General features: G+C 63.5%; 4 protein-coding genes across 5 annotated transcripts in view; 1 reads left to right on the top strand and 3 right to left on the bottom strand.

Annotated features, from left to right (window-relative positions):
- The window catches only part of KAZALD1 (Kazal type serine peptidase inhibitor domain 1), a 14710-nt gene extending 9719 nt beyond the window's left edge, over positions 1 to 4991 (bottom strand). The window contains exons 1-2 of the mRNA XM_075935599.1: positions 4803 to 4991; positions 292 to 893 (exon numbers count right to left, since the gene is read on the bottom strand). Coding sequence (XP_075791714.1) covers positions 292 to 793 — 502 coding nt within the window. The 5' untranslated portion in view covers positions 794 to 893; positions 4803 to 4991. The remainder of the gene's footprint in view (positions 1 to 291; positions 894 to 4802) is intronic.
- A 43620-nt stretch (positions 4992 to 48611) lies between these two features.
- SFXN3 (sideroflexin 3) lies at positions 48612 to 64078 on the bottom strand. The gene is made up of 11 exons (XM_075935596.1): positions 63928 to 64078; positions 61480 to 61646; positions 60478 to 60648; positions 59669 to 59767; positions 59137 to 59212; positions 58410 to 58495; positions 57988 to 58115; positions 57795 to 57844; positions 55585 to 55634; positions 54189 to 54236; positions 48612 to 52790 (listed from the first exon to the last, which is right to left on the bottom strand). The coding sequence occupies exons 2-11, from the start codon at positions 61641 to 61643 to the stop codon at positions 52694 to 52696; spliced, it is 969 nt and encodes a 322-aa protein (XP_075791711.1). The 5' UTR covers positions 61644 to 61646; positions 63928 to 64078; the 3' UTR covers positions 48612 to 52693.
- Positions 62822 to 98951, top strand: PDZD7 (PDZ domain containing 7). Of its 2 annotated transcripts, none has more exons than XM_075935591.1 (16): positions 62822 to 63218; positions 80447 to 80988; positions 82221 to 82361; positions 84345 to 84519; positions 86136 to 86312; positions 87386 to 87533; positions 87913 to 87973; positions 88699 to 89157; positions 90012 to 90200; positions 91422 to 91555; positions 92606 to 92697; positions 93101 to 93192; positions 93657 to 93728; positions 94596 to 95057; positions 96787 to 96887; positions 98069 to 98951. In XM_075935591.1, the coding sequence occupies exons 2-16, from the start codon at positions 80796 to 80798 to the stop codon at positions 98303 to 98305; spliced, it is 2733 nt and encodes a 910-aa protein (XP_075791706.1). In that variant the 5' UTR covers positions 62822 to 63218; positions 80447 to 80795; the 3' UTR covers positions 98306 to 98951. The 2 variants fall into 2 exon arrangements, with proteins under 2 accessions (XP_075791706.1, XP_075791705.1); XM_075935590.1 differs by lacking the exon at positions 62822 to 63218 and adding an exon at positions 76788 to 78016.
- Positions 98952 to 99728: 777 nt separating this feature from the next.
- LZTS2 (leucine zipper tumor suppressor 2) lies at positions 99729 to 137737 on the bottom strand. The gene is given in 7 exon segments (XM_075935594.1): positions 99729 to 100171; positions 100173 to 100477; positions 101692 to 101961; positions 102816 to 103379; positions 105438 to 105860; positions 118720 to 118842; positions 137616 to 137737. Coding segments are annotated over 7 exon segments (2061 nt in total). The 5' UTR covers positions 137694 to 137737; the 3' UTR covers positions 99729 to 99873.
- Between the last annotated feature and the right edge of the window lie 290 nt (positions 137738 to 138027).

Below are 138027 nucleotides of genomic sequence, written 5' to 3'. Positions count from 1 at the left end.
GTTATGGGGACAGGCTTTCAGGGTGAGCAGGAGGGTGTCACATCATCTCCCCATGCCTCGGTTTCCCATTTGTGCCTCAGTTTCCCATTGTTATGGGGACAGGCTTTCAGGGTGAGCAGGAGGGTGTCACATCATCTCCCTGTGCCTCGGTTTCCCATTTGTGCCTCAGTTTCCCATTCTTATGGGGACTGATCTGGGGGCTGAAACGTTCCCCTGGGTCTGTGGCCATCATGCAGGGGGAGGCAGAAAGAAGGGTGCTGGAGGGGAAGAGAGTTCGACCCCAGACATTACCTGATTCACAGGGTCCCTCGTGGGCCACGGTGAGGTTTGCCTCAGGGTGGGCATGGAACACCTCCAGGAACTTGCAGATCTGGGCGTAGGTTCTCCCGTCGGAGCCGCACAGGGCCTGGCTGGAGCGGCAGGCACACTGAGGCTCGGGCACCTCGCCCTGCCGGAGGTCGCCCGCCTCCAGCTGGCATTCCAGGTGGTCGCCGCACTGCCCGTAGAAGTGGTTGGTGTTGTCCAGGTCGCAGATCTGCCCCTCCAGGTTGGCACACTCCCAGCAGCAGTCGCACGGGTCCCGCACCATCCCGGCCAGGCACCCCCGGGGGGTGGGGCACTCCTCCGGGCGGCAGGCCACGCAGCTCTCCCCTTCCTCCAGCAGCCTCTGCCAGCCCCGCTGCAGGTAGTCCGGCCCGCTGGGCAGAGCCCCGCCGGGCCATGGCAGGGCCCAGTGCAAACCCAGCCAGAGGAACAGGACCTGGGAGGGGGTCGGGCGGACAGCTCTGGACATTCTCACCGGCTTGCTGAGTCCGTGAGCCCGGGTGCCACCATCACTTAGACACTGCACCCGGGCGGCCTGTCCCTCTGCCAAGCCAAGATGCCACGGATGTCTGCGAGGAAAGAGAAGCGAGTTAGGCGGTGGCTAGAGGACCCAGAGCCTGGTGCCTCTCTCTGACCCCTCCGAGAGGTGGGGCTGATCCACATGCCGCGATATCCCACGGGCAGGCAGGAGGGGGAGGACACACGCAAGTGGGGGTGCGGGCTGAGACGGGACGGGAAATGCGATCTGCTCCCAGAGCTGGCACCGGGAGAACGTGCCCAGGCGTGCTCGGGAAGCCACCAACTAGGGATGGAAAAGTTGAACCAAGAAGCTGATGCTTGTTGGTTAAAATGGTCAAACTCCCTAGGGAGTGGGGTGCTGCCAGCAGTGGGGGCTATAAGCTGGCGTGGCCGGGAGCCCATGGGGCTGGGAGCTGGTGGACACCAGGATCCCGGGCAGCTGGTGGAAACCAGGATCCCGGGCAGCTGGGAGCTGGGGAAACCAGGATCCCGGGCGGCTGGGAGCTGGAGAAACCAGGATCCCGGGCAGCTGGGAGCTGGGGAAACCAGGATCCCGGGCAGCTGAGAGCTGGAGAAACCAGGATCCCGGGCAGCTGGGAGCTCATGGAAACCAGGATCCCGGGCAGCTGGGAGCTGGTGGAAACCAGAATCCCGGGCAGCTGAGATCTTGTGGTAACCAGGAGCCCGGGAGGCTGGGAGCTGGGGAAACCAGGATCCCGGGCAGCTGGGCGCTTGTGGAAACCAGAAGCCTGGGGGGCTGGGAGCTGGTGGGGCTTGGAGCCTGCAGGGCCGGTGAACTCGGCAGGGCTGGCAGCCCTGGGGCCATGTTCCCATGGAGCTACATGAACCGTGGAATATTTTTAGAAGTTTTTTACATCTGCGCCCTCAAAAGCCTGTTTCCTTTGGGGATGGGCGTCCATCTGATCGGCGTGGCCTGGCCGGCCCGCAGCAGCAGCGCACGGCACCCCTCGGGTTTCCAGCCTCGATTTTCTCGTGAGGAAGGCAGATGGGACCACGATGGGCGCTGGGTCGGACGTCCACCGCAGCCCAGGCCAGTTTCAGCCAGTGGCTCCTATGTCCAGCCGAGAGCCGGAAAGCCTCTGGGCCCGGCGATCCTCCTCCATCCCCGTTCCGACAGCCAACCCCGCTGCCGGCTAGAACTGGGCATCGCCTGCCCGCTCTGAGTCATTCTTCCTTCAGCGGGCGGCCATCGCTCACGTCCTGCTTTCATCTGCCATCTTCCTTCTGCCCCCGCCCACCCCCCGGGCAGGCTACTGCATCCAGCCGTGACTCGGTTGCCCCCAATTGTGCCTTCAGTAGACTACACAGAAGGAGCCTGGCGGCTCTGGGAGGGAGTGTGTTCTAGTGGTTAGTGCAAATGATTGGCAGCTTGGGCCAGCGCTGCTCTGATTGCCTGGAGCCCAGGCCACCCCTGGGTGCTTCACCTCCCTCCAGTAGGGGCCTGCTGCTCGAAGCCTGCATTGCGATCAGTAGGGAAGGCACTACACTGCTCGGATCAATGGACCCACCTCCTTAGGGGGACACAGTTGTCAGTATGGGGGGGGCGGGACCTCAGAGAGGCCACTCCTTCTCCCACGGGATCATAGAGACACGGGGGCGCCCAAACACCCCGGTGATGGGTGCCTGCCGTGTCTCCTGCGTTGTGTTTCGTGGAGGTGGGGGTGGGGCGTGCCACACGCAGAGGGGAGTTCCCGGAGCCACACGCCGGCTTCCACTGACTTTGTGGGAGTTTTTTGGGTGCTCGGCGCTGCTCAAAAAGCAGGTGCTTAGCTGGGGTTCGCTACCAGGGGCTGACCCAGCCCCCGGAGCAGGCCTGGCCATAGGGGAGTCCGCTCCACCTCGCCCTTTCTGTGTTACAGCTGTCACCGAGTGTCGGGGGGTCCCCGACCCTGCACCCCCATTTGTAGCCAGATGTGACGCTCAGCCAACAGGTAGAACAGCCGGGTTATTGGTCCACAGGGATAGGGTGTAGCACAGGATGGATGTTAACCCAGGGAGCAAGAGCAGGCAGTCTTATGCCTCTTGGGGAGAAGGGGTCCCAGGCCCTGCTCCCCCCTTTCCTGTCTAAAGCCCCTTTTCTTCTCCTACCCCAGCCGTGATGGACTCCCGTCTCGGGTCCGTCTCAGCCCTACTGCCCAGCCTCGAGTCCGCCCCCTTCCTGGGCAGGAGTTACCCCCCCGTCCATGTCTGGTCCTCAGGTGTCTGGGCCCGACACACATCTGCAGTGAGTCATGCTCCAGACAGGGCTGCAGCTCCTGGGACAGCGGGGACCACACACAACCCACAAAGCAACACAACCCCCCTCCATCCCAACAGCCTCCTTAACCCGGCTCCGCCCCCCAGGCAGGAGAGCCCCACAGGGGAGAGGCACCCCGCAGAGCCACGCTGAGCTCCCCTCCCCCACCAGCAGCTGCTCCTGCCAGAATCGCGCGCCCCTTCCCCTGTCGCCAGCCCTACTCCCCCCCCCCCCCAGGAGAGGAGCCGGCTGGGGCGGAGCTGCCTGTCTCTGGGCCAAAGCCGCTGCTAGATGCAAAGCCGGAACGCTGCTCCCTGCAGAGCCAGGCTTTGAATTGTCTCGGGGGTCCCCTGTGCTCTGACTCCACTGCTCCCCAGTTTTCTGCGGTGCTCCCCCTCCCCCAACAATTGGCCAGACAACCAAGCTGAAAGGCCCCCTCCCCTCGGGGGTACAGTGCAGAGGCTGACTGTGCGGAAACGGGGGCCCTCCGGATGCTTAACCGCAGAGCCCCCCAAATGCCTGTCCTAGGGGTCCCCAGAACGCTGCAGCCATATGCATGCAGTGCCGTCCCCATGCTGGGGGGTGCCCTCAGTCCGCTAGCTCAGCGGAGAATCCAGCGTGGTCCTTGTGACGACCCTATAGGCTGTGCTAGTCGCTCCGGTCCAGGGCTTCGGAGGGAGAGGACGCAGCGCGCACCTCTCTCTCGACGCCAGAGCGTCCGCTCCCACCTCCTGCCCCTCTGCCCCCGTCAGTAACCATCTCCCCTTCCTCCAGCACCTCCTCCCTGCCGGCCTCACAGCCCATCCCAAGTCTTGGTGGATGGACCCACCTCGCCGCCCCACCTGAGACGGGGAAGCGCTGCCATTCCCGCCAGACGGAGAGGAGTGTAGAACCCAGGAGTCCTGCTCCTTGATCCAACCACTAGCCCACACTCCCTTCCCAGCGCTGGGAGTGTAGGACCCAGGAGTCCTGCTCCTTGATCCAACCACTAGCCCACACTCCCTTTCCAGCGCTGGGGGTGTAGAACCCAGGAGTCCTGCTCCTTGATCCAACCACTAGCCCACACTCCCTTCCCAGAGTTGGGAGTGTAAAATCCAGGAGTCCTGGCTCCAACCACTAGCCCACACTCCCTTCCCAGCGCTGGGAGTGTAGGACCCAGGAGTCCTGGCTCCCTGCTCCAACCACTAGCCCACACTCCCCTCCAGGAGCCAGGCACAGAGCTCTAGACCCAGCCCCGCTCCTTCTGCCCACCAGCCACCCTGGCACCCCCCAGAGCCAGTCTCGCTTCCCACGGGCGGGCCGGCCTGGAGTTGGGGAGGGGCCCTGTTATATCAATCCCCCCCTCCATGGCCATAACCACCCTGCGGGGTCTCCAACCCCTTCCCCCATCGGTGCCCCCAGCCCCAGACACGCCCCCTTCCAGCCAGCTCCCCTGCTCAGAGCGCGGGAGGGGGGCGTGACGAAGGGGCGCCCTGCGGGGGTCATGGGGAGGCAGGGGACGGAGGCTGAGCCGCGTTCGCCCCGCGCTGCGCCCCGTGCGCTCCGGAGCCGAGGAGCGCAGAGGCCTGGCGGGTCCGGGCCGCGGCTGGGTCTCGGGTCGGACGGCAGCCTTCGGGGGCGGCTCGGCCCCCTCGGGGGGGCTTTGGTGCCTCCGCGCCCCGGCCTCCCCCGGCCCGTGGGGCGCAGCGGCCCGAGCGCTTACCGGAGCTGCCGGGCGCGGTGCCCCTCTGGAGCGGCGGGGATGCGCGGGGGCCCCGCCGGCTGGAGGCTCTTCCAGCTCGCCCCGCTGATGTCAGAGTGAAACGTGACTCCGGCCGGAGCCCGAGCGCTCAGCAGCCCGCCTGGAGCCCCGCCAGCCGGCCCGGCAGCTCGCCTGCTTTGCGCACGGCTGTAACCGGACACCCGCTCGCCCAGAGCCCCGGCTGGGGATACCTACCCAGCCCCCCGGCTGGGGAGGAGGAGGGCGCTCCGTCCGGGCTGACGGGGGCCTGGGGGAAGCCGGAGAGGTTCAAAGGGCCGAGGAGGGAGGTGGGGCCCTGGCCTGACCCCCGGCCCAGGGCAAACCACAGACCTCTCCCAGCCTGCCCCAGACAAGCTTGGGTATGGGTCCCAGCAGAGCTCGCTGGTGTGGGTGCAGCCAGAAAGGGCGGATGTGGGGGGGCGGGTTGGGCTCAAACCTGAGTCAGACTCCAGGCGCGGTGGTCAGTGGAGACAGCCCCCTGTGCCTCAGTTTCCCTGTGGCACAATGGGGGTAACAGGCTGCCCCGCCGCCCCAAGGGGATACATCTTGTGAAGATTCCAGGCACTCAGGCACCACAGTAACAGGGCCAGGAAACTATCCCACTGGCCACCTTGCAGACGGGATTTTAAACCGGTTTGGTGAGACCCAGGTGTGGACGCTCTCCTGCCAGTTCCACATCAGCTTCCTTCCCTTGAGCTCGGTCAGGATCGGCCCCCAGTGACGTGGAAACACACCACGCTTAAATCAAGCCAGAGCGGCCAGCCCCGGCGTCTGCTTGAACGAACCGGATTAAAAACCAGTGCAGGAGACAACAGCACAACTCTCTGGACATGTCCCTAGGCCGGGGCAGTGACCGGTGCTGGGCCTCAGTGTCAGAGGTAGAGACAATTCTCCATGTCTGGGGCTGCTCGGATCCAGGTTCATGTCCCTGGCAAACACCAAGGAGGGACAGGACTTGCTTTGGGTGGCGCCTGGCAGCTCAGGGGGGCGACACTGGGAAAGGGGCTGCAGAGGCTAGCAAGGGGGGGAGTGACCAGCCCTGAAGATCTGTGGAACTGTCTGCTGCAGGATCCCCATGGTGGGGACAGTTCGAAGCGTCCCAGAGGGCGGGACTAGGTAGTGTCCTGAGGGAGGAGACTGAAGAGCCCTGTGCTCTTGTCCCAGCTGTGATGCTGATCTGCAGGGTGACCTTGGGCAAGTGCTGTCATGGCTCTGTACGTGCCTCGGTCTCCCCATCTGTCCAATGGGGCTGCCCATCCCGCCCTCCTTTGGCAAGTGCGTGGGGATGGAGGGGGACACAGCGCTGAGTTGCGATGTGAATTGTCCCTCTCTGATTCTTTGGCTGCTCACTCCTCCCTCGCACAGGCCAGCTGCCAGCCTCTGGGAGCAAGGGGAGAGCGCTCCAGGCAAGTTCAGCCACAGGGCAGGGCGTTTCGGGGACCCACCCGGCTTCTTTTCTTGCTTTGGTCTGAGTCCCCAAACCCCGCTCCACAGTCCCCAGTTCCCGGGTTTGCTCCGTCAGGCTGAGAACTCAGACGTGGTTTCTTATGGGGTTGAAAATACGAGAGGGGTCGGTTGGTTCTTTGTTGGGTTTTTTTTTACTTCCAAGCCCAGCTTTTCTGACCAAAATTTCCACTAGACCCACCAGCCACAAAGGTGTTTTCCCACCTGCTTTGCATTAGGGCCTCTTCCCTTCCAAGCGCCACTTACTCCAGTGGGCTCTGGGGCCTGCAAGCTGTTCTCTTCCCCCGGCCCCTCAGCCTGGCCCCATAGGGCTCAGCGCAAGCCCCCCAGCTCTTTTTGCTTCAGAGCAGCTTTGCCCTGGAGCTGCGATGGCACAGGATTGCCCCCGATCTGGCATCCCGGAGAGCTACAATGGCATTTGAGGGGCTCGAAGACAGCTCCTACATATAAATGTAACAGAGCGGCAGTATGGCCTAGTGGGCACAGCAGGGGACTAGCTGTCCTGAAGTCTACTCCTGGCTCTTGTCACCGTGTGAGCCTGGACAAGACACACTTGCCTTCCGGGCCTCCACTTCCCCATCTGTAAAATGGGGCCGTCAGGGCTGTGTCGGCAGATGGGGGTGCTGCTACAGCATCCTAGAAGCAGCGTGGGCCCAGATGGCCTGTGGGGGGTGAGCCGGGCCCACAGCTGCGGCATAAAGTCTGGTAGCAGATGCAAGAGACGGGGGGACAGGAAAGTCAGAAAGTCCCCCCCCCCCCCCCTTTGGGCTTTGTGGAAGGAAGTGACGGCCGAGCCCCAGACGCTAACTCCGCGGCTGATCTTCTGGGCCTCACCGCTAAACGCGTCGGCAGATAAGATCCCCAGAAGCCCCAGCACCCAGACATCCTGCCCAGGCAGACGGCTCCGAGAAACCACCCCCCTTCAGCTGTCTTTCATCCGGATGCACCAGGCAGCCCCCTTTCCGGCAGGGGGGCTAAAAGCTCCACCCCAGCTGAGCCTGGCCAGGCAGACAGGAACCCTTCCCCCGGTGGGGATCAGGCTCTAACCACCTGCCAGGGCCAGAGGCTCTTGAAGGCTCCAGGAGGAGGAAGATGGTCCCCGAAGGGCTCCGTGTTCCTGCCCCAGAGAGACGCAGGAGGTTGCTCTGTAGGGCCTCCGGGGGAGCCAGGCGTGAGACCCTCTCCTCTTGCGCCAGCAGCGCCTGCCTTAGAACAGCTGGACAGGAGCAAAGGGGGGGGTGCACTCAGAAATAGCCCCCCCCCATCTGGGAGCCGCGCCCTGAAACCCAGACGACAGAGTTCTAATTACAGGCCTTGGAGGCGACTTGTTTATTTGCTTCTCCAGACCGGGCCTGGCCGGAAGCCCCCCCAGCAGGCAGGAGTGGGGGCTGGAAGCCGATGCCTCCCCCCGACGGGCACCCCGGGGAGATGTTCACTCCTGTCGCTCGCAGCACCAGCCCCCTCCAGGTCCTTCCTTCCGGGGGCTGTTCTCTCCGCAGAGGCGCTGATTGTCGGGCATTTCCCTCTTCCCGCAGGGCGTTGCCCGGGCCAGCGGCTGGTAATTATGGGGCTTGGCGTGGCTGCACCCCAGAGACTAGCAAGACCACAGGTGCCAGAGTGGCATCCCGCACGAGAGCCAAAAACTCAGGCAGGCGGCTTTCCCATTTCCTGCTGGGGGAGCTAAGCAGGGAGGGGTCTGTTCGGGGCGTGGAGGGGAGACCAGCCCCTCTCCCCCCATGTAGCCTCCCCAAGGGGCTGCAAGAAGCAAGTGGAGGAATCAGGATGCCTCTCCCAGCCTAGTTATCTGGCCAGGTGGGGGGCTGGGGCGGCTGGAGGAGATGTCATTTGGAGGCGGGGTTAGACAGCTGGGGGCTTGAGTCCTTGGGGATGGATCTCATGCCCTTCAGGAGCAGAAGTGGGGCGTCTGGGGTGCTGAGCTGGTTCTTCAAGACTCCGGCAGCCAAACCCTTGTTACCAGGGCTGTTAGGTTTGAGACAGGCCTGCCACAGACCCCTTCGGGGGGCAGCAGGCACAGCTCACGGGCCTGAGTTTTGTTCTGGGGGTTCCCGTGAAACCCAGGACTGTTTTCACAACGCCCCTGCAGACTGAGCGCAGCATTTCCAGGAGGTCGCTACATGGCCACCTGGGGTCTAACAGCCCTGATAGCTGCATCCCCCTGTCCTAAAATCCCCGGTGCATGTTCCTCGGGATGCTGGAGACCGGCTCAATTCACACAGGGCCGTGGGAGAGTTGGGATCTAGAGCTGAACTTTGGGGCGCAGGCCCCTCGCACTGCTGGCTACAGTATTCTTTGTCCAGTCCCACGTCACTGTGCCGTGTTGCTGGGTGCCGTGACAGAGCTGCCAGTTCCCACCCCAGAGTCAGCATGCTCCTCTTCCCCTCTACAGGGTCAAACTACATCTCCCATGATGCACCAGGGATTCCCACCATGGGGAGGGCAAGTGGGGCATCATGGGAACCTCATATAGAGTTCTGCACCCTGACGTGAGCCCAACCGGACCTCTGAAGTCGGGTTGGGTTTGGCTGGCTCTCCTCCTGTGGGGTAGGCTTAGTGGCCTCTGTGTGCCCCGTTTCCATGAAGCTCGGGTGACGATAATTAATAATAATAATAGTGAATCAATAACCATGCGTCTCTTTTTTGGTGTGATGTAGTTATTGCTGATTGCTAATTCTTGTCCTGAACTCTCACGCTATGTCCACACTACATTGCTCTTCCAGAAAAAGCGACACAAATTGCGAACTGCAATTTGCGTAGCTTTTTCCACTTCTTTTTGGAAGAGACTTTTTCGACATTTGGCCTGTCTACACTGGGCCAAAGGTTGGAAAAAAACTCTTTTTTGGAACATCCCTTCTTCGTCATAAAATGAGGTGTACAGGGATGCCGAAAAAGCACAACTGCTCTTCTGAAAAACAATTTGGAAGAGCAGATGCGTTCTCTGGATGTGGCAGAGTTTTCCTGGGTTACCTTTGGTATCCCGGAAAAACTCTGTAGTATAGATGTAGCCCCAGAGAGGTCGCCGTGTTAATCTGCATCTGCAAAAACAACAATCAGTCCAGTGGCACCTTAGACACCAACGGGATGTATTTGGGCACCGGCTTTCATGAGTTAAACCCACTTTGTCTTGTGCTTTAGAGCATCCTTTTTATTGTCCGTTCGTCCATCTCTGCGGAGGCTCAGCGAACGAGTCGCAATGTTGCGTGAGCATGAGCCTTTTTGGCTGTGCCCGTGAATTGGTCCCCGCAGACCACGAAATTTTCCGACTGTGACGGGGCAGGGGCGCCCCGCACTGAGATGACCCGCCTGACCGTGTATGCGGCGGTTCTCGAGGGTCAGGCCGGGAGCCTCGAGCAGGGCGCGCCGCGAACAGCCACCCGCGCGGCCCTTGCACGCCCCGCCAACCACTGTGTCAGCTGTTCAGCGGCGGCAGCCTTCCGGCTAGAAATGCCGGAGGATCCCAGGGAGGCGGCCAGGCGGATGATGCCATCGCGCTACTCCGGCCGCCGACGGGAGACGTCACCACGCCACGCCGGGTGGGGCCGCGGCGGCGGAGCAGATCCGGGGGATTTAAACGCCGCCGGCAGGGAAGGAGGGGGAAGCAGGCCGCGAATGGCCTCCCTCCCCGGGGCCGTTAGGTGGAGGGGCCCGAAGCCGAAGGGGTAAGCCTTGCTCAGCAGGGTGAACCGGAGTGGGGAGAGGAAGCAGCCCAGGGCGGGCGAAGGGAGCCTGCGGGCTGACGAGTTGCGGCTACGGCCCCGTCAGCCAGACCGGACGAAGGTTCCGTCTGAGTCCTTAGGGCCCATGAGAGGGGGCGGGCCCGGACCCCCCTCTCCCCACCAGGAGGAAACCGCGCAGCCGACGTTTCGGGGAGACCCGGCAAGTTAATGACCTGATTAGTTGGGACGCACATAGGTGACCGGGAGGAGGGGTTTGAACTAACGACCCCGTGGGTGTTGGGAAGGGGGAGTACCCCGTAACACAGAGGGAGGGTGTGACGTAGTGGGGGTAATTGCTGGGCTGTGGTGACCCCTGCTGTCTGGAGCAAGACCCAGCAGGGAAAACCTGGCTAGGCAGAGATAAGGCCAAACTGGTTGAACCAGTGGCCAGACACCCCCCATGGAGAGGAACAAAGGAAGGTGGAATGCTGCCCTGGCTGCGGGGGCAGGGCTGGAGGGGAATTTAGTTAGACTGTGGAAGAGCATGGAGGAGAGCCTAGGGGAAGGGGCTGGAGTTTAGGGGCCCAGTCTCCCCCATCTCAAGGGGGCCTGAGGCATCCTAGCCCAGTTCCTGTAACCAGATTACATCTGTGCTGCGCTGAGCTGGAGGAGCAATAAACCACCCTCAATTCCACTGGCTGGTGCAGTCTGTTTGTGCCATTTCGGGGTGCAGGAGACGGGGAACCCCCAACGCGCCGTCACACTGGTGTCAGGAGCGGGATCCACGGCACCCCGTGGATGAAGCTTCCAGCGGCGAGCGACAAGGCGCAGTAGAAGCAAGAGCCCTGGAGCCAGGCGTGCTGGAGACAGAGCGAAGCGGTTCCTGGGAATCGTGGGGCGCTGCAGCACTAGACTGGTGAGTCTGCACCGAGGGGCCCAGCGGGCAGATGGCCTACGCCCGACTCTTGAAGGCAGAGCTGGTGGGGCTGTGCAGAGAGAGGGGCTTGCCTGTGCAGAAAGCAACCAAGGCCCAGCTGATTGCTCAGCTAGAAGAGAATGACCAGCCACAGGGCCAGGATCTTGTCCCCAGGGGAAGCAGCCAGACCCCCCCTGAGAGTGTGTCAGGCTCAGAGAGGGGGAGGAGCGCTGGAACCCACAGGAGAGATGAGACAGCTTCCCCCAGGAGGCCTGCAAGCTGCAGCCCATCTAGGGCAGGGGCCAGCCAAGCAGAGCTGCGGCGGCTGGAGATCCAGCTGCGGATCAAGGAATTGGAAGTAGAGGACCGAGAGAGGGATCGCCAAGATCGAGAGAGGCAGCGGCAGCATGAGCTGGCCATGGCAGAGCGGAGAACCGGCGGGGCACCGGCTGCGCCAAGTGCGGATGGGCCCCAGGGTCCCAGGACTGCCAGATGCTTGGAGAGGCTCATGGTGGCCCAATTGAAGGACATGGGTGACATAGACGGGTTCCTCAGTGCCTTTGAGAGGGCCTGTGGACTGCAACGGGTTCCCCCAGCTGACTGGCTGCAGGAGCTCATCCCCGCACTGAGCCAGGAGGCGGCCGGAGTGCTCAGTCAGCTGGAGGACCTACAGCCCGGGGATTACAACCGAGTCAAGGAGGCCCTGCTGCACAAGTTCGGGCTGACCCCCGAGATGTACAGGAAGAAGTTCCGGGGGGTACAGAAAGGGCCACGGGAGACCTATGTGGACCTGGCCTCCCGCCTGGCGCAATACTGCCGCAAGTGGGTGTCTGGAGTCGGAGCCCAGACCGCAGAGGAGCTGCTCAAGCTGGTCATGATGGAGCAGTTCTATGAAGCGTGCCCACCCAAACTGAGGCTGTGGCTCAAGGACCGGAGACCAGAGAACCCCCAGGAGGCCGGGAGGCTGGCGGATGAGTTCACGGAGAGCCGGTCCGGGTGTGAACGGGAGTCCCGGAGAGAAAGGGAACCGCGCAGAGACCGGATCTCGGCTGAGCGACGGAGGGAGTCAACTACGGGGCGAGACCAAGGAACAGGTCGTCTGCGCCCCAGAGAACCAGCCAGGGCCTGGACAGAGACAGCCCAAAGCCTAACTTGCCAGCGCTGTGGGCAAAAAGGCCACAAGAGGGCTCAGTGCACCAGGTCCCAGGACCGGGGACTGTCCAGGGTTAACTGGCTGGGGCGGGAGGAAGGGCAGGCTGCCCCAGAGGCAGGGGCTGGCAGGCAAACCTCAGCTCAGAGAGAGGGGAAGGATGCTCAGTGCACCTCCCCTGGGAGGTCTGATTCTCAGGAGGCGGATTTCTCCGTGTACCGGGTGGGGGCAGGACGGCCCCTGCGGAGCGAGTGCCTCATACCCCTGGAGGTGGATGGTAGGAAGGTGACGGGCTTCTGGGACACGGGGGCGGAGGTGACTCTGGCCCGATCCGACATAGTGGCCCAGGAGCGGATACTACCCCACGCGCAGCTGACCCTGAAGGGCATAGACGGGTCCCCGTTTAAGGTGCCTGTAGCCAGGGTGCATCTGAAATGGGGGGCCAAGGAGGGCCTCAAGGAAGTGGGGGTGCACCCGCACTTGCCCACCGAGGTGCTGATGGGGAATGACCTAGAGGAGTGGCCCCATGGATCCCAGCGGGCTCTAGTCCCTACCCGGAGCCAGAGCCAGCGGGGGGCCGACAACGTGGGTCCAGGGAAGGACTCCTGGCAGCGTCCTCAGGGTCCCATCCCAGTGGACACGGGGTCCAGCCAGGCTGGGACTCCGGACCTAGGCAGAGGTGGGGGACAGATCCCGATCCCTGCCTCAGCAGCTGAATTCCAGGCTGAGGTGCAGGCAGACCCCTCCTTGCAGAGGCTGAGGGACCAGGCTGGCCTCCATGCAGCTCAGCCCCGGGGGAGAGGTGGCCAGGAGAGATTCCTGCGGGAGCGTGGGCTCCTGTTCCGTGAGTGGCTCCCCCCCAGGAAGGCGAGGGCATGGGGTGTCCAGCGGCAGCTGGTCGTCCCCCGAAAGTATCGCCTCAAGCTGCTGTATTTGGCCCACGATGTCCCCGTTGGGGGCCACCGGGGGATCCGGAGCACCCGGCTGAAGCTGCTCCAGCACTTCTATTGGCCGGGAATCTTTACAGCCGTGCAGCGGTACTGCCGGTCCTGTGACTCCTGCCAGAGGGGCGGGAAGGCCCAAGACAGGAGGAAAGCGGCTTGGGGGTCTCTACCCCAGATAGACCCTCTGGGCTGGCTGAGAGAGTTATGGGAGGGGAAGACCTCCCTGGATGGAGCTTCGGGGGTGGAAGCCGCCCTGGCTGTCCAGAGAAGGCTCACTGGGCTCATGGCCCCGGCCCGAGAGACCCTGGCCAGAGATCAAGGCCAGCGGAAGGGTGGGTGTGACCCCCGAGGACAGGCCTGCGCCAGTCGCCCTGGAGCGGGGCGGCGAGTGGACAGAGGGAAGCCAGCTCATGTGGGGCCTTGCCACGGCCGGCCTGAGTCAAGGGGAGCACCCAGGTCCCCGGGGCGGGTTCCCACGCAGAGGACCCGAACTTCCCTAGGTCACGAGCGGAGTGACCCTGCTCAGTTCGCTCTCGGAGGGGGGAGAACTGTGACGTAGTGGGGGTAATTGCTGGGCTGTGGTGACCCCTGCTGTCTGGAGCAAGACCCAGCAGGGAAAACCTGGCTAGGCAGAGGTAAGGCCAAACTGGTTGAACCAGTGGCCAGACACCCCCCATGGAGAGGAACAAAGGAAGGTGGAATGCTGCCCTGGCTGCGGGGGCAGGGCTGGAGGGGAATTTAGTTAGACTGTGGAAGAGCATGGAGGAGAGCCTAGGGGAAGGGGCTGGAGTTTAGGGGCCCAGTCTCCCCCATCTCAAGGGGGCCTGAGGCATCCTAGCCCAGTTCCTGTAACCAGATTACATCTGTGCTGCGCTGTGCTGGAGGAGCAATAAACCACCCTCAATTCCACTGGCTGGTGCAGTCTGTTTGTGCCATTTCGGGGTGCAGGAGACGGGGAACCCCCAACGCGCCGTCACAGAGGGGTACCCCACTACACCGACACTTTCAGCTGCGGCGTGTTCCCTTTGAGGATCGCTCTTCGCCACCCTCGGGGTGGAATATGTACAGCTGGCCACTCATTGGTTAGTTACGGGGCTCACAGGCCACTGTTTCTGACCCCTGGTTGGACGATGTCACAGCTCACGCATCCGGCCATCGTGACAGGACAGTAGATTAGCTGGACCAGTTGAGTGACAGTCCCATGCATTGCTGGGGTTGGCAGTCAGAGATTTGAGGGCTTGTATTTCCCTGGGCTAATTTCTCCTAGAACCTCAGCAAATTCTTCTGGATCCCTTCTAGGATCACTTCCTAAAGACGGGCCCCTGTAACGCTCCCTCCAGATGACCCCAGATTTGCATGGGCTAACCCTGGTCCTCATGCCCTGGGCACATCTAGCGCCAACCCTCCTTTCTCATCGGGAACGCCCACCTCAGAGCATCTCCTGGTCACTTCTCCAGCCTGACCCTGGCCTAAGCAAACCACTGAGCCGGAACCAGCTTCAATTTCGCCTGTGTCACTGCGGGGAATGGATCCTGGAGCTTTCTTTTCACGCCATATTTGAAAGCTGCCCAAGGGAAACCTCAGCCCAGAGATCAAACCCCATTCTTCCTGCCGACTTCCAGTGTGAGCGAATGCCATGGGCTCCGCGGATGCCCGGCGTGCTGCCCAGATCTTCAAGAGCTTGGTCCTGCCGGGAGGGCAGGGGACGGGACTCGATGGCCTCTCAAGGTCCCTTCCGGTTCTAGGATTCTAGGATTAAGAGCCTGCGTCCTAAATTGTGCCAACCTTCGGGGAGAGGCTACAGCCCCCTCCCTCTTGTCCGGGGGGCCTCTCAGGGTCCAAATTAAAGATCCCCGGCACATGTTGGGAATGTGGGACATGCCTGCTGTGGTGTAGTGCGGGGCCTTGCTGCTTGCTGGGCTTGGGCAGCGGCTGACCTCCACTGTTTGTAGCATGGCCCAACAGTGACAGCAGATGGGTCACTAGGCCAGGGTCTCCCGACCTGTCCGACCGGTCACCTCCCAGGGAGAGAGACAAGGGGAGGAAGGCGGGGTCCAAACCTGGCTGGGGGGCAGGGCTGGAACAGAGTTTAGTTTCTCTCTGGGAAGCAGGGGAGAAGGGGCTACGGAGGGGGGCTGGGATTGGGCCCAGCGACCCCTATCTCAAGGGGGGGGCCTGTGGCCTCCTGGCCCCAGTTCCTGTAACCAGATGACATCTGTGCTGTGCTGTATCTGGGAGAAGCAATAAACTCCCTCTGTTCTACTGGCTGGCGGAGTCTGTGTGCGCCACTACGGGGGTGCAGGAGACGGGGGACCCCAATGCGCCGTCACACCTGCCAATGCTCCTCCGCTCGGTAAAGCAGCGGCGGACGTGCAAGGCAGCGGATCGGCTCCCACGGCCCCAGCGGCGCCAGAATCTAACTTGGCCGTCAGAGACCGAATCCGGGGCCACGGACGTGACCGTGAAGCTGCTACTAGTGTCTAAGGCTGCGTCCGTCGCGTGCCTGGCGGGCCGGGGCCGTCCCTTTCCCTGCGGCTCTGCCGGGAACGCCCGCGTTCCCTAATGACAGGGTGTGCCGCCAGCCTGCGTCTTTGAGGCTGCGGCTGGACTCCAGCGTTTAGCCTGGAAATAGCAGGGCCCGTTTCAAAGCAGCAGGCGGTGGGGACCGTGTGGCCCTGCCCAGCAGGCGCCCTGTCCACAGATCACGCAGCACACTGCCCCCATCCAGTGAGTGCGGGGGGGTGTCCAACCCTGCTGCCCACGCCGGATCCCCGGGCTGCATCGCTGGGAGAAAGGAGTGGAACGGGGGCAGGGTGCGGGTGGTGCAAGGCGTGTCCTGGGGTCCCGCACTCCCCCAGGGATGGCCCTGCTGAGGGCAGCCTGCAAGCAGGGGGGCCGCCAAGGGATGGGGCTGGCTGCTGGAGGTGGCACCACCCCCGACCCAGCCTGCAGCTGCCTAGAGCAGTGGTCACCAATGAGTAGAGCGGGATCGACTGGTCGATCTTGGAGCCTTTGACAAGTGACCCTGACGGGTTGGCCAAGAGGCGATCAAGGGCGGCACTTCAGCTGCCCCACCCCAGGGTGCTGCGCGGCTCCTGCCCTCTGCCCTGGAGCTGCAAGCAGGAGGGAGAGGGGGGCGCTGATGTCAGGGTGCGCCCCTCCCGCCCTGTACCCTGTCTCTACAGAACGGAGGGCGGGGGCAGGGCTTGGGATACAGGACGTTTGCTGGCTGCTTTGCAGTGTGGTGCAGGGCCAGGGCAGGGGGGAGCCTGACTTAGCCCCATGGCCCCACCACCCAGGAGCCAGCTGAGATAATCAGTGTCCAGCTGGAGCCAGCGCCGATCCCCTGCCCCGTCATGAAAACCCCCCCTGCACCCCAACCCCTGCCCTAGCCCTGAGCCCCCTGGACCCAAACTCCCTTACGGAGCCTCACCCTGAACCCCCCCCTGCACCCCAACCCCTGCCCCAGCCCTGAGCCCCCTGGACCCAAACTCCCTTACGGAGCCTCACCCTGAACCCCCCCTGCACCCCAACCCCTGCCCTAGCCCTGAGCCCCCTGGACCCGAACTCCTTTACGGAGCCTCACCCTGAACCCCCCCCTGCACCCCAACCCCTGCCCTAGCCCTGAGCCCCCTGGACCCGAACTCCTTTACAGAGCCTCACCCTGAACCCCCCCTGTACCCCAACCCCTGCCCCAGCACTGAGCCCCCTGGACCCGAACTCCTTTACGGAGCCTCACCCTGAACCCCCCCTGCACCCCAACCCCTGCCCTAGCCCTGAGCCCCCTGGACCCGAACTCCTTTACGGAGCCTCACCCTGAACCCCCCCCTGCACCCCAACCCCTGCCCCAGCACTGAGCCCCCTGGACCCGAACTCCCTTACGGAGCCTCACCCTGAACCCCCCCCCTGCACCCCAACCCCTGCCCCAGCACTGAGCCCCCTGGACCCGAACTCCCTTACGGAGCCTCACCCTGAACCCCCCCCGCACCCCAACCCCTGCTCTAGCCCTGAGCCCCCTGGACCCGAACTCCTTTACGGAGCCTCACCCTGAACCCTCCCTGCACCCCAACCCCTGCCCCAGCCCTGAGCCCCCTGGACCCGAACTCCCTTACGGAGCCTCACCCTGAACCCCCCCTGCACCCCAACCCCTGCCCCAGCCCTGAGCCCCCTGGACCCGAACTCCCTTACGGAGCCTCACCCTGAACCCCCCCCTGCACCCCAACCCCTGCCCCAGACACAGCTCCGAGCCCCCTCACACTCCAAATCCCCAAGACCACAGTCTGTGTCCCAACCTTCTGCCCCAGCCTGGTGAAAGGGAGGGAAGATGGGGGGAAGGGAGGATGGAGTAAGCAGGGGCGGGGCCTCAGAGAAGGGGCGGGAAGGAGGCGGGGCCAGGGCATTTGGGTTTGAGGTAGATCCTGGATGGCACTTCAATTCAAAAAGTGATCTCGTGCTTAAAAAGGGTGGAGACCCCTGGCCTAGAGCATCCCGGATTTGGGGGACTGTGTGGAGCAGCCAGCCAAGAGCAGGCCCCTGTGCTAGGTGCTGTACATGGTGAGAGAGCCTCTTCCCCAAAGAGCCTGCAAAATAGACAGGAGGGAGAGAGGGGAAACTGAGGCACAGAGCGGCACAGCAATATGCCCAAGGCCACCCAGTAGGCCAGCGCTGGGACTGGAAGCCAGGTCTCCTGAATCCCTCTCAGGGGCTCTAGCCACTGAACCACACTACCCTTCCTTCTGCACCCCAATCCTTCCTCTAAACCTCCATTGCTAGTGGCCCTGGTCACAACCCATCTGCCACCCCTGCAGCCTTCCCTCTGCTATGGCAAGGGCCCTAATCCGGGGACTGCGGGGAGGCCTGGATTTGATCCCCAGCCCCGCCACCGACTCCCTGGGTGACCTTGGGCTGGTCCCTTAATCGCGTTGTGCCTCAGTTTCCCACCTGTAAAACCGGGAGAGCAGCCGTGCTGGGAGCTGGCAAGGCAAAGACATTGACTAGGAGGAGGCGCTGTCGTTCCAGGGGCTGTGGGTTCAGGTGTGCAAGGGGCGGGCGGGTCGAGCCAGCAGGGAAGCAGCCGATGGAGGAAGTTGGCCCCACAGCCACCCATGCCGCAGCTACGCCTCCCACCTCCACCCCCGGGCGCCTGCCATGCACACCAGGAGCGGGCAGGGCTCTTCGCGGCGAACCGGTTGGCCACAGCTGCGCGCTTGCGGCGCTCCGGCCCAGGGGAGCCAGGCAGATGTTGTGTCTAGCAGCAGCTGCAGGGGCGGGAGCGCACTGGAGAGCCCGCGGCGCGCACTGGAGAGTCCGCGGCGCGCACTGGAGAGTCCGCGGGGCGGGAGCACACTGGAGAGTCCGCGGAGCGCACTGGAGAGTCCGCGGGGCGGGATCGCACTGGAGAGCCAGCGGAGCGCACTGGAGAGTCCGCGGGGCGGGAGCACACTGGAGAGCCCGCGGCGCGCACTGGAAAGCCCGCGGCGCGCACTGGAGAGTCCGCGGGGCGGGAGCACACTGGAGAGTCCGCGGAGCGCACTGGAGAGTCCGCGGGGCGGGATCGCACTGGAGAGCCAGCGGAGCGCACTGGAGAGTCCGCGGAGCGCACTGGAGAGTCCATGGGGCGGGGGCGCACTGGAGAGCCCACGGCGCGCACTGGAGAGCCCACGGAGCGCACTGGAGAGTCCGCGGCGCGCACCGCGGGGTGAGCACTAGTCATGCGTCGATGGGGCGGCCAGGAATGGCTGGGCGGGTTCCTGCCTCCGTCCGGGGATCCCTCCTCCCCGTCCTGCACGGCGGCTTCTTTGCGGGCCCAAAACCAAGTCCCGTCCAGCCACTGGGGCGCACGCAGCCGCTCCCCGCGAAGGGAGACACGGCCTCGCCCGCCTCCCAGCTCGGCCTGGTGCGCCCGCCCCCTTGGGGGTGCCCGAGGCGGAGTCAAGCCCGGCTCGCCCGCTCCTGGCCGTGGCCCGCTTTTCGTGCCCGCCCCACCTCGCTCGTCGGCCTGCCCAGAGGAAGCTGGGGCCGCGGGAATGCGGCCACGCCAGCCCCGGGCAGCCCCGCAATGCAGCGAAAGGGACCTGCTGCAGGACACGCCACGCAACCAGGAGCGATGGGCTCACGTGGCAGCCGGGGAGGTCTAGGGGGTATTACATAGGAGCAGCCAGACCCGGTCAGACCAAGGCGACGTGGCCCCCGATTGCAGAGGCCTTGCGGCGACGGGGAACCGGAGCCCCACACTTCTTAGTCCAGCCCCCTCCCTCCCTCCCTCCCAGCACATTTGGAAGAGCCACGAATCGCCCGATTCACACTCCAGCCCCCCCTCCCTCCCTCCCAGAGCCTGAGCGCAGGGAATCAGCTGTTCACGGCATTCCGGATCTGGGAGGGAGGGGGAGGAGCAGAGAGGGAGGACGGATCAGGCAATTGACATGCCCCAAAAGTGCTGGGAGGGAGGGGAAGGGGCAGATAAGCGTGGGGCTCCGGTGCCCCAGTTCATCAGCGGGGGAGGGGAGGCAGGGCCACCTGTGGAACCCCAGTAGGCCGTGGGCTGCTGTGGCCCACCGAGGTGAAGGAGCCGCCCCATGCGGCCTACCCAATATCCGCGGCTGCCCGGCCCTGGAGCCGGGTCTCCGGCGCTCTGGGCGGTATTTGAGTGGGGGCTCTGGTAGACGGGCTCCCAGCACCCACCTGAGACGGTCTCCGGGCCAGCCCAGGAGACGGGCCTGTGGCTCTGTATCTAGGCGGATTCCCGCCACCGCCCGCTAGATGTGACCACTCAGCCCCATGGCCCTTCCCTTGCAGAGCCTGCTGCAGCCGGCGCTGGGAAGAGGGGTTGATTACAGGCTGCAGGAGGCATCCCCAGGGCCGTCCCCACACCGCGCCGCCAATGCAGCCGGAGTTCCTGGAAAGCCGTCGGGCTCCCGGCCAAGCCCGGCCCCCTTCGAGGTCCCCGAGCCCCAGGTGTGGGGCGAGGTCAGGCCAAGGGCTGAAATCAGAGCTGAAGCCAGCGACAGCTGTGAAGGGTTCTAGGCTGAGGGGGAGGGGATCACTCAGCGAGCTGACGGGGGGCTGCTCCCTGAGCCGGCTGCCCTGTTCCCTCCCCTAGCGACTCAGGGGTCCCTCTGCCGGGGTAAATTCCCCTCTTCCCCCATTGATCCATCACCTCCTACTCCTTCCCCCGGCCCCCTTCCAGATCCCCCTCCGTTGACCATCAGCTGCGACCCCCCCACCAGATCTAAATGGGGATGGGTGGGGCAAGGAAGCCTTCCAAGTCCTCCGGTCTGGCAGCGCCGTCTTCCTGAGGCCTGGCTCCCGCAAAGCCAGGGAGGGACAGCTGCAGGAGCTGCAGGCCTCAAACACTCACACACATCTGGCTTCCACAGGGGAGGCGGGGAGCAGCGGCCGCTCTCCCAACACATGCGGGAAGCGTCTCCGCAAATCCTGCTTGGCCGTGATCTACCGAGTCATTCTCCCCCACCCTGGGCACGTCCCCAGCAACCCTCCCCCCTGCTCTGAGGGGGCTTCAGACCCCAGCAGGGATGGGCGGCGGGTGTATTTTCGAGATGGGGAAACCGAGGCAGAGTTCTGGGCAGTGCGCTAGGTCACAGCGTGCTCTGAGAGGCTGCGAGTGACACCGCGACGCTGCCTGTGTCTGCAGAGGGCCCGATCCTGCCGCTCTGAGAGGAGACACGGCCCCAGGCATTTTGGTGGGGAATTCACCCCACGAACCACTGCTGGGTGGGCAACTACCCCCCCCCCCCCGACACATAGTGGCGGCTGGGTTCGTGCTTCTCACACCCCAGTCCCCGACGCTGGAGGGGCAAGTGTAACCCGCCCCCCTAGTGCGGATCCCTGTCCCATGGAGTGTGACTTACAGCCAGAGATAAGAACGAGGGAGCTCTACAGCCCGGCTGGCAGCCAGCTGGCTTTGTAGGTCAAGCGGGAGCGGCTCTTACCTGAGGTCCCAGGTTCAAATCTGCCTGGTGGTGGTTACACCAGGACCCTGGTTCCCAGCCCTGCTGGACCTGAAGGGAAAGGGCCCCTCGCTGCTGCTGCTGCAAGAAGGCCCCAATGCAGCGTCTGCCCCTCACAGGGAGGGGACCCCCTGGCATTGCCACTCGGGGTGGGGGGCACACAGGGAATGCTCCGTCTCTAGGCTACGGGACACACAAGCAGCCAGGCAGAGGGCAGCACAGATCCTGGCTGCTCCCTGACCAGCTGGGGCGAGTCTCCCCTCCCCCAGGGTTGGACTCATTGCCAGCCCCCCAGGGCTGCAGGCTGTTTGAGTCCGGGTGGCCGGGAATCCGCGAGCTGGGGGGGGAGGCCCGTATGGAATGGGGGGAGGGGCTCTGGTTCCCGCCAGCCAGCCCCTGAAGGAAGGAAGGTCGCTTCCAGATCATGCCAAGGGACAGGAGCGGGTGAGTGCGTTGGAGAGCGTCCCTCTGGGCACCTGCCATCAGCGCCCCGGAGCCGAGAGCCGGGGGCCCATGGGTATCAACCTCCCAGGAGATGCTGCAAGGCCCAATGGGTCCAAAATAAGAGGCCGGGCTCTGATGCCCGGGGGAACCTGTTTGGGTTTCTCATTGGCTTCCCCTAGGGCAGGGGTCTCCAACCTTTCCAAGCAGCAGGATCCATCGCAAACCCAAACACCCTGGCCCCGCCTCCTTCCCACCCCTTCTCCAAGGCCCCGCCCCTGCTCACTCCATCTTCCCTTCCTCCCTTTCATCAGGCTGGGGGCACAGGGCTCGAGTGTGGGGGAGGGGGATGCAGGCTCTGGTCTCAGGCTAAGGATTTGGCGTGAGGGAGGGGTTCTGAACCGAGCCTGGGGCAGGGAGTTGAGGTGCAGGAGAGGGTTCAGGGGCAGGCTCTGGGTGGGTGCAGGGGGACTCAGGGCTGGGGCAGCAGTTTGGGGGGCAGGAGGCTGCTGGGTGGTGGGGCAGGGGGCTAAGGCAGGCTCACCACTACCCTGGCCCTGCACCAGTCCCAAAAGCAACCAGCAAACTCCCTCCATCCCTGTCATTCCCCCTCCCCCTGCGCTCTGTGGAGATGGGGTACAGGGTGGAGGGAGGTGCCCCCTGACATCAGCACCCCCTCCTCTTCTTCCCATGCCCTGCACAGCAAGCAAGAGGCTCCCAAGGATGGAGGGCAGGAGCAGCAAAGCAGTGCTGAGGGGCAGATGAAGGGCCAGCACTTGACAGCCTCCCGGCCAAACCTGCCAGGATCACCTGTCGGAGGCTCCAAGATCGACCAGTAGATCCTGATCGACTGGTTGGTGACCACTGACGTAGGGGGTGTGAAAACAGACAGTGCACCCCCTGCTGGAGAGGGCAGGCCAAGGCCTGGGCTAGGACAGTGGCCTCATTCTGCTGCCGGTTTGGAAGGCAAAGCCCCAGCGCTGGGGGCAGACAGTGGGCCTGGCCTCCGACCACAAACCCGCTCCCCCTCCATAGGGCAAAGGCCCAGCTGCAGCAGCCAAAGGGACAGGGAAGGAACAGGGACCTTTCTCCACTGCAGCAGGCTTGGGGCATCTTGCAAGAGTCCGGGGAGTGGAGCAGGCCGGGATTTCTCCCTCCGAACGATTTTCCACGGGGGAATTTTGCCAGCACATTTCAAGCGCTGGGAGGGGAGGTGGAAGGACGGGTCCCCAGCTCGCAGGCAGAACCAGGAATCAGGGAGAGCCGCCCAGAGGACCTGCTCAGCCTCCAGCCAGCACCTACCTGCACACATCTGGTCAATTTCAGTGAAATTAACCAGACACGCCTGTTTCCGTTCTCCCTAAGGGGAAAGTTTCTTAGGACGCTTTTCTGTGGAAAAACTTGGTGGTTTTGGGGGGGTTGGCCCAAATCAGGACAATTTTCCAAAATGTGACCTTTTCCCCAGGAAAGGATTTCTCTCTTCTAGGCTGCTCCACTCAGGAGAATCCAGCAGCGCTGCTCCCAAAGTCCTGAGCCACCTCAGTTTCCCCAGCTGTAAAATGGAGCTAATGAAGCTGGCCTCCTTTCTAAAGGGCTTGGAGATCTACAGGGGAACCAGGTCCATCGAAGAACTGGCTCTTACTCGGTTTAGGATACGGCTGTCCTTCGCAAAGGGTGTTGAGATCCCTGCTGAGGAAGGATTGGGAAGAGCTAGCCAGGTTTTTTTCCCCCCCACAGTCAATCTCTTTGGATAATGTTTCTGTGCTCCTGTCCCAGCCCCTGGGCGACCCAGAAAAATGCAGTCTCTGGGCCACACGGCCAAGCCCAAATATTTAAAAAAAATCACACGACTGACTTAAAAATCACGAGATTTTTTTTCAACAATCGCTGAGTTCTTTTTTCCTTCCCTTCTTGTTTCCAAACTTTGACGGTGCCTCCGCGCCACATGTCGGGCTTTTCTCCCCCACCGTGAGAGCTGGAAACCAGCTGGAATGGCAGCTGAAGTTTTGATCCATCCCCTGATTCCAGCAGCTGGGGCTTGAGAAAAAGAGGAACTATCCTGAGACGCATGAGAAAATCACAGAGACGGCAGCCTGGGATTGGTCAGCTGAGTCACATGCTCTTGTTTCTGCTCTCGGACTGGGGGGCCCGGACCCTCGTGAATTCCTGGGGCCCGAAACAAAGTTCAGCCCCGCACCAGCCGGGCTGCAACGTAGGGTTGCTTCGGGGAAGGAGGCTGCGCTCTGCTTTATTCCAGGGCCTGGGTTTGCACCCCCAGCCCTGGCAGGCGACAGACTCCGCTCCCTGATCACGTCCCTGTCCGAATGGAAAAGCTCGGGGCTTGCTACTAACACCCCCAGGCATCTCAGACCGTGCGTCTCTGGCCCCCGCCCTGCTGTCGGGATGAAATCAGCGCGGCGTCTCAGAACCTGGTCCCAGTGCAGCCCTCATCCAGCTGAGGACCCTCTGCCAGGCCTCTGATCTCATCCCCGAGCCATCTGCCAACCGCCCCACGCCCCAGCTGGGACGTCACCTCCACTGGCCTCTCGTCCTGGCTCCCCTGGTCCGCGGCCCGGCGCCGGTGACCAGTCCAGTCCCACGCAGCCACCAGTTCCCGTGGGCCGCAGGCTCTCGGCGGGACTGGGAGCCCGGCTTGGCTCTCGTGGCTGCTGCTACCGAGGCCTTTCTCTGCCCCACCCCCGATCCCGGCAAGCCCAAGCCAAGCAGGTTCCAGAGACAGCTCCCGGCTGGCACCCCTGTCTCTGCTCTGCTGCTCCCCCCTCGGCACCGGGGCTCGGGGGAGGCTGCTCCTTGCTTCACAGGCCGGCCCCATGAGCTGATGCCCCTCTGCCGATCCGCTGGCGACGGGCACCCCCGCTGCAGCCCTGCTGCCTTTGTCCCCCAGCTGGTGGTTTGAGGAGCCGCTCGCCCAACCAACAGGGACCCTCCCCCCCCATCTCTCTGCCTCCCCAGGGCCCCGATTTCCCACGGCTGGGCACAGTCCCTTTAGTCTCATTAGCACCGAGGCGCAGCCTGCGTCCCGTGGTTCAGACCTGCCCCGGCTGCCTCCCGGCCCGGTGGGGGATGCGCTGCGGCTGGGGGGGCTGGATTGGGGTCAGGCTCGCTCCCCCGATGATGCACCAGCCCCCCCCACCCCCACCCACACCCACACCCACACCCACACCCAGCTCGCTCAGCCGGCGTCATTCCCCTGAACCAGGGCACATCCAGAGCCAGACTGCCAGGCCCTGCTCACGCCTGGGGCGTAGCCACAGCTGGGCCTGGTGGGGCCTGCTCACCCGCCCCAGACCTGACTCTGCTTCTCCCCGGTGTGGGGGCTCGCCCCTCTTCCCCCCATGCTCCAGCCAGGCCTGGGGAGCGGGGCTGGGGGTGGTAAGCGGGCGCCTGTGCCCTGCACCCCACTGGGTGGGGAGATCAGTGCAAGCCCCAGAGCCCAGACCCTACTCGGACTATGGGGGAGCGGAGCAGGGGGGCAGGCCCCGATCCCCCTCCTAGCAGGAGCGCCCCACGGACAGAGTGGGGGGCAAGCCCTGAGTGCTGGGGGAAGAGTGCGGGGACGCTCATATTTATGGGCCCCCCCTTTTGGCGGGGCCCCGGCCAGGGTGTCGACCCCTCTCTCCCCCAGGCCTGCAGAGGTGTCCCCATTGCTGCTCCCCCCCCGTCTTTGCCCGCCCCCCCCAAAGTCAGAGCCACCCACTTGTCCCATCCTGCACCCCCTAAGCCAGCCGGGTCTGACCCAGGAGGCACCGGCCCGGGGCCAAGGGCTGGGCTAGGACGGCCCTGGAGCGACTGGCCAGGCTGCCACCTAGTGGGGACTCGTTGTCCAGCGGGCGTGGGCTGGTGCGGGTCCGGCCAGTCCCCTGGCGTGTGTCTGTCCGTGTGTCCGGGGCACAGGTGGCCCCGGCCAGCTGCACAGGGACAGTCCCCGAGTGGGGTCTCCGGGCGGGAGGCCAGGGAATAACAGGGGCTCTGTGCGGCCAGCAGCCCCGGGCGGGGCACCTGGGCAGGTGGGAGGGTGGGGGCAGGAGACTTCCCCTACAGCCCCCAGAGCCTGGGGCCCGTTCGCAAGGCGCCTCCCCGCTCTGCCGGCAAGGTCCCAGCCACGCCTGTGGAGCCCCCGCCAGCACCCGGAGACGGGTCCTCTGCTCGGCCAGTGGAGCCGGGCAACCGGGAGCTGGCTCTTTGCTGTGTACACGCACGCACACGCACACACACACGCCCACATGCCCACACGCCCACACATACACACATGCACACACACGCCCACACATACACACATGCACACACACATGCCCACACACGCACACATGCACACACGCACACACATGCACACATATGCACGCACACAGACACAGACACGTACACACACAGACACACATATGTACGCCCACAGACACGCAAATGCACAGCCACACACACACGGAGACGCGCACACACAGCCATGCACGCACACAGCCAGACACGCACATGCACAGCCACACACACACGGAGACGCACACACACAGCCATGCACGCACACAGCCAGACACGCACATGCACAGCCACACACACACGGAGACGCACACACACAGCCATGCACGCACACAGCCAGACACGCACATGCACAGCCACACACACACGGAGACGCACACACACAGCCATGCACGCACACAGCCAGACACGCACATGCACAGCCACACACACACGGAGACGCACACACACAGCCATGCACGCACACAGCCAGACACGCACATGCACAGCCACACACACACGGAGACGCACACACACAGCCATGCACGCACACAGCCAGACACACAAGTGCTTTTGCGGAGAAGCGTCCGTGCCAATCTAGACGCTCTTTTCCGCAAATTCTTTTAACGGAAAAACTTTTCTGTTAAAAGCATTTGCGGAAAATCCTGCCAGTCTAGACGTAGCCAGAGGGTTTATTGCTCCAGGATGCAGCACCGACGTGATGTGGTTACAGGGGTCAGGGCCAGGATGCCTCAGGCCCCTCGGGTTAGGGGATCCATCACCCCCTCAACCCTTAGTCTGTTCTCTTCATGTTTCCCAGCCAGAAACTGCCCAGCCCCCAGACCCTGCCCCCAGCCACGTGTCCGTCTCCGCCTCCCTCCCTTTGTCTCTCCCTCTGGGAAGAGTTTTGCCAACTGCCCAGCTGGACCGAGGTGTCTGGGCCAATCCACGTGGGTGAGTCTGTGGGAATCGCACCTCACAGCGCAGGGGGACCCGGGTCGCAGAGCCCCCCCACGATGTCACAGAGTCTAAACAGGGGCTCCCCAGAATGGGGAAACCAGGCCTCCAGCAAGACCCCCCCGTCTCCTGACGCCCAGGCCTTGAGGGACCCGCCCGCCCTCCCCCGGCTGTCAGGGCTGGGCGCGTGAGGGCGTCGAGCGGGGCGGAAGGGCCGTGCGCTCAGGCAGGCCTCGCTGCCGCTGTCAGTCCATCACGCTTGTAAAAGAGTCGAGACCTGGCCGGGGTGCACGTCTGGGGGGTCCTGCCCCGGGTCCGGCTGTGTCCCTACAGACCTACTTCTCCAGTGAGGAGCAGGGGCGCCCTTCGTGCTGGGAAGTTGGCGGCGGAGCCCTGAGATCCGAGCCCAGCACCACCCAAAATTCACCTTAAATATTGGAAAAGGCTACAGGCCCTCCGGGGACCCCTCCAGGATGGGCAGGCGAGCCGGGGCACAGGAGAAGAACTGCCCCCTTCTATCACAGACGGGGGCTCCCCCCCCGCCCATGCTGGATGCTCCCCGGGCATGAGCCCGTCGGCCTCGTGGCCTCCCAGCATGGCACCTCCTTGGCCTGGCCAGAGGGAAGGAACCAGGGATGCTCAGGTTCCTGGGAAAGGGGAGGTTTGGGCCTTGGCTCTCCCCATCCCGGATCAGGCTGTGGCGGCAGATTAATGAGCCTCGTTTAGGATAACGCATTAAGCCTCGGATCTGCCTGACGGATGGGCCTGTCTGTGCAGAGCACTGGGGGGGGTGCCAGCGCTGAGGGATGGCACCATGCCAGCGGGGGCCAGGGAGCCAAGCAAAGGCGGAGCCAGTCCTTACCTCCAGCCCTGCCTCCTTGAACAGGAAAACTGCCCCCCGCCCCCCTCCCCCCGTCCCGCCATGATCCTAGGCGGGGAGAGGTGTGATACGAGCGAAGGACGAGACTGTGCCATCTCCCGCCATGCCCCCCCTCGCCACCGCACGGGGGGCTGCCCATTATCCGGCGTCGTTAAAGAGCAATTAGATGGAAATTAAGCTGAGAACAAGTATTGATTAGCTCATTAAGGCTGGGGGAGCCGGCTCTGTCGATAGGCATTACCCGCCGCTCAGCCCATTAGCTGCAAGGTTAAAGTCTGCGGTGGTGGCACCTCATTAAAAATCCCAGCGCTGAATCGATCCCTCCCCCCGTGCCCGGGGAAACACAACACGGGGGCTCTTCTGCGGTGCTCGAAGGTGTCAGAGCGTGGCTGCCCCCCCGGGGCCCTGGAGCTGAGCAGAGATTTGGGAGGGGAGGGAAATAAGGCCCCAGGAATTCAGAATCTCTACTCAGGATGTGTCTGTCATTCTCCCCATTTTACAGATGGCAAAACTGAGGCCAAGGCATTCCCTCAAGGAGAGATGCCCCAGGGTGTTGTACCCCCCCACACACACACACTAACCACTGAGCCACTGTCCCACCTTCCGATGTAGCTGTCAGGAGGCAGCGACCCAGCTGGCAGTGGGGAAAGGCTGGGCCCAGTTTGGTTCTGATTCTGGGTGTGTTCTTGCCCCTCTGGGCTGGGATTTTTGCCCTGGGGACGTGCACAACAAGCAGGGCGCTTGGACTCCAAAGCCGCAGCCCCATGGTTCCTGGAGAGCAGAGGGCTCAGGGGTGCCCATCTACCGTCTTATCAGGCCTTTCCACCAGGAACACCCCTGGCCCTCTAGCTTAGCTGGACACCGCCCAGGAGAACTGGCCACAGAGGGGTTGGGGTGGCCCAAGTGGCTGTGGGACAGGGGTGTCTGAGTCCTTCCCTGCTCTGAGATTTTGTTGGAACAGGATCAGGGCCGGCAGTACAGAGTCTGTTGGACTTTGAGCCACGGCACCGGCCTCTCCAGAGCTCCGAGATGGACCGGCACCACCACATTTTGTCCGAATGGGCCCACCAGCCCGGAGGTCCTGGCCGTGCGTTTCCAGCTTGGAACTACAAGGCACAAACCGTAGCCCCCGGCGGCTAGAGAGTCACGCGGCTCCAATGCAACCAACCGTCCCCAGCTCAGCCTCTGGGGAGGGTCTGCCGCTGCGGCTGCCCTCCGTGGGCGGTCCTCGCACCACCCCGGGTGTAACGCCGCCCGGTTAGCGTCACACCCAGCCCAGCTCTGGGAAGGATCATCCGCTCGTGGGACGCCCCCGAGTCCCGCCCAGCAAAGTCCCCTCAAGAGCTGCGCTCCCAGGAGGCCCAGACAATGGAGGCAGCAAACTCCAACCAGCCTGGATGGGTGATTCTTTCCTGAGTCGCTACCTGCCCCCTGGACTGCACCCAGCAGGCCTTTAAATGTACTTAAGAGAGCAAAGCAGAGTGATCGGGTCCGCCCGGCTGTCACCAGACTGCACCGGTTTGATCCCTGACGTGCATGCTGGTTATTCATGTGCGGAATAATTTTTTATGTGCGGAATAATTTTTTATGTGCACCAAGGCGCGGACACCCTCCCTCACAGCAGGGCCCTGCTTGCTCCGCTGCCCCACTTCAGACAGGTTTGTGTGCAGACAAGAGCTTTGTCCACTAAACCCGGACCGAGTCCAGGTCGGAGCAAAAGCCCGGCTCCTGTCTACTCACAAATCTGTCTGGCTCGGGTCAGTGGAGCATGCAGGGCCCTGTTTGTGGGGGGTGTCAGCGTCAGTGACCCCTGTAAGACGGGTGCTTGTGTGACCACTCAGGAGAAATCCCAGTGCCACCCAGCTGATCAGCAGCTAGGTTTGTCTTTCCAAGGGTGGTGCACATTCACACATGCCTTGGTGCACATCAAAAAATTTATACCGCACACAGGGATGGAAAACATCCACACATGGGTGGAAAAGATTCAAGGGATCATTGGTCAGTGTCCGAGCCCTGCTGCAACCCAGCTCCAAGCCCTGCCTGTTTGTAGTGTGAGCAGCAGCCCGGTGTTAGCTCAGTCGTGGGACCTGGGCCAGCGGCTGAAAGGCAGTGTGGCTGCTCTAGCGGGAGATGGGCCCCCTGAGCCGGGCTTCCCAAGCAGCGTAGCCATCCCTGAGGGGTTGTTCCTACTGAGGCCACGAGGAGACAGTCTCCCAGCCCCATGGCCTGTCTGGGATGGAGGGAGTGGGGCCTGGGCTTACATTTGCTCTCAGAAGTGGCTGGGGAGACACAACCTAGGGGAGGAAGGATGGCCTAGTGGTTAGAGCAGGGGTCACTCACCAGTAGGTTGGATTTACTGGTAGATCTTGGAGCCTCTGACAGGGGATCCTGGCAGGTTTGGCCGGGAGGCTGTCAAGAGCCGGCCTTTCATCTGCCCCTCAGCGCTGCCTTGCTCCTCCTGCCCCCCATCCTTGGAGCTGGCTCCCACCCCCTGGGAACCTCCTGCTTGCTGTACAGAGCATGGGAAGAATAAGAGGGGGTGCTGATCTGTGGGTGCCTTTCCCCCCCCCCCCGTATCCCATCGCCACAGAGCAGGGGGGGACAAGGATGGAGGGGGGTCGCTGGCTGCTTTAGGGAGGGGTGCAGGGCCAGGGCAGGGGGGAGCCTGCCTTAGCCCCCTGCCCCACCACCCAGCAGCCACCTGTGGTAAGCGGTGCCCAGCTGGAGCCCGCATTCCGAACCCCCGCCCCAGTCCTGAACCCTCCTGCCCCCCAAGTCCCTGTCCTAGTCTTGAGTCCCCCCTGCACCCAGACTCCCGCCCAGAGCCTGCCCCCTGAATCCCCTCCTGCCCCCCAAGTCCCTGTCCTAGTCTTGAGTCCCCCCTGCACCCAGACTCCCACCCAGAGCCTGCCCCCCGAATCCCCTCCTGCCCCCCAAGTCCCTATCCTAGTCTTGAGTCCCCCCTGCACCCAGACTCCTGCCCAGAGCCTGCCCCCCGAATCCCCTCCTGCCCCCCAAGTCCCTGTCCTAGTCTTGAGTCCCCCCCACCACCCAGACTCCCGCCCAGAGCCTGCCCCCTGAATTCCCTCCTGCCCCCCAAGTCCCTGTCCTAGTCTTGAGTCCCCCCCACACCCAGATTCCTGCCCAGAGCCTGCCCCCTGAATCCCCTCCTGCCCCCCAAGTCCCTGTCCTAGTCTTGAGTCCCCCCCACCACCCAGACTCCCGCCCAGAGCCTGCCCCCTGAATTCCCTCCTGCCCCCCAAGTCCCTCCCGCACCCCAAATCCTTTAGCCCCAGATCAGAGCCTGCATCCCCCTCTCCCGCACCCCAGCCCTGTGCCCCCAGCCTGATAAAAGTGAATGAGGATGGGGGGGAGGGAGGATGGAGTCAGCAGGGGGCGGGGCCTTGGAGGAGGGGCAGGAAGGAGGCGGGGCCAGAGTATTTGGGTAGGAGGTGGATCCTAGATTGCACATCAATTCAAAAAGTGATCTCGTGCTTAAAAAGGTTGGGGCCCCCTGGGGTAGAACACAAGCCTGCACCATAGGGAGACAGCCGTTCCATTCCCACCCACCCCCAGCCCCCCAACTTCCTGGGTGCCCGTGAGCAAGTGGAGGAGCCGCTTTGTACCACGTAGTTACTAGACTTGACCTCAGGTCCTGGACTCTGATCTCAGCCCACAGAGCCTGCGGGAAATCCGGGGCGCTAGATAAACACCGGGGGACCCAGCAGTAGAAGCCGGTCCAGCCCGGTTAGGGGAATGCGAGGGCGTGACAAGAAGGTCACAGCCGGAGGCGTTACCGTGTATCGGGCCCGGTGAGGGATTCGGCAGGGTGTGGGCCACGCGAGCCAGAGATCAGACCCCTGCTGGCCTTCAGCTCCATGAGCGAAAGCCACGGCGAGATGCGTTTGAATTTGACGCCTTGTGCATCAGGACACAAGCAAACAAGGGGCTGTAAAAGGCAAAGAGCATTTGGCCGACGGCAGTAGTAGGCTGTTACCCTCTGCGTGAATTGACCACCCGCTGGGCTACGTTCCAAGCCTGTTAGGAACCGGTGCGCACGGCACTGTGCGTTTGCACAGCCGCGACCTCTGTGTCGTGTAACTCTGGACCCGCGGGGGGAGCCGACAAGCTCCTTCTTGTCTTTCCCTGCTTCTTCCATCACGTGGGAGCCGCGGTCGGGGTCGGCGGCGGCAGGAGCAGGCCTTGGCAAACCTGAAGGCCTAGCCAGGCTTGGCTGGGAACCTCCTGTTCCAGCCTGGCTTCCGCAGCCCTCATTTACCCTGCCCCGGAGCAGCACACCTATTAATCTTGGCTGACGTTTCCAAAGTGCTAATTGAGAGGCAAGGTAGAAGCCGCTCCAGCCCTAAAGGTAAAAGCACTCTCCACTTAATGGCCCGCTTAATCATAACCAAGCGCCGGGTCCCTGGGAGCAGCAGCGAGGGATTGCATAGATTACTGCAGGTGAGCCGGAGCCGGGCACTAATGAAGCTAGGAAGAGAAACACGCAGGCCGGGGCCTGTCCGTCCGCAGCGCGGGAACGGCCGGCGTGACCGCTCGGGAGGCAGGAGAGGGAATTCGGGGACATTCCTAGAGGATCATGGGAGTTTGACGTCTCGCCGCGCCATTCCCCTGGGGAGGCTGTTCCGGCAGCTGTGCTAGGACATCCGGGCGAAGTACCCAGCATGCACTGCAGCCAAAGCAGCTGAGCCCGGAATTCCTGGGGCGCGGAAGCGGCGGGGTCCCGAGCAGGGTGCTTCCCGGCTGGCGGGGCGGCGCAGGGCGCTCACGCTTCGGCTTTGCCACAGGCCGGTTCCTGGCACAGATGACGCTGGGGTGGGTCTGAGACCTGCCCCCCCCCCAAGGCTGCGCCGCTGCCCGGCAGCCGACCGACGAAATCCACTGGCCCAGGCGGAGGTGACCTAGGTCGGTCAGGCCGGGAATCCAGCGTCTGCCACTTGGATCCTTTGGGCGGGTTCCGCTTCTGTGCTCTCCGCAGTGAGCACCGCGCGGCGCGCTCGGGGCAAAGGCGAGCGGTATCCGGAGCAATAACAAAATCATACGCTGAGCCCAGAGCTCACTAACAGCCCTACGATAACAAACCCAGCGCTCCCGGGCACCCTACAATAACAAACCCAGCGCTCCCGGGCACCCTACAATAACAAACCCAGCGCTCCCGGGCAACCCTACAATAACAAACCCAGCGCTCCCGGGCACCCTACAATAACAAACCCAGCGCTCCCGGGCACCCTACAATAACAAACCCAGCGCTCCCGGGCACCCTACAATAACAAACCCAGTGCTCCTGGGCAACCCTACAATAACAAACCCAGCACTCGTGGGCAACCCCACAATATCGCACTAGGGTGTCCAACCCAGCCTCCTGGGCAACCCTACAATAACAAACTCAGCACTCATGGGCAACCCTACAATAACAAACCCAGCACTCGTGGGCAACCCCACAATAACATGCTAGGGTGTCCAACCGAGCCTCGTAAGCAACCCTACAATAACAAACCCAGCACTCGTGGGCAACCCCACAATATCGCACTAGGGTGTCCAACCCAGCCTCCTGGGCAACCCTACAATAACAAACCCAGCACTCCCAGTTCAACCCCACAATAACACGCTAGGGTGTCCAACCCAGCCTCCTGAGCAACCCTACAATAACAAACCCAGCACTCCCAGTTCAACCCTACAATAACAAACCCAGCACTCCCAGTTCAACCCTACAATAACAAACCCAGCACTCCCAGGCAATCCTACAATAACAGACCCAGCACTCATGAGCAACTCTACAATAACACACTAGAGTGTCCAACCCAGCCTCCTGATCAACCCTACAATAACAAACCCAGCTCCCTACACTAACACACTGGGTGTGCAGCCCGGACTCCGGACCAGCCCTACAGCAAGGCGCTGTGCTGGGCCGCCCAGCAGAGCAGCGGGTTGCCGGTTGCCGGTGAAGATTTCCATTCAGCAAGGGCCGTTGAACAGCCCCCTGCGAGTGGGAGGGAATTTGTTTGCGGGTTAAAGGAGGCTCCTCAGATCCGGGCCCCGCTGGCGGCTGCGATGTCTCCTGGGCAGCGGGCAGATTTCACCGAGGCGGCACCGCTGCCATTCTGTGCCCGCCTCCGCCCTGCCACCGCCGGGGCTGTCTGCGCAGGGGGCTGCGGGGTGCAGGGGGGCCGTGGGCCACCAGGCCACGCTGAGAAAACCGCTGTCGTCCGGCGGCCTGAGTCCCGAGAAATGAGCTGGTCCCAGGGCATCCAAAGCGGCAGCATGTCAGGCTCCGGTCAGCGTCGTCCCTGCAGCTTCCCAGCCGCCCGCCCGCTCAGCCGGACAGCCAGCCGCAGAGAGACTGGGCACCCCTGCACCCGGGCCTGGGGAAGTGAGTCAGAGCCCCCAGCGTAAGGCACCAGGGCTGTCTGGCTAGACCCTCGGACCCCCTGTATCCATCTGTCTGTCTGTCTATCCCCATATACCCCCTCTATCTATCTATCCCCCCACTCCCCTTCTATCTATCTATCCCCCCATATACCCCTTCTATCTATCTATCTATCCTCATATACCCCCTCTATCTATCCTCCCATATACCCCTTCTATCTATCTATCCCCCCACTCCCCATCTATCTATCCCCCCCATATACCCCTTCTATCTATCTATCCCCATATACCCCCTCTATCTATCCCCCCATATACCCCTTCTATCTATCTATCTATCCTCATATACCCCCTCTATCTATCCCCCCATATACCCCTTCTATCTATCTATCCCCCCACTCCCCATCTATCTATCTATCCCCCCCATATACCCCTTCTATCTTCTATCTATCCCCATATACCCCCTCTATCTATCCCCCCATATACCCCTTCTATCTATCTATCTATCTATCTATCTATCTATCCCCATATACCCCCTCTATCTATCCCCCCCATATACCCCTTCTATCTATCTATCTATCTATCCCCCCCACATCCCCTCTATCTATCTATCCCCCCACACCCCCTCTATCTATCTATCTATCTATCTATCTATCTATCTATCTATCTGTCTCCACATTCCCCCTGTATCTATCTATCTATCCCCATAGATCCCATCTGTCTGTCTGTCTGTCTGTCTGTCTGTCCGTCCCCACACACTGTCTCTCTCTCACTGAGGGTTCCTAGCAGCACCTCACCCCCGTCTATCTTCCAACAGTGCCAGCTCCCGCCCCTCCCTGCGAGTTGGAGGAGAATTTGCCTGTGCCAGTCCGTGGGTGCTGCCTCCCCTTCATGCCGCACCCGTGACCCCGCCGCCCCACAGACTGGGGGGCTGCGGTGCATGCGGGTGATCATTGTTTTGCCTTGCGCTGCGGTAGCAATATATTGTCTTCTCCACTCGTCCTGGTCAATTACAGCATAATAAAACACATAATAAAAACGTAATTCATTTTTCCTGAGTGTTCCCTCTCCCCGCAGCTTGGCAAGCTATTAAAAATTTGTCTTCATTTTTCTGGCAAGAGCCTTGTACCTTTTCATCTTTAATTTATGAGAGCAGAACAGCAATTGACGCGTCTTATTGTGCAGCGGGCGCCTGCATTATTTATCAGCCACCGATGGATGGCACAGCAGCAAGAGGCGCCAAGTGCCATGCTGGAGGTGGCAGGGGACTAGCGGGGGGGCGGGGAGAGGCGAAGGGTACCTGCCCCGCTCTCTGCTCCAGCCCTGATCTTGTCCCCACGGAAGTCAGAGGACGTTTTGCCACTGACGGCAAGGAGAAGAGGAGCAGGCTAAGCCAAAGCCAGCTGACTTAGTAGAAAGATGAGCTGCGTACGCATGGGAACGGGCCTTCATGAGGAAGCATGGCAGGATGGTTAGGGAGCTAGACTGGGAGTCAAGATCCATGGAGGGGGGGAAAGGTTAGGCCTTGCTCTGCCACTGACTCACTTTTTAGCCTTGGGCAAATCCCATTATCTCTGTTCCCCGGCCTGTGACGTCCAGGGTGACATTTAGCGCCTGGATCTCCCAGGCAGTACATGGTGAAAGACACCAGTCCCAGGGCTACTTGACTTACTCCTTGTCAATGTCACACTGGCTTTGTGCCTGACGGTTCGGGGCGGCCGTCCCAGCTGCTTTAGGGGCTCCATGGGTGCCAGGGAAGCCTGGGGTGTTACCAGGGGGCTTGGTGACAGCAGCAGGGGTCAGTGCCACCCCTACGCTCACAAATGGTGGTGGAACCGCGGGACGCGGAGCAGCCATGCGGGGCTCGAGGAACCCAGCAGGCTGCAGCTGGGTCGCTCTGTTTCCCGCAGCCATGGGGAGTTGGCAGTACCCGATCTCTGCTGCAGGTAAGCTCCTGAGTCGTGTTGAATATCAGAGCAGCCAGACTGGGTCAGACCAATGGTCCATCCAGCCCAGTGGCCAATGCCAGGTGCCACAGAGGGAGGGATCACAACAGGTAATCCTCACGTGATCCCTCCCCTGTCACCCACCTCCAGCCAAACAGAAGCTAGGGACACCCTCCCTACCCATCCTGGCTAATAGCCATTGATGCACCTGGCCTCCATCAATCGATCTAGCTCTTTTTTTAACCCTGTTAAAGTCCTGGTCTTCACCACATCCTCTGGCGAGGAGTTCCACAGGTTGACTATGCGCGCTGTGAAGAGAAGTATCGGAGGGATAGCCATGTTAGTCTGAATCTGCATAAACAATGAGAAATCTTGTGGCACCTTAAAGACTCTCAGATTTATGGGAGCATAAGCTTTTGTGGGCAAAGACCCACTTTGTCAGACGCATGCATCTGACCAAGTGGGACTTTGTCTACGAAAGCTTATACGCCAATAAATCTGTCATTCCATAAGGTGCCACAGGACTTCTCACTGTGAGTGAAGAAAAACGTCCTTTGGTTTGCTTTAAACCTACTACCTATTAATTTCATGGGGTGACTCCTAGTTCTTATATTGTGGGAATAAGTAAATCACTTTTCCTTATTCACTTTTTCCACACCCGTCATGGTTGTATAGACCTCTAGCATAGCCCCCCTGCGTCTCCTCTTCTCTAAGCTGAAACGTCCCAGTCTTTGTCATCTCTCTTCATAGGGGACCCGTTCCAAACCCCGCATCATTTTTGTTACCCTTTTCTGAACCTTTTCCAAGGCCAAGAGAGCTTTTTGGAGATGAAGCGACCACATCTGTTGCTTGGGGGGAAGGGTTGCAACGGGGTGGGGAGAGGCGAGGTGAAGCAGGGACAGAGTTTGGGGGAAGGGTGGAGTGGAAGCAGGGTGGGGGTGGAGCAGGGTTCGGGGAAGGGTTGGAATTGGAGGCAGGGCCTGGGATGAAGGGGGGGTTGTTCCAGGCCCCACCCCCCATGGGACAGTCCTGGACGTGACACTCCATATCTTTATGGAAATACACTGATGACCTGGCATCGGTGGCCAGGTTATGACTTGCTGACTATGATTATCCCATGTGTGTGGCTCTGTTTCATTTCTGTACCTGACGTTAGGAATATTGGCTAATGCGCCTCTATTCGAGCCATGCAACTTTGGGTGACGCCCACTGCAGATACTCCTGGTCCAGCACTGGGAAAGCCAGACAGGGCCGATGGCCCGTCAATGAGGACAGTGTTCTGGGAAAAGTCCTGCCTGCGGATGCTCCACCCTGCTTCTGACTCCGGGCTGCTGTGATATTACTGCTGAACCGTTCCACTGGGAGGGGGGATAAAACTCAGGATTCCTGCCTTACAGGAGCCCTATAAAAGGAGGGGAGAGAAATAATCAAGGTTGAGGGGGAGTGACTACCGGTCCCAGGCTAAACGGGACCTGCCCTGCGAAGGACTCCAATAAAAAGGACTCCTGCAGAAAGGGATCTAGGGGTCATAGTGGACCACAAGTTGAATATGAGTCAACAGTGTGATGCTGTTGCAAAAAAAGCAAATATGATTCTAGGTTGTATCAACAGGTGTGTTGTAAGCAAAACTCGTGAAGTCATTCTGCCGCTCTACTCTGCACTAGTTAGGCCTCAGCTGGAGTACTGTGTCCAGTTCTGGGCACCACATTTCAAGAAAGATGTGGAGAAATTGGAAAGGGTACAGAGAAGAGCGACAAGAATGATTAAAGGTCTAGAGAACATGACCTATGAAGCCAGGCTTCATGAACTGGACTTGTTTAGTTTGGAAAAAAGAAGATTAAGGGGGGACATGATAGCGGTTTTCAAATATCTAAAAGGGTGTCACAAGGAGGAAGGAGAAAATTTGTTCCTCTTGGTTTCTGAGGACAGGACAAGGAGTAATGGGCTTAACGTGCAGCAGGGGAGGTTTAGATTGGACATTAGGAAAAAATTCCTAACTGTCAGGGTGGTCAAATATTGGAATAAATTGCCAAGGGAGGTGGTGGAATCTCCCTCTCTGGAGATATTTAAGAACAGGTTAGATAGACATCTGTCAGGGATGGTGTAGACGGAGCTTGGTCCTGCCTTGAGGGCGGGGGGCTGGACTCAATGACCTCTCGAGGTCCCTTCCAGTCCTATTATTCTATGATTCTATGATTCTATGACTCGACCTCAAACAATATCCAGGGTGCGGAATGATTATGAGTAGCCAATGTCTTTAGTGAACCTAGCTTAGTTTGCAAGGATTGGAGTTGTTTCTTAATCAGCTGCGTTGCTCTGTTTTCTACCTCTTAAAATCCCCCTTCTGGAGTGAATAATCCTATTTCCTGCTGATCATATGGCCCAGGCTATACGGGGGGGACGTGCCGCCCTTCCTCCACATTGAGGGAGGAGGCGAATGTCATACAACTTTGGGTTTGACACGGGGGGCTGTGGCAAGTCCAGGCCTGCCAACGGGGGTGGGAGGCGGGGGCAACGGTCCCAGGTCCCAGCAATTGAAAAGGGCTCGTGGACTCTTTGCATCGCTGACAAAGCCCCGGCATGCCCGGGTGGTAGGGAAGGCCTGGCTGGAGGCGATGAGCCACCCCACCCTGTCCAGGAATTCTGTCGGACCTCCCGGGCAAGGCCTCTCAACAGAGCCTTCCTGAGCTCATCTCCGTGTCTATGTTGCTCTGCAGCTGGGCGCGGCGCTGCCTGTGGGCTCCGCTAGAAGAGGCAGGGGAGCCTGGCCCAGCAAGGCCAGGGAAAGCAGACCCAGGCTGGCAGAAAAGGCAGGCTCAGGGGTATTTCAGCTCATCAGGTGACATCTCAGGAGGTCCCCAACCCATCACAGCCGTTCTTTGGTTACCAGTCTCCCCGGCCCAGGGCTTGGAGAAGGGTTGGAATGGGCTCAGGGCATGGGGAGGAGGAAGGGGAGTCGCCATGACTCACAGGGGCAGAGAAGTTGTGAACTCCTGAAAACAGGCCTTCTCTGCCTCAGTTTCCCTCTGCACCATAAGGCTCACCCCAGCCGGGTGCCTGTGAGGACTAAGGAGTGACGGCTCCTCCTGAACCTCACCCTGCAGAGGCAAGTCCAGAGCTCACAATACAGAGCCGGCAGTGGTCTGTCAGTGCAGAGGGGCAGCCCCATGGGACTACAGTTCCCAGCATCCATTGCTCCAGGGCCCCAGCTGAGAGATGAAGGATAACGAATTTGCAGCCCGAGTCAGGGCGGATACATTGGGGGAGCCCTCTGTGCCTTGGTGGAATCTATCCAGGGTTTGGGGCCCTCTCACTGCAGAGTGGAGGGGGAACTGAACAGTCAGGTCTGGCTGCCTGTTCCTATTTGGGGGTGTCAGGGCTGATCCCCACTCTGGCACACCAAGTGCAGAAGGTGGGGGCCCTCACAGACCTTAAATACCTTTGCTTCTAAAACTCCCAGAGTCACAGATCCCTGGCTCTGAGAAAAAACAAAAGCTGCCCCCATCAAGTGATTGACACTAAAAAACCAGGGGGACACTTGAATTCCTCCTCCGGGGGTACCCCAAGTTCTTCTGCCCCAAAGAGCTTGGAAAAAAAAGGCAAGAGACAAACAAGCTGCCATCTCTGGTAGCTGACCGCCCCGACAGGCAGGCAAATACACACAGACCCGTGTAACCAGGGCTGCATTCTGACTTTCGTGGGACCTAGGCACTTTGGCCTTCGTGAGCCCCTTCCTCCATAATAATATCAATATTACAAATTATTTTTGATATCACTTTAAATACGTCAACATTTTTTTTTCTGCTTTAGGCAACTGTCATAGATTTTCGTGGGCCCTAAAAGTTTCATTTTTTTTCTGATGTGAGAAAAAAATTACAACATTTTCTTCGACCCTAAAAGTTCATTTTTTTTCTTCTGCTTTTAAAAGAAATTAAAACATTTTCGTGGGGCCCTAAAAGTCTCGTGGGCCCTAGGCCCTGTGCCTACCGTGCCTAATGGATACGTCGGCCCTGCCTGTGACTTTGCAGGACACAAGGATCAAACCATCGCCTGCAAAAAGTGATTTTCATTGACAAAACTTGCCAGCTGTCTACACTGTCCGCTTGCATTTCCACAAGAACACTGACTTCCTACTGTCTGACTTCCTACTGACTTCCTACTGCTATACTCTTTTTGTGGAAAAGGGCCAGTGTAGACAACTCAGATTTGTTTTCCGCAAAAAAGCCCTGATTGCGAAAATGGCGATCGGGGCTTTTTTGCGGAAAACCGCGTCTAGATTGGCACGGACGCTCTTCCACAAAAAGTGCTTTTGTGGAAAAGCGTCCGTGCCGATCGAGACGCTCTTTTCCGCAAATGCTTTTAACGGAAAACTTTTCCGTTAAAAGCATTTGCGGAAAATCATGCCGGTGTAGACGTAGCCAAAGAGCCTTTGGGCAGTCACTTAAAGGGTGAAAGAGGGAGGGAAGGCATGGAGTCACACAGAATCATCCCAAAATAAAGCAAAATACCAGCTCGCGACTAGCTCCCCATTTTTTCCCCTTTATTTGCTCACGATCCCTTCCTGGTTCAGTCCACTCCCACGCCCCGAATCCCTTGGAGGCCTGGTAGTCCCGCCTGGGTTTGAATCATTCTGTGTCTCTCAGCGCCTGGCCTAACTCCCACACAAAGCGAGCGGGCAAGGGATCTTACACTATTCACATCGCAGCACCGTATCCCCATTGGCGCTTCTGGCCCCCTGCCAACACCCTGGCTAGCTCCCTGGGTTTAACCCCGTAGTCACCGGGCGCTGGCCAGCACAGGGGGACACCCCACCACCACTGTGGCTGTTAGCGCTGGGGGGTTGGCTGCAGTCTGTCCCCCCCCCCCATCCCACCCCCGGTGTTTCCCCCTACGGCCAGATCCAAAGCCCATGGAGGACAACAGGAATTTTCCCACTGACCGGTCCGGGTGTTGGGTCGGATGTTGGTACCACCCCTGCCCCAGGTGCCTGCTGGGTCAGCCCACAATCTCCAGCAGGCTCGTCCGGGCATCCTCCTGACGCTGGCAGGGATCAGAGCAGCAACCCACGGGTCCCCTGTGGTCGGGTCCCAGCTAGAACCCATGGGCACGAGTCCCTTGTGCTCTGCCAGGTTTCGAAAGCTCGTCCCAGCTCTTCCAGCCAGGAAAGACCCTAAGACCATCCAGCCAGATTCCTGTAAGGCACCCGCCAGAGACTCCCTCACTGCAAAAGACCCGGCAGGCCACCCAGCCCAGCTCCCCCAGGCTAAGGCCTTTGGCTTGGTCGCCCAACTTTGGTCCAGCCCAGTTTGAAAGGTCGCCAGCCTTAGCGTCATTCTCCCTGGAAGCCGTTCCACAAGCTAGATCGTTCTCAAAGGAAGCGCTTCTCGGCACTCGGCTTTGTCGGTCCCCTTCTGTCACGATTTCTGGAGCCCAAGGCCTTACACGCGAGGTGTTTATTCCAGAGAACGCACCGCCAGTGTTGCCAGCAGCTGTGCTATTTGGTGTGTCTCTTAAAACCTCAGCCCCCTGGAGACTTGTGAGTCAACAAGAATCTCAGCTTTCTTTAGAAAGTACGTTTTCAGCCCGCCTCGTCACAGAGAAAAGTTTGGAAATGTGCCTGAGTGCAACCCAACAGTTCAGGAACCAAAGGGCACAGGAAGAAGCCAGTGCTGGTTTCTTTTTCATCTCTTGATGCTGAAGACCTGCTCATCATTTTTGGACCCAGCTCATAACTTCTGAAAAATTGCCAACACAACAAACAGGCTTCCACGTGGCTCAAGTTCTACCTTTGTGTCTTTCGTTTACCAGTTGGGCACTCCATGGAAGCCAGGGAGCCATCTAGTGGCAACTCGCATGCTGCAAATCAACCTGTCCCCCCACCTTCCTTAAATGTCATCCCAGCCCTTAGCTAACACCCTTCCTTGGCTTTTACAGCCTTTCAAACATCCAGCTATGGATGGTTCTCATCTCCCCACCCCCCTTCCTTCTCCCTTAGCCCTGCTAGATGCATTCAGGTCTTTGCTCATAAATCAATCCCTCCGGCTCCTTAATCATTGTTATTGCTCTTTGAATTCCTCCCAGCTTTCTCGTAGGGAGGCGCTCAGGAAAGGCCATGCCCAATTATGCTAATACCAGCTGATGGTAACAATAATCATGAGACTGGTTATTATACCACACAAATAATGACCCTTTATTCCTTGTTCACACTGGATCAGGCGAGAGACTTGAGTCTTTGCCCAGATCTGCCAGCGCTTGGAGACTCCGGGCTGACGGGGACTAATTTGGCTACAACTACTCAAGAGCGAGATCTTGGAGTCACTGTGGACAGTTCTCTGAACACAGCCACCCGGTGTGCAGCGGCAGGTAAAACAGCAAACAGAATGTTAGGGGTCATTAAAAAAGGGATAGAGAATAAGACAGCGAATATCTTATGGCCTCTATATAAAACCATGGTGCGCCCACATCTGGAATACTGCGCACAGATGTGGTCGCCTCACCTCAAAAAAGATACATTGGCACTGGAAAAGGTTCAGCAAAGGGCAACAAAAATGATGAGGGGTTTGGAACGGGTCCCATATGAAGAGAGATTGAAAAGATTGGGACTTTTCTGCCTAGAAATGAGGAGATGCAGAGGGGATATGATCGAGGTCTAAAAATCATGACTGGTGTGGAATAAGTGAATAAGGAAAAGTTATTTACCTATTCCCACAAGAACTAGGGGTCACCCAATGAAATTAATAGGCAGCAGGTTTAAAACAAATCAAAGGAAGTTTTTCTTCATGCAGCGCACAGTCAACCTGTGGAACTCCTTGCCAGAGGAGGGTGTGAAGACCAGGACTTGAACAGAGTTCAAAAAAGAGCTGGATAGATTCATGGAGGTTAGGTCCATCAATGGCGATTAGCCAGGATGGGTAGGAATGGTGTCCCTAACCTCTGTTTGTCTGGAAATGGGTGACAGGAGAGGGATCACGTGAGGATTCCCTGTTGTGTTCCCTTCCTCTGGGGCACCTGGCATTGGCCACTGTGGGCAGACAGGACTAGTAGATGGACTTTTGTTCTGACCCCTTCTGGCCGTTCTTAGGTTCTTCTGTAGCAGTTCCAAAGCTCAGGTGTGTTTGGATCTGGGTTTCTGGTTCACGCCCATCAGAAAACTCAGGTTCTGAAGCCAAAGTGCAGGGTGGTTTGGACCCCTTAGTTTACTGAGCAAAGGGATCGAGTTCCAGACATGCCCCTGTTACCGTCTCTCCAATCCTGCCCCGCAAGCCTGGCGTGGCGCCCCCCCTAATGAGGGCATCTCTAGGCCTGCACCTTTCGGAGAAGGTGGGCAGCACACGGGTGAAAAAGGCATGCAGACAAATGAGGCTTTTATATGACTTGTGCCCAGAGCACATGAGAGCCCTGGAAATGCACCGAATGCAATCAGGAGACGGTCATTAATAGTGACTGCTTTGCAGCGCGCTAGGATAATAGTTGAAGCGGGTAATGAAATTTTCACTGCTGGGCTGGAGACGCTAACAAGGCACAAGATGGCGGGTAGGGGGAGCCCTGAAAGTGGGGACTAACGCCATCTGTCACCCTCCTCCCCGTGACTCTGGCGGCTCTTCCTGCCAGGCGGGCACGGCCCCGAAGAGGTGGCACGGCCCACGGTGACCTCACGTGTCAATCTCGCACGAGGGCTGCTCATTACTTTTTCATTAGGGCCCTGTCCTGACATGCATTAGCCCCGAGATGAATGAGGCGGCAGTGGGGGGGAGTGATTTATTGAACCGATCCGTCATTCTCGTGGCATTGCCGCCTGTGCCCACCCCCTGGCCCCAGCCTGGCTCGGGCGGGAAGGGCCTCTCCTCCACCTGTCGCCCGCTGAGCGTGGGCGCGTCCCGCGGAGGGGGGAGCTGGGCACCAGAGGGACGAATCCCCTTTGGGAACCCTGGGTTGGGCTCCGTTGGGTCTGCAGCTGGACCTTGCGTACCACGGCCCTGCCCGTGGCAAAGGGCTCTAGGACAGCTGTTCCACGGGGCTGGGATGCCCCCAAACTTCCCTGCTCAGAGCCGCCCCCTTCACGCCCGCCACCAGCACTACAGGCAGGCCCCAGCGCCTGCTCGCGGGGGTCAGAGCCCTAAACCAGGGCCAAGAGGCTGCCTTCCCCCAGGGCACACCCTGGCCATGCCCTGCTGTGACGTAGTGTTGGTACCTTGCTGGTTGCTGTGCTGGGGCTGTGGGTGACCCCCGCTGGTTGCTGTCTGTAGCACGGCCCAGCAGGACAGGGGATGGGTCACTAGGCAAGGGGCTCCCAACCTGTCCGACTGGTTACCTCCCAGGGAGAGAAACAAAGGAAGGTGGGATGCCGCCCCTGGCTGGGGGCAGGGCTGGAAGGGAGTTTTTTTAGTTCTGTCTGGGATCAGGAGGAAGCAGCCTAGGGAAAGGGGCTGGGATTTAGGGGCCCAGTCTCTCCCATCTCAAGGGGGGCCGAGGCATCCTAGGCCTGCCCTGGAACCAGATTACATCTGTGCTGTGCTGTATCCTGGAGAAGCAATAAACCCCCTCTGTTCTACCGGCTGGTGGAGTCTGTCCGTGCCATTACGGGGGTGCAGGAGTCGTGGGAACCCCAACGTGCTGCCACACCTGCGTCTCTGGAGCCTCCATGCTGCTGTGTCCATGGGTGGTTCCCCTGCCATGTCCCAGCACTGTCAGCAGGGACGGGCCAACAGGGGCAGGAAGAACCAAGGTGACGGGGAGGGCCCCAGGTGATGTGGTGATGGGGGGGCCCAGGCGCTGCGGTAATGGGGGCCCCAGGCGCTGTGGTGATGGGGGCCCCAGGCGCTGTGGTGATGGGGGCCTAGGCGCTGCTGTAATGGGGGAGGCCAGACACTGCAGAGATGGGGTGGCCCAAACACTGCGGTGATGGGGGACCCAGGCGCTGTAGTGATAGGGGGGCCCAGCCTTGCTGTAGTGGGGGGCCCAAACACTGCGGTGATGGGGGGCCCAGCCTTGCTGTAGTGGGGGGCCCAAACACTGCGGTGATGGGGGGCCCAGCCTTGCTGTATTGGGGGGGTCCAGACGCTGCGGTGATGGGGAGCCCAAACACTGCGGTGATGGGGGGCCCAGCCTTGCTGTATTGGGGGGGTCCAGACGCTGCGGTGATGGGGAGCCCAAACACTGCGGTGATGGGGGGCCCAGCCTTGCTGTATTGGGGGGCCCAAACACTGCGGTGATGGGGGGACCAGCCTTGCTGTATTGGGGGGACCCAGGCGCTGCGGTGATGGGGACCCAGGCGCTGCGGTGATGGGGGGCCCAGGTGCTGCGGTGATGGGGGAGGCCAGACACTGCTGTGATGGGGAGCCCAGGCGCTGCCGTAATGGGGGGCCCAAACACTGCGGTGATAGGGGGCCCAGCCTTGCTGTATTGGGGGGGCCCAGGCACTGCGGTGACGGGGACCCAGGCACTGCGGTGATGGGGGGCCCAGCCTTGCTGTATTGGGGGGCCCAGTCACTGCAGTGATGGGGGGCCCAGCCTTGCTGTATTGGGGGGCCCAAACACTGCAGTGATGGGGGGCCCAGCCTTGCTGTACTGGGGGGACCCAGGCGCTGCGGTGATGGGGACCCAGGCGCTGCGGTGATGGGGGGCCCAGGTGCTGCGGTGATGGGGGAGGCCAGACACTGCTGTGATGGGGAGCCCAGGCGCTGCCGTAATGGGGGGCCCAAACACTGCGGTGATGGGGGGCCCAGCCTTGCTGTATTGGGGGGGCCCAGGCACTGCGGTGACGGGGACCCAGGTGCTGCGGTGATGGTGACCCAGGCACTGCGGTGATGGGGGGCCCAGCCTTGCTGTATTGGGGGGCCCAGGCACTGCGGTGATGGGGGGCCCAGCCTTGCTGTATTGGGGGGGCCCAGGCACTGCAGTGATGGGGGGCCCAGCCTTGCTGTACTGGGGGGCCCAAACACTGCAGTGATGGGGGGCCCAGCCTTGCTGTACTGGGGGGACCCAGGCGCTGCGGTGACGGGGGTGCAGCCCACCTCCGACCTGGGCGCAGAGCCCTGGTGTCAGGCTGGCACAAGAACCCAGGCCCCCCCCCCCCCCAAGCGATTGCAGCGACGTGCTTGACAGGCCGGGCCCCCAGGCTGCGGGGTGCCCCATTGGCCCTGCCATGCAGCCTGGCACCCCCCAGAACCAGCCCCGGGAGGTCTCCCTCTGCACTACCCCCCCCCCCCCCGGTCTGCACGTGGGGCCGGCAGCCCCGCATCCTCGCGCTGACATGTGGGTCAGTCGTCCCCCCCCCCCGCAGGAGCCAGCCGGGCACCCGAGTTCTCCAGGTGCGGGGCGCCCTCTGCTGGGGATCCCCGCGCCCTGCAGGCGGGAGGGGAAGCGGAGGGGCGGGGCTAAGTGGGAAGCTCGCTGGGAAGGCGCAGGGCGAACAGCTGGATTGTCCCAGGAAAAGCATCTGCCCGGAGCCCATCAGAGGGGAGAGCAGCCCCCAGCCCCCAGCCCCTCGCGGAGCCTCGGCAGCTCGGGCCTCTCCCCGTGGCCTTTGGCTGGCGGTTCCCATCCCCTTCCCCAAGTTTCCTTCCAGTTTCCAGACCAAACATCTCCCCCGCTCCCCAAGAGACACCCCAGGGGGCCAGCAGGCTGCAGGCGTTGGGCGCCCAGGGATTTCCCCCCCCCCCCAGGAAAGTGCAATGAGAAAGGTGCCCCCGCCCCCGGCATCCTCACTGCCCCAGGACAGAGTGTGAGCCTGCGGAACTCCCTGCAGCAGGATCCGCCTGGAGAAACACAGCGAAGGGTGTTTCAAAGGATGAGCCCCTTGGTGCGAGCAGGAGAAAGCACCGGCAGATTGAACCCCCAAACCCTGCCCAGGACACCAGTCCTCCCGCTTTGGGACAACCTGGAAGACGCTTCCCGGTGCCCTTGGGCAAAGAACGACTCATGAATTCATCCTCCCAACTCCAGAGTACCAATGGGGAAACTGAGGCACGGGGCACCAATGGGGAATCTGTTAGCCAGCCCTGCCTCTGGGCCTTTTAAGGTCCGTTTCCCACCCAGGGCAGGGCCCCGCTGCGGCTGGGACACTTGGCTTCGGCCTTGGTGCTGCCCAGCATAAAACCCGGGAGTTTGGGCCCAAGCGTGGTTCTGACAATGCTCCAGGCTGGCAAATTCATGAAGATGCCCAGTGCCCGGCTGCCAGCCCCCAAACGGCCAGAGACTGGAGCACAGCTCCCCGGCGTAGCCCTGCCGCCCCCACTGCGGGGGACATGAGCAGGGCCCCAAGACAGGGGAGCAGACCTGCTGAGCACGGTACGAGCCCCCCGGGCCTGAGCAGGAGAGTCCGGGGGGGGGCAGACCTGGGAGCACTGTGCCCTCGGCTGGCAGCCTGGGAAGAGGCCAAGGGAAGGAGAGATGGGGCAGTCTGATTGCAGGGCGCCAGGGCTCAGAGCTGCAAGGGGAGAGGGAAGTTCCCCCCAAGCTACCATGCTGGAGAGGTGCCACGGTAGGGGGAGGAGGTGAAAGCCAGGGGGTGGCCCAGGGAAGGGGGTGGAATGGGTAAGTCGGGGGGGGGGGGGAAACAGCGGTAGGGGCTGGATTTGATTTACCCAGAGGGGTAAGTCCCCTCCAAACAACTGTGACGGGAGGCAGAGCGCCACTGGAGGGAAACTGAGGCAGCAGATGGGTCTGAAGCCAGGCTTGGTCTGTCCCTGCTCCAGTGAAAGCGGGAGCCATGGCTCCAGAATCAGGGGCACAGACCAGACCTGGAGCCCAACTAAGCCGCTGACCGGAGCCGGAGCCAGGCCCTGGGGTGCAGCAGCTCCAGCGCCAGCCTAGACGGGGAGACGGGCTGCGAGGCAGCTTAGCCCTGTGGAAAGGGATTAGCCTGCGAAGCATGCAGGTGTGACGGGGCCGGGGAAGGAGAGAAACAGCCGCAGCAGCTGGGGTTTCTAGGGTGCCTTGCAGGCCCCAGGCACTTCCTGGCTTGTGTGTCTGCAGCCACTTCTAGGGTGGAACCCGTCCTGGATCCAAACACCTGTGAGCACCGGATACAGCTCTGCATGCCACGTTCCACAGCTCAGAGCCACTGGAACGAATCCACGTGCACAAGAGACCTCCCTCCCCCTGAAGCTAGCTCACTCGCACAGGCACAGAGAAATCCACATGCTCCAGGCACCCCCCCAAGCTAGCTCACTAATACACGACGCAGAGAAATCCCCATGCACCAGGCCTCCCTCTCCCAAGCTAGCTCACGTACACACGCGCAGAGAAATCCACATGCGCCAGAACCCCTTCCAAATAGGGTGGACAGGTGTCCAGTTTTTTACCGGACGGCCCAGTATTTGAGCTTTCTGTTCGGGAAACAAATGGAGAAAATAGAACTGTCCAGTATTTTCTAACTAAGATGTGATGTCGATTGTGATGTGATGTCAAGTGTGTCCGGTATTTTTGCTGAAACCCTCTGGCAACCCTACCTCCAAAGCTAGCTCACTAACACATGCACACAGAGATGTCCACATGCACCAGACACCCGACGCTAGCTCGCTCACACGCATGCACAGAGGGACGTGGCATTACACCCCTTCACAAACCCAGCATACTCCCACCGGAGCTGAAGGAGCGCTCCCTTAGCTGGCAGCAGTAGTAGGTCACTTGTCCCCTGTACAGGCCAGCCACTAGGAAGGATATCACACCCTTACCTCGCACTGCGCCCCTTTAGGGCAGTGGAGAAGAGTCAGCTAAGAGCTGGAGCGTTTGGAGCGGATTCGAGATCGGACAAGGCCACCAGGTTCCTGCCCCCAAAAAGCAGCAAAGCCACATGCAAGGGCCAGAAAAGACTGCCTTTATTTTGGAACGCTTGCCCCCTTTAAAGCCACAGAGGTCGCCACAGGCTCAGCCTCCCTCCACCAGGAGGGTGAGATCCAGGATGTCAGCGCCCCATGCCAGGCCTTCCACCTGCGACTCACCCCGGGGAAGGGCGGACAGACACCGAGGGCCCTGGGCCGTATTGCACAAGGGCTGGAGACGCTTTCTGTTCTCGAGCAGGGGTGCTGGGTTGGCAGGGGGCCGGGCGCCCCGGGAGAGCACCGCAGCATCCTAGTGGCAGGGCAAAGACACCCCTCTTGCAGCAACCTCCCCCCAAGTCTCCCCCTGCAAGGGGTTCCGGCCCATTGGGGTTCTGCGTGCTGTTTTATTGCCCACGTGCAGGGCAGCCAGATCCTGCTGGCTTCCAGCCGCATCGGGTTTTCCCCGCCGGTGTTACGGAAGGGCGGGCAGGCGGCACGCAGCGTTGACGGGGAGAGCCGGGCGCCCCCTCCGCGGCCAGTCCCAGCGCTGCTCCGGTTGGTTCAGTGACGCCGCCCTTCAAAACTGGCATCTCCCCATCTGGCCCCCGTCCTCAGAGACGCGCCCCCAGCCCTTTCTGGACTGAGCTCGCTTCCCGGGACCAACATCCAAGCTACAAAGCACACAATGGGAGGGGATTGGCCAAATTCGCTCCCCCTGGATGTCCAGCCATCCCGTAGCACCGATTCCCACCTCCTGCCAGCACCCCAGCCCCCTTGGGTCGGCAGAAGGCAATGCCACACTTCTTGTAGGACCTACATATAAACGCTGCATTGCATAACACTCCTGCGTGGCATGTCCACAGCTTTTTTTTTTTTTTGATAGTTTGGGTTTTAAACATCCTGCCCCTCCCAAGATTTGAGTTCTGTGCAGACCCCTGCTGGAATCGAAGCGAATGCAGAGGAGAAGCGAGTCCCAGCTACTTTGACAGACGAGAGGACGGTGATTTGCCTGGTTTCCTTCTCCCGGCAAAAATGTGGAGTGTCTCGTGTTTTCTCTCCTTTACCCCCCGCCCCCCCAGTGCTCAGATTCAGGGCAGCGGCCCCCTCAAACCACTCCACCAAATGGCCTCCGGCCTCCCTCGAAACCCAGGCTTCAGGGTTTTTGGAACCCCTGAAAACGGGAGGTGGAAACGAGAATTGAAGTCAGCCCGGCCCTACCTAAGTCCTACTGCATCTAGCGCCCCGGGCAAGGGCCACTGCTGTGCCAAACACTTCAGAGAACAATATAACACGCCCACAAAGGGCTGTTAAGGACGGGGCAAATTCCTGCCTGACCCCACCTGCTCATCCCCCTGAAGCATGAGGATAGCTGGTCTGGAGCGCTGCCATCCCAGAGACTGCAATCCGGGCACATTACAGACAAGCTCCGGGCCCGATCCTGTCAGTGCCGTGCAAGGGGAGGCCTTGCCCAGATGGGAAGAGTGGGAGAAGCAACAAGCCATCTTCTGCAGGGAAGGGGCGAGACGTGAACACAGCGGATTGCCCCTCGGTCTCTCTTGTAGGACAGGGGCTAATCCCCCCTCCACCATGCAGGCCAAGGCTCCTCCTGCCCTTCTTACTCATGACACCGCCTCCTGCTCATTCTGATTTTTAAAGAGCCAATTCCCTTTCCCCTCCACATACTGCCTCTGTGCCCCTCACTCAGCTTGGGGAGGCAAACCAGGCAGGTTAATTTCACCCCCTCAGGCTAGTCAGTTTCAAGTCCAGGTGTTTGGTGCAGCAGCCAATCCCCAGCACAGCAGGGGAAGAGTAAAACCCAGCCAGGACTGAAGTGTTTTCACTGAAATTCGTCCGTGTCCCAGACACATTTCTGTCTGGTGTAGCGGCTGTAAAACATCCCTCGTTTTTACACACGCCCCCGCCCTACCCGAGCGTACAGCAGCATGGCGGCCTTGTTAAAAGGGCAGCACAGCGAGCTAAGGAACAGGGTGAGCTTACAGCACTGAGACAAGAAAAAGGGAGTCGAGCAGCCCCAGGATGCAGCCTGAGCCTGGAACAAAGACAACATTAAAGGGGGGGAAAACCACAGGCTGGTTTTCGGAGATTAGAGGGCGTAATTTGCTCTGGAGATGAAAGGAGCGGAAAATGGGATTAAAGTGCTGACCTACAGTCGCCTCGGGCCTCGCAGGCTTAGCTGGGACATTCCGCAGCTCCTTCCATTAGAGCAGTGTTTCTCAACCTTTATAAAAAAAGTACCCCTTAAAAAATTGTAAGTAACTCCAGTACTTACAGTTTTCAGACACTTTTTTCTACCATTGCAACACATTTGCTTAAACAACTTAATCGTAGCCAGGCGGGCGATGAAATTGGTGGGTGAAAAAAGTACAAAAAAAATAATAAAAAAAAAGCGATGAAGCTTAAAACCAAAATTCAGTTTTCTGCAAATTTGTGCATGGGCGTACCCTCCTCCCCCCCCCCCCCCGACTTCTCTCAAGTGCCCTAAGGGGACTCGTACAACTGGTTGAGAAACACTGCATTCGAGGACAGGCTGTGAGCTTACTCAATTCAATGATTTTAGGAAGGTTAAAAGATTTCTGCATTCAGAATCCCACGCCTGCCACGGAGGCTCACAGGACAACTCCTGCGGAAATCAGGATCAGACCCCAAACCAGAAATATTCTAAGCTGCGATTACTGGACTAGTCTCTGGATTCCTGGTAGTGTTGAATTCCATCAGGTAACGGAAGGGGAGCGGGTTTTCTCCTCTTTTTGCGCCTGATTTGTCCCTGATCTCTCTTGTGCTGGGCGACTGTCTTTTGCATCCTAACACTGCCATGTTGCGTTTTTCCTACAGTCGCAACACAACCGGGAGGCCTTGACTCTCCGTCACGCCACCCCCCCACCCGTGCGTTTCAAAGGGGCAATGCAGTGGGCGGAAGGGAAGGTCTGTGCAGACAGGCAGGCAGCAGCTAGCAATGATCTCTCACGTGCACAGGGGCTGAGCCCCCCAAATTCAAACTTGCATGAAACCTGGGTCCAAACGCCCGGTTCCAATGGCAGGGCTGGGCCCAGGTGCGCAGCAGAGATACGGATTTGGGCTCCAAGCTTCCTCCGCCTTCAGGAATTGCCGCTAGCTCTCCACCTGTGGCAGAGACCCCCCAAAACTCCACCTCTACACCCCCACCCAAGTGAAAGACTTTGCCCTAAGCTGCCTCGTCAGTTCTTCCCCGGGATCTCGTTCCGAGCCACTCGGACACGAGCGTCTACAAACAGAGCAGGTGGGTTGCGCTCTACGAACCCACTGACAGGCTGGGCCGCTGTCTGGCACCCTGCAGAGAAGCAAACGTGGGCAGGCTGTGAGGAACGAGAGCAGGCCGACCCTAAAAGGACGAGGGATGCCCGGAGCAGCTAGAGAAAGGGTACAGCCAAGCCACGCCGCACACAGCGACCCCAGCCTGCTGCAAAGGCATCTGCTCCCCGCCTTGGACGGTTCTACTCCAACCAGCCACGCCGCTCGAGGCCAGTCATACTGGCTCCCTCTCCGGAAAATGCCCTCCCTTGGGAAGATCAGGGGAGCTCCCGTCCTCACGGCGAGGGCAGGAAAGCTTCCCCCCGGCCAGGGAGCTCTCCGCAGCCTCGTGGCGAAAGTTACCCTGGCCTGAGCCTCACGTCCATTCCGAAATCCCACCAGAGCAGGCCACAGCGTGGCCCTGGGCACTGGCTCGCCTTGTGCCCCTGCCCACGCTGCGTCTCCCCCGAAGCACCTCGAGAACGGGCGTGCAAGGGGAGCCGCCTGGGGCCGTGGGCAGCAGGCGGGCTGGGCAGAGGGCAGGCGGCGGAGGGCCCTGCGGGGAGGAGACGGGAATGCTCGTGGTGTGGCCAGGAAAGACAAAGCTACGGCAGCCCCCCCGCTACCTATTGCGAGGGGTCAGCGGAGTCCGAGGCGGGACACGCAGGGCCTACGGCGACACGGCAGCCAAGAACAAAGCAGCAGCGCACGGGCGTTCGGCTAGCGCGACACTTCACGCTCTCCCCGGGAGCTCCGGACACCTGGGTCCCGCCGTGTTCCCCGATCTCTCCCTGGAGCGGCGCACGAGGGAGACCGGGGGCAGCCTGGCTTAAAGCCCTTTGTTGAAGTAGACCATCTCCGCGTGGGGAGCCTTCTCCCGGAGCAGCGCTTGGACTTCCGGCTCCAGGCGAGTGACGCGCATCGAGCTGCGGAAGGGAGAGACCGTTTCAGAGCAGAGGCGGGGAGAGCCGGAACAGCCCCCTTTCCCCGACTCCAGCCTCAATTTGTCTGCTCACGGATCTCCGCAGACAGGTTCGGATGGGGCAGCGTTCGGCTCCGGCACGTGCTCTAGGACCTGGCACGTCCCAGCCTACGGGGCGGCTCGGCAGCTCTTTGCAGCACGCGATTGGCTGCCCCGCCGCCCACGGCAGCACTTCCGTTCTGAGAGGTTCCGGAGACGTCAGCAAGGCCAGTCCCCGGCTCCGAGACAGGGCCAAGGAAATCGAGAGCAGCCCCGGCAGCTCTGTCCCGCCTGGTCCTCAGGACCTCCAGCGACAGGGATGCCCCAACCCACCCTGGAAGCCTGTTCCCGAGCTCCACCCGCTGAGAGCTGGAAAGGTTTTTCCTAATCTCTGAGATCTTGGCTGCGGATTCAGCGGATTGCTTCCTGGCTACCCTCCAGGGACAGCAGGAGTAACCCATCCCGTAACTGATCACAGCCTCCGGCCTCCCTGCCTAGCGTCTCCAAGGAGCAGAGAGGTCTCACACCAGCCCCCCTGGGGTACACAAAGGTCCGCCAGGGGTACATCGACGACTCTACCTACCTGCCGGTTTTACAACAGGCTGCATACAAAACAGGGATGTAAAATCCCGTGTAATTGGTTAACCGGTTAACTGATTAAAGGGGGGGTGGGCTGGTAGCACCCCTGTCCACAGCAGGTCCCATGGGGCTGGAGGAGTCCCTTTGTCCCCAGCAGGCAGGGGGCTGTTGCACCCCCCCCCCCCCCAGCTAACAGAACCAGTAAACATCACCTGTTAGCACCGGCGCCACCCCCCAGCTGTTATCCTGGTCCGGTCTGACATCCCTAATCCAAAGCACTAGCCAACACAGTGCCAAGTAAAATTGCCTATGGAAATGCCTTGGGGATACTGCGCTAGACACGGAGATGTAAGCACAAGATTTGCATCCCGGGTGATTTATTTTAGAATGAATTCTGTGGTTGGCGGGAGGAAGTCAGGCCCCCGCGCCAGGCCTAGAGGAGGATCAGCCCCCCCTGCAAGGTCCAGCGGGGGAGCGGGGGGAGTCAGCCCCACATGCAAGGTCCAGCGGGGGGGGGTCAGCCCCCGCACGTCGCAGCCTGGAGCCGGACGTCAGCCCCCTGTGCCAGGTGTATCGTCCTGCGACGCTTCTGAGCGTCACATCTGATTTGGGGAGCCCGGCCCTTTGAAATGAGGAACGTGGGAGACCCCCAAATCAGAGCCTGAGCAGGGGCCGGATGTCCGGAAAGGTCCAGAGTCACTGTCTTACCCCATCACCGTGCATCTCACACACACACACCCCGACGGCCTGCCCTGCCCCGCTCACAAACCCCGGCCAGCCTTACCTTTTCTGCGGGAAGAGCGCGCAGCACAGCGGAGTCGCGAACACCAAGCTGCGAAAGGGAAGACACCATGAACAGAGAGGATTTCTAGCGCCTCCGCCCCGGATCATCCCCGGAGCCATGGCGGGAACAAAAGCAGCAGCCCACGGAACAGGGGTGGGCCGTAAGCAGGTCCCATGGGGCTGGTGTTAGCCCTCGCCGGTCGCCAGATGCTTTATTTGCCTGTGCGCCAGGGTTCTCTCTCATTTGTTCCACCCGTGTGCGGAATGAATTTTGTTCTGTGCACCAGGCATGTGCAGATGTGCACCACCAGGAGACACACTCATGCTGATCAGCTGGGCGGCATTTGAATTTCTTGTGAGTGGCCGCCCTAGCGCTCAGCTTACAGGGAACATTGCTGAGCACCTGCAGGCATGACCGCCCGCAAATCTCGTCGGCTGCAAATCGCTGTTCCTGGCCCCTAGGAGCTGCCCACGGCGAGCAGCCGGCTCTGTGGACGCACAGGGAAATAAAGCGACAGGCGGCCCACCAGGAGCTAACCCTGGCAAGCCACGCCCGGCCCGCAGGCCGCATATCGCCCACCCCGGCACAGAGCGAGAGGCTGGCATCAGCACCAGAAACCACACCTGCCTCTGGGTGGAACAGGCCCACGGCAGGGAGGAAGGAGAGACAGGTGATCAGGGCTGCGGGCTGGGACTCAGGAGACCCAGGTCCATCGGCGGATCTGGTGCCTCCACCCCCAAGGGGGGATCTTGTGGGAAAACTCCCCCATGAAAACGAGGTGCAGCAATGAGGGCTGGGGCAGCCCCTAAATGAGACAGGGAGAGACACCGCCATTCCCCCTCCTCTGCCCCCAATGAACCTCCCGGCCAGGTTCCCTTCTCCCTGGATTACTCCAATGGGGCGACCCGGCTGCTGAACCGAAGTATCCAACCCCCCGACCCTACCACATTGTACTGGAAACCTTCCCAGACGCACACACGCCTGTGAGTTTTATCCCTTCCCGCTGCTGTGGGAAATACAACCAGAAGCCACCGGTTCAGGGTCTCTTGCCGCCCCTGCTTCTGGCCTGACCCAGAAGCCTCGTGCCTGACAAAAATCCTGCAGCAGGGAGTTCCGCAGGGCATGCGTACACACGGCAAAGCAGTGGCCTGGCCCACGGACTTGGTCTGACTTTTCTGGCCAGGAATTTAACTGCAACATGAACGATGGGGTAAGAGTGGGGAACGACGGGCTCTCCCCTGTGCCTTCCCTTCAACGGCTCTCGGCTGTCCTGCTTGGAGCCCAACCAGATTGAAGCAAAAGACGCGTCGGACTCCAAGACCGGGCTAGCAAATCCAGGGGCTTCTCCCCATCAGCTGGGCTGGGCGAGCTTCCCCGCTTGGCAGCCGTCACTTACCAGAACCCCACCAGTCCGACCTGCAAGGGGGCGTTCAGCCAGGGGTACCGCTGCAGGGAGAGAGAGGGGGACCTGGGTTAGCAAGAGGGTTCTAGTAATGGGGGGGGCTACAGATCACAGGGTCCCTGACATGTCACGGCCAAGGGGACTGTTTGGAGGGGTAGGCACCATGCACTGTGATCCAGTGATCCATGCAGAGCTGCCGGCTCCTCCCTCGTTCCCAGCTCCCCAGCAGCTCGGAAAGAGGGGAAAGTCCTTCTCTAGGGTCCCTTCTCCCCTGTGGCACCGGCAGGGTTGGTGCGTCCCATCAAGGGGAGTGGGGGGGGGGGGACAGGAGACGAGCACTGTCAGACCGCAGTCCGGGCTTAGGGACAACCCCCCATCTCCAGGCACTCCCAGGGCTCCAGAGCAGGGGTCCCTGTAAGCTGAGCGCTTGGGCAGCTGCCCAGGAGAGATTTTGGGGCCGCCCAGCTGATTGGCAGAGCGCCCACCGCGTGTGGATCTATGGGTGGTGCACATCTGCACATGCCTTGGTGCACACCACAAAATGTATTCCGCACAGGGATGGAAAACCTTCCAGGGAACATTGCTCCAGAGGCACGGTCCCCGCAGCCCAGGGGTCGGCGCCCGATGGCTCGCGAGCCAAATCTGCCTTTTTCGGCAGCCACCACACCACCCTGGCCCCAGCTCCAGCCCCGGGGAGAGACCTGATGGCTCCTGCCTCCTCAGGGTGCCACGGGACGCCGCTTCCCACTGCCTCGTGCCCCGCGCCGCAGGGCTGGCAGGGGCGTGCATGGGCTCCAGGGGGGGTGGTCTCGTATTTCACAGCAACTGCTATTAATGATTCTTATTCTGGTGCATTCGAATGTTGTAGTTGCCCAACAGAAACAAGGGGAGACAGACCTAGATCCACGCACGGACTTACACGCCCGGGTCAGCCTAGAATCATGCAATCCTAGAGCTGGAAGAGACCTCAGGGGTTATCAAGTCCAGCCCCCTGCTCTAGGCAGGACCAATCCCAACTAAATCAACCCGGCCAGGGCTTGGTCAAGCCGAGACTTAAACACCTCTAGGGATGGAGACTCCACCCCTCCCGAGGGAACCCAGCCCAGTGCTTCACCACCCGCCTAGGGAAAAAGTTTTTCCTAATATCCAACCTAGATCTTCCCCACTGTAACTTGAGCCCATCGCTCCTTGTTCTGCCCCCACTGAGAACAGCCTCTCCCCAGCCTCTTTGGAACCCCCCTGCAGGGAGTTGTAGGCTGCTCTCAAATCCCCCCTCACTCTTCTCTTCTGCAGACTAAACAAACCCAAATCCCTCAGCCCCTCCTCACAGGCCATGTGCTCCAGCCCCTAATCATTTTGGTTGCCCTCCGCTGGACCCTCTCCAATGCGTCCACATCCCTTCTGTAATGGGGGGCCCAGAACTGGACACAACACTCCAGATGTGGCCTCACCAGAGCCGAATAAAGGGGAATAATGACATCTCTGGATCTGCTGGCAATGCTCCTCCTAATGCAGCCCAATATGCCATTTGCCTTCTGGCTACAAGGGCGCCCTGTTGACTCATATCCGGCTTCTCATCCACTGTAACCCCCAGGGCCTTTTCTGCAGAACTGCTGCTTAGCCAGTCGGTCCCCAGCCTGTACCAATACTTGGGATTCTTCTGTCCCAAGTGCAGGACTCTGCCCTTGTCCTTGTTGAACCTGGACGGGCCCCGGGCGCCATTATTAACCCTCACGTCAATTACCAAGACTAGACGCTGCGTGTTTTCAGCCATGCAAACGGGCATTCTCGTGCGGTTCTTTGTGGGCCACTTTGGTGCCGTTCGGCTCTTTGGTCTGAAAAGGCTGCGGCCCCGGATCCACCTGGCGCTTACGGGTCTGTCTACAGGGTGCCCAGATTCCGGTCTGAACCCAGCAGCTCCCTGCCAGCCCAGGCTACACACAGAGCCGCCGTGTAGAGAATCTCTGCACCTCCACCGTCAGCCAGAGCGACGGGAACCCTCCTGCCCCGAGCCCAGCAACGGGCTGGATTCCCAACCCCCCAGGATGACCTCGGGGTGCCCCCAGGATTCCCAGGGCTCCCGCTGCCCCTTGGCCGAGGGGGCACCCCAGGCCGCATAGACGGGACGACAGCCAGCCCCCGGGAGAGGCTGCTGGGGCAGGCCTGGGCTGGGAACGTCACGACGGCCCGTGCCACGGACTTACCTTCAGGAATGCTCTTTTCTCCAGGGCGTTCATGATCACGGGGGGGATGGCTGGGAAGGGGAAGGAGAAGGACGTTAGCGGGCGGCAGGAAGAGCGGGCGGGCTGGAGATCGACCCGCGTCGGTGACATCGGGGCCCAAAGAGCCCCGGATCCAGCCCGGACGCAGCGCAGCTCCGCCCGGGAAGGGACTCACCCATGGCGGGGGCGGCCATGCCGATGCGGGACACCACCACCTGAGCGATGGCTTGGCGGGCCGCTGCCCTCGACTCCCCCAGCCGGTTCCCGTCCTCGTCCATCACAGGGATCCCAAACTTCAGCTCCCTGCAGAAGACACAGACCGGGGTCCGTTACCACTGCCTGGGCCCGACTGGGTCTGCGTTTGATGGGAGGCGTTTCTGTCTGGAAACTGACCCTTATTCCAGCGCTAGCAACTAAAACAACCCTCATGCTTCAGGGCACGTACTGACCAGCCACAGGGGTCAGGAAGCAATCCCTCCTGTCCCGGAGCTGCATTGCTGAACAAGAGCAGGACGGAGGATGGTCTTGCCTTCCCCCTCCAGCACCAGACTGTTGGTGCCGCCAGAAGCAAGGGGCCCGAGGGGGAAGGTCTCTTACCTCTGCCGCATTAGAGGAATGTTGATGCAGTTGGCCGCTGCCACGGCAGCAAAAGGCACGTAGCGGCCGATAATCGACGGCAAATGCTGCAGAGGGGGAGAAGAGAGAATCGCACACCGGGAAATGAAACAGGGGAGAAGGGAGAATAGGCCAGTGGTTAGAGCACAGGGCTTGCTTCCATTGCGGGCTCTGCCCGAGCCAGTCACTTGCACCTCTCCAGGCCTCCTTTCCCCCTCAGGAAAGCAGGAATAACAACCGGGCCTGTGTCTGCCTGGTGCGTTTACATTCCCCACGGCCCTGATCTCAGCTGCGGTCCCTGCTGGCTCCGTTCTCCAGTGGATTCCAGCTGGCCACAGCTTGTCTTAGGGCTGCCGGCTCTGCGCTGGCTAATCCCGCAGGGCACAGCTCCAGGGGGGCCCTCGGGCCCACCCCCAGCGGGAGAGCAGAATCAAGGCCAGTACTGTCTGCTGGTGGTGCTGGTAGCTGGGGCAGAGAGCCGGTGGGGGGCACTGGACGCCCGATGGAGGGACACGGGTGGCAGTAAAATGTTTGGGGCTCCCCTAAAAGAGACACACACACACACCCCGCCCGGGCTCCTGGGTGGACGGGCATGAATGCAGAGCTGCAAGGAGTGGCCGGAGACCAGCGCCTTGTCCTGCAGCATGACGCCTGGGCAGCTCCTCTCTCCGGGCCCCGGGCCAGGCGTGCCCCGACCTTGGGTCCCTACCTTAGTGAGAGACTTGAGTCCCAGCGCCGTCACGACCGCCCCCGTGGTGGCGCTGACGTAGGCCGTCCCCAGCTGGCTACAAAGGAAGCGGGCAAGTCCAGAGAGTCAGCAACCGGCTGGGCAGCCCGCTCCAAGGGGAGCCCTTCCCTCCCGGTGCCCCCAAGGTTCCCTCCAATTTTTCCATTCGTGTGCAGAATAATTTTTTCCATGCACCAATACATGTGGGGATGTGCACCACCCACAGAAACACGGGATGCTCTGCTAAGCAGCTGGGCATCACCTGAATCGCTCCTGGGTGGCTGCCCAAGCACTTAGTTAACAGGGAAGAAGAGCAGGGCACCAGCCTGGCACCCCTGCAGGGAGCCCGCTGCGCCGGCTCCATCAGCCTGCGGCAAGTGGCCGCACCTGTTCCGGAAGCAGCCGCATTCACGGCACTCGGCACATGGCCATGCCGTGGGGACGGCCCCAGCCCTGCCTGGTGACGCAGCGCCCCAAGGCTGCCCGGCTTTCCCAGCCTCTGCGGCCCCCTTACCCGACGGTGATGGGGGCGTCTCCGCTCCGGTTGGTGTAGTTCACGATGGCGTTGAAGGACTGGTTCACCCACTGCCAGAGCAGCACCGCGGGGGTCGTCCTGCGCAGGGGGAGAGCACGTCACAGGCTGGGCAGGGAGCAGCCCGAGGGGATGGGCGGGAATGGGCCCTGAGGGGGCGCTGGAGAGGTTTGGGGGAGTCCCCGCCCCAGGGCCAGCAGGGGGCACTGGAGAGGTTTGGAGGGTCCCCATCCCAGGGCCAGCAGGGGGCACTGGAGAGGTTTGGAGGGTCCCCATCCCAGGGCCAGCAGGGGGCACTGGAGAGGTTTGGAGGGTCCCCGTCCCAGGGCCAGCAGGGGGCGCTGGAGAGGTTTGGAGGGTCCCCGTCCCAGGGCCAGCAGGGGGCACTGGAGAGGTTTGGAGGGTCCCTGTCCCAGGGCCAGCAGGGGGCGCTGGAGAGGTTTGGAGGGTCCCCTCCCTGGGGCCAGCAGGGGGCGCTGGAGAGGTTTGGAGGGTCCCCGTCCCAGGGCCAGCAGGGGGCACTGGAGAGGTTTGGAGGGTCCCTGTCCCAGGGCCAGCAGGGGGCGCTGGAGAGGTTTGGAGGGTCCCCTCCCTGGGGCCAGCAGGGGGCGCTGGAGAGGTTTGGAGGGTCCCCTCCCTGGGGCCAGCAGGGGGCGCTGGAGAGGTTTGGAGGGGCCCCTCCCTGGGGCCAGCAGGGGGCGCTGGAGAGGTTTGGAGGGGCCCCTCCCTGGGGCCAGCAGGGGGCGCTGGAAGGTCCGGGCAGGGGTCCCTGCCCCCCGGGGCCCACGTGCCTGTAGAAGGTGAGCATGCAGCCGGTGATGGTCATGTTCATGGGCACCTGGGCCGACATGCGCCCGATCAGGATCATCTTCTCCCCGGTGTCGGGGTGGAAGGCCGAGTCGTAGACGTACTTCGCCCGCCAGAGCTGGTCCTCCGTCAGGCCCGGCGCCGCCCTCCCCGACCTGCGGCGGTGCCAGGGGGAGGGAGCCGTGACTAGCTACCCCCGTTCGCACTGCCCTGCCCGCTGCCAGGACCCTCGCGCCCAAGCCGGGCACCGCCTGCCCCTTCCAGGGCAAACGCCCCACGCCAGCTGCCTCCGGCTCCTTCCCGGGGAGAGCTGGCGGCTTCAGCGAGCGCCCCGGCCAAGCCGGAGGTCTCCCTGGAGCGAACGCCCTCCCCAGCCTCTCTGGCGGGCACCGAGGCCTGGGCTGCCCCATCTCCAGCTGGGATGATGCCCCCACGAGTTACGTCTCCCCTGGGAGGAGGCCAGTGCCACTTGGCTTCCTCCTCCCCACGATGCCAGCGCCCCGGACGTCACGGCTACCGCCGGCTCCCCACCCTCCGCCGTGCCACGCCGCCCTCTGGGCTTAAACCCCAACCCGCCCATGCCCTGCCACGGCCCCGGGCACTGCCCGCCTCCCCCACATCACTGCCGTGGCCCCAGGCATTGCCCGCCCCCCCCCACATCACTGCCACGGCCCCGGGCACTGCCCGCCCCCCCCACATCACTGCCGTGGCCCTGGGCACTGCCCGCCCCCCCCCACATCACTGCCGTGGCCCTGGGCATTGCCCGCCCCCCCACCCTTCCCACGTCACCGCCCGGCCCTGCACTTCCATGCCAGGACGAGGACAGCTCATTCAAGCCAAGGGCACGGATCACCTGCCATCCCCTCCCACGCCCAGGGCACCACCCCAACCCTGCCCCCGGGAGTCCCCGTGGCACACAGCCGGATGGCAGAGAGCGTCCCTCCCCCAGCACCAGCGGGGGACTCGGCGCAGGCGTCCCAGCCCACCTGTAATCCTCAACCACCCGGCGGGCGTCCTCCAGCGCGGCCCCGGACAGCAGCAGGTTCCGGGGGTCGGTCACCGTGAAGAAGTGCTTGGCCCGGCCCAGGAAGGTGCCCTGATCCCACCGGGGCTCCCGGATGTTGATGTGCAAGGGCAGCCCCTCCGCCATCCTCTGGGGAGAGACGGCGCGCCGGGAGGTTACGGGCTGAACCAGAGACACCCCACGGAGGGGGCCCAGCTCCCGCCGGACAGGCACTCGGGGAGGGGGCCTGCCTCCGCTGCAGGGACCCGGGGAGACCGGTCCACAGATCAGCTCTGCTGCGCTCTTCCCCCGCAGGGCACTGTCCTCCCCGGGGGAGGGGCCATGGCGTCCTGTGACCCTCACTCGCCCGGAGAGGCGGGGGGGCAGTGACCCCCCCTCCCAGCATGCGCACACGGCGCTGGAGCAGCCAGCGAAAACCTCCAGGAGGCAGCTGGAGCCGGCTGGGATCCACCCGGCAAACACAGCTCAGCCCACTGAGGATGCCCTGGCCCCGCCCGCGCCCAGCCCTGGGGCACCGGACTCCCCGGTTCTGTTCCCAGCACCGGCGCGGGCCCCCGGGCAGTGCCCCGGGCCTGGGAAACGGAGCCAGCCTCGCAGGGCCGAAATCTCGCCAGGCCCGGAAAGCGCCCGGAGCCGCTAGAGCCAACAGGGCAGCTGACAAGAGGGGAGCAGGTTCCTTGGCCAGGGACCAGAGCCCCGGGCAGGGGGGCAGGATGCTGTCCCACCCCCCAGCCCGTCAGAGAAGGGAGCAGCCAGTAAGACCCACAGCTCCTCCGGGTAGCGCCCATCCCCCTCTAGAGGGCTCCTGCGTGAGATCCGGCCCCACGCCGGCAAGGCGGGGGTTAAGGGGAGCCCAGGGCTCCGGTCCGGGGCTCGCAGGCGATTAAGGATTAGACCGAGCGGGCGGTGCCCAGGCAGGACGGATGGAGAGTCGGCAGAAGGAGCTTATCCTGAGGAACAGCTGGTGCGCTGGGGTGCCAGGCAGCCATGGGAGGCTAAAGAACCACCGGCCGCTGCCCAGGACGCCAGAACGAGGGAAGCCTACTGTAAATGGGCCGTGCCAGGAGGGAAACTGAGGCAGCGTCCCCCCATTGCACCGCACGGGGGCAGCCAGAGGGGGCAGCCTCGCGCCGGCCTGGCAGTGTCCGCAGAGAACCCGGCCCGGTGTCAATCCAGAGTCATTCCCTGCCAACAACGGAGCCCCAGCGGCCCCACCCTGGTGTGAGCAAACGCCTGGCGCCCTCCGGCTCTTTCCGTCTCTCTCCTGCCATCTGGCTCCGGCTAAAGCCTGTGCATGTCCCCCTTGCTCCAGCCTCCGGCAGCTCCCCCAGGCCAGCCGGACCCGGGCGGATTCTAGGGTTTGTCCCGCTCTCCAGCAGGAGCGATCCTGGGAGCCCCGCCTGGGGGGGGGCTGCTAATGGGACACCAGGGGCCTGCCTGCCCCCCCAGCGTGTCGTTCTGCTGCTAACTCTGGTGTCTCCCAAGGCGGGCGAGCTCCGCGGGGGACGTGGCCCCTGCAAGTGCTGGGCTGCCCCGAACAGCGAACGCTGGAGTGTGCAGAGCCCACAGGCTCAGGGCCATGCCCCCAGGCCAGCGACTCGGCTCCCCCAAAGCCAAAGGGCCTTCCCTGGGCCTCCGTCCCTACCCAAAGCCACGGGAGATGGCCGGAGATGCAGAGGAGAAGGCTCCTGCGCCAGCGAGGTAGGATGCGGGCACCACGGCGAGGGAGCCGGCCGGGGAGCAGCGTGAGACAAGGACCACGGGACAGGCTGGGGCGGTGGCTGGTCGCCCAATGTCTCCGCTCTGCCGCCTGCCCAGAGCATCACCCGCCTGGCAGCTGCGGCAGCCACTCCGGCTAGGCCCAGCGGCAGGGGGCCCCGGGAGGCAGCCCGGGGTGGGGGGCAGGCGAGCGAAATGGGGTGCCCCCCGCAGCCAGGCCCGGTCACTCGGGGCAGGTGCCTCAAACCTAGGAGGATGCCAGGCAGGCGACCGGGCCCAGCCCCGGCGGAGGGGACCAAGGTCAAAGCAGGTGCCAGCGCCCGGCTCCGCTGCTCGCCCCCTGCCTGAGCCGCGCCACGTGCCCGCTGGGCGCAGCGCCCGGGCAGGCCGGCGAGGGGCCCCCGCCCCGTTCCCACGGGCGCCCTGGAGCCCTGCGCCCCGAGCCGGGAGCGAAAACCCGGGGGGGGGGGGCACAAACCCGGGCACTGGCAGCCTGACCCCCCAGCTGCCTCCGCGCAGGCCGCCCGGCTGCGTTCACGGGGGGGGTGGGGAAGGGGGACGTGACCCCCTCCCCAGGACCCCCGGGGCGATCCGGGCACGCGTGGACCTCAGGAGCCCGCCCGGGCACCCCCCGCCCGCCTGCCTGGCTGCAGGGCGCCTCCTCCCCGCGCCCAGGGCGGCTCCGACTCACCGGCTCGCTGGCAGCGCCGGCCCCGCCCGTGCTCCCCGGCTCGGCTCGGCAGCGGCCCAGTGCGCAGCGGCGCCGCGCCCAGGGCGCGCAGGCCGGAGGGCGGGGAGCGCAGCTGGAAGGGGCCGGCGCTGGCGGGGCGGAGCCAGGCGGCTGCGGGCGCAGGGGCCGTGCCCAGCTGGCCGGGGCGCTGGCACGCGTGCTCGGGGCGGGGGGCGCATGACCAGCCGGGGCCCGATCCTGCCGCGCGGCCCAGGCTCGCCGTGACCCGCTCAGGGACCTGGCGGAGCAGTTTGCCCCCAAGAGAAGGCGGCCGGGCCGGGTCGCTGCCATGCCCCTGCCCAGGGCTTCCTGGAGCTCCCTGGCTGGCTGATCTGGGCCTCCCCTTGGGGCGAGCGCCAGCCGCCTCGGGGCGCCCTCAGCGGGGCTGGGGTAATCCTGGGTCCCCGCACCTGCAGCATGAACCCTGGACCCACCCCAGCGCCTGCACCCGCACCCCAGCCAGAGAACAGCAGAGCTCAGCCCAAGGGTCCCTCCAGCCCAGGGTCCTGTCTGCCCACAGCGGCACTACCAGGTGCCCCAGAGGGAGGGAACAGCACAGGGAATCATCCAGTGATCCCTCCCCTGTCGCCCATTCCCAGCCTCTGACAGACAGAGGCCAGGGACACCCTCCCTACCCATCCCCGCTAACAGCCGTGGATGGACCTAACCTCCCTGAATCCATCTAGCTCTTTTTTTAACCCTATTGTAGTCTTGGCCTTCACAACATCCTCTGGCGAGGAGTTCCACAGGTTGGCGTGCAGAAAAACTTCCTTTCCTTTGTTTTAAACCTGCTCCCTATTTATTTCATGTGGTGACCCCTACCTCTTATGTGATGGGAGCAAGGAAATAATTTTTCCTTATTCACTTTCTCCACACCTGTGGTGATTTTATAGACCTTGATCGTATCCCCTCCTCCTCTCCTCTTTTCTAAGCTGAAAAGTCCCGGTCTTTTTAATCTCTCTTCATATGGGACCCATTCAAACCCCACATTGATTCTGTTGCCCTTTTCTGCACGGTGTCCAATGCCGAGATACCTTTTCGGAGAAGAGGTGACCACAGTGCCCACGCCCCGACCCCTCAGCCCCACCCTTGCCCATCCCTATTGTTCAGTGATCCATCGCCTCCGGATGGGTGCCCATAAGGCGCGGACAGAATCTCAGGGAACGCCGGCCCCCAAGACTCACTGTGCACACCACAGGGAGGCTGCTGGACACAGAGGGGTGCTCTTTGGGTAGGAGAGATGCCCAGTTGCCCCGGGAGCCAAGGCCTCACGGAGGGCAGCGGCTGTGTGAGGGGTGCAGATGGACCGGGCATGAGAAAAGGACGGGGCTTCTATTCGGGGTCTGTTTCCGAGCCCGGTTTAGGAGTTTTCCCAAATCACCGCCACGTTCCTTCCTCCCTTTTAGTCCGAGTTTCTAGCTCAGCCTCGGTGCGTGTAGCCAGACACAAAAACCCCATCTTGTTTTTCCCCCCCCCAGAGAGCAAGAGAAAGGCAGTCAGCCTTTGATGTCCTGGGAACGCAGGTGTGGTGCCTGTCCCTGACTCTACCATAAACAGATACCAGACAGTAAATGGGCTAGCTGACGACTGGGAGGCCTCCCGTCGCCGTGATGGCTAGTACCAGTAATTGACACGCCTGCACTGTCTCGGGAGAGGAATCTTCGCCCATCACATACCAGAGGTGCCCATTGTCTGCATCTTCCCAGGTGTGAATTATGCTTTGCACCCTTCGTGGGAAACTTGGCATTCAAAGCCATTTTTCCTGATTGGCCACTTGAGACCAGGAAGAAGCCCATGTGACCCAAGGGGTATAAAGAGGGTTGAGTTGCCCACCCAATTTGAGCTCCAATCACCTACACCTGCTGGCAGGTATTGATTGTCTCCCGAGGTCCGTGGGACGCCCAACCTCGCCCTACTTCTTCCCAAGGGATTGAGAGAAAGACGCTGGCCACGCCAAGTCTGGAACGCAGGGGTGAGAATTGTACCTGCAATGTGTTTTCTTTATGTGTACACTCTAATTGTCTCTCTGTTGTAAGTTAGTTACTTTATTATAGTTTTCTTAAAGTCAAACTGCTTCATTTCTATTGTAAATCACCTTTGGTAAGGTGATTTAGCTATAAACTTTGGGAACAAGTGGGGTGCCCTCATTCACTTATAAAATATATATATCTATATACACTGAACCAAGTTTCTTTATTTCTTTTCTCTTTCTTTCTCCTATAAATAAGCCAGTGCGTGTCAAGCTTCTGACTTGAACCCGTGCTGCTGTACCCAAACCGAACACAAACAAAAGAACTTCAGCCGGTCATAAAGGGACAGATATAGGGAAAGCTTGGGCGTTTGAATTTGTGTCACACCCAGGTGGCAAAATTCAGTTGGGGCGCTTCTCAGTCTCCCCGAGGCTGCCCGCTGCGAAGGAATTATGAAATTCTAGCAGCTAAAATCTGAAGCGTAATAAGCTCTTCCTGTACACACTGGGGCGTCTGTTAGCCTGTTTGGCTACCCTCTGCGACGGGACCTCGGTCCTAGCAGTAAAGTCACGGACGTTAAACTACTTTTCAGGGTACCCTCCAGCCTCCTAGGCTGCCCGCTGCACCGAGACTTTGTGTCTCAGCAGTTGAAGACTTGGGTGTAACACACACGCACACACTGCCCTGACCGTCGGCTGACAGTGCGCGAGCCTCTCCAAGCGCCCGGCGCGGGGTGTGAATTTCCCCGGTTACTGGGAGGGGGCCGAGCCGGTTCTGGGTTGGCTGGGTGGAGCGGAACCCCTCGATACTGAACCCGGGCCTGGCCGCTGCCGGCTCCACTGGCCGAAGGGTCCCGTCCTTTGCCTGAGCTGGGGGGGCCGCATGACTGCAGAGCAGCAGAGTCCAAGGTCTGGCCAGCGCTCACCCCTGGAGTTGGGGGGGAATTCCCTGGGGTCGCAGGGACAATCTGATCCTCAACTAACGAACGTTTCCTGCTTCCCCACCCCAAACACGCCGTCTCCCATTTCTCCACCCTCGGATTTCTAGCACCAGGTCTCCCCGGTCGCCATTGCTCCAAACGCGCCGGTTATTACAACCCAATGTGCCGTGAAAGGGCAGGCCTGTGGGGAGGGGCCGCTCCCCTCTCGGTGTGCAGGGGAGGGGGCTGCCTGTGCCCCCCAATCCCTAGGGCTGTAGTGGGAGGTGCCAGGTTGGCAGAGGAGCGCCCCACCCCCAGGATATTAAGGCGGCCGCGGTGCGCAGGGCCCCGCACAGCCGGCGAGGACGGAGGGTGGCAGGAGAGACGGCAACGGGACCGGTGGCGCCGTGTAAGTGTGGGGCAGAGGCCCAGGCCTTGTCCCATCCCACGGGGCCATCTCTGCCCAGCGTGGGCCGTTCTGGCCGGGTTTGTGTGGCCGGTGTGGGAGGAGGCGTCCGTCTGCCCATCCTGGCACCAAACGGGGCAAAAGCCCCTGGACCCATCGCTTTGGGAGCCCAGCCCAGGAAGGGCAGCTGGCTGGAGGGGCTGCACCCCGCCCCGTGGGACCCCTGGGAGCCAGGAGCAGAGGATCCAGTGTGACTCCGGTCCCCAGCCTGGCTTCTGGAAGCCGGATCCTGGCTGCCCAGCACCGTGTGCCGGCGTTTACAAAGGGCCGGGGGGGGCTGAACGCCGGGTCTGGGAGTGAGATGGGCTGGGTGGGTACGTGGGGGTGGGAGGGAGCAGCGTGACCCCCCTTCCTTCTCCCTACCCCCTCCCAACCCTGTTCCCCTCCCCTCCCACCTCTGCCCTGGGCCCCCTCCCTGATGCCCGCTGCCCCCTCCCCTCACAGTCAGGATCCCCAGGGCCATGAGCGACGTGCTGCAGCCGAGCCCCCCTGTGGGCCAGGGCCAGGCAGCCCCGGAGGCCCCCCACGCGGGCTGGCAGGACTCGGCCAGCGCTCGGGCGGGCTCCCTGCTGTCCCTGCTCTACCTGGTGCTGCTCACCTTCCTGGGCAGCGCCGTCCACTGGCCGAGATGGCCCAGCCCGGCGCCCCGAGCCGCAGCGCGCCCAGCCTCCTGGCCGCCCTCATGCTCAGCTCCTGCACCTGGAAGCTCTGCTTCGCCTGGCGCGCCGCCCGCATCCGCCGCCTGTGGCAACAGGACCCCCATGCCGGGCTTGGTCACTGTCTCCGGTCCATCCCTTCCAGGGTCCCTAGGGTTGGCCGCTGTTGGCAGACAGGCTACTGGGCTAGATGGACCTTTGGTCTGACCCAGGATGGCCATTGTAATCTCAGGGCTCAGGGTCGGGGGTCTCAGTGGACCACCTTGATTTTCATGCACACCTGCTCCTGGATGGCCAGGCTGGCAGCTCTCCTGCCCAAGACGGCCACCTTCCTGTGCCTAGTGCAGAGATCGTGGACGAGGTCCACGATGTCCGCACTAGCCCAGGCAGGTGCCCACCTCTTGCGGTCCCGGGCAAGCTCCCGGGAGCCACCAGCCTGGTCCCGGGAAGAGGGGAGGGCTGGGGGGCATCGGGTGTCTGGCTCGATCCGTGCCAGGTGCAGGGTCTGCTGGCTGGGTGCTGGCAGGCTTGCTCCTGGCACGGGCACCGTAGTCAGCCCGTGCCCCTTTAAGGGGTCCGGGGCCGGGAGGGGGGCATAGAGTTTCCCTGGTGTTGGCCAGAGTGGCCACCAGGGAAAGCTGGGGAGGGCTAGCCTCCCACTAGTTCGAATTAAGGGTCTACACAGCCCTTAATTCGAACTAGTAAGTTCAAACTAGGCTTAATCCTCGTAAAATGAGGTTTACCTAGTTCGAACTAAGCGGAGCGCTAGTGTAGCGCCTATTAAAGTTAGTTCGAACTAACTCTGTAGTGTAGACATACCCTTAGAGGGGAAAAGGCAATATGCCGCATTTATTAAGACAATTGCATGTGCTTTTCAATCACACACACACACAAAACATCATGCATACACAACCCTGCAGACGATGTCATAGTTACCAGTCCAGAGTCTGGGTCAATCTAGATCGAACACGGGAGGAGCAGGGCCTTGTCGGTCGATGGATCCGATGCGCCTCTGGAGATGGTGGCAGACGAACCCAAGTTCCATAGCCAAGCACCCCGCTTTTATAACCCTTTTCTCTTGTTGAAATCCATGGGTTCTGCTCTGTCAGCTTGTGCCCGGAATGTGATCTTGTTGTTGTCAATCGTTCTCAAACATCTTCCAAGGCGCATCTTGTCATCAATCGTCTTTTGGGGGTGCCCGTTCCGCTTCAAGGTTCGTCAGTCTGCCAGTCCTCTTGTGAGTAGGGGGTACCCATCGATGGTTATAGATGGCTTCTTTGCAGCCAGGTTGCCTCGTGTTGTGGCCTTCGCCCACGCTCGCCCACCCCCTTTCTCTGGCATCTGGTTCTAAGCAGTATAACTTTGCATCTTATCTCGACACATTCACACTCCTCGCACACACATGAGCAACGTTACAAGGGCTTTCGAGGTTACGTAGATCTGCATCGGGCAAAGCAAAGAGGCGTTGGAAAGCAAACAATTAAGACTTCAACCTTCAACTTTTTTCTAATCTTATGAACACAGACACAATACCCAGAACTGTCTTTCCATTTAGGCCCATTTACTAAACTCACTTTTCGGGCAAAGGAATCGACATTTAACTAAAAGGACTTAATTCAATACAATATTAAATATCTATGGCTATATTGCTACATGATTGAATTACATGACTATATTACTAAACCTAAAATACAATATAAACAGAATAAAACTTTCAATCCGAACAAGGGGGTGGGGTGAGACTAGTCATCCATTAGAAACTTCACTGAGCACCACCAGTTGGTTTCACAGAGACCACCAAAGAAAAATGCCACCCTTGGCCACAGGGTGAGGAGACGGGCCAGAAATCCATCTCCCCTAGTGTGACGTAGTGGGGGTACCTGGCTGGTTTCTATGCTGCTGGCTCTGGGGTAACCCCCACTGGCTGCCGTGGGTACCACGACCCAGCAAAACAGGATGAGTCACTATGCAAACCAGTGGCCAGACACCCCCCATGGAGAGGAACAAAGGAAGGTGGATGCTGCCCTGGCTGGGGGGCAGGGCTGGAAGAGGGTTAGTTAGTTGCTGTCTGGAAGCATGGAGGAGACAGCCTAGGGAAAGGGGCTGGAGTTTAGGGGCCCAGTCTCCCCCATTTCAAGGGGGCCTGAGGCATCCTAGCCCAGCTCTGTGACCAGATTCCATCTGTGCTGTGCTGTATCCTGGAGAGGCAATAAACTTCCTCTATTCCACCGGCTGGTGCAGTCTGTTTGTGCCATTTCGGGGTGCAGGAGACGGGGGACCCCCAACGCGCCGTCACACCTAGTCCAGCTAGTATCCAGTGGGAGCGGCTTCTTAGGAGAATGCACCCAGAGCCTGTTTCGATGGACAGGACGATCCCAAACCGCGTCGGGCAAATTCTGAGGGTTTTGGTTCTCTGCCGGTCCTGAAAAATCGAGCGGGGGGGCAAAGAACCATTTTAGGTTGACCCCAAACTGACCTTTTTGAACAGTCGAAAAAGATTTCGACAAAACCAACCCGCCACCAAAAAAAAAACTTGTTTCCATTTTGAATCTTTTTCCGAAACCATGTTCGAGGTGGCTTAGCAAAGCGGAAGGAAGAGCCCCCTAAAAGGTGTTGGGCATCAAACAAGTGACGCGTTTCTTTTTGAGCGTGTCAGAGAAAACCGCTTGGATTCTGTTCAAGGGTTTTTTTTTTTTCCCAAGTGAAACATTTTGCCTAAATTGGCACATTTGCTGAAAGCTTCCGGTCGACCCAAATCTGCAGGTTTTTGCTGGAGAAAAGTTTCAGTTGAAAAATGTTGCCCGGTTCTCATAATAAGGGCTCAAATCCACACATGGCCCTCTGACCACAGACCCCCAGCCAAAGCACACCAGCCCAGCAAGCAGGGCTCCCGGGTACCCCTCCCGCCTGGGGTCCCCAGCTTCACGCCCCATCCCTGCAGTCTGTCCTGGGGCTTTTCACTCGAGATGGCTGGAATTTGTCTGTCAGGAGGTAAGGGACCAAAACCAGCTTTTTCACCTACACCGAACTTTCCACCAGATTTTCTGGAGTTGGAGCCAAATTTCAAGGTTTCCAGTGAAAACTCCTCCAGCTGTTGGCCTGGCTCCGCGTCCCTGCCTGCCCTCCCAGCGCAAGCTGCTCTCCCGGCCCCATGCGGACGCCCTCCTCTGACACAAAGCAGCTTCCGAAACGATCTGACTGCCCAGTGCCCACCTAACAAAGCGGGGGGCTGCCTGGGTCCCCCTCCCTCCCCTGTTAACTGCAACAGGGAAAGCAGTAGACAGACCCCAGAGCACCTCTTGGCTTTAGGAGAGCGTTTGAGCCCGTCTTGCATGGCCTTCGCAGGAACCAGCTGGGGAAAGCCAGGCTGGAGGGAGCTGCCATACGGCGGGTTCATAACTTGTTGGGAGACCATCCCCAGATACTTGGTTCAGCCAAGCTGGCGGGATGGCAGGAGTGGGGTCCCAGAGGGATCGGCCCTGTGTCCAGTATCTCATCACTGGTCTAGAATGGCCTAGAGCAGTGGTTCCCAACCTGTGGTCCGCAGACGCCTGGTGGTCCGCAACCGCACTGCCCGGGGTCCTGGGAAGAAGGATTGGGCCTGCCGTGGTGGGCACAACCCTTACTCTGTTCTTTTCTTCTCTTTACTTTTCTTTTCTTTTCTTTTCTTTTTCTTTCTTTTCTTTTTTCTTTTTCTTTTTCTCTTCTCTTCTCTTCTTTTCCTTTCCTTACTTTTCTTTTTTTCTTTTTTCTTTTTCTTTCCTTACTTTTCTTTTCTTTTTCTTTCCTTACTTTTTTTCCCCTTTCTTTCTCCCCCAAGGAGTGGGATGGGGTCCAGGAAATTTTAATAGATTGAAAAGGGGTCCGTACGCTCAAAAAGGTTGGAAGCCACTGGCCTAGAGAGTCCGCTTATACCTGGGGGCTGTGTCTACGCTGGCGCGATCTCACGCAAAAGCGGCCGCTCTTGTGCAAAAACTTGCTGCCTGTCTGCACTGGCCACGTGTTCTTGCGCAAGTAAACGGACGTTCTAATGTATGAAATCAGGGCTTCTTGCGCCAGAACTCTGATGCTCCCACTCAGGAAGAAGCCCTTTTGCGCAAGAGCTCTTCCAGAAGAGGCTGGTGTAGACAGGCAACATGAATTTCTTGCGCAAGAAAGCCCTACCGCTAAAATGGCCATCAGAGCTTTCTTGCGCAAGAGAGCATCTACACTGGCATGGATGCTCTTGCGCCAAAGCACATCTCTTGAGGAAAAGCACGTGCCAGTGCAGACGCTCTCTTCTGGAAGAGTTTCTGCAGAAGAACTCGTCCGCAAGAGTTTTTGTGCTTGATTGCGCCAGTGTAAACGCAGCCGGGGTGTCCAACCAGTTCTGAAGCAGTAACCACTAGAGAGGCTACTGTGCTAGCGAACTAGCCACATTGTCCTGACAACGTAAATAATTGTGCGTGACTCCCTGAAAAATGCTACTTCTTGTCTTTTAATGTCAACAGAACACTCCAATATTGGTTTTAATCCGTGATTTCTGGCCTAAGCAGCATATTTCAGTTGTTCTGTGAACTGGTGGAAGTCTCCATCCAGCAGATGGGTCAAATGAACGGAAAGGGGCTTTTTGAACTCACAAAGATCTTCTGAACTTGTCTTGTTTTAATTCTCTCAACATTTTTGTTTTTTGACTCAAAAGAAATTTGAAGGCAACGATTTTTGAGTTTTAACTGGTCAAGCCAACTAGCCCCACTCAACTGGCCAAAAAGCCACACGTGGCTAGTAGTGAGTGTGTTGGACACCCTGGCTATGTCTACACTGGTGGGTTCTTGCGCCAGAAATATGCAAATGAGGCTAAGCGTGGAATATCGCCGAGCCTCATTTGCATCCCTAATGAGCCGCCATTTTTTTCAGAAGAGGCTCTTGCGCCAGAAGGAGCATCTACACGGCCCCTTCTTGCGTAAGAAAAGCCCTCTTGCGCAACGCCGCTACGCTGATTATTTTCAGGAAGAACGGCATTGCTCAAGAAGGGTTTTCTTGCGCAAGAAAGGACAGTGTAGACAGCTCCTTCCGGCGCAAGAGCCTCTTCTGCAAAAACGGCAGCTCATTAGGTATGCAAATGAGGCTCGGCGATATTCCACGCTTAGCCTCATTTGCATATTTCTGGCGCAAGAACCCGCCAGTGTAGACATAGCCACTGGGTTTATACGGTTTGTGGCTGATACACTCTCACAGCCCCTCCCTGTTCAGTAACCCGCATGCCTAGGAGTGGCACTTACACCACGTACAGCCAGAGGTAAGAACCAAGGGGCTCTATAGCCTGGACTGAGGCCAGCTGGCTTTTGGCTCAAGCTGTAGCGGCTCCTCCACTAAGCTCCAGTGGTCCCAGGTTCAAATCCACCCGGAGGTGGGCACGTGTCCTGGAAAGGACTGTGGAGGAAAGATTGTGGAACGGGGCCTGGGGGCAGCTCCTCAGATCCCTGGTCACCTGCCGCCCTGAGCTGCTTTGCACCAGTTTAGGGTCTGACATGGCAAGGGAATGGACTTGAACCCCGCAAAGTGCGTCCCACCAGTTCTGTAGGTTGTTGTGTGGCACTGGTCCTAGTCAGTTTCACGCCCCCTTCCACACCTGCCTTTTGGGCAAACCCATGGGGCAGGAAAAGCCAGCTTTCCTCTCCCCGTGCCTGATACATGTCGGCCTGAGTGGAGATCAGAGCGTCACAGGATCCCCTGCGTTGCTCTTCCCGGGCTGGGGGCGCAGGTTTTAGAAAAACCCCCAACCTGGATGTAAAACCTGCCATGGTTTACCTGGGGCTTTGCCCTTGCAAATGGCTCCAAGGCTTCGTTACATTGGCTGGCCGTAATTTACGCCTTTCTGTCTGGCTGCAGCTTCCAGCCGCTGGATGGTGCCAGGTCTTTGTCTGCTGGGCCGAAGAGCCCGTTATCCGATATTTATTCCCCATGTCGGGCTGCTCTGTGCTCGGCTACACAGACTGGGACGGCCCAGCCCTGCCAATCAGAACTCAGTGTGTCCAGAGGCATGACAGCCAAGCACGTCTCCTGCCTCTGGTGCTGGGTGCAGCCCGGATAGGCAGCAGCGCCTGATGGAAACGGGCCCTTCCCAGCCAGACACAGCGGGATAAGGGAAAGGGGCAGGAGGCAGACACACGTACACACATGCGTGCACACACACGCACTTACACATGCACACATGCCACGCGCACACGCTCGCGCATGCATGCACACACACATGCACAAGCGCAGGCCCACACACGCATACGCATTCACACATGCATGCGTGCTCACATGCACATGCACGCACACATGCACACACACATGCCTGTACACTCATGCACAAGCACACACATACATATGCACACCTGCATGCATGTGCAGGCACAGGAAGAGCTGCCTGTGCATTTTGGGGAGGGGGGGGTGGGTAGATTTCACACTGAAATGCCAAACTCTGCCGGTCCTGGGCCTGGCCCTGCCCTGGTTTGGCCCTTCATCGTGGAACGCAGCCCATGGCAGAGCTCTGCTAATGCCGGTCTAGTCCGTCCTCTGGCTCAGTGCGGGGCTGTTCCCTCCCTGGGCCTCCCCCCAGCCCTCTCACTATGGGGCAGGGCTCCAGGCCCGGGGATTCCAGCAGGTCCCCTCTGGCCCGGTCCCCACGTGGCGGGCAGTGCATGGCGCGGAGGTAGGCGCTTAGCACGGCCGGGTCCTGCCAGCGGGGGTGAGCGCCCTGCAGCGCCTGTTTCCTAGCTAAGCGAGACTTGGTTGTTCTAATCATACCTACCAGGCGATTCCGTAGTGTGTAGGGTAGCCGTTGTGCCCATGTTTGGGGTACATCCTGCTACTCGGGATGTGCTTGGTTAACAGTTCTGTGGCTGTCTCTGCTTTTTGCTTATTGGAAATAAAAAGTACCCGTACCAGGTTACTCCCAGGTCTCTTGGCACCATGACACTGTGCTCTGCGGTATATGCACGATTCCTGCCTCAAAGCTCGCCCAGCCTTGCCCACGAGCTCCGGGCTTGAACCTTTGTTTTGCTTTGTTAAAGATCCCGACTTTGGACAAGGCGGACGTTGTTTCGGTCAGGACAGGGCCATGCAGGCTCTCCTACAGGGAGGGAAACTGAGTCACAACATGTGACATAATGTTATTGCTCTCTGTAGACAGGGAGGGAAACCGAGTCACAACACGTGCTGTAGCCAAAGGGGAGTAGCATCAGCCTCCATAAATCACCCCTTTTATAGTCACGGCAACAGAGGTGCATCTCTCCAAGGTCCCGAGAGTCACCAATGTTATATTAAGCATTTGCTGTGTTTGTGTAATCATCACAGGGTGGATTTGAACCTGGGACCTCCAGAGCTTAATGATTCTAGCGCAGCGGTTCTCCAACCGGGCTGCGTGTATCTGGGGGAGGAGGGGCATGCAGAAGTCTTCCAGGGGTAGTTTTACAACAAGCACCAGCAAAGCCAACTAACATTTCACACCGACAACGACGTGTTTACACGGCTCTGTGTACTATACTCTGAAGGCTGCGTCTAGACGGCATCCCTTTTCCGTAAAAGGGATGCAAATTAGACACATCGCAATTGCAAATGAAGCGGGGATTTAAATCCCGCCCGCTTCATTTGCATAAACAAGAGGAATAAGGGATCTTTCGGAAAAGGCTTTATTTTCCGAAAGATCCCCGTCTAGACTGGCGCTTTCTTCTGGCAAAGCTCTGAGCCAGAAAAAAGCGGCAGCCATGTTTATGCAAATGAAGCAGGGGGGATTTAAGTCACAAGGAGGAAGGCGAAAATTTGTTCCTCTTGGTTTCTGAGGACAGGACAAGGAGTAATGGGCTTAAAGTGCAGCAGGGGAGGTTTAGATTGGACATTAGGAAAAAATTCCTAACTGTCAGGGTGGTCAAATATTGGAATAAATTGCCAAGGGAGGTGGTGGAATCTCCCTCTCTGGAGATATTTAAGAACAGGTTAGATAGACATCTGTCAGGGATGGTGTAGACGGAGCTTGATCCTGCCTTGAGGGCGGGGGGCTGGACTCGATGACCTCTCGAGGTCCCTTCCAGTCCTATGATTCTATGATTCTATGATTCATTTGCAATTGTGATGTGTCTAATTTGCATCCCTTTTACGGAAAAGCCTGAAATGTAAGCACGATAGTTATCTGTCAATTGATTTATTTCATAACTAGCCGGCAAGGCCACTTTTAGCCCGGCAATGTCATTTTGCGTAGATTACACTTATAGGAAAGTTCAAGAAATGAAATATATGTAACAGAAATGTGTTATTAATGTGCTTGCTAAAGGGAAGTAAAAGAGTCGCTTTCAACTGGTAGGATTTCAACTTCAAACATCATTCATTGTATTGACTAATTGCCACACGCAGTAAATTTGAATCAGAAACCCGTAAACTTCCGGAGCTAATCTGCATTATTTGGTGATTTGTCACCGTCACAATTTTCTTTGCACTAAAATGACAGTTGAGTAGGCGACTCCATGTTAATGTTGTGAGCAAATATTTTGATGAGCACGAAGCATAAGAGTCATGACTTTTTTCTGATGAAAAACAAAACCAGTGATTTAAACCTTTCACCCAGCATATTCCAGTGTAAACAGGAGTGCATGCAGCTCATTTAAGTGGCGGGATTGTCGATGCAGAATTTGCTATCTGTAGGTCAGTGGTCCCCAACCTTTTGGGGCTGCTGGGCGCCTGGGGGCGGGGCTGTGCATGCACTGGGCACCCAGGGGTGGGGCTGTGCATGAACTGGGCGCCCGAGCTCTGATTACTCGGCGGGCACACATAAATGCCCCAGCGGGCACCATGGCACCCGCGGACACCACGTTGGGGACCACTGCTGTCGGTGATGACGAAGTATGACTTTCTTTTGCACAGGCAAACCCACAAACAAACAAACTCTTCACAATGTATAATAGATTATATGGTTACAATGAGAACGCCAGCAATTTTCCAGTGCACTGGGACACATCTCCATTTGTGTCTGATTTTGTAAGCAAGCCATGTATGAGGGAGGTGAAACTTGAAGGTACCCCAGACAAATCAGGCTCCGAAAAGGCCCAGGATCACAGTAATCAGAAAAAGGGAAGCTTTTTAGAGACAGGACGATAGGATATTATTGGCATGTATTTGATGGAAGGAAAGAAAGTCTTATGGTTAAGGTCAGACCTGGAGATCTGGATTTGATACCTGCTACTTCCCTGGGGTGTTACTTTAGGCAGGTTGCATAACGTCTTGGTGCCTCAGTTTCTCCCTCTGTACAAAGGGGGTAATGCTACTTCCCTACTGCCCAGGGGAGTTGTGACAAAATCCATTCCTGACCGCGAGGGGCTCTGTCCCCATGGTGACTGGGATCATATACAGGATACGTTTTTGACAAAGTAAAGTTTCAGATTCAAGTTTTCAGTGGATCCGTATAAACAGAAGGGAGGGAGGAAAAAAATATGAGAATCACTTAGATTAGCAAAGTGGGTTCTCAGCCTTCATGCTTCGTGGTGAGGAGGTGCACAGTAGCTGCGGTCAGGAAGAAATCGCCCCTGTGACAACGTCCTTGAGGCTGTAACAACACCGGCAGGTACAGTCAGCCCTGACGCCAGCTCAGCTCTGCCTCGGGAAGGGAATTTGCTGGGCTTGCATGTTAATTAAGTTTCCACCTGGCTCCTTTGCCGCTTGGCAGAGTTTGATGCCGGCCTGGATGGGGAGTGCTCAGCGCGCCCCAAGTCCGTGGGGAGCCAGGTGCCTCCTGGGGGGGTAGGTGGGGCCGGTTGCCGATGGCTTTGCCAAGCGTCTGGCTGTTCCCACCGTGACAGATCAGCGATGCACCAGGCAGCCTTTCACCCTGCGGCCTCCCCCCGGCAGCCCCGCTCCCCGGGGATCTAATACCTGCCTGGTGCGTATCACCTGAAACCGGCCTGGTATCAAGTTCTCCTCTGAGTGACATTCACGGCCATCCCAGCCGCCAGGGAGCTGCGCCAACCCGTGGGCGGCCACCGCGGCCCCAGACCAGAGGAGTGGCAAGACCTCAGGCTGGAAGGTGAGGGGGTTCAGGGGACACCGGGAGAGGAGGGGCCCTTGGCACCTTGCGGGGAGGAGGTGGAATATGCCCAGTTCTCTGCGGGGGAGGGACCCAGCCTCCTTGGCCGTGTCTTTGAGAGGGGACAGAGCCAGGCCGGTGTGTTCACACCATCTCCTCTAGACTGCACTGCACCAGGGCCTAGGGGGGGAGCGGGGGGCAGGGGTGTCTGTGGTCCTCCCACCAGGACCTCAGGGATTAGCCCCATCATCAGCACTGAGACTAGGAACAGGAGCCAGGGTGTCTGGGCTCTTCCCCGAGCTCTGGGAGTGGAGGGGTTAGAGCAACGTGCTCAGATAGCTCCGTCCTGATATTTGGGGCTTTTTCTTATAAAGGCGCCTACCCCCCCCCCCCAAGCATACCGGGGTCTGATCGTTCACCCTAACTGTCTGGTCACCCTTGAGTAGAGCCGGGACAAGCTGGGAGTCAGGACTCCTGTGTTCTGGAAGGGGAGTACTGTCCAGTGGTTGGAACAGGGGGACCGGGGACCAGGGCCCCTAGAATTGTATCCCCAACTCTGCCACCGAGGTGCTGCGTGACCTTGGGTGAGTCACCGGCCCTGACCAGAAAAGCCCTTCGGCGCATGGGTCCCTTTGGTCATGCCAGCCAAGTCAGGTTTCCCCACTTACCCAACAGGGATCACAAGCCCACGCGCCCTTTGGGAAGCACACCGCGATCTCGCATGTGCGCTCGGCCTTGTTCATAGGGTCAATCGGGTCCGATGTGTCCGGTCGAGCTCACTGCAGCGTGCTGTGACAAAACGCAGCCACGGTCTCCCGCCCTGGGGACGGCGGGAGGGTGGGGGGACCGTGGGAAGGGGCCTCCCGATGGGTGTCTGGCAGGGTTTGAGGGGATCCCAGCAACACACCACTGTCGCCCGCTGCCTTCGGACCCCAGCCCAGGGGTGCGGGAGCGGGAGCAGCCTGGCCCGGTTGGGCACCGGGGCCACCCAGGCAAAGCTGCCCACCCGCCCTCCCTAGAGGGGCACCAGGCCCGGGCAGGATCCCAGCAGACCTGCCTGGCCTCTGTGCAGGGACATTGGGCGACAGGTGGCCCTGACTGACAGCCACGCTGGCCTATGGGACCCGGGGGCCCGGCTGGGCCGGCCTATCCGTGGGGCCGGGTGGGAGAGGGGCGGTGCAGCCTCGCAGGTGAGGCGGCTGCAGAGCGACAGGGAGCCAGGTGAGGGGGTGGCCGGGCAGGCGGGGCTCCGACGCCCCCCCCCCGGCCCTTTACCTGTGTCATCTGCTGCCCCCTCGGCACCAGGGATCCAGCTGGGCTCCAAGGGGGGGTCTCTCCAAGGCACAGAGCCCCCCCGATCCAGGGGGGCACGGTGGTGGCATTGGGTCCTGCACTGCCCACGCGTGTTTCCCCGGCTGCCGCCCTCCCCCCACGCCCCGGACCGCATCACTCACTGGCGGGGGCCCAGCTGGGCCGGGGGGGGACTTACCAACACGTGGGGCAGGCTGGGTATAAACTAGAGCCTCCCGGCAAAGGCAACGGGGATGGCTGGGCTGGGTCTGCCTTCCCCCGTGTAAACCGGAGGGATTACCCTTCAGCCAGGCAGGGCGGGGCTAGATCTGACAGGGCAAGTGTAAATCCGGATTAACCTCAATGGAGTCCGGGGGCGGCCGCCGTCCAAAAAGCAAACCGAAGGGTAGGAATCATTAGAAAGGGCTAGAGAATAAGCCCGAGAACCTCTTCTTGCCGCTGTATAAAACCATGGGACGGCCACATCTGGAATCCTGCGCCCAGATGTGCTCGCCTCATCTCAGAAAAGATCTCTTGGCCTTGGGAAAGGTTCAGAAAAAGGCAACCGAAATGCTGGGGGGGGGGGGGGGTGTTGCAGCGGCTGCCGTAAGAGGAGAGATTGATGAGACTGGAGCTTCGCAAAGAGGAGACGGAGGGGGGATATGAGCCAGGTCTAGAAAATCAGGACAGGTGTGGAGAAAGGGACTAAGGAAAAGTTGTTTCATAGCATAAGCATTAGGGATCACCCAATGAAACGGCTAGGCAGCAGGTTTAAAACAAACCAAAGGACGTTTTTCTTCACTCAGTACACAGCCAACCTGTGGAACTCCTCGCCAGAGGGTGTGGTGAAGGCCAGGACTTTAACAAAAAAGAGCTGGATAGATTCCTGGAGGATAGATCCATCAGTGGTGATTAGCCAGGATGAGGAGGAATGGTGTCTCTAGCCTTTGTGTGTCAGAGGCTGGGAATGGGTGACAGGGGAGGGGTCACTTAATGGTTCCCGGTTCTGTTCCCTCCCCCCGGGGCACCTGGCATTGGCCACTGTGGGCCGACAGGACCCTGGGTCTGACCCAGCCTGGCGGGTCTGATGTTCCTGTGCCCGTTGCTGATGCCTGTTGTCTGTTGTTGCCCTGCCTGTAGGTGCGGTCCCGGCGTGTGGGCAGAGCTGTGGGGCTGAGGTTCCGGCCGGACCTGACGGCGCAGGCGGAGGAACGCCCCCCTCCCGTGCGGCCCCCAGACGCAGCTGAGCCCCCACGGGAGTCGCGGCCCCGGCCCTTTTGCGCCACGCGGAGGAACATGTCTCTGGGCTGCGGCCAGGCCCCACTTCCACCGGCGGGCGGCGAACCGAGCAGCCAAAATGTAACCCTCCGCCCCGGCTGCCCGACGGAATCAGGCTGCCCCGGGGCCGGGCGCGGGGTCCCTCCCTGTTCCCCCCCTGCCGACGAGCCCCGGACGCCGGGGTCCCTCCAGGACTAGCGGCCGCCCCGCCATGGCACACGGCTCCGACTCGGTGCTGAGGGACGCGGCGTGCCCCGCCCACTCCCGCGGCTCGGGCAGCGACGCCAGCACGCCCACGCGCTACCTGCTGCGGAAGCAGAACCGGCTGGCGAGCGGGCACCCGCGGGGCATCCGCGCCGCGTCGCCCATGGGCCGCGTCATTCTCATCAACTCGCCCATAGAAGGTAGTTCGCCGGGCCTCTCCTCTCCGCGCCTCTGCTTCCGTTGGGGGGGCTTCTTTGGGGTCACCCTCCATCTCCCCAGCAGTTCCCGACCCATGGCAGGGGGTCACATCCAGCCTGGCCTGCCCCATTGCTAAATGATGGGGGGTCTTGGCATGGGCGAGGGCGGGCTGGGAGGTCCTGACGCAGAACAGGATCCACTGCCGTGAACGGTGCGAGGAGTCTGACTGTGCCCGCCCCGGGGTAACGCCACTGCTCACAGCCCCGCCTGCTGGCCATGGGGTGGTGCCCCATTGCTTGAACCCCGTGAACCCCCCGTGCGACGCACGTCATGCCACGTGCTCCCTCCGCTCCTGCCGTGCTCAGCGCTCGTGCCCAGGCACTGACACCAGGGCTGAGGGCGGCCAACGAGCAATCCTAGCGGAGCGGGATACGGGGTAGAGCCGGAGCCGGGGAGCCAGAACCCCCTGGGTTCTTTCCTTGTTAGGGTTGGATGGTGTGGTGGGCAAAGCACTGGGCTGGGCGCCAGGACGCTTGGGTTCCATCCTGGGCCGAGCTTAGGCAAGGCCCTCCCGCCTCCGTGCCTCAGTTTCCCAGGTGCGAAATGGGAATGATCCCCTCTCCCCATCCCTGGAAAGCACCGTGCCATCCCAGGCGGCTAATGCTTTGAAGGGGCTTTGTGAGGACTTGACTCCGTGGTCGCATGTGGCAGAGGAGGGGAACCTTTTGTGGGTCGGGGGCCGCTGACCCACGGAAAAATCAGTCGGGGGCCGCACACAAGTGAGGAGCAAAAAAGAAAAACCCAACCCCCACTGTCGTGGCCCCTGACTGAGCAGGGGGGGAGGGGAGGCTAGTAGGTTTGTGTTCCAGCCCCATGGTGGGATGGGAGAGGGGCTGGAGCACCAGCAAGGGCTCCCCATTGCTGGGCGGGGGGGCGCTGAGACTTGAGGGCCGGATCCAGACAAGCCGGGGGCCAGATGCAGCCCCCAGGGCTTAGGTTCCCCACCCGTGGCCTGTGGGAACAGGGTATCCGCCTCTGAACCCCTTGAGTTAGTTTGTGAGCGCTCCAGGCGCCACCAGACAGCAGCTGGGGCGGCCGAGTGCCAGGAATTCGGCCTGGCCCGTTCTGGCACCTAGCTAGGCCCGGCCTGGCTCCTGCACCCACAGCCCACGGGGCAGGGCCGGCGCGGAACCGGCCCCCTTCTCTCCTGCGTGTTCGTGCCCTGTGTCCCCAGCCACCGGCGATGAGAGCGACGTGATCCAGGCCGTCACGGTGGAAAGGAGCACGGACGGGAAGCTGGGCTTCAGCGTGCGCGGCGGCTCGGAGCACGGCCTGGGCATCTTCGTCAGCAAGGTGGAGGAGGGCAGCAGCGCGGGTGAGCAGAGCGGGTGGGGAGGCACCATGCGGCTGTGCCTGCCGCCCCGGGGAGACTACAAGACCCAGCATGCAATGCGCCTCCTTGAGCTGGGCAGCCTGGGGCTTGACTAAAGACAGAACCTGCCCTGGGTGGTCCTGCCGCTGCCCCCGGGACTGTGAGTGAGGGGCAGCCTGTATCCGCCCCCCCACACCGCAGCGTTCCATCTTGATCCAGGGAGGCAGGGAGCGTGGCATGCTGGGATTTGTAGTCACCAAGGGCTGTACCTCCGGGAAGGAGGAATTGTGCAGCTGACGTGTCTGTGGGGCTCCTTGCACAGCCGGGGGCAGTGGGTCGGTGGGGACAGAGCAGGGGGGAGCCAGGGAAGGGCGGCACCATGTGCACGTGCGGGTCCTGGCTCCCCGCATCCTGGCTCCCCGCATCCGTGGCAGGGCTGCATCAGGGCCCACAAGGCAGGAGACGTGGGTGCAGGAGACGTGGGTGGGTGGCCCCGGCTGGGTGCTGTCACCGCTCTGTTCCCTGCAGGGCTGGGAGGCTCCGGGCTCCGCGAGGTCTCCGGGACGCTGGCTGGGGTGGGGCTGGTGGAAGGGTTCCTCCCTCGCCCCTTGTGGGAGTCCGGAGTCGTGGGCTTCCCGGCCCAGCTGCCAGGGCAGGGGAATCGGGGTTCCGCAAAGGTCAGAGGTCGTGCCCGGCTGGATCTGGACAGACCCCCCGTTTCCAGTGCTGGGTTCTCCCCCGGATCGAGGTGCCCGTGGGCCAGCAGAACGGGCGGCGGGCAGCTGATTGAGGGGCCCCGGCTGCAGAAGGAGACCCTGCCCTGGCGCAGGCAGCGAGGGGCCCGATCCCCCCTCCTCCGCAGCCCTTGAGACTGGCCCGGTCTCCCCAGCACCCCGGCCTGGCGGCTGGACCGTTCCGAACGCAGGGTGCCCTGGGATGGGAAATGCCGGGGAGGGGGAAGAGGCGGGGCTGTTCCCTCCAGGCTCCTGCGTGGGGCAGGGGAACCCTTCGCCTCCTCTGTTAACCCTACCCGGGATGGACGGGATTTCTTTGGGCTGCGGGCACAGGCTGGCGTCACAGCCCCGCGCTCTGCTCTGGTGGCTCGTCAATCGGCGTTGCGATTAGCCCGAGGAAGGGCGAGGAAGATCACAGCAGCCTCCTCTCGGGGCAGGGTCAAGGCGGGACGCTCCAGTAGCCTGGAAGAACTCAAGGGGCCTGGCCCAGGCCGGTGCTTCCTCTGACCTGGAGGCAGCCTGGCCTAGTGGTGAGGGCACCCCCCTGCAAGATAGAAGCTATGGCTTGATTGCCTAGTCCAGGGGGTTCGAACAGTTTTTCTCATGTCCCAGTTGAAGGAAATCGTTGATGCCGGGACATCATGGGCTCTGGAGTGGGGCTGAGGGTGGAGCTTTGGGGTGCAGGAGGGGGCTCCGGATTTGGGGGTCAGGGATTGAGCATCAGGGGTTTCCTTCAAGTGGCTCCCGCTCAGCCGTGCAGCACGGGGGCTAAGGCAGCTTCCTGCCTCTCCTGGCACCGCAGCCCCTGCTGCACCCCAGAAGCAGCCGGCAGCCGGTTCCCAGCCTCTGGGAGTGTGGAGCTAGTGCTCGGGGCAGAGGCAATACAGAGCCATCTCCCCCTAAGAGCTGGGCCTGCTGGCAGCTGCTTCTGGGGCACAGCACAGTCTGTGAGGCCAGGACACAGCCTCCCCCCCACTTCTCTCCTGATCCCCCTGCAGCCACAAGCCCCAACGCCCGACATTCTCCCCCCCCCCCCCCCAGTGCTGGATCACAACTCATTAGTTGCAACCCACTGGTCCACTCTGCCACTGGCTGCCTGTGTGGCCTTGGGTGCGTCACTTAGCCTGTCCCCCAGACAGCGGTAGCGGGGTACACGCGAGACACTGCGAGGCTGCGGTGATGGGGGGGGCAGCGACCTCCCATCCCAGCCACCCCAACCCTCCCCCTACCGCCCAGCCCTTCCCCTTTGCAGACCTGGCGGGCCTGTGCATCGGAGACAAAATCACGGAGGTGAACGGCGTCAGCTTGGAGAGCATCACCATGGGCAGCGCCGTCAAGGTCCTGACGGGGAACAACCGGCTGCGGATGATGGTGAGGCGCATGGGCAAGGTGCCGGGGATTAAATTCTCCCGAGAGAAGACCACGTGGTAAGCGGCGTGGCCAGTGCGGGGGGGGGGGGGGCTCCTGGCACCCAGGAGGAAGCGTGCGGGGTACAGCAGCAGGAGGAGGGTTGAGGGATGTGGGCGGGGCCATAGGTTGGCAACAGGCCAGGCAGGGGGAGTGAAATGTTTGAGACGCTCGCCCCAAACAGACCTGTTTGGAGATGGGGGCTCAGCCCGCCCCCCCCCCCCCAGAGCTTCCTTAGCGCAAGCTGTAGAGCCGCCTGTTGCTTGCTCCCGTGTGCGTGGGTTCAAGCCCCGCAGTGGCGCTGCGGGAAGGGAAACGCAGAGTCCGCTGCCGAGCCCGTCACCGGGGTCTCGGGGCTGCGGGTGCTGTGAGCTCGCAGGAAGCAAGGCAGGCTCCAGGGAGTGCGACAAGGGCAGGATCTGGGGAGGTTTGGACTCGGGCATTTTCACGCAGTCAGAGTATCCCAGGGCAGGCAGAGAACTCAGGAGGACACTAAGTCCGGCCCCCGGCCCAAAGCAGGACCCATCCCAACCCAATCAGCCCGGCCAGGGCTTGGTCCAGATGGGGCTTAATCACCTCTAGGGATGGAGATTCCACCCCCTCCCCAGGTAACCCAGCCCAGCGCTTCCCCACCCGCCTAGGGAAAGAGTTTTTCCTAATCTCCAACCTAGACCTGCCCCACTGCGACTTGAGCCCATTGCTCCTTGTTCTGCCCCCACTGAGACCAGCCTCTCATAGAATCAAATCCTAGAACCATAGAGCTGGAAGAGACCTCAGGAGTCATCAAGTCCAGCCCCCTGCTCTAGGCAGGACCAATCCCAACTAAATCAACCCGGCCAGGGCTCTGTCAAGCCGAGACTTAAACACCTCTAGGGATGGAGACTCCACTACTTCCCTAGGGAACCCAGCCCAGCGCTTCCCCACCCTCCTAGGGAAATAGTTTTTCCTAATATCCAACCTGGACCTCTCCCACCACAACTTGAGCCCATTGCTCCTTGTTCTGCCATCTGTCACTACTGAGAACAGCCTCTCTCCATCCTCTTTGGAACCTCCCTTCAGGGAGTTGCAGGCTGCTCTCAAATCCCCCCTCACTCTTCGCTTCTGCAGACTAAACAAGCCCCAACTCCCTCAGCCTCTCCTCGTAGATCATGTGCTCCAGCCCCCGCATCATTTTGGTCGCCCTCCGCTGGGCCCTCTCCAATGTGTCCATATCCTCTCTGTAGTGGAGGGCCCAGAACTGGACAGATGCGGCCTCACCAGAGCTGAGTAAAGGGGAATAATCCCTTCTCTAGATCTGCTGGCAGCGCTCCTCCGAATGCACTGCAATATCGCAGCCCATCCTAGCTCAGGGCCTGTATCCCAACAGCCGGGACCTCAGCAGAGGGCCCGAAGTGGCTGGCGAAAGAGCCACACGCGATTTCTGTGCTCGGAAGGCTCCGAGCGATTGTGCGATGTGATGAGATGGCCCCCAGGGGAGAACAGCTCTCCAAGGCTGGGCGAGACCGACCCAACCCCGTGGGAACTCCCCACGCCTGGCGATGGAGCAAAGCCGGCCGGGTAGCCGGCACTAGGTGAGCGGAGGAATTGTGGAACCCAGCATCCAGCCCGGGGCTGCAGCGTCTGCGTCTCGTGGCAGGGTGGACGTGGTGAACCGGCGCCTGGTGGTGGAGAAGAACGGGCCCAGCCCGTCGGCCTGCAGCTCCGAGGAGGGCGTCAGACGCATCGTCCACCTGTACACCACCTCCGACGACTACTGCCTGGGCTTCAACATCCGCGGGGGGAAGGAGTTTGGTCTCGGCATCTACGTCTCCAAGTACGTGGGGCCCTGTCGGCTTCGCGCGGCGCCTCTCGGGCGCCTGGCTCCTACTGGCTCGGGCGCCTGGCTCCTACTGGCTCGGGCGCCTGGCTCCTACTGGCTCAGGCGCCTGGTCCCCAGGGACCTTCCGGGCCTCCCTGGCCTGCGATCTTGCGCGGGGAACCCCCCGGCTGCGGACGGAGACCTGGGGCTGAGGGGCTGAAAGCGCGTTGGCGATGCTCATCGACACAGTGACCAAGTGGACTAGACAGAGGCCGGCCCATCGCCTGGGGGGCGGCCGGTGGGATCTTCGGGGTTCTGCTGACAGGCCATTTCCATGGCGAGCGCGGGGCTCTCGGGGACTCGGTTCCCCCTGCAGATTTCAGGGGGCGGCCCTGCCCTGCCCTGCCCTGCCCGTAAGAATAACTCAGCAGGTTCCTTGCGCAAACGTCTCCACCTTTCCAACAGAAACCACCCCTCCGAAGGGACATGGGGGTCTCGAATGTTCCTTCTTCCCAGTCAATCCATTGACGTTTGCAGCCCCCGCCCCCGGGGGCCAGGGGGCCAGCAGCAGCCTCTGAAATGCCAGGCCGGGTTCCCAGGCTGGGGGTTTGGGCACTCGGCTTCTCTCTGGGCTTGGCAAAAATCGCCCTTCTCCCAAGGACGGTGGGCAAAGCCCCAGGGGGAGTAGAGACCTGTGCAGACCTGTGCGGGTTTGATCCTGCTGTGCGAGAGACCTCTTCCAGCCGGGGGACGGCAGCAGAGTCCGGGCCAGAGACGCCCCCCTCTTGTCCTCGCTCCAAGAGCAGACGCAGACGAGCCGGAGAGTAGCCTGAGCCAAGCACCCAGTTTGGGGCCAGCCTAGCTTCTCCCGGCTGATGGCCAGAAGCAGCCGGACCCGCATCTGACTGAGAGAGTTTGGGGGGGGATCGGAGGGTCGGGGGGGGATCGGGGAGTCGGGGGGGGGATCGGGGAGTCGGGGGGACCCAGCCCGGTTCCACACGTCCCCAGCGCCGGGTGCCCTTTGGGGAGTTGAGCCAGGCTGGGGGGCATCCCCCGGTCCAGCTGCCTGCCCGCGGCTGTCGTTCCAGGGTGGACCCCGGCGGGCTGGCGGAGCAGAACGGGATCCGAGTGGGAGATCAAGTCCTTGCAGCCAACGGAGTCAAGTTTGACGCCATCAGCCATAGCAAGGCAGTGGAAGTGCTAAAGGGGCAGACACACACCATGCTGACCATCCGGGTAGGGCCTGCCGCGGGGCGCCGGGCGGGGGGCTGTGCCGCCCTGGGAGGGGGCTGTGCCGCCGCCGGGCGGGGGGCTGTGCCGCTGCGGCCTCGGCACGTGGTTCGGGTCCCGGGAGGGACTCCGGCGACTCCCAGCCCGGAGCCACTGCTGCGTGGGGGCCGCCGCGGCGTTCCCCTGACGTAGGCGGCTCGGGGGAGCTCCGGGCTGTGGCCGAGCCGCGGGGCGGGCCTGGCGCTCGGGCAGATCCCCTTTCAGGGGAGCCGGCGGGCGGCTGCATTATTCATGGCAGGCCCTGGCGCGCAGATCGGGTTCAGCTGGACGCCGCCGCGCCGGGCAGCCGGCCACACACTAACCCTCGTCCTCTCTCGGCATCCAGGAGACGGGCCGTTTCCCCGCCTACAAGGAGCTGGTGGCCGAATACTGCTGGCTGAGTCAGTGTAAGAGAGCTCCCCGCAGCGCCTGCCTGGGACGTCCCTCGGGCAGGTTCCCCGGACGTCTGTCCGCAGCCGGGAAGCGGGAGAGGCCAGCCTGGGGCTGGGAGCCAGAACTCCTGGGTCCTGTTCCGGGTCTGACCCTGCCTCTCCGCTTGGCCTCGGGAACCGCCGGCTGAGGGCTCAGCTGTCCAGCTGTGTTGGTCCCTCCTGGAACGGGCCTGGAGATCCCCGGGCAGGGTGCCATGCTGTGCCAGGGGGTGCCACCCGTCTTGGGCAGGGTGGCACTTCCCAGAGGCTGCTGTGCCACACGCCACAGACCCAGCTGCTCCCAAGAGCTCAAACTCCTGGCCATAGGAGCGCAAGGAGAATCCCTGTTCTCTACCAGCAGTACAGGGCCTATGACACGTAGCTGGGCAGAAGGGGCGCATAGACACATATGCAGCTAGCATCTCCGCCAGTTCCCAAGCAGGGCCTCTGGGTTCCACACGACAGGGCCTGGACGCTGACCAGCGTTCCCTGTAAGCTGAGCACCCACACCCCGCAGCAGGTGTTTCTACGGGTGGTGCACATCTGCACATGCCTTGGTGCACAGAATACAATTTATTCTGCACACAGATGGAAAAAATTAGAGGGAACATTGAGGAAGACCTTTTGCGACCCCCCAGGGGCCATGGCTCATGGTGATCCCTCCGCTTCCTGGCAATTCTCACCCCCCCATCTCCTTCCAGTGACCAACGGCCAACTACAGCAGCTCTCACAGGCCTCAGAGACCAGCTCCTCCATCTCCTCCTACTCCTCGGGCACCCCCTTCAGCTCCCTGAACGGGCGGCCCCAGCCCCCGCTCTCCGGCCTCGCCCCGGCCCACACGGTGGACGTCTCCATCTCCACGGAGGAGCCTCCGGCGCGCAGCCGCTCCCTGGAGCGCGTGGAGACGGCCATCCAGACGGACCTGCCCCCCTGCGGCGAGGGCAGCCCGGGGCCGGAGACCTGGCGCACCGTGCACCCCCCGGAGATCCTGAAGGACACGGCCATCCGGGCCCAGAGCCCCCCGGAGCCGCTCCCCGGCAAGCAGCGCCGGCCCTTCTCGGGCAGGGAGCGCTGGGACTCGCCCCGCCTGGCCCTGCTCCTGGCGCTCAGCCGGCCCCGACAGCCCATCAAGAGGTCCCAGAGCTCCCTCGCCGTCGGCGGTAGGTGCTGGCGCCGGGCGTGGGCTGGTGGGGCTCTCGCTGCGTGGGCATGACGGTGCCCCCTGTCCCGCCCCGCTGCCCTGCCGGTCCGGCCCTGCCCCCCCCAGCCCTGCCGGTGCCCCTCACTCCTGCCCCACAGCCCCTGCCGGCCCAGCTCTGGGCTCCACCAGCCCTGTGATCCATGCCTGCATGCTCCCCCCCACCCCGACCTGCTGACCCCAGCCCCAGGATCCACCTTAGGCCCCCCCACTCTGGCTCGCTCTGCCTGTCCCCCACCCCCAGCCGTACGCCGGTGCTGCCCCGAGCAGCGAATCCCCCTCATGGGGCCACATGGGCTCTGCCAGCCGCGGGGGGACCTGCCCAGCTGGGAAAGCAGGTGCCACCGCCCGCCTGGCACAGAGTCCCTGCAAGCCCTGTGTCCGGTGGGCACCTCGCTTCCCGGGCCCTTCCCCCGACTCCCCACGTCCTTGGAGCACAGACGGTGACACCCCAGGAACTGCTGCTCCCCTAGTGACCCCCAGAGCAAGCCCTCGACCCGGCGCCCTCCCCGACACCCCGGCCTGGAGGAGCGTGTGCCTGGGGGGTGACACCCCGTCTCCTGCAGCCATCCGGCCGCATGGCCGACCTGCCCCCTGTGCCCACCCGGGAGCTCGGCCCCGTGGTCTGGGCAGCCCGCAGTGGGATCGGGGGGCGCCGTGGCTCCCGGGGAGCAGGGCACCGGCTGGCCCCGGGGGCAGAGGCTGCGCCAGCGTCTGAGACGGGGGCGAGAAGGATGCTCCCGGCGGGAGCTGGGGGCTGGGCAGGGTGGGTGTCTGTGGGCCCGGGGCCGACCGGAGACTCTCTCCTGGCGCCAGAGGAGAAGAGGCCGGAGTCGCCAGCGCCCGCCGGGGACAAGGCCGGTCTGCGGCGCTCCAAGACCCTGGTCAACCTCTTCTTGCGAGGCAGCCGGGCCAAGCAGAGCTGGGCGCCGGGCGGCGGGGGGGCCGGGGGGCCAGGCCGGCGGGCACGGGCCAGGTCCCCGGCCAGCCCCGACAGGGAGAAAGGTAACAGGGAACAGGGCACCGGGGGTGGGGGGCTGGAATCAGCCCGGAGGCCATGTGGGGGGATGTGGCCCACTCGGCTCCGGGGGGGCACCGTGGAACTGCCCCAAGGGGATTTACTTTTGATCTCTAGGGGGTTCCCCCCCAAGCCCAGGGAGACGGGCAGTCGGGTTCGTCAAGGCCCAGGGGGCGAAGTGACTTGCCCAGGGTCGCAGGTGGTCGGTGGCAGAGTCAAGGTGACCACAAGTCTCCAATTCCCAGCCCCTGAACCTGTCCCCCCCCCCCCCCCCACCCCACACCCTGAGCTGGGAGCCTGTCGCAGCCTCAGGGCCCCCTCCCGGCGCCAGCTCACTCGCTGGTCACCAGGGAGCCGGTGACCACCCCCCCCCCACAGGGCATTACCCCCTGGCTCCCCAGGGTGCTGGTCAGTCACCCCACATGCTGCTTTTGCCCCCTGCTTCCTGCCTGCAGCCAGCGCCCTGCAGAAACTCACCAGCTGGAGCCTGAAGCGGGGTAACTGGGGTGTGCATGAGTGTGCTAGTGTGTGTGCATATGTGCGTGTGAGCCCGTGTGTGTGCATGTGCATGTGTGTGCTAGCATGTGCATGTGTTTGTTAGTGTGCGTGTGCGTGTGCATGCTTGTGTGTGCACTAGTGTGTGCTTGTGCAGGTGTGCATATACATGCACGTGCTGACGTGTGTGATGGTGCTCACGTGCATGCGGGTGCCATATGCCTTCCTGCTTCCTCTCCGGGGGAGCCCTGCCTCCCTGGTGCCCTGGTGCCCTGGGGCGGGGGGATGTGGGGCCCCCACTTGAAGGCTGGGGGGGGTGTCTCACCCGTCCCTGCTGCTGGGCTGCTCCCTGCAAATCCACAGGCCCGGGAGGGCAGGGTCTGGGTGTCTGTGGGGCCGTGGCCAGGCGGCTGCACTGGGCCGCGGCGCTTTGGTCTCTGTGGTCTGGGCGCTGGACTCGGGGGCCCGGTTCGGAGCCAAGGGGGGTTTGGGGAGAGCGGAGCAGCCAGAGCCCCGGCCCCCCCCCCCCCCCCCCGCAGCCAGGCCGCTGCGGGAGAACAGCCTGCGACTGCTGCCGGCGAGTGGAGTCGCTCCCGCCGGGGCCCATGGGCACCGGCCGTGTCCTGGCTGTCGCCCCAGCGTGGGGGTGGGGGGGGCTCTCTGGAAATCCCTGGCGTCCGAGCTCCCCGTGACCTCACTTTGCTGCTCCCCAGACAAAGGCCCCGTCGGCGGCCTGGGCCCCCCAACCCGCGCGCCCAGCCCAGCCGCCGAGAGCCGCCTCCGCGACCTGGCCGCCAAGCTGCTGACGGAGGACGAGGCGGCGGCCGTGCTCCGTCACTGCACCCGGGTAAGGCCAGGCCCGGGCCCCCCCGCCCCCCCATGCTGCTCCCACTCCTGTCTCCGCCACTGCGTCCCCATGGCGCCCCTCTGTGCCTCAGTTTCCCCCACCTGGCCCCAGGCGGTGCCTGGCTCTGCCTGGGGCTGTGTGCGCTGCCTTCCCCCGGGCCCTGCCAGCCTGCCCCAGAGCCCCCCAGGGACCCGTCTCTGGGGCCAGAGAGGCTGAGCCGGGGGCCTGCCCCGTGTGTGTCGACTGTGACCACCAGATGGCGCTCGGAGCCCGCCCATGGGTGTCAGCCCCCGACCCCCTTCATAGCCAGGAGAGGGGATGGGCCCAGAGAGCATCCAGATTAACCCTCCCGCCCGTTGCCCCCCCACTTCCGGGCATCTCCACTGGGCAGCCCGCGAGGGGACAGGGGCACAGACTCCCCCAGGGTCCCCCACCAGCTGGCGGGGAGATGGTAACAGTGAGGCCAGCCTGCAGCGTCCTGAGCCCCATGAGACAGCTGGGGAAACTGAGGCACAGGAGGACGGCGTCTCACACACAGAAGCCTGGCTTCCTGGCTCCCCCCGCCCCTCACTGGTCAGATGGGCTTAGGCCAGGGACAGGGCACAGCCAGTCTGAGCGCTGGCCAATGGGGTGATGTGGGGGGAGGGGCTCAGCTGTGATGGGGGGGTGATGATCAGGCCATGCCGTGGGGCGGGAGGGCCCAGCCATGTGGGGCAGGCGGTAGGACTAGCCATGGCATTAGGGCCCATTGCGTCAGTGCCAAACCATGCCCCTTGGGCCCACAGCTCGACATGGGGCCGGGCCCTGTTCTCACTGAGCCGGGTGTCAATCCGGATCGGCTCTGACGTGGGAGAGTCCTGACCTAGGCCAGATGGGGGCTGACCAGGTCCCCCCTCCCATGGGGGGAAGCATTATTCCCTGTGCTGAGCTTGTCGCTGGCTGCTGCCCCTGGGCCCACCCCAGAGGTGGCTGCATTTCGGTGGCAACAGGCTGCCTGGTGCCCCGAGCTCTGCCCAGCCTGACCCCCACCCCCCCATCCTTTGCCCTCAGTACGTCAGCGAGGGCGGTGTGGAGGACTTGGTGCGGCCGCTCCTCGCCATCCTGGACCGGCCCGAGAAACTCCTGCTCCTCAGGGACGTCAGGTGGGTGGACGAGGCTGGGACGGAGGGTCTCTCTGTGGGGCAGAGAAACAGGCCTTGCGCCGGGGGGAAGGAGGGGGGCCTGAGGCTGGTTCTGGGTTTGCTGGGGCCTGGTGGCTGCCCCTGGGGCCATCTGTACCCTGCCTGCGCTGGGGCGGTGAGTCGGCAATGAAATCACTCGGCCCCGGCTGCAAGGGAGAAGGCTCTCGCGCCGCGTCACGAGATGGGACAGGCAGGGGAAGTGCAGCAGGCTCCCTAGGATCACCCCGCCCCGCAGCAGTGGAGTTTGGGTGCTTCCTCCCTCGGCGTTGCTGTGCGCTGTTAGGCAGCGTCCGCGTTCCACCCCAGAGGTGGCTGCATTTCCTGGGCGGCACCAACAACGGCTGCCTGGGCTTGCCCCTTGCAGGAGCCTGCTGGCTTCCACCGACCTGGGCCGCTTCGACAGCATGGTCGCGCCGCTGGAGCTGGAGGCGTTCGCCACCCTGAAGAGCAGAGCAGGTGGGGGGGGGCTCCCCGCTAGGGCTGGGTCCTGGGACAACCCCCCTAGACCTGCGCCCAGGGCGGGAGGATCCCAGCTACTGGCCTCCCCACGGGTGGGAGGGACGCTCACAAACTCCCCCTGCTGCTGTGTCCCACCGGGCGGCACCAGGGTGGGCTCAGCCCATCACCCCGGCATCAGGCCTGCAATGGGTTGGGCGCAGGGCCGCCCCTGTGGGGATGCTGGCTGCTCCCCCATGCGCTTCCTGGGCCGGACCCCACAGCAGAAGAGGGGGGGTGCCTGTGAGGGCTGCGCTGGGATGTGGGGGGGGCAGGATCACAGCTTCAGTCAGTGTGGGGCTGGGCGCTGCAGCCCCTGCCCCCCAGCACACAGGGCCTGGGACAGTGGCAGCCTGGCACCGCGTGGGCACCGGCCCAGAAGCAGCACCCGGCCCCTGCTAACGCCCGTCTGCGCCCGCCTGCAGGGACCGCGTCCGCCCTCCGCCCGGCGCAGCAGGACACGCCGCCCCGGAGACGCCTCATCACACCTGTGCCTGGTGGGTACTGCCCCCCGGCCCCCAGCGCCCTGCCCCCCTGCACCCGCAGCCCCACTGCCCCCCCCGGCCCCCAGCGCCCTGCCCCCCTGCACCCGCAGCCCCACTGCCCCCCCGGCCACCAGCGCCCTGCCCCCCTGCACCCGCAGCCCCACTGCCCCCCCGGCCACCAGCGCCCTGCCCCCCTGCACCCGCAGCCCCACTGCCCACCCCTCCTTCCTGCCCCCGGCCCCCAGTGCCCTGCCCCCCAGCATCCGCAGCCCCACTGCCCACCCCCTCCTTCCTCCCCGGCCCCCAGTGCCCTGCCCCCCTGCACCCGCAGCCCCCACTGCCCACCCCCTCCTTCCTCCCCGGCCCCCAGTGCCCTGCCCCCCTGCATCCGCAGCCCCACTGCCCACCCCCTCCTTCCTGCCCCCGGCCCCCAGCGCCCTGCCCCCCTGCACCCGCAGCCCCCACTGCCCACCCCCTCCTTCCTCCCCGGCCCCCAGTGCCCTGCCCCCCTGCACCCGCAGCCCCCACTGCCCACCCCCTCCTTCCTGCCCCCGGCCCCCAGCGCCCTGCCCCCCTGCACCCGCAGCCCCCACTGCCCAGCTCCCTTTACCCCCCCTGCTGCCCAGTACCCAGATCCCCCCCCCGGCACGGCGGGCTCTGTCCGCTAGTGGGTGACGCAGCTTTTTGCCGCCAGCTGTGTGGGGTGGTGCCCCCATGTCCCGGCTGGCCCCATGGGGCTGTGGGGCACGTATGGAAAGGCCCCGATCCTGCCAGGGCCTGGAGCAGCCCTGCAGGGCTGGTAGGGCTGGGCCCCTGGGTCCCAGACCGGGGTGGGGCTGGGGGGCTGGGGCGCTGCTGACAGCCCGTCTCTCCTTGCAGACCGCCGGGGGGGCTTCCTGCTGCAGCCGCTCCAGGCCCCGGAGCCGAGGGGCGCGGCGGAAGAGGGGGGGGCCCCCCGGGCAGGGCTGGAGGGCTCCCCCCAACGGCCTCGCCCGCCGAGCTCCCCGCCCCTGCCCGACGTGCCCCTGGACGCCCGCGCGGCCCCCCACGCGCCCCCTGCGGCTGCCGGCGGCGGGGAGCCCAGCTGGCTGCTGGCGGAGCCGGCCGGGGGGGCACAGCCGGCGGGGCGGGGGGGGGCCGAGCCGGGGCAGGACTCGCCCTACGTGGGGCTCAGCAAGGCCCGCCGGGCCCGGCCACGGCTCTGCCAGCTCTTCGCGGGCGCCCCGCCCGCCAGCCCGGGGGTCCAGGGCGCAGAGGGGCAGGCCCAGAACGGCCCCGGCCCGGCCCCGCAGGAGCACGAGCTAGTGACCGTCCACCTCTCCAAGCTCCGGCAGGCCCTGGGTGAGTGGCGCCCTGCCCCCCTCTCCCCCCGTGCCCGCCCTGCCCCCCTCTTCCCCCCGGGCGCCCTGCCCCCCTCTCTCCCCCCGGGCGCCCTGCCCCCCTCCCCCCCCGTGCCCGCCCTGCCCCCCTCTGCCCCGTGCGCCCTGCCCCCCTGCCCCCCCGGGCGCCCTGCCCCCCTCTCCCCCGGGCCCGCCCTGCCCCCCCGGGCGCCCTGCCCCCCTCCCCCCCCGTGCCCGCCCTGCCCCCCCGGGCGCCCTGCCCCCCTCCCCCCCCGTGCCCACCCTGCCCCCCTCGGGCGCCCTGCCCCCCTCTCCCCCCGTGCCCGCCCTGCCCCCCTCTTCCCCCCGTGCCCGCCCTGCCCCCCTCGGGCGCCCTGCCCCCCTCCCCCCCGTGCCCGCCCTGCCCCCCTCTCCCCCCGTGCCCGCCCTGCCCCCCCGGGCGCCCTGCCCCCCTCTCCCCCCCCGGGCGCCCTGCCCCCCTCCCCCCCGTGCCCGCCCTGCCCCCCTCTTCCCCCCCGTGCCCGCCCTGCCCCCCCGGGCGCCCTGCCCCCCTCTTCCTCCCGTGCCCGCCCTGCCCCCCTCAGGCGCCCTGCCCCCCTCTCCCCCCCGTGCCCGCCCTGCCCCCCTCGGGCGCCCTGCCCCCCTCCCCCCCGTGCCCGCCCTGCCCCCCTCGGGCGCCCTGCCCCCCTCTCCTTCCCTGTGCCCACCCAGCTCCCCCTCTGGGCACCCTGCCCTGCCCCCCTCGTGCCCGCCCAGCTCCCCCCTCTGGGCTTCCTGCCCCCCTGTGCCTACCCAGCTGCCTGCCTCTGGGCACCCTGCCCTGCCCTGCCCCCCCTGTGCCCGCCCAGCTCCCCATCTTCAACCCTCTGCCCCACCCAAGCCACTCACAGCCCCTCCCTGCCCCTCTGTGTCTGCCAAGCCCCCCCACCTATGGGCTTCCTGCCCCCCATGTGCCTCCACGCTTCCCACTCTGGGCTCCCTGCAGCCCCTCCCTGCCCCCCAGCTACCTCCTGAGCCCCATGCCTCTGGATTCCCTGCCCCCAAGCTCTGCACCTCAAGGTGCCCCACCCCCATGTGCCCCCCACCCACGCTCCCCACCTCTGGGCTCGCTGCCCGCCCCCCTCATCCCAGGGGCTCCCCTGCTCCTGGCTGGGCTTTTCCCGGGGCAGCTGAACTCTGGGCCGGGCCCTGGTGGGCGCTATCACGATCCCCCCCCACCCCGGGGTGCTGTGCTCAGCCCCAGGGAAGCCTGGACGGGCAGCGGAGGGACACGGGAGCCGCGAGGGGGAACTCGCCTGGCCCAGGCCCTGGGGGAGTCACCGTCAGGCCCAAGGGAGCTGAGCTCTGGCTGTGTTTGGGTAGGACCTAGTGTAATAGCAGCCTGATCTGCTGGGGGGGTGGGGGGCACGCTGGGCCCTCCCTTCAGTCGAGATACCAGCCCCCCTCCAGCCCCAGGAGGCGCCCTCCAGTTTGGGGTGTGAGTGGCACTGAGGGCGGGGGACTTGGGGGGCAGCAGTGGGGCTGGGTGTGGGGCTGGTGGAGCCTGCCATGGAGCCAGGTGGGCTCCCTAGCCTAGGGGAATGAGGACCCTCTCCCCCCATATGCATGGCCAGCTACAGGACTTGGGGGGCTACCGCCGACCAGGCATCGGGGCCACCCATAGGTGCCAGCTGGGGGGGCGGAGTCTGGGCAGCCCCCTCTGCCCCAGCTCCTGCCTCGCTGCCTTCCAGGGATCAGCATCTCGGGCGGGCTGGAGTCCAAGGTGCAGCCCATGGTGCGGATCGAGAAGATCTTTCCCGGCGGGGCGGCGTTCCTGAGCGGGAGCCTGAAGGTAGGGGGTGGGGCGCGGAGGGCAGGCTGGGGGTCACACCCATGGCGGTGAGCCGGACGCATAGTGGGACGGCCCAGCTCTATGACCAGCCCGGGCACCCCCTGGGCTGGGCAGAGATGGCAAAACCGCGGTGCGGGCTTTGCTTAGGGACCAGAGGGGCAAAACAGTTGCATGTTGCCATCAGTAGGGTTCAGAGTTAACAGCATGTTGGCTGAGCGCAGGGGCAGCCCAGCCTCCCTGGGGCCATTCTTTGCGGCTGGCAGCAGGTGCAGGCCAGCGCCAGACCTGTTAGCTCACAGCTGGAAAGGTTCTTTGCCAGGCGCAAGGTTGGGGTGTTTGAAAGTGGAGGGGGGGGCGGTGTCTGGATCCAGGGACCCAGCTGGCAGGATGGGCCCGGCCCAGCCCCAGATTTTAATGCATTCTTCCTGCCCGCCAGCCTCACTGACCCCTTGCATGGTTGGGGAAACTGAGGCATGGCACAGGGCAGTGAGGCTATGGCAGACTCTTGGAACCCAGCTGTCCCATTCACACCCCCCCGCTACCCCTCCGAGCTCTGCCCCTCTCCCCATGACGTGTGCGGCAGCACAGAGAAGGGGGAGCAAGGGGGCTTCCTGTCGGGCCAGCCGGGCAGGGATGTAGCAGTAGCCAGCCCCATTGGCCAGTGTGCAGTGGGGCAGGGCGCCACCCTTTTGGGCAGCCAGATTCAGGCCTGTGCCCCCCCCCCCAGCCATCTGCCCCATGGGAAGCCACACACCTACCCTGCCCTTAGCAACTCCAGTGGGGGGGGGGCGGGGGGAGGCCCTGCCCGGCGGGCAGCCGTATGCCCAGGGCCTGGGGCTGCTACATCCGCCCCCCTCCACCCATGGCCCAGCTGGGGGGCAGCCGGAAAGCCACACTCCTGGCTCCACCAGAGGGGGGTGGAGTTTGCTATTGGTTAGAGAGACTCCCACCCCCCCCCCCCAGCACTCCAGGTGACAGGGAGGACCCAATCCCGGGGGGGGGGGCCCATCCCTCGCCTCCTTCCCTGCCTGAGCCCAGGGAGCAGCCCCCCGTGTCACGGCCGGCGCCCGCCCTTGCAGGCCGCCCCGGGGGGGCCGTGTTCCCAGCCGAGCGCAGGGCACAGCTCCCCCCCCGCGGGTGCCCCGGGGCCGGGCCCTGGCTGAGGCGCGTCTGCCCTGCAGGCGGGGGACGAGCTGGTGGCGGTGGACGGGACGAGCCTGCAGAACGTCACCCACCAGCGGGCGGTGGAGCTCATCCGCCAGGCCTACCGGACCCAGCGCCAGGCGCCCATGGAGCTGGTGGTGAAGGTGCCCAAGGCCCAGGACGAGCAGCGGGGACCAGAGGGGACCAGCCCCGGACTCACCCTGCTGCCGGGAGGGAGCCCCACGTGGGCCCGGCCTGGGGGGGCCGCACTCTGACAGCTGGGCCTGCCGAATCGCTGACATGCAGACACCCCCCCCTGAGCCCTGCACTGGAGGGGCCCGGGCCAGACCCAGCTGGGGGGTATGGGGGGCTGATGCGCCTTCCCTTGCCTGGGGGGCCAGGGGGATGCTGCCACCCATGACCCGCCACCCATGGCTGGAGCTGTCCTTCCTCCGGCAGCCCTGGGGGGGATGCTGGCAGGGGGGCAGCTCAAAGCCACAGCCCCCCAGGGCTTTGGCTCTTCAGCAGCTGGAGGTTCGGGCCGGGGATAAAAGCCCTACTACTGCTGCCGCAAGCGGCAAGAGCCTGCTCGCAGCCTGGTGCTCTGGTCCTCCTCCCATAGGGTCTGGGCCGCCCTCCGGGGAGCCTCCAAGAGCTGCCTCCCATGGTAGGTTTTTCGCCTGTGGGGGGCACCCCACACATTTTATACAGGAGCTGGGTTGAACCAGCCCCTGGCAGCACCAGGGACGTAGGGCACCCTCCATCCCTGACAGCCCCCCGGCGGCACAGCCCCCCAACACACACACACACGCCCCGGCTCTTACAAACGGAGGGGGGGGGGGTTTATTAGCATTTTCCTCTCAGTTTGTACAAGAACATTTACACGCCTGAGAACCAGACCAGGTGGGAAATAAAGTAGAAAAACCCAAAAGCACGTGGGCTGGCGCGGCCTGGGGCGGGGGGCGGGCGCAGCAGAGACGTTCCTTTGGTCGAGTGCCAGCGCGGCCGGGCATCGCGGAGCTGGGGGGGATCGTACTGCGCACACGTGGCCCCTGCTGGGGTCTGGCAGGCGCTGGAGGGGTGGGCCGGTCGGGTGGGCGGCTGCCAGGCTGCCCAAGGGCATAGGCTGGGCACCCGCCCCCCCCCACCCTCGCTACAGCCCTGGGAGGCAGGTGCCCCCCAGCCCTGGTACAAAAATAGAGAACATTTGAATGGCACAGACACAAAACCCTGCAAAGCCGGGTGTTGGGAAAGGAGGGGGCAGCCGCCTCGGGCCCAGAGGACACCGAGCCCCACGGGCAGAGGCCAGGCACAGGGACTGCAGGCAGCTGGGGGGGCTGGGCAGCCACGGGCATCTGCCTTGGGTTGGGCCCTGGCCGCCGCTACAGCCTCTGGGGCGCCGGCCCCCCACCCAGCGGATTTCCAAGAGGAGGGGGGATATGCCAAGCCCCCGCAGCAGGGGCGGCGTGGCCTGGACAGGGACGCGCTCTCAGACCACCCCGGAGGAGCCCCACCTGACAGCCGGCTGGCAGGCGGCACCGCCAGGCTGGCCCCTGAGGCCGGAGCTCACCCCAGCCTGGCTCAGCCAGGCACCCCCGGAGGGACCCACTTGCCCCAGCCCCGCCCCCGCCGCCCCCCGAGCCATGGGGGTTGCGCGGCCGCACAAGGCGGCTCGGCGGGCGGACTCTTGCCGCAGGACGGCGGCTCGGCAGAGGGGAGGCCCAGCCGGCTCTGAGCGGGCGCTGCTCACCCCCTCCCAAGCGCCAAGGGGACCAGCTGCTCATCGGCTCTTCCCGGCCTCGGGCCCGGCTCCCCTTCGCCCATGATCCAGCCAGGGGCGGGCTCAGATCTCGGTGGCGGCGATCTCCTCGAGGCACAGCTGGGCCCCGCGCAGGCCGCACTCGGCCGCCCGGCGGGCCGGCAGGGCCAGGCTCAGCTGGCGCTCCAGCTCCCGGTTGCGCCGGTACATGGCCACGTAGTTGTGCTGCAGCTGCTTCTGGTAGCCGATCACCTGCTCCTTCTCGCCCTGCCAGGTGAGCCGCTCCGCCTCGAAGGCGGCCCGCTGCTCCTGCCCCCGCCGGCGCTCCTGCTGCAGCTCGGCCCGCAGCGCCTCGGCCTCGCCGCCGCCCCCCCCGCGGGCCGGGCTCGCGCCGCGCCCCCCGCAGCCCCGCCGCCTCCCGCTCCAGCCGGCCCAGCGACTCCCGCAGCAGCTCGGCCTCGCCCCGCCGGCGCTGCAGCTCGGCGCCGCAGGCCTCCAGCTCCAGCGCCCGGGCGCGGGCCGCCGCCCGCAGCTCCAGCGCCTGCTCCTCGCCCGCCTGCTGCTCCGCCCGCGCCTCCCGCAGCTGGGCCCGCAGCAGCAGCAGCTCCGAGCCTCGCTGCGCCAGCTCCGCCTGCGACTCCTTCAGCTGCTGCTTCAGCAGGGAGATCTCGCCCGACTTCTGGCACACCTGGGGGGCGGGGCGGGCGGGGGTTAGGCCAATGGGCCCCCTCCAGAACCTCCAACCCACCAATGGGGCTGCCTGAGCCAGGCCCCGCCCCTTCCCCTACCGCGGGCTGTCCCTGAGAACTCTGCCCCCCCCCGCCGCCACCAATGGGGCAGCCCGAGCCAGGCCCCGCCCCTTCCCCTACCGCGGGCTGTCCCTGAGAACTCTGCCCCCCCCGCCGCCACCAATGGGGCTGCCCGAGCCAGGCCCCGCCCCTTCCCCTACCGCGGGCTGTCCCTGAGAACTCTGCCCCCCCCTGCCGCCACCAATGGGGCTGCCTGAGCCAGGCCCCGCCCCTTCCCCTACCGCGGGCTGTCCCTGAGAACTCTGCCCCCCCCGCCGCCACCAATGGGGCTGCCCGAGCCAGGCCCCGCCCCTTCCCCTACCGCGGGCTGTCCCTGAGAACTCTGCCCCCCCCGCCGCCACCAATGGGGCAGCCCGAGCCAGGCCCCGCCCCTTCCCCTACCGCGGGCTGTCCCTGAGAACTCTGCCCCCCCCGCCGCCACCAATGGGGCTGCCCGAGCCAGGCCCCGCCCCTTCCCCTACCGCGGGCTGTCCCTGAGAACTCTGCCCCCCCCCGCCACCACCAATGGGGCTGCCTGAGCCAGGCCCCGCCCCTTCCCCCCCAAGGGGTAACCCCCAGAACCAGGATCCTGCCCCTCAGCTATGTCTGCCAACGGTGCACTGTCCTAACGAGGGGCCCTCCCCAGCCCCCGCCCAGCGCCCCCGGGCAGCCTTACGACCCGGTGAGGCGAGCAGGTCTCTCCCCTGCAGCAGGGCAGCCGGGACCACGCCCCATTGAACCAGCCCCACTCCGCCACGGGGGCCGAGCCGCCCAACCCGAGCGTGATGGACGGTGGGGGGGGGGTCAGAGCCTGGAGACCGCCCCATGGCACGGCCCAGGTCGGGCTCTCCTGTTGCTAGGAAGTGCCAGAGCTTGGCCCCTAGCTCCAGTCTCTGCTAGCCTGGCCACTACCCGTGCCAACGTCCGCCTGGCCGGCCGGCCAGCATCACCTCCTGCCATGGGAGGGCACCAGCCCCGTCCTGGCCCACAGGGCCCAGGATTGCGTATTTGTTCCCTCCATGGGAGCTTCTGGACTGGGACCGAGTGCCCCCCTGGGGGGACGTGAGCCCCGCCGGTCTCCCCGCAGGGCTCCAGGGGCCCCTCCCAGGCTCACCTCCCACTTGGTCTCCTCCAGCCGGGGCCCCAGCTCGGTCTGCTCGCGCTCGAAGGAGGCGCATCGCCTCTCCAGCAGCTCACGCTCCTGCAGCAGCTGGGCAAAGTCCTCCTGCAGCTGCTTCTTCTCCTGCTGCAGCTGCAAGATCTGCAGCTGCAGCACCTGCTGGGTGCGCTGGGCCTTCTGCGCCGCCTGCTTCACCTGGGAGGCGCAGCCCTGCCGCAGCTCCTCCATCTCCCGCTCGCAGCGCTTCTGCTTCTCCTCGTACACCTGGGGCGGGGCAGAGCATCACCCCCACTGCCCAGCACGGCCGCCCCTCCCTAACACCAGGGGGGCCCTGCACCCGCTGCAGCTCCCAGCATGCACTGTGTCGCCCAGGTCTGAGGGCAGGCCAAGGCGCGGCTCCCTAAGACTACAGCTCCCAGCATGCACTGCATCACTAGGCCTGAGCACAAGCTGAGGTGCAGCTCCCTGAGACTACAACTCCCACCGTAGTGCATCACCCAGGCCTGCACACAGGCCAAGGTGCGGCTCCCTAAGACTACAGCTCCCAGCATGCATTGCGTCACCCAGGCCTGAGCACAAGTTGAAGTGAGGCTCCCTGAGACTACAGCTCCCAGCATGCACTGCTTCACTAGGCCCGAGCGAAAGCTGAGGTGCAGCTCCCTGAAACTACAACTCCCACAGAAGTGCATCATCCAGGCCAAAGTGCGGCTCCCTAAGACTACAGCTCCCAGCATGCATTGCATCACCAGGCCTGAGCATATGCTGAGGTATAGCTCCCTGAGACTACAACTCCCAGCATGCACTATGTCATCCAGGCCTGAAACACATATGGCAATAGGGCTCCCTGAGACTACAGCTCCCAACATGCACTGTATCGCCCAGACACTGACTCATGTAAACTACAGCTCCCAAGATGCAATTTGTCTCCCTAGCCCACTCTCACAAGCTGTAGCTCACTAACTACAATTCCCAACATGCAACTGCCCAAGCCTGAGCACATACTCTGATGCAGACCACCAAGACTACAGCTCCCAGCATGCATTGCATTACCCTGGCAGGCAGACCCCCCCCCCCCCTCCAACGCCCAACCCTGCTGCGCCCCACTCCCGGCAGGGTACCTGGCAGATGGCCTCCTCGTTCTCATCCAGGCTCCGGTGCAGCTGCTGCAGCTCGGCCTCCCGCTCCCGCAGCTTCTCCTCCAGCTCCCGGACGAGCAGGGCCTCGTGGCCCTCGAGGGGCGAGCGGGCGCCGGAGCCGCCGTCGGAGGAGGGGGGCCCCCGCCCGCTGAGGGACCCCGTGCTCTTGCTGGAGGAGGAGCGCCCGCTGTCCGAGTTGGGCAGGCCCCGGGAGCCCGGCTCCGGGTACCCGCCGTGACTGTCCAGGCTGAGGTGGCCCAGGGAGGCGCTGCCCGGCTCGGGCAGCTGGCTGCAGCCGGTGCTGTAGGTGGGCAGGCTGGACAGGGAGTTGCGCCCCGAGTCCGAGAGGGTGCCTGAGTGGGCGCTGTGGCGGCAGTTCAGGGAGTGGGGCTTCTCGCCGCCCAGGAGGTGGGCCAGGCTGGCCTGGCTCTCGCAGAGCGCCCCCGCCCCGGGCCGCGCCACCGCGTAGCCTGGCAGCGAGGGGTTCCTGCCCTTGGGCACCACGGGTTTGAACGCCGTCGGGCGGATCAGCGTCTTCTCCACGTTCTGAAAGGCAGAAGGGAGGCCGTGGGGCGGCGGGACGGGGCCTGGGGGAGCCGGCAACCCCCCAACCAGCCCCAGGCACGGCACCGCCCCCAGGGGTGCAGACCCAGCCCAGCATCCCAGGCCATGCCGAGTGCCAGGAGACACGGCACCTTCTCGTCACGCTCGCAGGGTGGCCGCGCGGCCTAGCGGTCCTTGACTCAGCTCCCCCGGGTTCTAGTCTCAGTCTGGCTCGGGCCTGCGGGGTGGGCTAGGGCATGTCAGTGCCTCGCTCCGTGCCTCAGTTTCCCCCTAATGCGCGCTGGGATCTCTGGCTGTAACGTGCTGACAGCGTGGGCTCGGGACGGTGCTGGGAGTGTCCCCGCCGGTCCCTAGCCAGGAAATGGAGTCACGGAGCAGACAAGTGATTTGAGCAAGGTCCCCCGGGCAACCAGCAGCAGGGCCAGCACCCACAAGTCCAGACTGCTAGGCCACACGGCTCAGCCCTCTGCTCTAACCACTAGACCTGGCTTCCCAGAGCCTAGGATAGAACTCAGGGGTCCTGCCTCCCACCAACCACCCTGCTCTAACCACTAGACCCCGCTGCCCAGAGCCTAGGATAGAACTCGGGTGTCCTGCCTCCCAGCCACAGTCCTGCTCTAACCACTAGACCCCGCTGCCCAGAGCCTAGGATAGAACTCGGGTGTCCTGCCTCCCACCAACTACCCTGCTCTAACCACTAGACCCCGCTGCCCAGAGCCTAGGATAGAACTCGGGTGTCCTGCCTCCCACCAACCACCCTGCTCTAACCACTAGACCCGGCTGCCCAGAGCCAGGGCGAGCACCCAGAGTCAGGGCCCCCAGCTCCTAGCCTGAGCCCCCACCCACACACCTTGGTTCAAATGCCAACGTCGTGAAAAGGACGAGCTTTGCCGCTGGCATTTTTAAAGTAGCGGCTGAATAAGGAGACAGGCGGGGGGGGGTGAGGTTGAATGAGACGGGCCCCACGTGGGGTCTGACGCCAAGAGGAAAAGCCACCAGCGGCGATTCCTCTTCCTGCACTGGGTGAGCGGGGCTGGGGGGGGGGGGGGCGCGGGAGGGCAGCCCCCCCCATTCCCGAGAACCGTGGGGGAGAGGGGTCTCGTACCGGCTGCCCATGGTGCCGGAGTGGCGAGAGTTCTGGGCAGCCTCAGCAGCAGGGCCAATGGCCCAACGGGCCTCAGCGGCCGAGCCCGCCGTGTACCCCCGCCTCTGGCCAGCTGATGGGGCAGGCTGGCTGGGGGCTCCAGGATAGAGGAGAGGGGCCCCGGGCAGACCCAGCTAGGCCCTGGCAGCAGGATCCTGTAACCCCAGCTGGCCCATCCACGCACCCGTTCCCCTCACACCACCCCTCAGCTGGCGGCTCGGGCCTCCTCCTGCCCCGCTACCCTCCAAGTGGGCGTGAAGGCCCAGCCACTAGGACCCCCAAGTCCTTCCCCCGACACTAGGCCACCCCTGCTTGTGGGCGGGGCTCCCCTGCTACGGTCCTGCCAGGGGATCTCCCCAGGTCACGGATTCCTGGGGCAGGGCCTGTGGAACTCCTTGCTACAGGAGGGGAGGAGCCATGTGCCACCGAGCCAGGCCTTTGCCAGCCACACCCGCTCCTAGGGCACCCTGCTCCACATCCCACACATGGGACGCTCAGCCCCCAAACCAGGCACATTCGGGGCAGGGTCACCAATGTGTCAATAAGGGGGGGGGGCTTTCAGGGGGGATTTAAGAGCCATGTTCTCTGGAACACAAACCAGCCGGTGGGCCCGGGGGTGAAGCAGACCAAGCCCCCTTGAGCGGCTCCCACCCACCTGGGGCTGTCTCCTTGCCAGAACTGCTAGTCACGGCAAGAAGACAGCACCCTGATGCTTCAGGGCAGAAGCTGGTGGCCCGGGGAGATGGTCAGGAAGTAACCAGACCTCCCCCCCGTGGAGGAGGGGTCAGGCGTGGCGCTGTGGGTGACTGACTCTATGGCCAGCGGGCCGGGCCATGGTGCCCACCCCAGACCCCCGCCAGCCAGCCCAGAAACGTGCCCCCCACCCCCATCCTCACCTTCTCCAGCTGCCCAGAGACAGGGACCAGCCTGGGGGGTGGCCCCCGGATGTGGCCGCTCGGGGCCCGCTCGTCCCGCGGCTCCTCGGCGTCGCTGCAGGGGCTGGCGGGGGGGCCGGGCTCCGCCCAGCCGGGGCAGAAGTCCTCGCGGGCGTAGGCGCCGCCCCTGGCGGCTGGGCCCGAGCAGGGCTTGGCGGGGGGCAGCCCGTCCTGCTGGCGGCAGGGGCCGGGCGCGGCCTTGCAGGGCCGCTGGTGGCAGGGCCGGCCGGAGATGAGGCTGCTGACGCTGCCCATGGCGCCGGGCGAGCGGGCACCAGCCTGGAGCTGGCCGGCCGCCTCCGCAGCAGGCTCAATGCAGACGGGCAGGGGCTGCACTATGGCCATGGTGCGGGGGGCGCAGGCGGGGGGCACCACGCAGCCGGCCTGGGGGGAGAGGAAACCGGCACTGAGACCCGCTGGGCGGAGACCGCCGGAGCCACTGCCCCTTCTACCCCCCTCCTCCCCCCGGCACTGCTCCCCTCCCCCGCCCGCCTGCCCTCCCGCAGGGTCACTGTGTCCCTCCCACCCATATCACCTGCACCCACTGCCCATCTGCCATGAGAACTGCCCGTCCACTGCCCCAGCCCCTCACCCCTCACTGGGAGATCTGTTGGGACCCAGGCCTGGGCTGGCAGGGGCTGCGGGTCGGGTGCCAGGGCTGCAGGACGAGACGGAGGGCGCGGGCAGAGCTGGTAGCAGAGCCTGGGAAGGGGGCGGCCACTGACCCGCACTGGCAAAGCCCTGGCGAGGGGCTGGGCTCCCTGCCAGCCCCCTGGATTGCACTGGGCGCCCCAGAGCCAGCCATGAGTCGTAGCGGCTCGTGCCAGGGACCCGCAGCCACAAAGCCGCCCCCTGCCCGGATTGGGCCCGCGGGACCCCCCACCCTGGGAACAAGGCGCTGACGAGAGCCGGGGGCAGAGCCGACAGATGGAGCTGCCCCAACCCAGCCGGGAACGGGCATCGCTGGGCCCTGGCGCCACTGGCCCTGGCAGGCTGCTGGTAGCCGGGGCAGCGCTGCGCCCTCGCCGGGTCTCGGCAAAGCCAGCCACAAGCTGCTGCCCCGGGCGTTCGCCAGGCCGGCAGGGCCACTGGCTGCACGGAGGAGCCCACCTAGCCGAGACAACGTGGCTCGCGGGGTTCCCCAGGAGGGGAGCCAGCCAACAGCCCTGCCCCGAGGGTGTCTGGGGTCAGCCCAGCCCGCGGCAGGCAGGGGACCCAGGCACCAGCACAGCTGTCAATGTCGCCTCCAATCTGCTCCACCCATGTGCGGAATAAACGTGTCACGTGCACCAAGGCCTGTGCAAATGTGCACCACCAAGAGACGTGGCCCCTAGCTGAGGCACTCTGCCCGTCAGCTGGGCGGCGCTGGAATCTCTCCTGAGCGGCTGGGCAAGCGCACGGCACAGAGGGCACGCTGCCCGCTCAGCGACGCATTCGCCCCCCCCCCCGCCCACACACCAGGAGAGGCACCAAGGAGCCGTGAGCCCAGGGGCCTCCAGCCCCTCTGGGCGCCCCATCCCCAGGCTCCCCATGGTCCCTGCCGGCACCACTCTGGCACCCCCCCACTCTGCATGGTCCCTGCCTGCACCGCTCCGGCTCCCCCCACACTCCGCATGGTCCCTGCCTGCACCGCTCCAGCTCCCCCCCGACTCTGCATGGTCCCTGCCAGCACCGCTCCAGCTCCCCCCCCACTCTGCATGGTCCCTGCCTGCACCGCTCCAGCTCCCCCCGACTCTGCATGGTCCCTGCCAGCACCGCTCCGGCTCCCCCCACACTCCGCATGGTCCCTGCCTGCACCGCTCCCCCCACACTCCACATGGTCCCTGCCTGCTCCGCTCCCCCCACACTCCACATGGTCCCTGCCAGCACCACTCCAGCTCCCCCCACACTCCGCATGGTCCCTGCCTGCACCGCTCCAGCACCCCCCACACTCCGCATGGTCCCTGCCTGCACCACACTGGCTCCCCCCACACTCCACATGGTCCCTGCCTGCACCACTCTGGCTCCCCCCACACTCCACATGGTCCCTGCCTGCACCACTCTGGCTCCCCCCACACTCCGCATGGTCCCTGCCTGCACCACACTGGCTCCCCCCACACTCCGCATGGTCCCTGCCTGCACCACACTGGCTCCCCCCACACTCCACATGGTCCCTGCCTGCACCACTCTGGCTCCCCCCACACTCCACATGGTCCCTGCCTGCACCGCTCCAGCCCACCACCCCCCCCGGCATGGTCTCCGCCAGCGCCACTCCGGCTCCCCCCACACTCCGCATAGTCCCTGCCTGCACCATTCCAGCACCCCCCACACTCCACATGGTCCCTGCCTGCTCCGCTCAAGCACCCCCCACACTCCGCATGGTCCCTGCCAGCACCGCTCCGGCTCCCCCCACACTCCGCATGGTCCCTGCCAGCACCGCTCCAGCTCCCCCCACACTCCACATGGTCCCTGCCTGCACCGCTCCGGCTCCCCCCACACTCCGCATGGTCCCTGCCTGCACCGCTCCAGCACCCCCCGCCCGACTCTGCATGGTCCCTGCCTGCACCACTCCAACCCTCCCCCCCCCGCATGGTCTCTGCCAGCACTGCTCCGGCTCCCCCCACACTCCACATAGTCCCTGCCTGCACCACTCCGGCTCCCCCCACACTGTGCATGGTCCCTGCCTGCACCACTCCAACCCCCCCCCCCCGCCGCATGGTCTCTGCCAGAGCCGCTCCGGCTCCCCCCACACTCCGCATGGTCCCTTCCTGCACCGCTCCAGCTCCCCCCACACTCCGCATGGGGTCTGCCTGCACCACTCCAGCCCGCCCCCGCATGGTCTCCACTAGTGCCACTCCGGCTCCCCCCACACTCCGCATAGTCCCTGCCTGCACCATTCCAGCACCCCCCCACACTCCACATGGTCCCTGTCTGCTCCGCTCCAGCACTCCCCACACTCCGCATGGTCCCTGCATGAACCGCTCCCCCCACACTCAACATGGTCCCTGCCTGCTCCGCTCCCCCCACACTCCACATGGTCCCTGCCAGCACCACTCCAGCTCCCCCCACACAAATTCTCTGCATGGTCTCCGCCAGCACCGCTCCAGCTCCCCCCACACTCCGCATGGTCCCTGCCTGCACCGCTCCAGCTCCCCCCACACTCCGCATGGTCCCTGCCTGCACCACACTGGCTCCCCCCACACTCCACATGGTCCCTGCCTGCACCGCTCCAGCCCACCCCCCCCCCCCGGCATGGTCTCCGCCAGCGCCACTCCGGCTCCCCCCACACTCCGCATAGTCCCTGCCTGCACCATTCCAGCACCCCCCACCCTCCACATGGTCCCTGCCTGCTCCGCTCAAGCACCCCCCACACTCCGCATGGTCCCTGCCTGCTCCGCTCTAGCACCCCCCACACTCCGCATGGTCCCTGCCTGCTCCGCTCCAGCACCCCCCACACTCCGCATGGTCCCTGCCTGCACCGCTCCGGCTCCCCCCACACTCCGCATGGTCCCTGCCTGCACCGCTCCAGCACCCCCCACACTCCGCATGGTCCCTGCCTGCTCCGCTCTAGCACCCCCCACACTCCGCATGGTCCCTGCCTGCTCCGCTCCAGCACCCCCACACTCCGCATGGTCCCTGCCTGCTCCGCTCTAGCACCCCCCACACTCCGCATGGTCCCTGCCTGCTCCACTCCAGCACCCCCCACACTCCGCATGGTCCCTGCCTGCACCACTCTGGATCCCCCCACACTCCACATGGTCCCTGCCTGCACCGCTCCAGCCCCCCCCCCCCCCAGCATGGTCTCCGCCAGCGCCACTCCGGCTCCCCCCACACTCCGCATGGTCCCTGCCTGCTCCGCTCCAGCTCCCCCCACACTCCGCATGGTCCCTGCCTGCACTGCTCCGTCTCCCCCCACCCACTGTGCATGGCCCCTGCTGGCCCCACCCTTACCGCCACCAGCTCTCCGCAGAGCTCAGGGGGCAGTCAAGGTTCTGCCCTGCCCCAGGGGCTCCCATAGGCCAGCGGCCCTGCCCAGAGCATTCGGGGGCCCACGAGGCAGAGTCCAACTCCCCAGGCTGCCAGCCATGGGGCCAGGTCGCTGAGCGGGGGCCCTTCCCCCCATGCTGGGCCCGACTCCCTGCCCCCGTGCCGAGTCTGAGGCCCAGCCCCATTGGGAGCAAAGCCCGGAGCAGCTCCCTAAAGCAGCCCTGCCAGGACACCCCCATTCCCCATGCGCGGACAGAAGCCGGATCTTTGTTCCTGCCCCAGCCCTTGCTGCCTCGCTCCCCCTCCGATGGCAGGGCCCCCTTGTTCCCGGATAATCAGCATCGCCCGGCAACCGGCCGGATTAGGGGGCAGTAATCCGGCAGCAGCCTCTGCCCTCGGAGGAGACAAGAGAGCCGCTTTTCCTGCAACGCCCCTGGCAGAGCCAGGCCTGCGCCAGCCACCCACAATCCAGGAGGCGCCTGGATCCAAACTTCAAAGCGGGGCCGTCTGAGCCCAGCGGAGCAGCCCAAACCTCGCCCCCAGGCCCTGCGCGAGCCGGGACCAGGGCGGGGCCAGCCCCGGCGGAGAACCGAGTCCAACGGGGAGGGGTTTTGTCGGCCGGGGAGGGCAGGGGAAGGGACCCGGTTTGACGAAGCCGTTCCAGGGAGCTTGTGTTTCCGCAGATCGGAGCAGGGGGCCAGGCCGGGGGGAGCTGCAGGAGCCCGAGAGATCACACGGCTCCCTCCTTTCCGGGGAGCGGCTTGTTCTGTGCAGTCACAGGACCGAACCTCACCGGCACCCGGGAGCCCCCGCGGGCTGGCAGCGTGGGACTTGGCCAGCGATTCGACAGCCCTGGGACTCCCAGGGCCCTGCCCCGCCTGAGAGATTACGGTGCCCCCGCCCGGCCTAGATGAGTGGGGCGCTCAGGTGGGAGAGCACAAACCCGCCCTTCGCCTGGGCACAGCCGAACAGCTGGGCTGCGGCACCAGGCCGGCGGATTTCCCTGGGCCCTAGTCACTTTCACGTCTGGGGTCTCAGGTTTCCGGATCAATCGTCCTCACCGGCATCGGGATTGGAGTTTGGGGGCCCGGGCCTGGCACACGGGGGCAGCGGCTGCTCTTGAGTCTCCAGCCTTGTGTCTGCCCCCGGGAGGGTGCGAGGACAGGGCACCCTATGGGGCTGGCAGCCCCAGAGCAACCCGGGGCCCCGTCACCCCGCACAAACCCAGCAAGCCAGCCGCCACTCCCATACCCTCCTGCCCACATCAACAAGGCCACGGGGCAGGACACCAAAGAGACTCTGGGGGATAAGGGGAGACCTGGGTTCGAGGCCTGCTTCTGCCACTGACTCGTCACGGGGCCTTGGGTGAGTCCCTGGCCCATTCCATGCCTCAGTTTCCCCCATCAGTACAATGGGGGTTACTGTTCCCCCACCTCGCGGGGAGGGGAGGGTAAATCCAGGCCCCACAAGAAGGGCTAGCCAGAGGAGAAGGCCAAGTGGGAAGTAACAAGACCAGAGAAGCAGGAACGCAGTGAGTCTGAGGAACCCCCGGAGACCGCTCCGTGGCCTGGCTGGGCAGGGTCAGTCCCTTTAAGGGGCGTTCCTGCCTGCCAAGCGCTAGGGCCATGTGAGGAACACAAGATCCAGCACCCAGAGCAAGCCCCACCTCCCCCCACCGCAGGGGAAGCAACGGACGGAGACACCCACGGCCCCACTGGTGCCCCACAGGCTGTGCGCCCCCAGCCACACCCGCCTTCCCATCCCCTCCCGCCTCCACGGGGCCTGTTCTCAGCCGTGACGAGCCATGCAACAGAAGACTGGCCCCCGCCAGGCCCCACTGGGGGGCTAGGAGGCAGCCTGGGAGAGTTGGGGGGGGCCCAGTCCAGCCAGGAAACCTGGAGTGTTGCCCCCAAAGCACACGTCATGGGCCCCGCCCACAGGTATCAGAGTCCCTGTAGAGCGATCGGGTGGGGGGGATGTCATGGCCTGAGCACAGGGACCCACACAGCTACACCGTGCCTCAGTTTCCCGTCTCTATAAGGGCCAGCGCTGGGAGACTGAACACTGCCGCCCCACCCCACCCCCCACACACACACCTCAGCCAGGGTTGGTCAGTCCCTGCACTGGGCTCTGCCCCCTTTCCCCCCCCCCCAGACAATCTCTCAGGCTCCCAGATCCGAACACCTGGCCTGTCCCCTGCCTCGGCCCAGCCCCACGACCCCATCTGTCTCACCCCGACCCGAACACCTGGCCTGTCCCCTGCCTCGGCCCAGCCCCACGGCCCCATCTGTCTCACCCCGACCCGAACACCTGGCCTGTCCCCTGCCTCGGCCCAGCCCCACGGCCCCATCTGTCTCACCCCGACCCGAACACCTGGCCTGTCCCTGCCTCGGCCCAGCCCCACGGCCCCATCTGTCTCACCCCGACCCGAACACCTGGCCTGTCCCCTGCCTCGGCCCAGCCCCACGGCCCCATCTGTCTCACCCCGACCCGAACACCTGGCCTGTCCCTGCCTCGGCCCAGCCCCACGGCCTCATCTGTCTCACCCCGACCCGAACACCTGGCCTGTCCCTGCCTCGGCCCAGCCCCACGGCCCCATCTGTCTCACCCCGACCCGAACACCTGGCCTGTCCCTGCCTCGGCCCAGCCCCACGGCCCCATCTGTCTCACCCCGACCCGAACACCTGGCCTGTCCCCTGTCTCGGCCCAGCCCCACGGCCCCAGCTGTCTCACCCCGGCCCAGCATGCTTTGCTCCCGGCTGCGTCTGTCTGGCCATGGTAACCAGCAGCCTCCCCTGCACCCCCCACCCCTGCAAGGGAGGGGGGATGGGCCAGACCTCCCCTCCCCCACCCCTCTCGTCTCCCTCCAGGGCAGAGGAGACATTGGCCGAAGCCCTCCAGGGAGGAGCCGGCTGGCCTGGAACAGACGCGAGTCCCTGGGCCCCTACCCATTTGACGGCCCCCAGCTGCCCCCCCACCCGCAGCTCTGCAGGTGGCCCAGTCCCCTCGCCGGCTAGCCCAGCCCTGGGCCTCCCTTGCTCAGAGCTGCCATGGTGCCGGCGGGTGGGAAGGGCACAGTCTGCGGGGGGGGGGGGGGGGGGGGGTTACTAGCAGAGACCCACCCAACTCGCTGCATGTGTGAGCTCGCTGGGGCCGGGGCCAGGCCTGCTGCGGAGCCGAGCGCCCAGCGGCTCCCTGGATCCCGGCACTCCGAGCTGGGCCGGCCTGGGTCCAGACGCCAGGCTAGGCATCCTACAGACACCCTGGCCCCCAGGCCCTGAGCCGCCCCCCCGCAGGAGCACGCGGGCCAGCGGGAGGCTGCATCCAGCCGCGGAGCAGCCCAGCCCGCTCCCCCGCCGCCCCTCCCCTCCGCGGCCTATTTCCCCGGGCTGGGAGGACAAAGCCCAGCGCGGCCTCGGCTGCAGCGTCTCTGCACAAGGAATCGCCCGGAGCCGGGGGGGGGGGGGGGGCAGCCTCCCCCCACTGAGAGGGGTGTTACTCAGGCCCTGTTCCGGGAGAACCACCCGCCCGCCCCCCGTCCTGCCAGCAGATCAAGGCCTGGGAAGAAAGTCACAAGAGTGGGGAGCCCAAGTGTGGGGAGGGGGAGGGCAGGGAAGGGGTCCCCGAGGAGCGGGCCCCAGCAGGGACAGTGGGGGAGGGGACGACCCCCCCCACACACACTGGCCTTCTGCACCAGGGGACCTGCCGAGTCCCCTGCCATGGGGCCTGACAATGGGGAGGAGCTGTGGGGGGTCAGCTCTGAGGTTATGAAGGCCTCCAGCACCCCTGGCAGGCAGAGAGGGGTCGCACCAGCCCTCGTCACCCTCTGGCACCCAGCCCCTCACGAGCCAGGCCTTCCGCTGCCCGGCACGGGGCTCCCCACAACCCAGGCACGTCCAGGCAAGCCAGGCATCCTGGGGCCACGCTCACACCCCCCCCCAGCTGGTCACCCCTGCTGATCCCCACACAGCAGTAAAGGGAGCTGGAGTCTGCCCCCCCACACCCCTCAAACTCAGCCTCCCACATGATACCCCCTTGCCAATCCTGTGTCCAGCCTGGGATTCTGTGCTCGGCCCCCCTGCCCAGCCCCCCTGCCCAGCCTGACCCCTGAGCGCCTTTGGGTCTCCCCCAATGCCCTAGTCCGCCTGATGCTCCCCCCAGCCCTGGCGCTGAGGGGCCCGACCCAGCCGGTGCAGGCCAGGGCCAGACTCGACCTGCTGACAACGGACCCTTCTCTCTGGCCCCATGGGTCATCCCCAGCCGCTCCAGCTCAGCCAGCCGGGTGCCAGGCCCAGTGCCTAACTCTGGGGGGCGTGGGGGCTCCGGGGACAGCCGACATCCCCAGCAGGCCGGGGTGGAGGGGGGCAGCAGATCCTCTTGCCCGCAGCCCCCTACCCCCTTGCCACTCGGTGCCAGTGGTTTTCCCGAGCCCAGCAAGTGGTGCAAGGCAAGGACCGACTGGCGCCCGTATCCCCCTGCGCCCCCAGACCGACTGGCGCCCGTATCCCCCTGCGCCCCCACAGACCGACTGGCGCCCGTATCCCCCTGCGCCCCCACAGACCGACTGGCGCCCGTATCCCCCTGCGCCCCCACAGACCGACTGGCGCCCGTATCCCCCCTGCGCCCCCACAGACCGACTGGCGCCCGTATCCCCCCTGCGCCCCCACAGACCGACTGGCGCCCGTATCCCCCTGCGCCCCCACAGACCGACAGACGCCCGTATCCCCCTGCGCCCCCACAGACCGACTGGCGCCCGTATCCCCCTGCGCCCCCACAGACCGACTGGCGCCCGTATCCCCCCTGCGCCCCCACAGACCGACTGGCGCCCGTATCCCCCCTGCGCCCCCACAGACCGACTGGCGCCCGTATCCCCCCTGCGCCCCCACAGACCGACTGGCGCCCGTATCCCCCCTGTGCCCCCACAGACCGACTGGCGCCCGTATCCCCCTGCGCCCCCCACAGACCGACTGGCGCCCGTATCCCCCCTGCGCCCCCACAGACCGACTGGCGCCCGTATCCCCCTGCGCCCCCACAGACCGACTGGCGCCCGTATCCCCCTGCGCCCCCACAGACCGACTGGCGCCCGTATCCCCCCTGCGCCCCCACAGACCGACTGGCGCCCGTATCCCCCTGCGCCCCCACAGACCGACTGGCGCCCGTATCCCCCCTGCGCCCCCCACAGACCGACTGACGCCCGTATCCCCCTGCGCCCCCACAGACCGACTGGCGCCCGTATCCCCCTGCGCCCCCACAGACCGACTGGCTCCCGTATCCCCCCTGCGCCCCCACAGACCGACTGGCGCCCGTATCCCCCTGCGCCCTGAGCTCCCCGTTACTCATGGACCCCCTGACACCCCGAGTCTCCTCTCCCCGAGCCCAGGCAGCACCTCTCCGCCCCCCGCCCCCGCCCGCACGGGCCAGAGGATGCTCGGGCAGGGGGATGCTGCCAGTGGCGGAGCTGGACTCCACGCTGAGCCCAGCAGGGGAGGCTGCTCCGGGCCCTGCGCCGCGGCTCTTCCTACAGCTCAGACGCGGAGGCGCAGCGGGCCGGGCGGGCGACTGGCGGCGGGCGGCCCCCCCCCCCCTCGCCCTGCCGCTGCCGCTGATGGGGGGCCCGGTGCCTCTGCGGGGCTGGGGGGAAGCGGCTTGTAAACCAGCCCCCCCCCCCGGGTCCTGCCTCCCGGACAGGGGCAGCAAGGGGGCGAGGAGCCGAGTGCTCGCGTGCACCCCCCGCACAGACCCGACCGGCCCCACCGGCTGGGGAGCCCCCGGCGGGGGCAATGGGGCAGCCGGCCGGGGGGGCAGCACGCGGGGGGGTCCCGGCTCCCGCCCCCCCGGGCGCCCCACCTGCTGCTCCCTGCACCCGCCGGGCCAGCCCAGGATCGGGGCCCGCGCACGCACCTTCGCCCGCCGCCTCCATAGCGCGATCCGGCCCGGCCCGCACTCGGGCTCGGCCCCGCCTCCCGCTCCGCTAGGCCCCGCCCCCTAGCGCCGCCCCGCCCCCTGCCTCCCGCTCCGCTCGGCCCCGCCCCTCGAGCGCCGCCCCGCCCCCTGCCCTCCCGCTCCGCTCGGCCCCGCCCCCCGAGCGCCGCCCCGCCCCCTGCCCTCCCGCTCCGCTAGGCCCCGCCCCCTAGCGCCGCCCCGCCCCCTGCCCTCCCGCTCCGCTCGGCCCCGCCCCTCGAGCGCCGCTCCGCCCCCTGCCCTCCCGCTCCGCTCGGCCCCGCCCCTCGAGCGCCGCCCCGCCCCCTGCCCTCCCGCTCCGCTCGGCCCCGCCCCTCGAGCGCCGCTCCGCCCCCTGCCCTCCCGCTCCGCTCGGCCCCGCCCCCCAGCGCCACCCCCCCCGCCCTCCCGCTCCGCTCGGCCCCGCCCCCCGAGCGCCGCCCCGCCCCCTGCCCTCCTGCTCCGCCCCCCCCGAGCGCCGCCCCGCCCCCTGCCCTCCCGCTCCGCTCGGCCCCGCCCCCCGAGCGCCACCCCCCCCCCCGCCCTCCCGCTCCACTCCCCCCCTCAGCACCCCCCAGGCTGGGCTGGGTTTCTCCTCCCAAGAGCCCTGGGAGGCGGGGCGGGGCTATTGGCCCCATGGCACACATGGGGAAACTGAGGCACGGCGAGGCTCAGCACCCTTCCCAAGAACACACACCGGACGCGCCCTACACACGTGGTCCTCCACTGGGAGCCTCCCCAGCCCCTGTCCGCGGGCCTGGGGGCAAGGTAAGGGGGGGGCAGCTCCCGAGGGATGAGAGGGCAGGACCGATGGCGCCCAGCCCCGAGCACAGCGCTGCCCCCCTCCCCCAGCCCCCCAGCCGGCAGCACTCCAGTGCCAATCCACATGAGCTCCAGGCCCCTTTGAAACACTGGGCCATGGGGCAATTGACCCCCCCCCTCCTCGGCATCGGCAGGCCTGCCCTTCAGCTGAGAACAACCACACTCGGGTCACCCCCCCAGCATCAGAGGGGAAGCCCAAGTGCATGGCACAGAGCGTCCTCCTCAGAGCAGGCCCCTGCAGCAAGCAGCAGGGCATCGGGGGATCGCTGTCACCCCATAGGCCACCCAGCCCCAGGCCAGACGGGCACTGTCAGATACCCTGCAGAGGCAGCATGGCACAAGCCTTCACTCCCTGGTGAGGAGAGGCAACATAGCCTAGTGGTTAGCGCTCTGGGATGGGACGCCAGGACTCCTGGGGTCTATTTGTGCCTTTCACAGGAACTGCCCAGTGCTGGATTTCCGAGGGGCTGAGCACTTCCCAGGCCAGCCAGAACCAGAGGCACTGTTGAAAACTTTGGCCTGGCTTAGACGCTCTGTGCTTCTGGTGCTGTCTGTCTGCGCCCGGGGCGGGGACACCACCTAGCACGCCCTGGGAAGCGCAGTCCGAGGCTGGGGCCTCATGGCGGGACAGTCTCCAGAACCTCGTGCCTTGGGAAATCTGATCGCAGGCTGCTAACGAGAGGACCCCTTACAGGTCTGAGCATTACTAGACACTGTGCATGACTCAGGGGTGCGGTGGGGTGCAGACTGGCATTCTGGTCTGTTTGTACAGCCCCAAGCACACTCGGCCGCCGCACGTGGTGATAATACACCCGGCACATGATGGGGACAGTTGGGGGAGAAGATCAGACAATAGTTGTGATGTAAAGCTCGACTTTTCTCCCTGGGAGCTCAGAACGCCCGTCGCTGGATGTGTGAACAGTCTGGGCTGGACCAACACAGACGCAATCACACTAAAACCCCCCTCGGAAAGAGATCGCATGTTGCCATTACAAATGGAAGCATCGCACGATGGAGACAGAAGCCAGGCTGAACAGCGGCATCAGCTTCCAGAGCAAAGGCAAGAATTCAAACCTCATGCCCAGAGGACTCTCCATCTACCACCCTCTGATCACTACGTCCAGCTCCAAACATGGTGACACATAAGAATGGCCAGGCTGGATCGGCCCCAGTGTCCTGTCTGCCCACAGTGGCCAATGTCAGGGTCCCAGAGGGAGTGAACAGCTCCATGGACCGATGCCAGAGACATGGAGTTATCTTCTGCATCCCACATGGGACCGGCTCTGCCTAGAAATTATCCCACACACTGGAAAGGGGGTGACAAAAATCAGGAAACCTACCCAGAGATCAGGCAGGAATCCCACAACGGTGACAACCATCCAAACGAAAAACAACTGATTCCAATAACCCTCCACCCAACCTCTGGGAGAACCCATGACAGGGTCACCACACAACACCCCAATGTGTCGCCCTATTGAGACTCCTCCAACTGGAGTTATCTGCACTGTCCAAGGAACCGAACTTCTGACGTGGGGAACCAGAAATCTGCTGTTGGCTCCACCGCAGAGAAGTCTTTCATGGCCAATATGCCATCCACATCTTCACTGACAGTCCTCAGCTGATTGAACAACCCCGCCCCCCTCGCGGGCGCAACCACACGCAGAATATTTACATCCCTTGCTCAGCAAAAAACTTCCCCTGCAAAATCCGCAGCACTCACATCCCCCGCCACAGCCTGGACTGCACCACCTTGCCTGGCCCTAGATACCTGGGTCAACTTTAAAAGTCCTCCAGGAGCTGTCCCACAATGCCCAGCACTGACTGCTCTGGTCACCGCCAGAAACTCCACTGCCACGGAGATCAAAAGCAACCCTCCCATTTTTTAAAAGCCTTTTCCTGATTGCCCGGCTTGGCCTGCATGCCTGGTAGTTCTCCACTGTGAGCATCGGCCCAGCTGACCGGGCCGTCTCCCTGCTCATCAGGCTCTGGCATGGCATAGGCAGGAGCTACCAGGTCTCCCGGGCACATGGGGAGACGAGGCTGGGCAGACAATGCTAGATCGGGGACGAAATGTGGACACCTACGAGCAGACCCCGGAGTGGGGTGTGGCAGGGACAGCGCCAGGGGAAAGCCAAGGAACGGTGGCAGGCAGACCAAGAGTTGATCCAGAGCAGAACCACCGAAAAATTGGGCAAACTTTGATCTCTTTCCTAGCGTAGCAGTGGCTGAGTTGTTCTCTTTCCTGCCTTAATAAGAACCCTTTAGCATTAGTACTAAAGGACTGGTGGGCAATGTGGTATTTTGGGGAAGAACCGAATCTGGCCTGACCGGGTAACGTGCCTGATCTTTGGGGTCAGAAGCACATTTGGGACCTGTGAGCAGAGTTTGAAACCGTCTTCTCACTGGGGTGAGAGACTGGACTGCAGGAAGGGGGCTGGGTGATTTGACAACCAGCGTGGGGGACAAGGAGCACAGGACACAACTGGTTGGGGAGTTTTACTTCAGTGTTACCCACCCGTCTTGGGCATCTCTGCTCTCCCCTTTGCAGCCTGCTCCGACCCTGGCATTTCCAGTAAGGGCTGCCCCCGGCATCCCGGCTCACCCTCCTCAATGATGCATCTCTGCTTGCTTCAGATATCTGCAAGACAATGCACAATGCTCAGAAATCCACCCCAAACAGGGCTCCAAACTCATCCAGCCGCAGCACTGCATATTCAGCAACAAACACTCTTTGTGCAACCCATGGGAACAGCCACCGGCACCAGGACACCTCCCCTGTGGGCCAACTTCTCCACGGCCCCCTTCGGGAAGAAGTTGTGGACAAGTGCTCCATGAAACACCCGTGACGTTTTCATTCTCTGGACAAGCGACCTGAACTCCTGTAACTGCCACGAGGTGGATTTGAACCGGAGACCTCTAGGCTACGTCTGCACTGGCATGATTTTCCGGAAATGCTTAAAACAGAAACGTTTTCCGTTATAAGTATTTCTGGAAAAAGCGCGTCTACATTGGCAGGATGCTTTTCCGGAAAAGCACTTTTTCCGGAAAACCATCCGTGCCAATCTAGACGCGCTTTTCCACAAAAAAGCCCCGATCGTCATTTTCGCGATCGTGGCTTTTTTGCAGAAAACACTACTGTGCTGTCTACACTGGCCCTTTTCCAGAACAGTTTTCCGGAAAAAGGACTTTTGCCCGAATGGGAGCAGCATAGTATTTCCGGAAAAGCGGCTGATTTCTTACAGTAGATCGTCAGTGCTTTTCCGGAAATTCAAGGGGCCAGTGTAGACAGCTGGCAAGTTATTCCGGAAAAGCGGCTGATTTTCTGGAATACGTGGCCAGTGTAGACACGGCCCTAGCGTTTAGTGGAGGAGTGGCTACAGCATGCACTACAAAGCCAGCTGGCTTTAGAATCATAGAATACTAGGATTGGAAGGGACCTCGAGAGGCATCGAATCCAGTCCCCTGCCCCCATGGCAGGACCCAGCACCATCTAGACCATCCCGGATAGACATTTCTCTAACCTACTCTTAAATATCTCCAGAGATGGGGATTCCACAACCTCCCTGGGCAATTTATTCCAGCGTTTCACCACCCTGACAGTTAGGAACTTTTTCCTAATATCCAACCTAAACCTCCCTGGCTGCAGTTTAAGCCCATTGCTTCTTGTTCTATCCCCAGAGACCAAGATGAACAAGTTTTCTCCCTCCTCCTTGTGACACCCTTTTAGATACCTGAAAACGGCTATCATGTCCCCTCTCAATCTTCTCTTTTCCAAACTAAACAAACCCAATTCCTTCAGCCTTCCCTCAGAGCTCATGTTCTCTAGACCTTTCATCATTTTCGTTGCTCTTCTCTGGACCCTCTCCAATTTTTCCACATCTTTCTGGAAACACGGTGCCCAGAACTGGACACAATACGCCAATTGAGGCCTAACCAGCGCAGAGTAGAGCGGAAGAGTGACTTCTCGTGTCTTGCTCACAACACCCCTGTTAATGCATCCCAGAATCATGTTTGCTTTCTTTGCAACAGCATCACACTGCTGACTCCTATTCAACTTGTGGTCCACTTTATAGCTCCCTTTTTCTTCTCTCTCCTGTACATGGTCTAAGTGGCACTCCATGGGTCCGACCTGCACTAGGGGTGTGGGTTACACTTCCACCCCCCATCCATCCACCAAACTCCCTCTGAAACTCTTCCAGCATCAACTTCCATCACCAGCCACAAGGATGGAACGGGCCACTCCAAAAGCCTGTCTCCGAGGTTTTGCCCACAAAAGCTTATGCCCAAATAAATCTGTTAGACTTTAAGGTTGTTTCAAATGCCTTGAGAGAACCTCCTTCGACGCAGAAACAAACCCCAAACCTACTGACCACCCACCCCAATTGTCACCTGCTGCCCTACACAGGGCCCCGTACGGGGATTAAACAGTTACAAACCACATCCGATGAGGACCCCGTCCTGAAAGAAATCCTTCCTTAACTCCCTCTCCTGGCCCTCAAGCCATCCCCTTCCTCGTCGCCAGACGCCAGCAACCCACACGCCAGGACGCCCCGACTCAGAGTGGCACCAGAGCCTGCCGGAACCACAGATGCCAAACCTGCAAACGATGAGCAACACCCCCGCCAACACCTGTCGAGATGCACGAAGCCCCACACGCACCTGTCACAGCACGCGGCGTACCTCGTCCAGCGCCCAACCCAGCACGCGGCGTACCTCGTCCGGCGCCCAACCCAACACGCGGCGTACCTCATCCGGCGCCCAACCCAACACGCGGCGTACCTCGTCCGGCGCCCAACCCAACACGCGGCGTACCTCGTCCGGCGCCCAACCCAACACGCGGCGTACCTCGTCCGGCGCCCAACCCAGCACGCGGCGTACCTCGTCCGGCGCCCAACCCAGCACGCGGCGTACCTCGTCCGGCGCCCAACCCAGCACGCGGCGTACCTCGTCCGGCGCCCAACCCAGCACGCGGCGTACCCCATCCGGCGCCCAACCCAGCAGGTGGCGTACCTCGTCCGGCGCCCAACCCAGCAGGCGGCGTACCCCGTCCGGCGCCCAACCCAGCAGGCGGCGTACCTCGTCCGGCGCCCAACCCAGCAGGCGGCGTACCTCGTCCGGCGCCCAACCCAGCAGGCGGCGTACCTCGTCCGGCGCCCAACTCAGCAGGCGGCGTACCTCGCCCGGCGCCCAACCCAGCACGCGGCGTACCTCGTCCGGCGCCCAACCCAGCACGTGGCGTACCTCGTCCGGCGCCCAACCCAGCAGGCGGAGTACCTCGCCCGGCGCCCAACTCAGCACGCGGCGTACCTCGTCCGGCGCCCAACCCAGCAGGCGGCATACCTCGCCCGCCGCCCAACCCAACACGCGGCGTACCCCGTCCGGCGCCCAACCCAGCAGGCGGCGTACCTCGTCCGGCGCCCAACCCAACACGCGGCGTACCTCGTCCGGCGCCCAACCCAGCAGGCGGCGTACCCCGTCCGGCGCCCAACCCAGCAGGCGGCGTACCCCGTCCGGCGCCCAACCCAACACGCGGCGTACCTCGTCCGGCGCCCAACCCAGCACGCGGCGTACCTCGTCCGGCGCCCAACCCAGCACGCGGCGTACCTCGTCCGGCGCCCAACCCAGCACGCGGCGTACCTCGTCCGGCGCCCAACCCAACACGCGGCGTACCTCGTCCGGCGCCCAACCCAACACGCGGCGTACCCCGTCCGGCGCCCAACCCAACACGCGGCGTACCTCGTCCGGCGCCCAACCCAACACGCGGCGTACCTCGTCCGGCGCCCAACCCAACACGCGGCGTACCTCGTCCGCGCCCAACCCAACACGCGGCGTACCTCGTCCGCGCCCAACCCAACACGCGGCGTACCTCGTCCGGCGCCCAACCCAACACGCGGCGTACCTCGTCCGCGCCCAACCCAACACGCGGCATACCTCGTCCGGCGCCCAACCCAACACGCGGCGTACCTCGTCCGGCGCCCAACCCAGCACGCGGCGTACCTCATCCGGCGCCCAACCCAGCACGTGGCGTACCTCGTCCGCGCCCAACCCAACACGCGGCGTACCTCGTCCGGCGCCCAACCCAACACGCGGCGTACCTCGTCCGCGCCCAACCCAACACGCGGCATACCTCGTCCGGCGCCCAACCCAACACGCGGCGTACCTCGTCCGGCGCCCAACCCAACACGCGGCGTACCTCGTCCGCGCCCAACCCAACACGCGGCGTACCTCGTCCGGCGCCCAACCCAGCACGCGGCGTACCTCGTCCGGCGCCCAACCCAGCAGGCGGCGTACCCCGTCCGGCGCCCAACCCAGCAGGCGGCGTACCTCGTCCGGCGCCCAACCCAGCACGCGGCGTACCTCGTCCGGCGCCCAACCCAGCAGGCGGCGTACCCCGTCCGGCGCCCAACCCAGCAGCCGGCGTACCTCGTCCGGCGCCCAACCCAGCAGCCGGCGTACCTCGTCCGGCGCCCAACCCAGCAGGTGGCGTACCCCGTCCGGTGCCCAACCCAGCAGGCGGCGTACCTCGTCCGGCGCCCAACCCAGCACGCGGCGTACCTCGTCCGGCGCCCAACCCAGCACGCGGCATACCTCGTCCGGCGCCCAACCCAGCACGCGGCGTACCTCGTCCGGCGCCCAACCCAACACGCGGCATACCTCGTCCGGCGCCCAACCCAACACGCGGCGTACCTCGTCCGGCGCCCAACCCAACACGCGGCGTACCTCGTCCGGCGCCCAACCCAACACACGGCATACCCCATCCGGCGCCCAACCCAGCAGGCGGCGTACCTCATCCGGCGCCCAACCCAGCAGGCGGCGTACCTCGCCCGGCGCCCAACCCAGCACGCGGCGAACCTCGTCCGGCGCCCAACCCAGCAGGCAGCGAACCTCAGCCAGTGCGCTGACCGCTCCAATTGCAGCTCTGTGAAGGAGCCCAAACAATCCTGACGCCTGCGGATGACCTCACGTCAGAAAACGATGAGCCACCAAACCACTGCATCCCCGGTGGGAGAACAGCTCTCACAATGGGATCGGTCCCTGGCTGGCCGCTCGCTCCTCGTGGGTTCAAGGCCCACGTCCCCCGGGACGGCCAAATGCCATGTGGTCCCGATACAGGAGGGATAAGGGGCGCCCTGACGGTAAGGCGGTGGGGTGGGTTCCTTCATGGCCTAGGACATCGGGCACTAGCCTGGGGAAGGACAGGGTCCTGAGTTCAAATCCCACCTCCCCCAAGTCAGGACCAGACAGCCAAAAGGATCCCACATGGCAGCTTCAAGGGATGGGCCTGGGAGGGGACGTGTGTCACTCTGCTAGACACCCAAGGCCATGGACTCAGCCAAGTTGTTGCAGGATCGGGGCCTTCCTGAGCCAACAGCCCCCCTGCAGAGCACCCAGCCGGTAGCTGCCATAGAGACATCACCACCACCAGGCTCAGGCCCCAAGCTGGGAACAGACCCGCCTGCAGGGGTGGGTCCAGTGCTCTCTGAGGTGCAAGCTGCCTTGGACCAGGGGCTGCCATTCCCTTGGGATTATACAGCACCTGACACAGCATGGCTGAAACAACCAGTCGTCCTCCCCAGCTTCCAGTGGGGCAGATGCTCAAGCACACTGCCCAGTCAGGGCCTCCCTGGCAGCCCCCCCAAGCAGAGCCTCCCTGGCCCACGCTCAGCAGCTTTGCCCTTCCCCCTTTTCAAAGGTGGCAGGTTCTGTCCAGGATCTCCCAGGGACACGGTGGGGGAGGCAGCCTCTTCTCTGGGGCCAGCCACCAGCAAGGGAGGGGACACACTTTGAACCCCACAGGGCTCTTCTTCAGGTCTGGGGCAGGTTACCGAGAGCTGAGAGCTGAGCGCTCACCCACCTCCAGGGATGTCCTGGGACAGAGGAAACTGACCAGACCGGTGGCCTGGACCCAGTCCCAGTGAAATCAGCGAGCCGGGCTCTCTTGTCTGCTCTCCACAGCGATGTCTCGGCCAAATCCAGGCAGCGCCGCGGACAAGGCCAAACCCGCCGAGCGAGGCCCAAGTGGCAAAGAGAAACGCCGTCCTTTCTCCAGCCGCTCTGTTTATTCCGGCGGCACAACAGCCCAGAAGCGCCCCCTCCCCCCCCCCCCCGCATCCCCTGCCCACACGCTGCACAGCGAGCAGGAGCCGACAGCAGCTCCCAGCGCAGAATAACCCGAGAAACCAGGCACCCCGAGCCCCCCAAATTCCTCCCAGCAGAGACGAGCTGTTTCCAGCAGCTGGGTGCCTGAGCAATGCCCCCCTCTCCTGAGTGGAATCGGAATGGAGCCACTGTGTCCTAGTCCCTGTACTGCTGCCACCTCGTGGGGATTTTCCTGTAGCTGGAATAGGCTTTTAGAGAGCAGGATGCCGGTTCTACCCCTGGCTGTGATGCCCAGTGCAGGGGCATGATAATGTTGTTCCTGCCCCTCGTGCATGGCAAGCTCTGTGTTCCCCACAGCTGTCACCCCTTCCACCAGCCCAGCCCTGGCTCCGTCACACCCGCTGCCTCTTGGCCCCTGCCGGGGGCCCTGGCCAGAGCCCCTCTCTGCCCCCCCATGGAACTAGGGGGAACAGCCGCTTGGAAATCCCCCACCTAACGCTCCGTAGCCCTGCCCCGTGGGCGCCCTGCCACTCCCCAGCCCCCCTTCCTGGACACAGCCTCCCAACCCCCCCCCCCCCAACATCCCAGATCCCAGCAGATGCTGCCTCCCCCCCCCCAGAGATTCCAAGACCTATTGCAGCTGGGGCCGAAGGAAGGCAGAGTCGGGGGACAACAAAGGGAAACCTCTGGGCCCCCCAAGTTAACCCCAAGAGCCCCACCCCAGTTCCCTGACACCCCTCAGAAATTCACAGCCCGGGACCGGTCTGTGATTGTACTAAAAAGACCCCAACTAAATCATAGCTGGGGGGCTGCTGCCCTGGGGCAGGGGGGGCGGCTGTTCGGGGGAGAGGGCCTGGGCCAGCCACACTGGGTGGTCCTGGGGGCCAGCTGCTCGGGCGACCCTGGGGTTAGCCACACCCGCCACGGCGAAAGTCACGGAGGTCACGGAAACTCACCGAATCCATGGCTCTCTGTGGAGCCCTCGGTGTCAGGGACCAAGAGGTCGGGAGCGAGGGGCACCGGCTGGGCTGGGGGGCCGGGCAGGGCAGGGCTGGGGGGCAGGGGCTGACGATGGGGGGCTCTCCCTCTCAGCTCTGACAGGTGCTATGCACAGCCTGCCTTCCTGGGCCCCCAGCCCCCCTCCCCCTCTGGCGCTTGGGGGGCTCGTGACCTGCATCCCCGGGGAAGTGCCCCATGGCCAGGCTCCGCCGGGGAAGGGGGAGGGGAGCAGAACTGGGTGGGAAGGGCCCCGAGAATGCGGCTGGCTCCCTCCCAGCTGGTCCCCCCACCCCCAGCCCCACTCACAGGTGGGGCTGGGATCCTGCTCACCCCCCACCGCAGCCCCTCCCCTGACAGCCCCGCGGGGCGTCACAGGGTGGGAGGGGACAGGGGAGAGACAAGGGAGCAGAGCCAGGCCACCAGGGCGGGGGGCTCCCCTCCTCCGGGAGCGAGCGAGAGGGGTTCCTCAGAGAGCACTGGACCCACCCCTGCAGGCTGGTCTGTTCCCAGCTTGGGGCCTGAGCCTGGTGGTGGTGACACACTCACACCGGGCACGTGCCCCCCCGACACACTCACACCAGGCACGTGCCCCCCCCTCCCGACACACTCTCACCGGGCACGTGCCCCCCGACACACTTACCCCAGGCACGTGCCCCCCCGACACACTCACCCCGGGCACGTGCCCCCCTGACACACTCACACCAGGCACGTGCCCCCCCCTCCCGACACACTCACACCGGGCACGTGCCCCCCCGACACACTCACACCAGGCATGTGCCCCCCCCTCCCGACACACTCTCACCGGGCACGTGCCCCCCGACACACTTACCCCAGGCACGTGCCCCCCCGACACACTCACCCCGGGCACGTGCCCCCCTGACACACACACACCAGGCACGTGCCCCCCCCTCCCGACACACTCACACCAGGCACGTGCCCCCCCCTCCCGACACACTCACACCGGGCACGTGCCCCCCCGACACACTTACCCCGGGCACGTGCCCCCCCGACACACTCACCCCGGGCACGTGCCCCCCCGACACACTCACACCAGGCACGTGCCCCCCCCTCCCGACACACTCTCACCGGGCACGTGCCCCCCCGACACACTCACCCCAGGCACGTGCCCCCCCGACACACTCACCCCAGGCACGTGCCCCCCCGACACACTCACCCCAGGCACGTGCCCCCCCGACACACTCTCACCGGGCACGTGCCCCCCTGACACACTTACCCCAGGCACGTGCCCCCCCGACACACTCTCACCGGGCACGTGCCCCCCTGACACACTTACCCCAGGCACGTGCCCCCCCGACACACTCACCCCGGGCACGTGCCCGCCCACGCCAGGAGCCAGTCATGTGACGCGCACCAGCTGAGGAGTCAGGGCTGCTCCCCCCCCGCCTGCTCCCACACTGCACGGCCGCGAAGGAAGTGCCTGCAGCCACGGATGCAATGGGCACGGGGGGGGGGGGGCGGGCGTAGCTGGGCACTGGGCCCTGGCGTCTCGCTGTCACCTCCAATCAATCCACCCACGCGCAGGGAGAGGCCAGCAGCCCTGGCAGGGCCCCCAGACTCCCCCCCAGCACCCCCAGCACCCTCCTCCTGCACCCCCAGCCCCCTCCGCCAGGCCCCCCCAGCACCCCCAGAACCCTCCTCCTGCACCCCCAGAACCCTCCTCCTGCACCCCCAGCCCCCTCCGCCAGGCCCCCCCAGCACCCCCAGAACCCTCCTCCTGCACCCCCAGAACCCTCCTCCTGCACCCCCAGCCCCCTCCGCCAGGCCCCCCCAGCACCCCCAGAACCCTCCTCCTGCACCCCCAGCCCCCTCCGCCAGGCCCCCCCAGCCCCCTCGGACTCCTCCGCCAGGCCCCCTAGCACCCCCAGCCCCCTCCACCACGCACCTCCAGCACCCCCAGAACCCTCCTCCTGCACCCCCAGCCCCCTCCGCCAGGCCCCCCCAGCACCCCCAGAACCCTCCTCCTGCACCCCCAGCCCCCTCCGCCAGGTCCCCCCAGCCCCCTCAGACTCCTCCGCCAGGCCCCCTAGCACCCCCAGCCCCCTCCACCATTCACCTCCAGCACCCCCAGCCCCCTCCGCCAGGCCCCCCCAGCCCCCTCGGACTCCTCCGCCAGGCCCCCTAGCACCCCCAGCCCCCTCCACCATTCACCTCCAGCACCCCCAGAACCCTCCTCCTGCACCCCCAGCCCCCTCCGCCAGGCCCTCCCAGCCCCCTCAGACTCCTCCGCCAGGCCCCCTAGCACTCCCAGCCCCCTCCACCATTCACCTCCAGCACCCCCAGCCCCCTCCGCCAGGCCCCCCCAGCCCCCTCGGACTCCTCCGCCAGGCCCCCTAGCACACCCAGCCCCCTCCACCATTCACCTCCAGCACCCCCAGAACCCTCCTCCTGCACCCCCAGCCCCCTCCGCCAGGCCCCCCCAGCCCCCTTGGACTCCTCCGCCAGGCCCCCTAGCACCCCCAGACCTCTCCACCACGCACCCCGAGAACCCCCCCAGACAGACAGACATCCCCAGTCCACTCCCAGGGCTGCACACGGCATTGCGGCACCATCTAGCAGGGGGCAGCGCTGCCCATCGCCCCCCACTCCCCACGAGCCAGCAGTGTTAACCCCGCGTGGGCTGGGCCCTGGGAACCCCCACGGAGCCGAGTGGCCACTGGGGAGCCGGGCACCGGGGCAGCCCCTCCCCCGCTGGCCCTTCCCCTCCCAAAGAGCAGGGACCGGAGCAGCTCAGGGGAGCCGAGGGACCAGCCCCCCGGCGGCTCTGCAATGGGGCAGGCCTGGCGCCAGGCTGCAGCCCCCGACAGCTGTAACCTGCCCCCAGCCCTGCCCCCCAGCTCGGCTCCACCCCCCCCAGCCCAGCTCAGCAGCCTCCCGCGGGGGAGGGGCAGCAGAAAATCACAGGGGGGGCAACACAGGGATTTGGCCCTAGAAGTGCCCCTTGGGCCCCCGCCCTGGGGCAGCCAAGCGGGGAGGGGCCCAGCCCAGGGCCCTTAGCCACCAGCCCAGCCACCGGTTCATCCCGCTCCAAGCCCCCCCCCCCAGACCCAGCGCTGCTCAGGCCAGGGAGTCTCGTGGGGGGGGGGGCATTTGGCATTAGTGTCTCAGCTGGCAAGGCAGAGCCCAACCCGCGGGGTGGGGGAGGGGCAGGCGTCACTGGCGTCAGGCTGCTGGGAGTCTGTCCGTCCCCTGGGGTCCATCTGTCTGTCTGGGTGGCTCCTACCCGGCCCGGCTTCCCACGGCGAAGGTCACGTGGCCGTTAATTCCATCGAGGACTCGACTAGTCGACAGGCACGTCCACGTCCCTCCTGGGCAACGGGCAAGGGCCCCGGCGGAGGGGGGGGGGGCTCTTGTGCATTTCTAAGCCATGGAGCCCGGGGGCAGCGGGGGAAACCCCACGTGACCCCAGACTCCGCGGCTGCCCCCCGAAACGCCCAGGTGACCCCGGGTTCGGGGGGAATGCTGCTCGGAGCCCGGGGTTGGCTGGGGTGTCCCCGGCTGACCCCAGGCTCCAGGGAGGGGGGGCTTCAGCGTTTGAAAGGGGCAGCACCACTCAGCTGAGCCGCAGATCAGCCACGCAGCGCTGTGCCTTGAAGTACCCCTCCCCCATCTCACGGGGGCAGCGGGGGGCAGAGAATCGACTAGTCGACAGACTGTCCGTTAAGCAAACGCCTATTGGATAGTCGACCAGCCCTTAACACCCTTACTTCCCACTGGTCCCAGGGCTGGGGGGCAGGGGCTGTAGGTCAGGGCCGGGGTAGGATAGGGCCGCGGGGCAGGAGTGAGGGGCACCGGCAGGGCTGGGGGGCAGGGCAGGGCCGGGCTAGCAGGGGCTGCATGTCGGGGGGGCAGGGGCCGTGGGGCGGGAGTGAGGGGCACCGGCAGGGCTGGGGGGCAGGGGCTGTAGGTCGGGGGGGAGGGGCTGCAGATCAGGGGGGAGGGGCAGGGCTGGGGGGCAGGGGCTGCGGGTTGGGAGTGAGGGGCACCGGCAGGGCTGGGGGGCAGAGGCTGCAGGTCGGGGGGAGGGGCTGCGGGTTGGGAGTGAGGGGCACCGGCAGGGCTGGGGGGCAGGGGCTGCAGGTCGGGGGGAGGGGCTGCGGGTTGGGAGTGAGGGGCACCGGCAGGGCTGGGGGGCAGGGGCTGCAGGTCGGGGGGGAGGGGCTGCGGGTCGGGGGTGAGGGGCACCGGCAGGGCTGGGGGGCAGAGGCTGCAGATCGGGGGGAGGGGCTGCGGGTCGGGGGTGAGGGGCACCGGCAGGGCTGGGGGGCAGAGGCTGCAGGTCGGGGGGAGGGGCTGCGGGTCGGGGGTGAGGGGCACCGGCAGGGCTGCCTGGGGGGTGCCCAGCCCCCGCCCTACCCCGTTTCCCCCACTCACTAGCCCCGCCGCTGGCGCCCGACCCCCGCGGGGGCTGCGAGGGCCCCTGGCCACACCGGCTCCGGGAGGCAGGGCGGGATCTGCCCGTGGTGCCAGGCCCCCGGCTCCCCGCCCCTCCCATCGTGCCCCAAGGAGCCGCGCCAGGCTGGGCCTTTATCTCATCTGGATGTTTGTTCCTGTGCCCGGGAGGCTCCGCAAAGCTCCTCTGCCGCGTCTCCTCGCGCCCCTTGGCGTTTGCCCAGGCCCTTTCGCCCCCCCCACTGAAATGCAGCCACCTCTGGAGTGGAGCCCCGCGGCTGTTTCACAGCCCACCACAACCAGAGCGCACGAACCCCGTCCAGCGGGCGTCCAGCACTGCCGGGGGGCCGCAGAGACCCCAGGCAGACGGGGCCCCCCTGATTCACCCCCTCGGGGGGCAGAGCACCCCAGCTGCTCACGGAAGCCAGCCCGATCCAACCCCGGCTACTCAGCATCTTTCCTGGGCGGGGACCCCCTTGGGGCTCACCCAGTTTTCTCTGGGCCAGCTACTGCTGCACAGAACAGGGGCTTGTCAGCTGCCCCCGGAGCCGGCGCTCGGCCAGCACAGACCGTGCCGCCCGGCCCCTGGGATCCCGGAGCCAACGGCCCCACGGCCGGGCGGCACTAGCCCTCTGCTCCCCACACCCTGGTCCCCTGCTGGCCTGTGGCTCCCTGCTCTCCCCAGCTCCCGGCCCACGAGGACGGCAGGCCAGGCTGGCGGCCGAGGAAGGGGCTTTGCAAGGGCCCCCCTACCTGATGGCCCAGGCTGGGCACGCTGCCCGGCCAGTTCCTGCCAGGGGAGGAGCCGGGAGCCGCCTGGCTCGCTCAGCGGGCCTGGCCCTAAAATAGCTGCCAGGCGGGGAGGAAAACAAACTTCCTTAAAGGGGCAGAGCACCCGGGCGGCCGGGACACCGGGGCTCAGACATGGGCCCTGCGCCATCAGCACCGCTCAGCTTGGCACCGGCCCCTCATCCGCCTGGGGGCCCAGACACAGCGGGGGGGGGGGGGGTGGCCTGGAGGGCCCAGGGGAGGGGGGCTAGGCCCAGTCGCCCACTGACCTGCTGGGGGGCGGCTCTGCCCTGGGCGGTGCCCCTGGCCCGGCTCCCGTGAGGCGCACGGGGGCCCTCGGGTGCCAGGAGCTGGTGGGTCACAGTCTGATCCCCTGCCCCAGGCTCCCAGCCTGCCTCCCTGGGGGCACAGGGGGGCATCCCTATTCGGGTTGGGACGTCACATCGCTGCCCTGGGCACAGCCAGAGGGGGGCCAATCACAGCCCCCCGCCCCATTCGGGGATCGGGCCTGCCCCCCACACCAAGGAGGCCCTCGTGGGGCACAAGGCCGGATTTGATTTCAGTTCCCCCCGAAGCGTCTTTGCTCGGCTCCGGAGAACACCTCATGGCCCACGAGACGGGCCCTGGAGCTGCCGGGTGGCACACGCCCAGCAATGAGACAGCCCGCCCGGCACCCACCCCGGGCTCCCATCGATTCACCCCCCAGCAGAAACCAGCTGCCCGCCCCCCAAGTCCCCAACCCCCCCAGCTCTGTAGAGGACGACACTTGGGCCCCCGCCGGCTCCCCAGGCCACATCCACCCGCCCCCTCTCCGAGTCTCTCCAGCCCGTCCGCGCGGCCCGGCGAGCTCAGCACCCGGCACAGCCCAGGGGAGCTAATTAACACCGAGGGCTGCAGGATCCCGCTGGCCGCGGCCGGGCGCTGCCCCCAACGCTCCCATTGTCCCCTCTGGACCAGGCACAGACGCGAGGGCGGAGTGGGACAGGCCACGCTGGGACATTTCCTCTGCCCTCCCCCTCCCGCCCCCCACGGGACACAGAACTGCATTTCCCAGGCCCCCGGGGCAGGAGGCGGCACCGCGCTACCCCGTCTGAGAACCCGCCAACTCGTCTACACGCGTGCACGCGTCTACACCAGCCCCGCCGGGCCTCCTGCCCCTTCCCGCCTCACACGTTCTCAGGACGTCCCCGGCATGCACGTGACCCCGTGCGGCTGTGGCTGGGATCCCCGCCCACCCCCAGCCGGTTCACGCTGGAAAACTCTCTCGCGCCGGCGGGAGCCAATTAACTTCAGCCTGTTCAGCGGGAGCCGACTGCACGGTTAGGCCTCGATCTACCATGTGCGCTCCTGCCAGCCAGCCCCACTGCCCCACGGAAATGCAGCAGAAACCCCCAAAAGAAAGCAGCTGAGCTGATCTGCCTTGGGGTTCTCCATCAACCCATGGGCCCAGCGGCATGTTCAACTCCCAGGCTCCGCCCTTCGCAAGCCCCACCCCTTCTGCACAGGCTCTGCCCTCTGCAAGCCCCACCCCTTCTGCACAGGCTCCACCCTCCACAAGCCCCACCCCTTCTGCACAGGCTCCGCCCTCCACAAGCCCCACCCCTTCTGCACAGGTTCCGCCCTCCACAAGCCCCACCCCTTCTGCACAGGCTCCACCCTCTGCAAGTCCCACCCCTTCTCCACAGGCTCCGCCCACAGAGACCCCCTTCCATAGGGAGAGGTGGCAAGCGAAGGGTGGGACGGCGGACACGTGCACACACAAGCAGCTGCTCCCCGCTGGCCTTTCAGGCGCCCGGCGTGGCTCCAGTCGGGTAAAGGGGCCAGCGCGGATTCTTCCACCCTCGTGTAAATATTTCACACACGCGCCCCTGAAATGCTTCCGGTTCCTGCCCTCAGGCTCCGTGAGAGACCCGGAGGGAGCCCCCCTCTCCCAGGGCAAAGCCATCGCTTCCTTTGCCCCCGGGCCCAGCTCAGCGCGAGGTCAGCGTGCGGAGGGACGGTCTCGCTTCGCCCTGCTGGGGCGGCTGCGGGAGCGGACGCAAACCCTAGCGTCCCACCACCACGCAGCCGGCCCCTGCCCAGGCCGTAACCCCCCCCAGCGCGCTTCTCTGTGGGGGTCAGATCCGCCTCCCCGGGGGTGAGGAGTCAGGGCCTCCCAGCCGTGCGGTTTGGGGCAGGGGGTGTCTTTTGTTCTGTTTGTACAGCGCCTAGCACAGCAGGGCCTTGCGCCGGGCTCCACCGCCATGGCTACCACGCTAAGACAGGGGGCGCCGACGGTGTAACAATACGGCTTTTCTGTAGCCAGGTTGGAAGACCCGTGCTAGGCCTGAGCCAAAGCCGCCTTCTGCAGCCAGACAGAAGAGCAGCAGCCATCAGCTGTAAGTCTCATCCTCACATTCCATCTAAATTGTATTACACAGTGTCACACCGGGCTGTGAGGAGCGGACTTTGCCCGGATCGCTCCCCCACTGTCACCAGATAAAGACAGATCCCAAGATGGGTAAAGAAAACTGAAGTCACACCACCGTGTCTGGCAAGAAACTGCTTATCCATAGAGATGGTGTGGCACTCATAGTCTCCTATAGGCAACCACCTAACCTCAAGATGATTCTTACCAACCACCACAGGACATACCACACTAATACCAACCCTGGTACCTTCCCTTGCAACAAACCCCGTTGCCAGCTTTGTCCACATATTCACTCTGCTGACACCATTATTGGACCCAACCAAGTGAGTTATAAGATCAAGAACACATATTCCTGCGCATCCAGAAATATAATTTATGCTATCATGTGCCGAAAGTGTCCGTCTGCTATGTACATTGGACAAACGTCTCAGACACTTCGCCAAAGGATCAATGCCCACAAAACAGATATCAGACAAGATCACAAAGAAAAAAGTTTCTTGCCATTTCAGCCAGAAAGGACATTGTCTCAACGACTTGATTCCCTGCATCCTGCTTCAAAGGCCTTTTAAGACTTCACTTGAAAGAGAGTCCTCTGAACTGTCATTCATGCTTAAATTCGACACTTTACACTCAAGTTTGAATAAAGATGCTAATTATCTTACCCATTACAAAGATAGCTTCCCCAATTATCACCTCTAATATCATTAGCTCACAGACATTTACCTCCCCCCCATCCCCCTTCTGTTCTGAAATTTGATTTGTCCTTTTCATATGTGTTCATTTTTTTAATTGTATCCTTTGGTATATATGGCTGTGACAAGTTTCTTCCACTATTTGATCTGAGGAAGTGGGTCTGGCCCACGAAAGCTCATCACTTAATAAACCATCTTGTTAGTCTTTAAAGTGCTGCATTGTCCTGTTTTTTGTTTCACTTTCCTATTGTTTGTCTGTGTGTTCTCTGTTTGGTTTGTAACTGCTCCTGTCTGCTGGATAATTCATTTTGCTAGGTGTAAATCAATTAAGGTGGGGAGGTATGATTGGTTAGGGAATTTTGTTATGACCAGTTAGTAAAATTATACTAAAATAATTGGTTAAGGTCTAGCTAAGCAGAACTCAGGTTTCATTCTATAAACTGGGGTCCAAGAAGGAGACCAGGAAGATCGGAAGTAACAGACGCAGAAGGAAAGACGAAAAGGCTGGAAGAAGACCAGGAACACCAAGAGAAAGGGGAAGATCTGGAAAAGAGGAAGTGGGTCTGGCCCATGAAAGCTCATCACCTAATAAACCATCTTGTTAGTCGTTAAAGTGCTGCATAGTCCTGTTTTTTGTTTCAGCTAGACCAGACTAACACGGCTGCAGCTCTATTACTATTCACCTCGAGAGACAGCCTAAGACCAGAGAGACTGATCTTGCCTGGCCAAGAGGGGAAGTCTGCCTGTACCCGGATGGGTGAGCATGACACTGTGTGCTTAGCATGTGTATTCTGCTTGTTTGGGAATTGTCAATACATAGAGGAGAAGGATATTACTGGGTGAGGCTCTTTCAGTGGCTAAAGATCCTGCAAAACCCGTAGGAAGTTACACCCTGAGCCCTAGGAACCGGGTAAGGGTGTGTGTCCCTACAGTGTGGAAGGGAGAGAGAAATTTGTGCAGGTAACAATGGGGGAAGTTTTATGGAGCGTAGGACTCAGGGGCCGGAGGGTGCAAAGTTGCCAGAGGGACCCATCCGGTGGGGAACCCGGCCAGCCCAGCGCTTCACAAAGCCACCCAGCAGCCTCGTCTTTCACCAAAGCCAGCGCACGCCACAGTCCACGGCCCTACCGTTTTGCGTAGCGACAATGGAGGGAGGGATTCTTGCGTCCACCCCCAAAACGCAGCCACCGCGGGGTTGTTTAGCGGCACACAACACTAGAGACCTGTTTCGATGAGGACGTAACCAAAGATCCCTGTCCGGTTGAAATTTCATGGGCTGAGCAGCAATGTTCCCTCTCATTTTTCCATCCATGTGTGGAATGCATTTTGTTCTGGGCACCAAAGCATGTGCAGATGTGCACCACCCACGGAAACACACGCTGCCGGCTGTGGGTGATGCACTAATCAGCTGGGCGGCATTTGAACCTCTCCTGGGTGGCCCCTCAAGGGCTCAGCTTCCAGGGAACTCCGGATACCAGCCTCGAGTAGCCCTTGGGGGAAAAAGCAAGATTTTCCCAGGCTGGGTCCTTGGTATGCCGTTTCTACAGAACGAGGGCTTGGCTGGGTGATCAGCCCCCACACCAGCCGGCTTACAGTGGTACCACGGCGCGGCTCAGCCAAAGCAGCCACCCGCAGCCGCGGCCAGACACCCAGGCGAAAGTCCAGACCCTGGGCTGTCCGGGTCTTCCTGGCCTCCCAGGCTCCAGAGAGGCTCTGCACAGAGATCAGCTTTCATCCACGGCTTCCTCTGCCTGGCAGCCGGGACTGCAAGCATGTGGGGAACTGGGTTAGAAGTTTCTGTCCCAGCCCTTCGGTGACCTCTGCAGAAATGCTGCTCCGTGACTTGCTACCCACTAATTCCCCCGGGGCAGCGCAACCCAGAACCTCCCTCTTAAGCAACCGCCTCCTGGGGCCGGGGATGGGGAAGGGCGATTGTCTTTTCCATCTTTCCTCAGGGACAGACGTGCCCCCCCGTGGCACAAAACATCTCCAAAGGGGGAACAGGCAGGGAGACGGCCTTGCAGGGGGAGAAACCAACAGGGGCAGAAAGGACCAAGCCCAGAACGGACCACTGTGATGAGCGAGTTCAAGGGTGGCCGAGATACGGCCCATGGCCCGCATCCGGCCCGTCCTGCTGCTCCCCTGCCCTCAGACCAACGGGGACCTGGGGGTAGGGGAGTTCACCAAGTCATCTGCTGTTCAAAGCCTCTGGCAGCTCCCTCTCCCCCGTAGGGGCGCCCAGGGAGGCGGAGACCAGAAATCAAGGTTCGTGAAGCGGCCCCCCCTGTAAAAATGATCACCCACCCCAATGCAGTCTGACCCCCTGTGTAGCAGGGACCTGCCCCGGTATAACCGGAGGGGAAAGGAGGCAGGTGAGCCGTGGCAGGGAGCTATTGAAAGAGCTGGCAGGACCCCGGGTTGCAACCGGCCAGTGCTTGTAAGGAATGGTGAGTGACTTGAGTAAAACTCCCACCGCAGACCCGCTCTCGATTTAAGAACCGTCGGTGGCGAGAACCCCGGGGAACTGGCGGAATTGCTTTGCTAGCGGCTAATCCCTCTCCCTGCTCCGAAATGTGCTCCTGATTTCCAGGCTGGCATGTCTGCCTTCCACACTCCGCCACTGTCCGCCTTTCTGTGCCGGGCTGTATTCCACATTGCTCCCTGGGGCGGTCCTTTCCAGACAGCGACTGAGTCAACCCTTCGCCTTCCCTTTGAGACCGATCCAGGGCCTTGAGTCCGGCCCTCCGAGGCAGGTTTCTAACCCGCTCCTCCTCCTCGTGGCTTTTCCCTGCCTCCTCCTTCAATTCTATCAACCACCAACCTGACCCCGGATCCCAGCAGCGGGGCCAGACACACAGGGGAGATCGCGTCGCTGCTCTTACTCGACCTGATCCCTGTTTACACAGCCCCGGATCGCACTCGCTTTTTGGGCTACAGCGTCGCCCTGTGTTCACTGTGGTTCACCTGGAATCTCTCTCAGCGGCTCCGCTCCCCAGGATAGAAGTGCCCACCCCAGATGGGAGGCCTGTGGGGTCTTTGCAGGCTGTCCCTGCTCACGGGGCACTTTGCAGCTTCCCACTGGCCACCGCTCCTGACTTGGAGCTTGAGGCGGGGGCGAGGCAGGGAGAACCCCAGGAGTGTAGGGATGTGCCAGCCACTTCCGGGAGAGGGGCAGGGACCCCAGCTTGAGAAACTCTGGTGTGGGACCGAGAACCGCTCCCTGCGGGACCCTGGAAACAGCCCCCGGCAGCGTCCATCCGCAGCTGCACGGAGGCCTGTGGCTCAGCCGGAGGGGTGGAGCTCAGGAGCTTGGGAAGCAGCCGCAGCGTGAAACCGACAAGACTCTGGTCAGTATCACAACAGCCCTTCAGACCCCAGAATCATGTCCCTGCTGCTTGGGAACGTTTGTCCTGCCGGGTTTTCCCCTCTGCCCAGAGCCACCAGGGATATTCCTCAGGCTCAGACGGGTCTGGTGAATGTTCACAGCCCTGCCGAGTCCCACAGTCCAGGGATAGAAGCAATGCACACACATCTCACACACACACACTACACAGACACACATGTGCACTCGCACACAGACCCGCCACACACACACACACAACACACAGACACACATGCACACTACACACACACACACACGTACACAAATGCACACGCACACTACACATGTAGACACATGCGTGCGCGCACACATACATACACACACACACCTCACAAACACATACTACATGTCACTACACACACATACAAACACAACCCTTACTACACACACGCGCCCTCATAGACATACTACATCCCCCACATGTACACACATACCACATACAGACACACCGCATACACACATAGACGTAAACACACACTCTGCACAGATACACTACACACACATGCATACACACATGTACACACACCCTCCCACATAATACACGCTACACACACCCCACACATGTACACACAACACACACCCGAACACACTACACACATATACACACAGGTACACACTCAACTTTCTACCTTCAGGTTCTCCGCACAGTTGACGAGTTGCCCGCCGCCAGTTTTCCCGCGCAGGCCGGACTCTCCAGCGGCTCCCATTTGAATTCCCCACCCCAGCCGCCAGCCTGGGAGTCCAAGGTCCAACCCAAGGCGTGAGCACGAAGCCGTCGCACGGGGGGTGTCGTTTCCCTTGTGAAACGCGCGCGGCCGGGCGCAGGGCTGGGCCATGGCTCCGCATCGCCCCGCGCTCACGCCAACGCCGTCGAACGCTGGCCGAGCTGCAGGGCCCTGTCCCGCCCAGGCGCCATCAGGGTGCCGGGACCCGGCTGGGGGCCAGCAAGAGACACGCCCGGGGAAGCCGCCAGCCTGCTACTAGGCCTGCCAACCCCCGGCAGAAGCTTGCCCGCCAGGAACCCGTCGGGTGGGATCAGCT

Source organism: Pelodiscus sinensis, chromosome 8 (genome assembly GCF_049634645.1).
Source record: "Pelodiscus sinensis isolate JC-2024 chromosome 8, ASM4963464v1, whole genome shotgun sequence".
Taxonomy (NCBI): domain Eukaryota; kingdom Metazoa; phylum Chordata; order Testudines; family Trionychidae; genus Pelodiscus; species Pelodiscus sinensis.
Note: the sequence above shows the minus strand (reverse complement) of the source record. Positions and strands in the feature narration are given on the sequence as shown.

Excerpts from the sequence above, each read along its gene's own strand:
- SFXN3 (XM_075935596.1), bottom strand. The coding sequence starts at position 61,643 with ATGGCGGAGGGGCTGCCCTTGCACATCAACATCCGGGAGCCCCGGTGG. Across the intron at positions 57,845-57,987 it reads CATGGCCGCCCCCGCCATGG|CCATCCCCCCCGTGATCATG; the intron begins GTGAGTCCCTTC and ends TCCCCTTCCCAG. Across the intron at positions 55,635-57,794 it reads AGAAAAGAGCATTCCTGAAG|CGGTACCCCTGGCTGAACGC; the intron begins GTAAGTCCGTGG and ends CTCTCCCTGCAG.
- PDZD7 (XM_075935591.1), top strand. The coding sequence starts at position 80,796 with ATGGCACACGGCTCCGACTCGGTGCTGAGGGACGCGGCGTGCCCCGCC. Across the intron at positions 91,556-92,605 it reads TGCTCCGTCACTGCACCCGG|TACGTCAGCGAGGGCGGTGT; the intron begins GTAAGGCCAGGC and ends CTTTGCCCTCAG. Across the intron at positions 95,058-96,786 it reads CAAGCTCCGGCAGGCCCTGG|GGATCAGCATCTCGGGCGGG; the intron begins GTGAGTGGCGCC and ends GCTGCCTTCCAG.